Source organism: Rana temporaria, chromosome 6, assembly GCF_905171775.1.
Source record: "Rana temporaria chromosome 6, aRanTem1.1, whole genome shotgun sequence".
NCBI lineage: Eukaryota > Metazoa > Chordata > Amphibia > Anura > Ranidae > Rana > Rana temporaria.
The window spans coordinates 115,450,851-115,595,029 of NC_053494.1; the positions used below are offsets into that span (position 1 = coordinate 115,450,851).

A 144,179-nucleotide genomic window follows, 5' to 3' on the forward strand; every position below is an offset into this window, starting at 1 on the left:
CACTGTCAAACATGGTGGTGGCAGCATCATGGTTTGGGCCTGCTTTTCTTCAGCAGGGACAGGGAAGATGGTTAAAATTGATGGGAAGATGGATGGAGCCAAATACAGGATCATTCTGGAAGAAAACCTGATGGAGTCTGCAAAAGACCGGAGACTGGGACGGAGATTTGTCTTCCAACAAGACAATGATCCAAAACATAAAGCAAAATCTACAATGGAATGGTTCACAAATAAACATATCCAGGTGTTAGAATGGCCAAGTCAAAGTCCAGACCTGAATCTAATCGAGAATCTGTGGAAAGAACTGAAAACTGCTGTTCACAAACGCTCTCCATCCAACCTCACTGAGCTTGAGCCGTTTTGCAAGGAGGAATGGGCAAAAATTTCAGTCTCTCAATGTGCAAAACTGATAGAGACATACCCCAAGTGACTTACAGCTGTAATCGCAGCAAAAGGTGGCGCTACAAAGTATTAACTTAAGGGGGCTGAATAATTTTGCACGCCTAATTTTTCTGTTTTTTATTTGTTAATAATCCAATATCCAATACATTTCATTCCACTTCATGATTGTGTCCCACTTGTTGATTCTTCAAAAAAAATTACAGTTTTATATCTTTATGTTTGAAGCCTGAAATGTGGCAAAAGGTCGCAAAGTTCAAGGGGGCCAAATACTTTCGCAAGGCACTGTATACATTGTCCCTCTTTCCTATGCATCACATTTCTTTGGTTGCTGTAAAGCCAGAAGGGGCTCATTTTGCAATGCTCCAAATTGGCTGATCCTTGGCATCCTCCTATTGCTTTGGAAGGTTCTCAAATGGATGCCAGCCTGTGGGTCTGGGGAGATGTCCTTGATACGCTTCTCAGTGCACTTGGTTGCCGGAGTGGCCTTGTCTCCAAATCAATATTTTGTAGTAAAATTTGGTTATCCTTTAAATGCTGGACCTGTGAGTTCATCTGACCAGCATTTAGTCTGAAAATAACCATTAAAGAGGAACTAGAAGTCTTGCAACTCAAAGGGCAGGGGATCGGGTTCTTGAGCACTATGTCATTTTTCAGCCCTGTCTGCCGTGCACATCCCAGGTGTGGAAAATGGGTAAGTAAACTTCCTTGAGTACGTCCGACATGGACCTCCTGGCTTTCAGATTCAGCAACAAAGGGAGGAGATTTGTTTCCAGGTCCTAAGATCCTCTTGACATTACAGTGGATGTTCTGGTGGCTCCCTAGGGCCTTGTCAGATTCCTGCCTCAATCTCCATGGGCCCTTTCAGATTGTTTGGATCTTCTGTTTTAAGGACTGGTTCAATATCCTGCTTTTTAGTTGCTGGATTTAACCTTCTGGATGTTATAGCCCAAATCTTAAGGCATGGGGCCGGTTGGTTTCGGTTATCCATATGCTTTTAAAAGCTAGAAAATCAACTTCTTGCATTTGGAAAAAAAATTCTCATGGTGGGAGGCAAGGTAGTTCCATCCCAGAAGTACTTAATGGGATGAATCCTGTATTTTGGCATGGATCAATGTTTGGCCTTAAAGCGGCGTTCCACCAAAAAATACTCCTCGCCCCCTGACATGCCACAATTGGCATGCCATTTTTTTGGGAGGGGGGGCTGGGTACCTGGTTTGGAGTGGGACTTCCTGTCCCACTTCCTCCTTCCGATTTCTGGACACCTAAGCGGCCCCCCCCCCCCCCTCCCGGCAATGTTCTGGGACATGTCACAGATCCCAGGACATTGCCTGGCCATTGATGGAGAGCAGTTCGCGCCCGGCTGTAAAGCTGCAAACTGTCACAGCGGGGGCGCTCACACTTACAATGCTGGCACCGAAGAGGAGGGGGAGAAAACCGAGGCTTCAGGCGGCCACATTGCTGGACCGTGGGACAGGTGAATGTTGTTTTATTAAAAGTCAGCTATACTTTTTGTAGCTGCTGACTTTTAATAAACAAAAAAAACAGTGGAACTCCGTTTAAAGCGGGGGTTCACCCAAAAAACACATTTTTAACATTAGATTGAGGCTAATTGTGGGAAGCACAATCGGGTGTTTTTTTTAAAATCAATGCAGTACATACCGTTTTAGAGATGGATGTTCTCCGCGGCATACAGCGCGTCACGAGTTGCAGAAAGAAGCCGAACGTCGGTGCGCAGGCGCCTTATAGAGCCAACTCGCAGTCCGGCTTCTTACGGCAACTCCTGACGCGCTGTATGCGACGGTCGGAAGCCTGTCAATCAATTAGGAACGCCCAGTCCCACAGATCATACCCGGAGGCCGCGGAGAACATCTATCTCTAAAACAGTATGTACTGCATTGATTTAAAAAAAAAAACACCCGATTGTGCTTCCCACAATTAGCCTCAATCTAATGTTAAAGCGGGGGTTCACCCGAAATTTTTTTTTTAAGTAGCATCAAAGGTATAATCTCAGTCTTAGCAGTTCGGTTTCAAAAACAGTTTGCCTCTCACGCTTTAACCTTTGTACAGGGTGCCACTCACATTATTCCCCTTGTGCATTCCCCAGTTTTGCCATGAACTCTCAACCTAGTTCTGTCGGCTCTTCAGAAAACGCCATGTGAGCCTGTCAGGTATTTTTCTGTAAAGAAACCTTTCTTGTACTACACAGGGACAATGTTGTTTTGAGGTCCAATGCCTCTTTTCCTCCCAAGATTCTTCCCTTTACCTAAACTAGAACATTGTTTTACTTTTTTCTGTCTCTTAAGCTGGATACACACTATCCAATCTTCTGTAGATTTGTTCCTTCAGATTTACCAAAACCTTATAATATGAGGTCAAACCTTAATGCTGTGTACACACAATCAGAATTTCCAACAAGAAAAGTTCGATGTGAGCTTTTGGTCGGAAATTCCGTGTGTAGGCCCCATCTGACTTTTGCAAAAATTTGAGAGCCGATTCTCAAATTTTCCAATAGGAAAAGTTCTTGTCCGAAATTCTGATCGTCTGTATCCAATTCCTATGCACAAAAAAACATACATGCTCAAAATCAATTCGACGCATGCACGGAATCATTGGACTTCATTTTTCTCGGCTCGTTGTAGTGTTGTACATCACCGCGTTCTTGGTCAGGATTTTGTGTGACCGTGTGTATGCAACACAAGTTTGAGCCATCATTCCGTCGGGAAAAAAATCAACGGTTTTCTTGTCAGAATTTCCAATCGTGTGTACGCGGCATAAGAGTTTCAATTTGTACCCAAACAGGCAGGCCCTTTGCACTACATGGTTTTGGTAAATATGAAGCTAGACGGGGCTTAACTGACATGCAAAGAAGATTCTCCTTTATTTTCAAAATGTGAGAGCTCCCTTTAGACAGCCTTACTCAATTTGCCATTCCTGAAGGTCCCTGTAGCCTATTTCTCCTTTCACTATTGCCAGATGAATTCGGCAACTCCTGATTTAAACCTATAGACTTAAGAGCAAAGTTCCACCTTTCCCTATCAAAGCGTTCTCCACCCGATCAACTAGTCGTCTTTGGGTATTTTAGTATCCGGAATCTTTTTCTCATTTGCAAGGCTGTCCCCTCCTCTCTGTTCACACGTTTGTTTTTTCAGTTGGATGTTCAGGGCTCAGCTGATGCCGTCTTTTTTAAGGTTCTGCAGATGGCTCTATTAAGCTCTCTATATTAATCTGTTGGTTTCTGTGGGCCTGTTTGCCTTTGCTGCTGTGTTGCCACCCCCAAGTTGGTCCCAATATACCTAAATTGCTCCTATGGCCCTAATGTACGGCATTTTAACTTAATGTATTCCAAGAAAAAGATTTTACGGTAAGGCTAGGTTCACACCTGTGGGGCTGCGCAGGCCATGGTTTGCGCAGGCACGAGAGCTCATTCATCTGAACGGGCCGCCATGCATTATTTTAGAAATCGCAGCCTGCACGGGAACCAAGGTTCCCAATACGCATGCGATTTCCAGTGTGGGCAGCGTGCCATTAGAATTAATGGCACCTGCTCGCAGGCCCCCGCATTTCTCTGTGTAGGTGGTTGCGGTTGCTGGTATTCATACGGGTCCTGCAGCGGCACCACCAGCACAGATGTGAACCTAGCCTAAGGGACACAGGTCCCTCGCCCCTATTTTTGATTTACTCCTTCTATTGATTAACTTCAAAAGGTGGGACATAGTGGGAGAGTTAATACTATGCTGTTCAATCTCCAGCAGCAGCATACCCCAATATAACTGAATTATCATAATATAATAACTTAATTGTCCCTTAATGTACTACAAGATATATCCAATTTTTTGCACTTATCAGATATAGAAACATTCTAGCTTACCTGTAGGTAAAAATCACTAAAGAGTTTACTACCCCTTTAAGACGCCAGTGCCCAGAACCTGAAGGCTAGTGAAGAACTAACCCAGGTGAGGATGGTACTGGATCCATGGACAGGTAAGTCCTGTTAATGAAAGTCAGCAGCTACAGGATTTGTAGCTGCTGACTTTGAACTTTTTGTTATAGAGTGGGGGACCGCTTTAACTGTTGATTGATGGATGAAGGAGAAGAGTAGTTTATGTTATTCCTTGAACTCTATTTTTTTTTTTTGGGGTAGGGTGACGGAGTAAAAAAAAAAAAAAGAAACAAAATGGGAGAATTAGTCTGTAGATCTCAGTGCCAATCAGATAGGTAGTAAAATATGTTAAACTGGTAGAACAGGACATAATGTAAATATGCATTTTGATTCTCTCCTGCCTTAAAGCGGAGTTCGGGCCACAATTTCACTTTTTAAATATAAATATCCCTGTAATACACAAGCTTAATGTATTCTAGTAAAGTTAGTCTGTAAACTAAGGTTCGTTTTGTTAGGTTGTAACAGCATTTAGACACTTTATAAAATAGAAATTGACTGGGGCCATCTTAAGTGTGTGCATCATGAAGCCAGACTGTATGACTTCCTGGATTTCAGCCTTGCAAATCTCGCACATGCTCAGTGCTGCACAAGCAGTGTCAGATCAGGTTTCAGCACCTGTGCTGTCCAAGTCACATGATTCTTTGAGACTGGGGAATGCACAGGCTCCTGGAAAGTTACACCCACTACATTCCCAGGAGTCTGTGCGGTGTAGGTTAGGAAGCATTAAGCACCTAGGTGCAGGAAGTGGGAAGATTAACTATTCTGCCTAGCAACAACACTTTGAAGGCATCTAAAAAAAAAAAAAAAAATTTTGTAAAGGACTTATGACATTTTTTTTAAATTACTGATGTAATGTTATATTTATGGGTGGAACTCCACTTTAACATCGGCAGTGTCCAGGAGGATGTCCCAGCACATACCTAACCTTAATCAGGGTAGCTGAGGCTCTGTTATATATTTTAATGACATGGGGTGAGGTCTTGACTTTATCTTGAAGTATTTCCAACCTGGGCTTAGGCGCCATGCTGCTTCACAGGGACAGGATACTTGCAGGCACTACAGGGGGTCTGCACTTTAAAACTATGCTCCAGAAGAAAAAATGCTCCCTTGCAGTGGGGCAGCCAAAAAGTAGTTGTTTTTTTACTCGATTATCTGCTCCCTCTAGGCTACAAGACCAGTCCCCTGAGGCCTTTTCTCCTCTAGCTTCTGGTGGTCCTCTGAAGCCACAAAGTACAATGCAGAGGGACAGTCCACTGCTGAAGCATAGGGAAAAGAGGAGAGTGACGGCTGCCAGGGGAGTGAAAGATCAGGTAAGTAAAAGTGCTTTTTGCAGCCCCTAGACCTAAACGGGAATTAAGCCTTTGCAGTGTGGGGGCAGCCCTAACACAAGGGCGCATTATTCCATTCCCTGGAGAAGATTTATAAATTCACACTGGTATATCCAAAGTTAGAAAATATTGATTTCTTTAGCTTCCTGTCCTGGAGACACAACAGGAAGTGAGAGGAGATATATTTAAAGTGACAGCATGCCCCTTTCAAAGATTTTCCCCCACCTCTGGTTTTGGTCACAATTTTAGAACTGTGCTGGATATCCGAATGACAGCTGTCAACTGTGTACGAACTGAAAGTGAGGACAGACACCAATAAAACCTTCCAGTGGTTCCAACCCTTCCAGCCTTCATCTAAAGCTAAAAAAAAGTTGGACTTTTGATATACTTAGATGCAAGCAATGACTCGTCTAACTACTGTAATGATATCACAAAAATAATGTAAATACTTTATTGCATATTACGGTAAGTCATTGATGAAAACATGATTTCAGATTACCATTTCAATGCAAATTTTTTAAAAATAATTTATTTTTTTCCAAGTGTATAAAAATACCAAAAATATTTATAAAATAGGTGTACAAAGGCATATATAAAATATGAAAGGCATCTGTGTAGTGTAGAAATATTGTTCATGCTTGAATTTTTATTCCCTTTTCAATGTCTGGGTAATCTTCCTCTTCTGGTACAAAAATAGATTCTAAAAAAAAGAAAAAGGAATATATTATACAGACAATGTTATTCCACACAGGAAGGTATTTACTGCCCTTGTTTTTATTTAAGTTTGAAAGTTTTAGGGTTACATGTGCTAGATAAGCCTCATGTGGTGCGTTAAAGTGGATCTTCACCCTCAAATCAAAATGTCTTCCTCTCTGCTACATCAATATCGCCTTCTCTTTTACTGAAAAGGGTTTGGTCCTACCCAGTGGTGGAACTATCAGGGTTGCAGCAGTCGCATTTGCGACTAGGCCCTGGCGTTCTGCCACTGTGAGGGGGGGGGGGGGGGGCAAGACCCGGCATCTCCCCCTGCACCACTGGCTGTCAGTTTAGTATGCAGTGGTGGGGGGGGGTGTGGCAATTGGCAGCTCTATGGTGCCCATGGGCTGTGGGATCTCCCTGGGGATAGTAGTTATCTTCCCAAGTGTATACAGTGGAGAGGGGAGGGGCCTCTGACCCTGGTATGCATCAGCTTCACTCTTCAGTTTACAAGTGAGTTGGTCTGCTTGTACACTCTTGCCGATACATGCTTGGATCAGAGGCCCCTCCCCTCTACCACTGTATACACTCGGGAAGAGAACTACTAGCCCACCCCCCTCCCACTGCATACTAAACTACAACATGGTGCAGGGGGAGATGCTAACCACAGACCATCATTAACATTCGGGTGACTGACCATGGGGTGAAAGAAATGTGCTGGGGATGGAGGTGCACAGCGGAGACCTGCCGGGCACATGGGGAACCTCTGGAAAGGGGGGCAGCTGTCTGGAGACCCTGCAGTAAGAAAGGGTCTCTCTGGGGACCCCGATGTAAGGAGGGGGATCTCTGGGGACCCTGATTTAATGAGGGGGGATCTCTGGGGCCCCCGATTTAATGAGGGGGATCTCTGGGGCCCCCGATTTAATGAGGGGGATCTCTGGGGACCCCGATTTAATGAGGGGGGATCTCTGGGGACCCCGATTTAATGAGGGGGGATCTCTGGGGACCCTAATTTAATGAGGGGGGATCTCTGGGGACCCTAATTTATTGAGGGGGGATCTCTGGGGACCCTAATTTAATGAGGGGGGATCTCTGGGGACCCTAATTTAATGAGGGGGGATCTCTGGGGACCCTGATTTAATGAGGGGGGATCTCTGGGGGCCCTGATTTAATGAGGGGGGATCTCTGGGGGCCCTGATTTAATGAGGGGGGGATCTCTGGGGGCCCTGATTTAATGAGGGGGATCTCTGGGGACCCTGATTTAAAGAGGGAGCATCTCTGGGGACCCTGATGTAAAGAGGGAGGATCTCTGGGGACCCTGATGTAAAGAGGGAGGATCTCTGGGGACCCTGATGTAAAGAGGTAATATCTCTGGGGACCCTGATGCAAGTGGGGAGGCTCGCTGGGAACCCTGATGCAAGTGGGGAGGCTCGCTGGGGACCCTGATGTAAGGGAGGGGCTCGCTGGGGACCCTGATGTAAGGGAGGGGCTCGCTGGGGACCCTGATGTAAGGGCTCGTTGTGCCTCCTGTGAGATGTATGTCACAAATCTCAGGAGGCAAAATAAACCCCCTTTATTGGAGATAATAGCAGCAATAATAACCCACAGCATAGATGTGAGTGGTATCAATAATAATCCTCAGTACAGCTGTTGGTGGCAGCAATAACCCCCTATCTTCCCCTTTTTTATGGTTTTAATGACAGTGGCAGCAACATTAAACCCCCAGGTGTCGGTGAAGAGGAGATTTGTTATCTCTGACATTAACACCATCAGTGGTAATAGTTTTAATCCCCCCTTTATTGGTGCCGAGTATTAGAGGGAGGATCTCTGGGGACCCTGATGTAAAGAGGTAAAAGAGGTAATATCTCTGGGGACCCTGATGTAAAGAGGTAAAAGAGGTAATATCTCTGGGGACCCTGATGTAAAGAGGTAATATCTCTGGGGACCCTGATGTAAAGAGGTAATATCTCTGGGGACCCTGATGTAAAGAGGTAATATCTCTGGGGACCCTGATGTAAAGAGGTAATATCTCTGGGGACCCTGATGCAAGTGGGGAGGCTCGCTGGGGACCCTGATGTAAGGGAGGGGCTCGCTGGGGACCCTGATGTAAGGGAGGGGCTCGCTGGGGACCCTGATGTAAGGGAGGGGCTCGCTGGGGACCCTGATGTAAGGGAGGGGCTCGCTGGGGACCCTGATGTAAGGGAGGGGCTCGCTGGGGACCCTGATGTAAGGGAGGGGCTCGCTGGGGACCCTGATGTAAGGGAGGGGCTCGCTGGGGACCCTGATGTAAGGGAGGGGCTCGCTGGGGACCCTGATGCTAGTAGGGAGGCTCTCTGGGGACCCTGATGTAAGGGGGGGGGGGTCTGCACTCAGATATGTAACTATATTTTATAAACATATAAAAAAAATCCACACACACGTATATTATAAACACGTGTATGCCCACCCAAAGTGTATGACTTTCTTTATTTTGCTGCTATGGGCTCTAGCCCCAGATCTTTTGTAGACCTAGCAACGCCCCTGGTGGGAGCACTTCATGGTTTCTTGCACCGGGGCCCTGAAGATTCTAGTTACGGTTCTGGTCCCGTCTCTTGTATATGTCACTCACCTAGGTGAATCACATGCTCTTTGCTCGTTGTGCCTCCTGTGATATGTATGTCACAAATCTCAGGAGGCAAAATAAACCCCCTTTATTGGAGATAATAGCAGCAATAATAACCCACAGCATATATGTGAGTGGTATCAATAATAATCCTCAGTACAGCTGTTAGTGGCAGCAATAACCCCCTATCTTCCCCTTTTTTATGGTTTTAATGACAGTGGCAGCAACATTAAACCCCCAGGTGTCAGTGAAGAGGAGATTTGTTATCTCTGACATTAACACTATCAGTGGTAATAGTTTTAATCCCCCCTTTATTGGTGCCGAGTATTAACTCAACTGAACACGTGCTCCTGTATTGCTGGAACTACATTATGCCTGTCTGGTAGCAGATCTCTATGCTTGGCAGGTAGTGCCAACACCATTTTAAAAGCTACATGCTGGAGCAAAGAGAACACTCTAGCATTCAGCAACCCGCTGCCACTCTGCATAGGCTGTAGTTGGGGACCCGTAGGTCACCAGTAGAACAGCCCTGGATTTGAATTGTTCAGAAATCTAACTGCAGGCTCTTACTGGAGTTCTGCTGTAAAATGCAAAGTTTCTAAAAAAGCTGATCATTTCCAATAAAATTTGAATTTACTGTCCTGGAAGGACTAAAACACTTTACCTTCACTGTGATCTAGGTCTGGGCGGCAAGACAGAAACAACCAGGCAAGTCCAACTAGCAGAGTTACGACCAGATTCATCACAATCCATGGCTGAAGGATCTGCACTTCTGTAGCCAATTGCCTGAGTTAAAAACAGATGGTAAAAGAACAAATAAAAAATGTACAAAAAAAAATATCAGAATTCACCTTCTGGAAAGTCAGCGTCGGGCAAAGCGACTTCATGAAATGCCACATAACTGAAATGCATTACTCAAAGGGGATTAAGGTAAAAAAATGTCACCCAGTGATATCATTACTGTGTCTCTGGCTGCTGGGAGGTGCTGAAAGGTTAGAGTACATTCTTTAAAATGTTCTTGAAAACAACACAGAACCCTGTCTCGGTACTCTCTAGAGTTCTCGGCACTTCTGCAAGCAGTGGGTTGGCTCTTGGAATGGGGTACGCAAATACGCCTACTCCCGCGGGGGTGAGTACCCAGAAGCCGGATTGAAAATCGCGATTGTGAAGATAGTAGACTTTATTCTGTATTTTTTTTTTTTTTTTTTAAGAACCTATTCTGTAGGTTCGTTTTTTGTTTTTTTTTAAGAACCCCTGAACCGATCTGGTTGAAATTTGGATATGTTGGTCCCCCAGATCAGGGCTATCAGGGGATATGTAATTGTAGGGATACCTTGTGTGGAAAGGGGTGTTCCAAATTTTGGGAAAATGGTGTGCTCTCTGCCTGGAGATAATTGGTTTATTCCTTAACGGATATCAATATCTCCCAGGCAGAGAGAGGGCGGGTGTGGGGTACTCTTGTTTCAGCTTCACTGATGAAGTCATTCTATGTCCATTCTATGTCCACTAGGGGCATAGGATGACTGAGAAATGATATCTTGGATTACAGGAGATGGGACAGTAATGATAATTCATAATGTATTCCAGGATATCTTGAAATATTACAGGTTGTTGATTCTAAACCCAACCGGTCAATAGAAAGAGTGATTCATTCAATGTGGGAACACAGACTGTTAAGGTGTTTAATGTCATCTGCTACTGTCCTGTAGATGAACCTTAGTCTGGCTCTCAAGAACCTTTCATTGTGTGATGCTAATTGACACTGTATTGTGTGAATTTCTATTGATGATAAATGTGTATTATATAGCAGGTGAGAAGAGCTTATCTCAGAGTCACCTTGTCTGGGTAAATGATTAGTAATTAGCTCATGTAGATTATCTCGGAGACAGAATGTCTGTCACCTAAAGGATGTGTATTGGAGGCTCGTTAGTACCCATTGTATGATGTTGTGGGTGGAGTGTGTCATTGTCCATTTGATTACTGCAAGTATTCTTTTTGGTGTATACAAGAGCCTGCCTTCTCAATAAAGTTGTTCTATGCCTGGTACACCCTTCATGAAGTCTTGGCTCATGTTTGGGGGAATATGCTAACCATTGGGAAGAATCATCCTGGAAACTGCATTCATCTCCACTATCCCTCTACCTCCTATGGTAGCGATAATCACTTTAGCTCGGCGATTGAGGGATGGAAAGAAGGCCGCAGTACCATAACCACTGCAGGTCTTAACAGCGATAATAAGGTATGTACAGCCTAAAAAAAATTAAAAAAAAAGTGCCTATATAGAAGTATAAAGAATTTGCTCTTATATAGATGTTATTTGGGTGAACCACCGCTTTACAGGAAGAGAAAATAGTTTACACAGGCAAACCCCTCCCTCCCACAGAGCTGATTATTCTGTGATTGGCCACAGCCAAAGTCGCCTGTCCTGGAGGCAACTTTAAGTCGCGCTGTAAGTCGGGTTTCCCCTGTGTGAACCGGCACCAACACAGTTCTGAACACAAACAAACAGGAAGGCCAATATGAGTGGAAGCCAAATAACCTCCCACCAAAAGAGAACACATACAAACTGCATGCAGTGCCAGTAGTGAAACTCAAGCTCAGTGTCTTAGTACTGCCAGGCAGGAGTGCTAACCAATTACCCACTATAAAAACACAAACATTATCTTGTGTGTAATTGTTCCTTTTCCATGTGTACTCTCCAAATATACCATTTACCTTACACCACAAAGATTGCAGTATTAAGTAGATATACTGTATGTATTATAGATATAAAATTACTTTAAGCTCAATTTCTTGCGCACCAAGCCATATTATTTATATCGAGTAGCTGAATAAGACTGAAGTAACAGAACAAGAAAACAAACCACAATTTACCAGGTAGGTTGGGATGGAAGATGTTTCTTCTAAGGCTCGGTTTCCACTAGTGCAACTTGCAATGCGACTTGGGACTGCAAAGTCGCATGACAAGTCGTACCCCATGATTACCGTTCATATCTGTGCGACTTCAAAGTAGTCCCTGCACTACTTTGATGTCCATAGACCTAAAGAATACACGGGCATCGTTTCAAGTCACATCAAAATCGTGGCAAAGTCACATGTCTTTCAGGGCGCAACAATGGAAACCTAGCCTAAAACTTGGGGTTTACTTTGTCACTCATCCAAAAAAACAACAAAAAGCAGCAATCTAAGGGCCCATTCACAATAAGGCATGCCGCATGCATTTGTAAAACGGGACGTCATTCATTCTGATTCACATTTTAATGAATCTTGCATTACAGCACAGCACAACATATTTGTGTGCACTGCCAGATAGGGTACATGGACATTTTTTGGTGCATTAGATAGCCCATTCAAATAAACCAACTGCCTTAACACAATGCACATTAACACACATGATAATTGTGATTGGGGCAGTTTATGTAATGAGCCTAGTATGTTTTTGCATACTCAGGCAAGGCAGGGGGGTTTTGTTATACCTTTAGCCGATGATGGAGGGATAGTAATATCTTGATCAACCAAGCACAGTGAGCTTTGGCCTCATGTAGGTAAAAGGGTGGTGATAATCTTTAGCTTCAGTAACTTTAAGGCTGGGTTCACACCTCCGAAGTAGCAGCAGGGGACCGGTGCGTCACAGTCCTTTGTTTCAGGGACGAATCGGGGCCCAACTTTTTGCCTGAATTCAGCCCTGAAACTGAGCCAAAGACGCACAAGCCACAACGGAGATATGAGAGCCGGCCACAATCTCCGGTCATGCGTATTGAATGCGGAGAAACCCACATCCAATTTTCGCATATGTGTGAACCCAGCCTAAAGCAGCCCATGGCCCTCTTTTATTAGGATTTGATGAATTATATTTAATGTGTTCATCTTTAGAGAAAAATTGTAAAAAGTGAACACCTTAACCTTCCTCTACCCACTGGTCCCCATTTACTTACATCCAAGCAATCCTGAGCTACCAGGGCTCCTACAGCCAGTCCAGAAATTTGAAATCCCCACTCCTCCCCTCCGTTTATATGCAGTGCTTCCAGGAAGGAGCAGTTTCATTCTGATTGGTCAACACCATCGCATGGAATCAATCTGGTCCATCCTAGAAGTGCTGCACAGAGAAGAGTGGGGATTTAAAATCCCTGTACTGCTGTACTAGCTGCGAAGCCCTGACAGCTTAGGATTATCGAAGGCGAGTACATCGGGGGGCAGGATGTACTGTGTTAAAGGTGAACTAACCATCAAGGCGTCAAGCACACTGGACGTTAAAATAACAATATAAAAACGCCAGTAGCTTTGCAGTGAGTTTTTCAAAGTTTAACGTTTTTGTAATAGCGTTTTTTCTTTTTGCGGTTTTCCACATTAGCTTTTTTTTTTTTTCAATGGATCAAAAACGTTAAACGCTGGTTAGAACCCACTAGTTTTAGGGTTTTTTTAACACCAAAAAACGCCCCAGCCAAAAACTGCTGATAACAGCCTATGTGTGCATGGACACATAAGACAACATGATGGGGAGTTTATTGACTGTAGAAAAAAACATCTGAAGCCAAAAACAGCTGCTGTAAAAACGTCCAGTGTGCATGAGACCTTGAAGTACACAAAGTACTTTAAATCTGAGCACCGTGGATAGGGAAAACCTTGTTGGTAATGACTAGGTACACCGGCATGTATACTTTTACTGTTGCTCCAAGGGATAGTAATACACTCACGGTCCAATATAAATGCAAATGATGCAACTGGATAAATAGCATATGTTCAGAAATGCAAGAAAAGATTTACTGCTGGAAAACTTTTGTAGGGATCGATCTGCCTATCTATTACTTTTCTTAGATTATATTCTTTAAAATGGTTTTAAATGGGGGTACATTGTTTCTGCAGTGAGGAATCTTCAGCTAGGGTCCAATTTTTATTTACCGTAATATCATTTTAAATACATGTAACGTTTTTTTAGCTTTAGAGGATTCATAGCCCTATCAGTTTATACTTTTCTATTTGTGTCCAGTTAAGAAGGTTTCACTTGACTTGAAATTAGAGAAAATCTCTATAAAGTGAAGAGAATTCTTCTCTTAAGCCCCACACATGGGCCGATTATCAGGTGATATCAGCCTGTTCAATAGAAACCGTCCGACTTTTGGCCTATGTGTATAGCAGCCAGTCCGACAAAGGGCAGACTGAACGTCCGACTTCTAGCGAAGGGGTGTAACTGAAAAAGGTCTGCCAAACGGCATCCAATCAATCGATCCAGCGATGGCATCCAATGGCTAAGAGCACCGACCAGTGTGTTCTGGCAGAAACGTGTCCCCCATGTCAGAAAAATAGCTGAGTGGGGAGATAGCTATATTAAAACGGAGGGGCAGCCACAATTTTTTTTTTTTAAGTCAGCATCTACAAACACTGTAGCTGCTGACTTTTAATAAGGACACTTACCTGTCCTAGGTGCCCGCGGTGTCGGCCCCCCGAGGCCGATCCCTCGATCGTGGCAGGCCCCAACGGTGTCATCCTCACTAAGGGAAACAGGCAGTGCAGCCTTGCGGCTTCACTGCCCGTTTCCTAATGTGCATGCATGATTCGCACGGCTCTTTATGAATGGGCGGCAGTTCTCTGGGATACACACAGTTCCCAGAAGGCAGCGTGCCCCATTCCGCAGAGGACAACCAGCCGCAGACTAGGAAGATCGGCTAGCAACCGCCATTTCTGGTAAGTAAAACTTTTTTTTTTTGCATTTTTATGTAATTTTATTTTAAGTAATGCATTCGATTTTACAAGCTCTTTTTCTTTTCATTCAGCCCACTGGGATAAATGAAAAAAAAAACTGATAGTCTGTAGCAGGCTTTAGGCAACTGTCACCCGAACAGGTGTCCCCATAGAATAAAATGTTCCCACCTCTTGTTCTGATGACAACTATAATATTTTGGATAAACCATCACTTTTTGCCTTGATGACAGAGGTCACAGGACAAATATAGAGGGTGAATCCATCCAACAGAATAGATTAGGGTTAGCATTCTAATCTGGCCCTACTCCATCCAAAACTACAATGAAAATAAAATAAAAAAGGTTCTGACTACACATACACTTTAAATTAAAAAAAAATATTGCTTTGCAATCTGTGATTAGAGGAAAATAAAACGGCCAACTATGAAAATGAACAGACTGCACAAAATTAACTTACCACAAGCTGCCATTCTGTGTTGGAGGCGTGTAAAAGTTTATCCGATCACTTGTCATTTGTTGACTCAAAGAAAAAAACAGAGCTACAACGTATACTGAAAGAGAGGATGACATAATTAAAAGATAAAATCATCAAGATTCAGTTTGATATAATAACAAAAACACCTGGCAGTGCTTCAAAATGGCTAGAAAGTAAATAAATTGCAACATTTCTTTTAAAGCGGAGGTCTGCCCACCGCTGCAAAAATTACAAGCCAGCAGCTACACATACTGCAGCTTCTGACTTTTAATAATATAACATTTACCAGTCCTAGAGTCCAGCAATGTCGGCACCCCAGCTGATGTTTCCATCAGCTGTCGGCGGCTGCCACCGCCATTGCCAGTAAAGGAACCTGGCAGTGCAGCATTACAGCTTCACACAGGGTCCCTAATGAGCATGTGTGAGGCACCAGCTGCACTCTCCTACTGGCCCGGCGGCGAGGGAAGGAGGAGGGAGCTGAACGTGGATGTAATGCACCATGGCCGAGACTCCCAGAAGTGGGGACAGGATACCGATCAAAGACAGGTATCCGCCCCCCCCCCTCGAAAGGTGCCAAATGTGGGGGGAGGGAACAAATAAGCGGAAGTTCCACTTTAAGGCTTCGTTCACATCTAGGCATTGCTATTTTACAGGGGTTTTTCTGGCTTTTTTGAAGCGTTTTTGAACAGGTGTTTTGAAGTTCAAAAGGTCTCCAATGAACCGATGTACTTTTTTGAGCAACGGTCACTTTTCTTTAGGCGACAGAACACTCAGATGTGAGCAGGGGCCATTGTCCCAAATTAATGGGATTTGTCTTGTTGGGCTTTTTTAGAGCCGAGGCTTATGCTGCGTACACATGGCCATTTTTCTTGTCCTAGAAAAAACAAAGTTTTTCTCAATATGATTCTTGCCAAGCCTGCCTTGCATACACACGATAAAAAATGCTCGAGCAAAGCGCGGTGACGTACAACACGTACGACGGCATTATAAAGGGGAAGTTCCATTCAGATGGCGCCACCCTTTGGGCTGCTTTTGCGTTAGTAAAAGTTTGATGAGAGACGATTCACACTTTTCAGTGCGTTACAGCGTGACGAATGTGCTATCTCCATTCCAAACGCTAGTTTTACAAGAACGAGTGCTCCCGTCTCATGACTTGCTTCTGAGCATGCGTGTTTTTTTCCCCCGTCGGTAAAGCCTACACACGATCATTTTTCATGACGTGACAAACGACGCGAAAATTTAGAGCATGTTCTAAATTTTTAATGCCCATTTTTTACGTCGAGAAAAATGCTCTGGAGCCCACACACGATCTTTTTTAACAACATAAAAAAAAAAATTGCATTTTTCACGTCATGAAAAACGGTTGTGTGTACGCGGCATGATAGCAGAAAAATGCCCAAAACCACCTAGATGCGAACAGAGCCTAAAAATATTGTCAGCTACTCCCGATTTACTGATTGTAAAATACAACTACAGGCAGATCAAATTGGTCCAGGCATAGTAAGAGCAATGAAGATTAAAACAAGGTACAGGTGAGAACTCTTGAATAAGAACCTATTAATGCTCCCACCGCTCTCATAAATAAGTACAGTCATCTCACTGTCTTTACTAAAACAAGCCTTATCAGGGCTGGACTGGGACAAAAATTTGTCTCTTAGTAGTCCCTGTTTTGAGGTCTTCAGAGCACAAAACAGGCAAATTAGAAGTATGGTCCTCATTGACATCTAGACTCTGAGGCCTCGTACACACGAGGGGACATGTCCGATGAAAACGGTCCGCGGACCGTTTTTATCGGACATGTCCTCTCGGAGATTTCGGTCTGATGGTTGTACACACCATCAAACCGAAATCCGCGCGGACAGGATACGCGGTGACGTGGCCGCGACGATGACGCGGTAACGTGCGCGACCCTGGAAGGTCAATGCTTCCACGCATGCGTCGAATCACTTCGACGCATGCGAGGGCTTTCGGCCGAGCGGACATGTCCGGTAAGTCGTACAGACGACCGAACATGTTCGCGGACCAGTTTCAGCAGACAAGTTCGGTCGTGTGTACGAGGCCTAAGAGGCCTGAGATAACTACAGATGTCCAATCCAGCCAATTAAATTTGGTTTGGGAAACATGCATAGATTTGTTGGCTCTCCCTGGCTGTGACAGAAATGCCCTGCCAAAGTTTTCTCAGGGGTCAAGTCAAGTTGGTAGAGATGGATTTTATTGGTTGACCGTTGCTGAGCTTTCCTCAAGAGATGGACCAGGCTAGGTAGTTTCACCCAATGTCAACAATCATAGTTGTAGATTAGATCTTTCCTACAACGGCCAGATTGTACATGAAGGGCTGTCCGCCATCTAATGCTTATAGGTTGTTGAGATTGCCCTATTCATTCAGCAACTGATCTCGCTAGATTTGAAGAAGCATATAAACAGAGTTAAATAACCAACAGCCCAGAAACATAATGTGGAATTAAAAAAAAAGACATAGAAATATTCAGTAGTTACTACAACATTCAAATAGTTCCTACTCAGTTCAATATCAGCCTTAAAAGCATTTTACAGTTTGTGCCAATAAAATCAGGGCTTAAGTCCTGCGGGAAAGGTGTTCCTGCACTTTTCTCACTGCAGGAACGTTGTTCCCGTTAGCAGCCATCGGGTGCCACACATAGGGGGGGGGGATTGTCATCCCAGTGCGCATGTCCTCCTCTCCCTCTGCCCTCCTCCTCCAGTGGCTCCTGTAACAAGGTCCCGCCTCCTAGGAGTTCAGTGATAGGCAGAACAATGCCGGTGTGTATTATAGGAGAAGGAACCTTGTTACAGCGACCAGGAGGGGAGGATGGGCGCACTGGGATGACCCCCCCTCCCCAATGTGTGGCACCCACACAGGTAATGTGCATCTGATTGATTAAACTGAAATAGGAACACTGTGGGGGTTATTTATGAAAGGCAAATCCACTTTGCACTACAAGTGCACTTGAAAGTGCACGTTCAAGTGCAGTCGCTGTAGATTTAAAGGGGGACATGCAAGAAAAATTAAGAACAGCATTTTTGCTTGCACATGATTGGATGATAAAATCAGCAGAGCTTGCACTAATTTCAGAGCTTCCGCTCAGATCTACAGCGACTGCCCTTACAAGTGCTCTTGTAGTGCAGAGTAGATTTCCCTTTAGTAAATCAACCTCTGTGTTCTACGCAACTATCAATCAGAATCAAATTTGCATCCTCCAATTGACCTGGTTCAGTGGATGACAAAAAAAAGGCACAAAGAGTGCATTAACCTCAAATCGTTGAGTGCAATAAAAAGCACTCAAAAAAGGCCATATGTCTAAAAGCTTTAAAACCAGTAAAACCCAAGTGCTGACATCAAGGTCGAGATGTGGAAGTCCCATACAAAGACCTACTGTAGGCATCACTCAAGCACAGATGCAAAAGCCAACTTGCTTCGAGAGACAGATCCTCCTTCTCCGAGCCGCTAGTCTCATCACAATTTCAATGGACCTAAAAGTGACCATTTCTGGGCTGTTCCTCCCATAAAAGGGAGGGGCCCCCATACATAAATACTGTTCACCACACAGCAACAACACACTGCACCATAGTACACTATGAATACTAATAACTGTCAGTTGTCCTCAAATCACCACATGCTGCAATAATCTATATACAATTTAAAGTATAAATTTATCAGTATTCACAAACCAATGTACTAAACCAGTGACAGCATCCAGTGGGAGGGGCAGCGATCTTACCCTGTAATGTTAATGATTCCTCTTTGGCCCTGGGCCCCACATGACAGTAACAACCCAAAAGATGTGGCTGCCGGAACGCATATAATGCGTTCCCCTGGAAGGAATTCATCCTCTCCAATTCCCAGTGGCTGGTGAAACATATGCCATTAATATGACTGCTTGAGCACATACACAGCTCCAGTGGGTGGGTGCAAAATGAAGGATGATTACCGATTATGCTTTTATACTCCTTCACGCAAATGGGTTTTCCATCCCCAGGATTAAGCTCCGGGGGGCCAGAGCGACACACGTTGGGGGCTTGGCCTGGCAGAAGCCCTGGCTGAAGTTGTTTCTCCAATCACCACATCACATGCACGGATATGCGCCATTAGGGATTCCTTTTCTCCGCTCTTCTGCAAAATCAAGGAGGCTGTGCAGGGCTCAAGCCAGCAATCATTGGATATCCAAATCTAAAGCTCTCCATAGATGACTTGTCTTTTTGCGGCCAGCCAACAGGCTTAAAGATCAAAAAAAAATAAAAAAAATTCCCCCCCATCCACACAAGGATGGAGGAATTCTCCACACTGGTCCATCTCGGCCACAGATGGATCAAAATTTGTCCAGTACCTGTTGCACCAATCAATATTTTGATCCATCTATGGACAGTTTTACACACAAACATTAGTAAGGGAGAGGAGCTACGTCTGACGTCACCCGCGGGCATCTTTATGGTCAGAAACCAATGCACTTGTGCAGAGTGCTACACATTGTAAGTAGGTTTCTTGCTATTTTTATGCAATACATTTTAAGCTGAGAGCACTAGATCGCTTCCTTTTGTTTTTTACATGATGTGGAGTCCATCTTAGGTGCTGGATTTGTGATTATTATCCCGAGTGTGGGTTCCCTGCTATGTGACCTGTTTCAGGTCGATTCCATAAGGTCAGAGTCCAACTTATCTGTGGTGGAGGGATCATCATCACCTGTCTACTTTTCGTGTTCATCACTGCATCTATCTGATTTGTGCTTTTACACATGCACTTATGGAGACCCTGTGATTGATTGATTTATGGACATTTATATTATTGCGCTGCACTGTTTATTTTATGATTACACACAAACATTTCTTATTTCAGAAGTTTAAATTAAGTCCTAGTCTTACTAGCGTGCTTCTTGGACAAAATGATCTAAACAAACTGGAGCACCTTTTAAGAAAAAGGTTTATCTTTGCCAATGTTAAACTCCTCTTCTTGTGTGCACATACGGTTAATACTATTTATCAAAAATTCCACCCACTGCGTAAGCATGGAAATGAGCTGCTTCTTAACACTGCATTTGTAGCAGAAATTGTTAAGTAAACTGTACTTTAAAGCGGAGGTTCCCGCCAATTTTTTTTTTTTAAAAGTCAGCAGCTACAAATATGGCAGCTGCTGACTTTTAAAAAATGGACACTTACCTGTTCAGCACGCCTGCGATGTCAGCAGCCGAGACTGAGCAGTCGCTCGGCTGCTTCCGCCGCCATCCTCTGTGAGGGAATCAAAAAGTGAAGCCTTGCGGCTTCACTGCCCGATTCCCTACTGCGCATGCGCGAGGATCGCGGCGTGCCGTCACTGGTCCCCGCTCTCTCCTGGGAACAGTGTTTCCTAGAAGACAGCGGGGGGGGGGGGTGACGTCACAGGCTGGATTACCGGCGGGGATCAGAACTCGGAAGTGGTGCAAATACCTGTCTCGGAGGGATCCAAAAAGCGGAAGGTTCACTTTTTGTGTGAACCTCCGCTTTAACTAAGTTGGTGCCAAGCTGCACCCCATCCCGTATACAACTCCACTGTGTGGCCAATTGTTTTTAGACTGTAATGGAGAAGACATCCACTTGCAATACACCAAGGAGAGGGCTACTTGATGGCTGGTAGAGAAAATCACTATCTGACCTCCGGTCAGCAGTTGGGGTGTTTATGGGATGGGGAGGGCCAAGAGGGCAGTTGAACGTAGCTGAATTTAGTTAGCAGTACTGCTTACCTTTAGGCTTTTAACAGAACCAAAATGAAGGCTTTTACCCAACAGAAAATCAAGAAGCACTGTAAATGGGGCAGCTTGAAAAGACCATATAGCCATTACAAATAAAAAATAACACCATGTCAAAAATGATTCTAAGCGTAGATTACATAGCAAATATCCTTTCCGCAAGTTAAATTAAAACCGAACTATAAAAGGTTATTATGGATGTCTTTAACCACTTCCCGCCCACCCGGCGGGTTTTTACGGCCACAATGTTGCTCTTAATTGCCGGGGGGCCGTCTACATACGGCCTCCAGCCACTGGGGGGCACGCGAGCGTGCACGCCCCGACGCATCACCGAGATGCCGGTGCGCAAACCAATCGCTATACGCTTTTTGCATTTTTTATTTATTTTTACCAAAAATATGTAGAATACATATCGGCCTAAACTGAAAAAAAAATATATATATATTTTTAAATTGGATATTTATTATAGCAAAAAGTAAAAAAATAGTGTTTTTTTTTTTCAAAATTGTCGCTCTTTTTTTGTTTATAGCACAAAAAATAAAAACCGCAGAGGTGATCAAATACCACCAAAAGAAAGCTCTATTTGTGGGGGAAAAAAAGGACGTCAATTTTGTTTGGGAGGCACGTGCTGCGACGCAGTGCTGAAAGCTAAAATTTTGCCTGGGCAGGAAGGGGGTATATGTGCCCAGTAAGCAAGTGGTTAAAATGGAACAGGATACACATTGCCGATGATAAGAGGCCTTGTGTACTAGTTATCTGAAAGGAGATATTCTGTGTCACTAAGGCTGGACATACATTATACTATTTTCTTTTTAGATTTAGCAAAACCATATAATATGAGGCCAAACCTAAACACTTTCAATTTGTATGCAATCAGGCAGCCCTTTGCACTATACTGTATAGTTAAAGATAAATTTAAAGGAAACTGAAAAGAGAAAATTGTATAATGTATGGCCAGCTTTACAATGTCCAGTCTGACTGCAGATGGGTAATAAACATTTTAAACTTTACATGATATGTTGTAGAAACTTTGTACTCATTTTGTAATAAAAGATGGCAGAGGGACTTGGATAAGTCCTGAATAATAATAATAATAATAATAATAATAATAATAATAATAAAAGTAAATACTGCTAAATAGTGCATTTATAGCGGTTTGTAGAATTATCCACACGTATCTACTTACAGAATGATGCCACAGCTGAAGGATCCAATGCAATAAGACCACGGAATGCATTTGATATACTGGCCAGATCAATCCTGATAACAAATAGAAAATACATTTAGAGAACTGTACATAATTATCTATACCATACACACATTCCACAACTACAGCAAGCAACAGATGAAGTAATTAGCTTTGTTGTAGCTCCGGGGGGGCCCAACCAGGGGCCCACATGTGGCCCACGGAGCCCTCTGATGTGGCCCGCAACCTCCTGCTCTGGGATGGAATAAAATAGAATACTGTTATTAAAAGTACGTTTATTACTAGAATCCCAGTGTATATATGGGCATATCTTTTTTGCAGTGGTTACTGGGCCGCTTTAAAACTGATCCGCAGGTGCAGATTAGTTTACCTGCAGGTTACCTGCACTGAGCCATAGACTTCTGTTATTACCTGAGAGTTTGGTGAGCTTTCTGAAAGTGCACCAAACCTGCAGAATATATCAGAAGTCTATTGCAAAGTGCAGGAAAGCCAAAAAGGTACACAGCGCAGCCTTGGGCCCCTGTCACACGGTCAGCATATCCACTTCATTACTGGGCACTTAAACCCCCTTCGTGTCCAGACCAATTTTCAGCTTTCAGCGCTGACGCATTTTGAATGACAATTGCGCGGTCATACAACACTGTACCCAAATTATATTTTTATAATTTTTTTCCCACAAATAGAGCTTTCTTTTGGTGGTATTTGATCATCTCTGCGATTTTTATTTTTTGCGCTATAAACAAAAAAAGACAGACAATTTGGGGGGAAAAAACACAATATTTTTTACTTTTTGTTATGTTCATATTTTTTTCCTCGGTTTAGGCCGATACGTATTCTTCTACATATTTTTGGCAACAAAAAAAACAAACAAAAACGCAATAAGCGTATTTGATCAGTTTGCACAAAAGTTATAGCACCTAAAAAATAGGGGATAGATTTATGATTTATTTTTTTATTTTTTACTAGTAATGGCGGCGATCTGCGATTTTTTTTTTGTCAGGCCTGCGATATTGCGACGGACATATCGGACACTTTTGACACAAATTTGGGACCATTCAAATTTATACAGCAATCAGTGCTATAAACATGCACTAATTACTGTATAAATGTGACTGGCAGGGAAGGGGTTAACCACTAGGGGGTGAGGAAGGGGTTAAATATATTACCTGGGTGTGTTCTAACTGTGTGGGGGGAGGGGACTGGCTGGGGGAGGTGACCGATGCTGTGTCCCTATGTACAAGAGACACAGATCGGTCTCCTCTCTCCCTGACAGGACGTGGAGCTCTGTGTTTACACACAGAGCTCCACGTCCCTGCTGTCACCTGCTGTCACCGACGATCGCGTGCGCCGTCACAGTGTTTACCCGCTGCGCGCACGGGTAATGCACAGAAAAAGACGTCCAAAGACGTCCACTCGGCACTTGAGAGCCGCGCTGTAGACGTCTTTTGTCTATAGCGCGGATCTCAAGTGGATATGCAGAGCAGACACGAACATGCCATCCACCCGCTCAGCTCATTGTGGCCCGCAACCGGTTACCAAGTCGCTTAAGTGGCCCTTGCTCTTCAAAAGGTTGGGTACCCCTGGTGTAGCTCATAATCAAATACTTGTAATGCAATACTTGAAAAAGAGACACTCCAGGACTTGCAGAATGAAAATAAAAGCAGGTTCAGTGTGGCCAATGTGGGCTCCGCTCTCTGTCGGGTATGCCACAGAATATGATGGTCAAAATAAACCCACCTTCATTTAGAGTGTTACTAAACCCAGGACCCGGTATTCACTATATCTGGTCTCCCACAGAACATGGAAATGTAATTATTTTAGTAAATATAAACTGCTAAATATCTTTTCTCATCAGCAATGAGAGCAGTCCTGTGACTTCTATCAGTGTCCAGCAGAGCACTGATTAAAGCTTGTATGAGGAGTTTTCATTCTCCCCTGATTGTCCTTTGAGACTCCATGACCCCTTACCCGCTGTCTGGACACCCGATTGGCTCTGTGCTGATCACATGCATACTCCCAAAAAAAAATTCTCTATCAATACACACAAAACTGAGCATGTGCAGCTTGCCCAAGGCTCTGTTCTATCAGCAGATAGATTGGGGACTGTGGGAGAAGGAGATGATCACAGAGGACAGGATCAAACAACCTTTTTTTTTTTTTTTTTTTACACAATGCAGGGGATTAACCCCTTAGGTTCCACAGTGAGTATAACAAGCACACTTTACTGCATATACAGACTGATTTTTACTGCTGTGGGTTTAGTAACACAATAATTCTCTCTCAGTCCCGGGGTTGCCATTTCACATGCACACAGCAAACATATCACACACACAGCAAAAAGGAACCATTGAAAAAATTACCTGTCAAAGGCAGAAACTGCGCTGATGGCCAACAAACAATACAGCAAGCTCTGGGATGGATATGCCAAGTCTTTGTAGATTTCCAGAAGCTTGGGAAGAGTAGTTAGCTGGCTACCAGCAAGTACATAGATGAAAACAATATTCCATAATGTGTAACCAGCAAGGAACCCACTGCAGAAAAGTCCAATCACCCTGCAATAAGAAAATCATTCAAATTTATATTTCTACTTCAGTTAAAGGACATTGCATTGCAAAATCTTGCATTCAAAGAAGCACCCCAAAAAGGATTATTTGTGTTGAAAAGCTGCACAGCAAAACATATCCATTCTATGTTATTTTAGAAATGCTACAAATATTTTTATACAATATCTGTACTTTCTACAGTATCACCACGCCTATTAAGCTGGCCATACATACTACAATGTGATTGTACAATCAGTGTACAGCCCTCTTTAGATTTACCAAAACAATTTAATGTAAGAACCTACCTAAACAATCTATTCAGTCTGTATCCAATCAGGCAGGCCCTTGTGCTACATATCTGTTGGTAGATTTAAGAAGATTGTACCAGTCAGATTGTCATGGGCATGGTCAGCCTTCATGCCATTACCAATGTGAAAAATGTTTACATATGAACTGTAAAAAATGAACCCTGCGTAGCAAGGGTAGTGGCTTGTCTGGATTAGGGGGTTACAAATAAGCAGCAATACGTACCAAATATGTCACCCCCCCAGCAGTCAGCGCCTTCCTCTGCTCTCGGAGGGTTCTGGTATGCAGATGGGCCTTCAATGTTCCTGCATTGTATGTGGTGATGCCAGAGAACCTGTGACCAGATGAGCGGCAAAGAGAAGTGGCTCTACCTGGTCGTACGGTAAGGAGGAGCAAGAAATAAGGTAAGCAGTTTACCTTATTCCTAATGCCTTGTACACACAATCGGAATTTCCGATGAAAAAAGTTTGACGGAATTTTTTCATCGGATATTCCGACCGTGTGTGGGCCCCATCGGACTTTTTTCCGTCAGAGTTTAGAAATAGAACATGTTTTATTTTTTTCCAATGGTAAAAAATCCTATTGGAAATTCCGATCGTCTGTGTGGAACTCCGACGGAGAAAAACCCATGCATCCTCAGAATCAAGTCGACGCATGCTCGGAAGCATTGAACTTCATTTTTCTCGGCTCGTCGTAGTGTTTTACGTCACCGCGTTTTGGATGGTCGGAATTTGGTCTGACAGTGTGTTTGCAAGACAGCTTGAACAGGATTCCGATAGAAAATTCCATCGGAAATTCCTATTGGGTGTACAGGGCATAACCAGATAGACCCAATTGGCTTTTAGCCCTTACAGTGCAGGGGGAAGTGGGTGTAGGTGTGGGGGGGGGGGGGGGGGGGGGTGGTACTGTCTGGAGTTCACAGTTCAGCTTTAATTTCTTAGTAGTAAGTCATAGTTGAGTAGGTCATGAGAAAATAATATATATACTTCATAAACTAATAAACTCCATAGAAACTGTCATATACACTACAGAGCTGTAGAATAGTGCATCTCCCATTTCCAACAAAAAAATAAAAAATAGTAAAATTGCTTTAATTTCTGTTTCTACTTCTTAGGCCGCGTACACACGGTCAGGGCCGATCCACCCTATAGGCTCACTATGCAAGCCGCGTAGGGCCCCGCAAACCTGCGGAGGGCCCCCCAAAATTACTAGAGGCCCTGCCTGGTTGGAAGTCATTTTCATTTTTGGCCCCTCACCCCGCTTCTCAACTCGCTGGCTGCATGGAAGAAGAGGTAATAAGTCAGCACCCCCAGCTTCTCACTTTAATGTAAGATGTAATTTCCGACAGCAGAACACGCCCTCCCCCAGCTTCTCAACGTTAATCTCTAATGTGACATGTCACTGTTGGTAGCTTCTCAACTTTAGGTGTCCGTTTAATAAATGGTGAAGTTTTTTCTCCGTTCAGTTCACAGCAGTTCACAGCAGTTCTCATGAGGAGAATTATCTCCTCTGCAGCCGTTTTAATAAACTGAGAACTTCAGTTCTCAGATGGTGAACAGAGGTGAAGTTTTTTCTCTGAAAACAGCCGAGATCTGTGTAAAAGTGGGTGGACTGCCTGTAATCTCGTGAGATATTGTGAGATTATGGTGCAGCCGAATTCAAACAGTGAAACTAACGTTTAAAAGAACATGTAATTAATGTTTTCAGACATTACATATATATATAAATACTGTATGTATATGTATGTGTGTGTGTGTATATATGTGTGTATATATATATATATATATATATATATATATATATATATATATATATACACATATATATATACCGTATTTATCAGCCTATTGTGCGCACCCGCGTATAGCGCGCACCCCTACTCTGAACGTGAAATTCCTGAATTTTATTTATTTTTTATTACTTACAGTTTTGTTGTCTTGCCTGGCGTCCATCGGCGGCCTTGTCCGGTCTGGCGTCCGTCTGCGACCTTCGTGGTGTCCTCCCCGCTGCTCCTGCGCTGTCTCTGAGCCGATCCCTGCTTCCCGCACTGTGTTTGAACGCCGCCGCCGCCGACATATACCGAGCGCAGGACACTCGGGCACGCTCGGCTCCTCTCGCATAACCTAGAAGGGAGCCGAGCCTGGCCGACTGTACCCGAGTATACTGCGCTCGGTATATGTCTGCGGCAGCATTCAAACACAGCGCGGGAAGCAGGGATCGGCGGCAAAGTTCAAACACAGTGCGGGAAGCAAGTATCGGCGTATATCGCGCACCCACAATTTTGCCCTGATTTTAAGGGAAAAAAAGTGCGCGTATACGCCGATAAATACGATATATATATGTGTGTGTGTGTGTGTATATATATATATATATATATATATATATATATATATATATATATATATATATACACACACACACACACACACGTGTTATATAGATACTGTATGTGTATATATATATATATATATATATATATATATATATATATACACACATATACATACACATACACACACACACACACGTATATTGTTGTTAATATTCATTTTTAACCCACTGGTGTTGAAATTAGGAAGAAATAAGCCTTCTTCCTCTTATCACACCAGCTTCTCTCCCAGATTCTCCACCTCTGAGCTGGTGAATCTGGAAGGGAGATATTTCAGGTGAAGAGCTGTGAAATCTTCAGATCACGGTTTATTAAACTGTCCGTTTGTGACAAAACATCCATGTGCTGTGATGTGAAGTGAAGAATGTGTTCTCTGCTCCTTATCACAGTTTATTAAACCGGCAATGCTCTGTGATAAGCAGTGATCAGCCGTGATCATCATGATCTCCGCTTATCACGGTTTATTAAACGTACACCTTAATGTGACATGTGATTTTGCTTAGGGCCCCAGGGAGGTCAGGATCGGCACTGCACACGGTCGTTCCAAACTGATGAGAATGGTCCGACGGGCCATTTCCATCGGTTCACCGCTGAAGCGGCCTGATGGTCTGAAGTGTGTACACACCATCGTTCCAAGAACCGATCGGGTCAGAACGCGGTGACGTCAAACACACAACGTGCTGAATAAAACGAAGTTCAATGCTTCCAAGCATGCGTCGACTTGATTCTGAGAATGCGCGGGTTTTGAACTGATGCTTTCTGTACTAACCATCGGTTTGGACCGATCGGGCAGCGGGCCATCGGTTCGATTTTGAAGCATGTTTTAAAATGTTGGACCGAAGGACAACAGACAGATGGGCTATACACATGGTCGGTTTGGACCGATGAAACTGAACCTCGGTCCATTCTCATCGGTTTTGTCTGACTGTGTGTACGCGGCCTGAGTATGTCATATGGCCCGTCCGAATATTGGACGAAAACAATCGTCCGAGGAAGAATCGTACGATTTTTGGATCGTGTGTACACTACTTTTGAGAGCCAATCACGACAGTTCATCCAATATTATTCGATCGGACAAGCACGCAAATTTAGTCAGTACAGTACATTACAACACATGACATCACTTCTGATTTTTTTTTCTGTCGTACGAGAATTTTCGTGACTTTGGTAACCAATTCAATTTATACTTGAGACTATTAAGCGAAAAAAGTCGTACGATATTCGGATCGTGTGTACGGGCCAATAGTTGAGCAGGTCTAGAGCAAAAAGGATTCATACTTCATAGACTAATAATAAACTCCATGGAAACTGTCATATACTACAGAGCTGCAGATTAGATTATCTCCCATTGCCAAAAAAATTATAAACACAAACAATCTTCATTTGACTGGCATTCATGTTTAACACGGCACTGGTGACTTCACCTGAAGGTACGATGTACAGTAAGAGAAACGTCCATGCTGGTCCATGTTGGCTTAACATCCAAAAAATCGTCAACTTGTTCTGTGGTTTTAACAATACCAGTTCTGTCAGCAGCAAGAAATTTTCCTAGCGTAAAAAAAGAAAAAACAGCTTACTGAGAATCCATTGTGCAATAATGGGGTAATAGGAATTCAATGTATTCTTTTCACATAAATGTTATTACACAAGCCTTGTGATTACACCTTATTATTTTACAAAGAGTCAGTGAATAAATCATGGGTCTTCAAACTACAGCCCTCCAGTTGTTCAGGAACTACAATTCCCATCATGCCTGGTCATGTCTGTGAATGTCAGTGTGTTACAATGCCTCATGGGATGTGTAGTTCTACAACAGCTGGAGGGCCGTAGTTTGAGGATCCCTGCTTTAAACCTTACTGCACACACAAAACATATTGGGAGCCATACATGAGCCAAATCTGTTGCATTTTCACTGCGATGTATGGATTTTCCTGGTAGGTTTGTTATTTGCAATACATATAACTTCAACCACAATCATGAGCTCCAACCTAATGAAATATGAACCTGGAGAAAACCAATCAGCTCCAGTGATGTAATGCTATGGGGCTTATTTACTAAAGGCAAATCCACTTTCAAGTGCAAACTACAAGTACAAAGTGCACTTGAAATTGCACTGAAAGTGCACTTGGAAGTGCAGTCGCTGTAGATCCGAGGGGGACATGCAAGAAAAGTAAAAAACAGCCTTTTAGCTTGCACATGATTGGATATAAAAATCAGCAGAGCTTCCCCTCATTTCAGATCTGCCCCTCAGATTTACAGCGACTGCATTTCCAAGTGCAATTTCAAGTGCACTTTGCCTTTCGTAAATAACCCCCTATACGTCTGTTGCTCTGCTCCTTTTACTTCAATATTGTTGTAGGTAGATAGGCTAAATGTCCCAAATACTGACTTGTTGCATTAAAACCCACAATTCAATTTAAATTTTACACATAGGTAAATGATAAGAAAACCAAACCATTGTTTTATGACCTTTGCCACAAAGGATTATTCTTTTTTTCTTTTTGGCCAACAGTTTCTGTATGCTGAAAATGCATAAGAGGTCAAGGCACTAAAGATTACCGCATGCACGAATACGGTCATGTGACTCATTTGCATAAATTAACACATGCGGTAAAAAAAAAAAAAGTCAAATTCACAATTTTTTATTAATAATAATGGTAATATATATATATATATATATATATATATATATATATATATATATATTATTTTTTTACTTAAAATTCTTAGTAAATTGAACATTTGTACAATTGTTACCGCATGCGGTTATTTTACCGCATTTTTTTTTTTTCATTTGTTATTTAACTCTTAGTGAATTGACCCCAATGGGCCAGATTCTCAGCAGAGTTACGACGGTGTATCTCAGGAAACACCGTCGCATCTCTGTTTTTTGGCCCGGGTATCTATGCGAGTGATTCCTAGAATCATTTTTGCATAGATACGGCCAAGATCCGACAGGTGTAAGTGACTTACACTGTCGGATCTTAAGGCTCCATTCACACCTCGGCGTAGGGCGTACAGGCGTTTTTACAGGCGATTTTTACCGACGTTTTTGTCGCGCGTATATGTGCGTTTGCGCGCGTATGCGCGCGTTTTCACTCAGTGGCGTTCGACGTTTTTGTACTTTGTCTTTTTCCATATTAGCCAATAAGAAAAATGATCATCCCTGACATCACTTGTTACTCTCCTAGGAATTTTTTATTCCTCTTCCTGGGATTTCAGCAACACAGGCGTCAAAACGCTTGTACAAGCGCGTGTTTACGCGCAATACGCGCGTATCAGGCGTTTTACATTGACTTCAATGTAAAAAAAAACGCTCAAATACGCGCATATCGCGCGCTAGGAGCGACAAAAAAGGGTCCGGAACTTTTTTGAGCTACAGGCTACAGGCTACAGGCGTTTAGGCGTTCAGATGTGAACCATCCCCATTGCCTTTCATTACTTTTCGTCCCTCTGGCGTTTGTGCGCGTCGCGCTACAGGCGTAAAAACGCCTAGGTGTGAATGGAGCCTAAATGTAATTCGCCGCCGGCCGCTAGGTGGCGTTTACGTTCAGGTCTCATTTGTTTATGCAAATGAGCCTGATACGCCGATTCCCGAACGAATTTGCGTCGCGTAGCCGTCGCTTACGTCGTTTGCGTAAGCGTAAGGTTACCCCTGCTATATGAGAGGTAACCTTACGCCAGTCCGCCGTATGCCATGTTAAGTATGGCGTCGGGTCCGCGTCGTCTTTTCCCGTCGGGTATGTCGTTTTCCTAAGTCGTTCTTGAATACGACCTTACGTCAATGACGCACACGTCGGCGTCATTGACGTTTTCCGTCGAGAACTGGAGCATGCGCACTGGGCTATTTTAAGCCCGGCGCATGCACAGTTCGATCGGCACGGGGGCGCGCTTAATTTAAATACAAGCCGCCCCTTTGAATTACGCAGGGATACGCCGGGCCTTTTACACTACGCCGCCGCAAACTACGGAGCAAGTGCTTGAGGAATACGGCACTTGCTCCAGTAAGTTGCGGCGGCGTAGTGTAAATGGCTTACGCTACGCCCGCCGCAAAAGTACGAGAAACTGGCCCAAAGTTACTAAGCATAGCTGGATCTAAGCCTCAAAATAAACTGAAATGCAGGGTTATGTTGGTGTGCAGGCACACTTTGTTCCTTGGGTTTACACTATAAATCCAGAGGATGACACCACTATTGACAGTCTGCTGATTCTTTTGAATTCACCCCACCATTGCCCATTGCTCATTCTACAATGCAATTTCTTTTCCGTAGACAAAAACTTTTTTTTTTACTTGCAATATCCTATAAACTGTAGGAGGCATTTACGTTATCATCCACCCCTCACATTTTTGTAAATATTTTATTATATCTTTTCATGTGACAACACTGAGGAAATTACACTTTGTTACAATGTAAAGTAGTGAGTGTACAGCTTGTAAAGCCATTTACTCACACACTGGCAACAAATTCTGTGGTGTAAACCAAAGTACTTAAAACAATTCACATCAGTTCTTGTCAAACAGCTTACAGTCTAATGTTCCTGCCATACCCATAATAAACCTTAATATATATAGCACCTTTAAGGGATCTTGCATAATGGACATCTGAGCCTGTTAAGCACATTTCCCTGCAAATTTCCTATGGTTGAGCAGCCCAGGTGCAGCGTAAAGCCTGTCACTGGCATGAATGGCTGTGCGTCTCTGTACTTGAATAAGGCGGTGCTATTGTAAACATGAGTACAGCGCACAAGGCGTATGAATGAGTACAGCCTTTCAGGAACTATGCTGAACTGGCTCAGCTGGTCTGTGTGCAAGAGTCCTAAAGATACCTTCAATGCGCTTTACAAAAGAGAACAAAATGACAAAGAAACAAAAAAAATACAGTTGGGTGAAGGTTTGTCTAAGACCCCTTTTACACGATCGGTCCATCTGTCCGTTTTTCAGGCGGATCTGAGCGGGCCACCCATTGACTTCTATGGACGGCAGATAGCGGCAGGGATGTGTCCGCTGACACCCGCCTGCCATCTGATAAGATCCGCTCAAAACAGATGGATGGGGATACGTTCGCCATCCGTCCAGCGGATTGGATGAAAACGGACAGGCATGTTGATGGGGACAAGGGCCTCAGCCCCACAACCCTTGTTGGTGGTTGTGGGGGTCTGCATGCAGGGGGCCCCCAGATCTCAGTGCCCCCTTATGTGAATGAGTATGGGGTACATAAGGGAGTACCCTACCCATTCACCAAAAATGTGTAAGAAGTGAAGACAGTAAAATGAGTTTTTGGCAACTTACTTTGTTTTTTAATAATGTCCCACCAAATCCAGAAAAAAAACTTCTGGCCTTGTCAACACTTTCTGCGGACTGCCTGCTCCTCCATCTGACATTTCTTATATAGCGAAGGGGTAGAGTCAGCAGGTGACCCGCCCCCTTGTGACATCACCGACAAGGGAATGCTGGGTCGATTACATTACAAAGGGGTGGGGTCACCAGGTGGCTCTGTCCCTTACCTATATAAGAAATGTCAGACGAAGGAGCAGGCATGAGAAAAAGAAAATTGTTATCCTAGCTCTACTGCTTATGTGAAAGTCCATGAACTGTAATCCGGTGCTCTAGCCAGGGTGTTAAGGTCCCATAGGTAAAATTCTTAAATCGTGAAGGCTGGTAACTCAGATGCTCCTAAATAAAAAAGTACTTTATTTGTTAAATGGGTACACAGGTACAGGCTATACTATATTCTGAAGTGTTTCAGCTATGGAGCCTTCATCAAAGCACCATGATGAAGGCTCCATAGCCGAAAAGCATCAGCATATAGCCTGTACCCATGTAACAAATAAAAGCACTTTACTTAAGAGCATCCGAGTTGCCAGCCTCTCTGATTCAAGAAGGAGCAGGCAGTTCGAGAAGAGCGCTCAACAGGCCAGAGTTTTTTTTTTTATTGTTTATTTTGGGTTCAGCGGACGGCATGAGATGGATCTACAACGGGGGGGACATTGTCAAAATGTTGTTTACTGTCTTTACACATTTTTGGTGAATGGGTAGGGGTACCATACTTATTCGCATGGGGGGGCTGGGATCTGGGGACCCTCTTGTCAAATATCGAATTTGTACTCGGACTAAAAGGAATTGCACATGCCTATTTATCTGGGGATAACGGAACTGTAAGCAGCAAATTTCAATTTAGTTTGGCATTTTAGTTTTAGTCCCATTTTAGTCTTCTGCAATTGCTTTAGTTTTAGTCACATTTAGTCGACTAAATCTCCAGTACATTTTAGTCAACTAAAATTTTCAGTACATTTTAGTCAACTAAAACTAATTTTAGTCATATAAAATCTAATGGGTGTAATTAAATTGTAATGCATTAGTGAACATTTCTCTACAATTTCCAAACTCATATACTGCTGGAGTGAAAAATCTTATATGTTATTATTTATGGTATTGAGGTATGAACATGCACTACAGACCAGTGTTAATTTTGAAGTCAAATTTAAATTTAGTTTTAGTCTTAGTCTTTTGACAAAAATGGCATTTTAGTTTTAGTCCCATTTTAGTCATCTCAATTGTTTTAGTTGTAGTCGTATTTTAGTAGACTAAAATAAATATTCATTTAGTCGACTAAAATGTTTCAGTCGACGAAATTAACACTGACTGTTAGGCTATTACTTAGCTATGGTTTTGGCTTGGTTACTTACTATTCTTTTCCACAAAAAGTTTGCCCACAGGTTGGCTTGTCAGTGAGGGTACAATGAATGCAGGATGGTGTTCTGGGATTTTTGATTGACCGTCAGCAATGATATCTTCATCTTCTACACCCATATCATTAGGATATCCCTGCTCCGCCGGTCGTGTTTTTCTAACACGGAAAAGGAAGGAAAATATGATTTAGCAATTTTACTGTGGATTGGATTCCAATGCCAAAGCTTTTGTATATTTATTTTTCTACTTTTTGACTTTGTTTTTTAAATACATAATTTTTCATTCAACACATTACTACTATATGCAAATTGAAATGCACTGTTCAAAAAAACAGGCATGAAGATTTCAAACATCTCACTTGTGGAAACGCTTCTTTCTTTTTAACTTCGCTGTCAACAACAGGCTGATTCAAGTAACACAGAAGAAGACAACTGCTTCCACATTAAAGACATGGGGCCAGATTCACATACCTTTGCGGCGGCGTAACGTATCGTCTATACGTTACACCGCCGCAAGTTTTCAGTGCAAGTGCCTGATTCACCAAGCACTTGCGTGTAAACTTACGGCGGTGTAACGTAAAGGCGTCCGGCGCAAGCCTGCCTAATTCAAATGGGGCGTGTACCATTTAAATTAGGCGCGCTCCCGCGCCGGACGTACTGCGCATGCTCCGTTTTGAAATTCCCGCTGTGCTTTGCGCGAAGTGACGTCATTTTTTTGAACGGCGATGTGCGTAACGTACTTTCGTATTCCCGGACGTCTTACGCAAAAAAAAAAAAAAAAATTGAAAATCGACCCGGGAACGATGGCCATACTTTAACATGGCTCGTCTAAAGTTAAGCCATGTTAAAGCAGGCTTAACTTTGCGACGGGAAAAAACGACTAGCGACGACGTAACGAACGCGAAAACCTTCGTGGATCGCCGTAAAACCTCATTTGCATACCCGACGCTGGAAAACGACGCAAACTCCACCCAGCGGCGGCTGAAGTATTGCATCCTAAGATCCGACGGTGTAAGTCAATTACACCTGTCGTATCTTAGGGCTATCTATGCGGAACTGATTCTATGAATCAGTCGCATAGATACACTCAGAGATACGACGGCGTTTCAGGAGATACGCCGTCGTATCTCGTTTGTGAATCTGGCCCATGGTGTTACACCATCAATTATACACTCACTTTGCTCTCCGGCGAGGTTTACGAACAGCCCCCTCCTCTGAAAGCGGGTAATCTGTGCCATTGCCATTCTCCACAATTGGTGAGCTATTGAGAGTTTGATTGGTAAATGAAGTTTCAGCATCTGAAAAAAAAAAAAAAGTACATTTGTTATGGCTTTTTGTTTTTTTCAAGTTGGTCCATGGTATGAAGGACCTCTTTATGCATACACAGAGGGGTCAGAAACAGCTGGGCTATTTCCATTTAAATTGAAAGTCTACTTTTATGCCCCGTACACACGATCCAAAAAACTGACAAAAGAATACAGCTTTTGACACAATCATACGATAATCGGATCGTTAGTACAGAGCTTTCAAAAGCCGACCACGACAGTTCATCCAACATTATTTTATCGGACATGCATGAAAATTTTTCTCACACAATACCAGATCGTACGATTTTCGTTTAATCTGTACAGTTGTCGTCCGTAAATATAATACAAATACACTGCAACGCATAACATCACTTCCGATTTTTTATTCTGTCGTGTGAGAATTTTTGTAACTTTAGTAAACTATTCAGGTTTGATATACGACTAGCATGCAAAAAAAAAGGACGATCTGTCGTCCGATTTTCGGATTGTGTATACGGGGCATTAGAAGTCAAATCCCTAAAACGGATCATTCAGAGCTCTGTTGATGCACAGTTAGTATGATCATATTTTTTTTTAACCAGAAAAAGTCAAGTTTATTGAGATGTGTTTAAGGTGTACAGGTTATACATTACAGAAGTTACATTTCCTCCTGTTTTACAACATATGCATTCAAAATTCAAGGCCATCCGCATTGGCATTACGTTCCGGGTAAGTACACATAACATTCATTACAATCTGTATATCCATATCTTACATGAGGTATCCCATATCACGTTTACATACATTCAGAAGTCATTCTCTTAGTATGATCATATTTAATTGTGTACTCCAATGGCAAGATCCAGAAGCAAGGTCCACCCTTATTACTATAGACTAGGGGACTCCAAACTTTTCAAACAAAGGGTCAGTTTATTGTCCTTCAGACTTTAGGAGGGCCGCTTGTGGTCAACGTGGAAAGAAAATGTCCTGGGCCCAGCATCAGTGAGAATAAATAGGGCCTCAGGGTTCGTGGTCGGTAGGAGGAGGAGCAGTGCCCCTATTAGTATGAGGAATAGTATACCACCATTGGTATCAGTGGAAGAAATGGTGCCTCCTTGTTGGTGTCAGTGGGAGGGAAAGTACCCCAAGGCCCAGATAAAGGCTAGCAACGGACCGCATCTGGCCCCCGGGCCGCAGTTTGGAGACCCCTGCTATAGACTAATCTAGGGGGACCCTTAATTCTTCTTTGGAATACAAATAGAACAATACTGTATGGACACTTGGCTACAGATGGTAAAGCAACTCCATTGTTTAAAGGGGTTCTAAAGGCTGAATTTTTTTTTAACTTAATGCATTCTCTGCATTAAGGTAAAAAGTCTTCTGTGCAAAAAGAGCCCCTCAGTCCCACCTCCTACTTACCCAAGTCCGATCTCGATCCAGCGATGTGCATGAGATATGTGCAACATGTTTTTTTATTTAAAATGTATTTAAAATTTTAAAGAATGAAAGCTTTAGTATCAGTTTAAATAATAATGGTCAAAATGCACCCCCCTACAAATAAGATATTTGCCTCACCCAGGCCGTCGATCACTGCTGTACTGCAAAGATAACATTATTTGAAGACTCTTCTGAATACAACACTTCTGTGTTGCTTTTCTGCTGCACCGATGTGCTATGGTTCCTCCCACAAGCCCCTACATTACCGATATGCCCTGTAATGATCTAGGGGTTGGTGGATGGAATCAAAGCGTAGAGTGAGAGAACAAGAATCTGACACTCCCAAAAGTGTTGGATTCAGAACATTCTAAGGTGGTTATGAAAAGTCATATTTTCCCAGGAGATACATTTTTTACCAGTTTTATTTAGTGAGAGAGTCAATGTAACCTAGACTGAAAAAGCTCCAGTTACTACATAAAAGTACAGGCGCCCGGCATGTGTTTCACCCTGCCAGTGTTTAGCTACTATCAGTCCTTTATACGAACTCCATGCAGACAAATCCACCCGGACACCGGGAAAAGGATTTCTAACTCTATTCACACAGTGCAGAGATTTATATACCCCACTAGATAGCACAGCCAGGTTGTTTACCTGACTTTTGTCTGTTACAGTAAAGCACAGGAACATGGTTTCCTCCCTGCCCCCCAGCCTGTGGCTGGACAAAAAAAAGAGCGCCATCAGATTGTGATGTCATCGCTTGGCTTTCTCTGCTCATATGCATTCGGTGCACCCGATTGGCTACTAGTGCTGTAACTTCCTCTCTCAGTCTGAGTATTGGGGATGACAGGAGGCTTACCATATATAAAGACAGATTCAAGTACTTACCTTTGTTACTTTTACAAAATATATTTATTGATTTTTTTCATGTAATTGACAACTGTATGAATTGGTGCTTTTAAATCTGCCTAAAGTTCAGCATTACATTTTATCTTGGCTATGAATGTTTTCATAAAACAAGTAGAAACGATTAAGCAATTGTCCAAGCAACAAACCTATCAGTTTCTTCTTTTTCTTCCTTCGCCTTTCAGGTGTAAGAGGTTCTCTGCTTTCAGAAGGCCTTAAATCGGTGTCTTGTACAACCTCGTCTGAAAAAAGTGAAAAAAAATCAGTATGTAAAGTGATTTTCCTTCCATAAAAAGCTGGGAAAGGTAAGTCATGCAGGAGTAGTCATCAATGTGTCCCACCACATTGCAAAAGTCCTGAGCAACAAATGCTAAAATAGGATTTTTATAACAGCTTACCTGTAAAATCCTTTTCTTTTGAAGTACATCACGGGACACAGAGAAGCATAGTAATTACTATGTGGGTTATAGAGATTACCTTCAGGTGTGGACACTGGCACGCCCTTAAGGCAAGAAGTTCCCTCCCCTATATAACCCCTCCCATACCGGGAGTGCCTCAGTTTTGTAGCAAGCAATAAGTGTCCCAAATACCCCAAAAGAGGGGCGGGTGCTCTGTGTCCCGTGATGTACTTCAAAAGAAAAGGATTTTACAGGTAAGCTGTTATAAAAATCCTATTTTCTTTATCGTACATCACGGGACACAGAGAAGCATAGTAATTACTATGTGGGATGTCCTAAAGCAATGCTATGAGGGGAGGGAGACCCCAAGAAATAAGCCGGGCGCCATCAGACATGAGGAATCAGACTGCAGCCTGCAGCACACTGCGCCCAAAGGCGCTCTCCTCATTCTTTCTTATGTCCAATTGATAAAACTTAGTGAAAGTATGGACAGACGACCATGTCGCGGCCTTGCAGACTTGAGCCATGGAGGCTTGATGATGCACTGCCCAGGAAGTACCCACCGCTCTAGTGGAATGTGCTTTAACCTTAAACGGGGGAACCTTTCCCCTCAAGCCATAGGCTTGAGTAATGACCTGCCAAATCCATTTGGAGATAGTGGACTTCGACGCTGCCTGCCCACATCTGGGACCTTCTGGCAGGATAAACAATGTATCAGTTTTCCGGACCTGAGCAGTAGCCTTAAGATAGATCTTAACTGCTCTTAATACGTCTAGCGTATGTAAAGACTTCTCCCTTGCAGAACTAGGTTCTGAGAAAAAAGACGGGAGAACAAGATCCTGATTCAAATGAAATTTTGAAACAACTTTAGGTAGGAAAGCCGGGTGGGGCCGTAGGACCACTCTATCCTTATGGAATATAAGGTACGGTTCCTTACAAGACAAGGCCGCCAACTCCGAAACCCTCCTGGCGGAGGTTATGGCTACCAAAAATATCACCTTCCTGGTCAGAAGGACCAAAGGAATATGAGCCAAGGGCTCAAATGGTTGTTTCTGTAAGACAGAAAGGACCAGATTCAGATCCCATGGACACAAGGGAATCTTGACTGGTGGACTAAGCCGGATCATACCTTGCAAAAAGGTTTTGATCAGGGAATGTGTAGCTAGTGGCCTTTGGAAAAAAATCGATAAGGCCGAGATCTGGCCCTTAATGGTGCTTAGGGCCAACTTCATGTCTGCCCCTAACTGCAGAAACTCCAGAATTCTGCCAATGAGATACCTCCGGGGATGCCAACCCCTGGTCTCGCACCAGGCCACATAAGATTTCCAAACTCGGTAATAGATAAGTCTGGATGCCGGTTTTCTGGCATTAATCAAAGTAGATGCCACCGCATTAGAGAGACCCCTTTTCTTTAAGATATGGGACTCAATAGCCAGACCGTCAAATTGAGAGACGGTAAGGAAGGATGGAATATTGGCCCCTGGGACAATAGGTCTGGCCGAAGCGGCAGGGACCACGGTTGCCCCACGGACATCCTTACAATGTCCGCGAACCAGGCCCTTCTGGGCCACGCTGGAGCCACCAGAATCACTGGTCTTCCTTCCGACTTTACCCTGCGAAGAAGACGGGGTAATAATTGCAGCGGAGGAAACGCATACATTAGGGAGAACTGATCCCATGGGAACACCAGTGCATCCGTGCCGTAAGCAAGTGGATCCCTTGTCCGGGACAGAAAGTTGCCCATCCTTGCATTGAACCTCGATGCAAAGAGATCGACATCTGGTGTTCCCCACCTCTGACAAATGCTCTGAAAGATGTCGGGGTGAAGAGTCCATTCCCCTGGAAGCACCTGTTGGCGGCTTAGGTAGTCTGCTCGCCAATTGTCTATTCCCGGAATGAACACTGCAGATATGCATGGGACATATTTCTCTGCCCAGGTCAGGATTCGATTCACCTCTCTTTGGGCTGCACAACTTCTTGTGCCCCCCTGGTGATTTATGTATGCCACGGCAGTGACATTGTCTGATTGAATCCTGACCGGAAGACCCTTCAACCTGTCTGACCAAGCTGACAGGGCTAGATAGACTGCTCGAATTTCCAGCAGATTTATGGGTAGAGACCTCTCGGAGGCTGACCATTTCCCCTGGAGAGACAAACCTCCCAGGACTGCACCCCAGCCTAGCAGACTGGCGTCCGTGGTCACAACCTGCCATGTCACGGGAACAAAGGACTTCCCCTTTAGCAGGTTCCGGGGAACCAGCCACCAACAAAGGCTCTGCCGGACTGACCGGGAGAGAGATATAGGGAGATCCAAGGCCTGAACCTTTTTGTTCCAAGCGGACAGAATGGCATGTTGAAGCTCCCTTGAGTGGAACTGCGCAAATGGGACGGCCTCGAATGAGGCTACCATCTTTCCCAGTAACCTCATACAGAGGCGAATGGGAGGCTGACGCTTTGCTTTGACTAGTAGAACTAGTTCTCTTAAAGCCTCGAACTTCCTTTGGGGCAGGAAGACCCTTCTTAGCTTTGTGTCTATGAGTAGACCCAAATATTCGAGCCTTTGCACAGGCATTAAGGCTGACTTGTCCAGGTTGAGAACACTACCCATGGATTCCAGAAATTTTACGGTTCTGTGTACCGCTGAGTTTAGATCGGCCACTGACCGGTCTACTACCAATAGGTCGTCTAGATAGGCTACTATGGATATGCCTTGAGACCTTAGATAGGCTAACAGTGGAGCCAATACTTTCGTGAAAACACGAGGAGCGGTGGCCAGACCAAAAGGTAAGGCCACGAATTGGAAGTGGCGCTGATTTACCGCGAAGCGAAGCAGCTTCTGATGGTCGAGAAAAATAGGAACGTGCAAGTATGCGTCCTTTATATCGATGGACGCTAGTAGTTCCCCTCCTTGCAGGGAGGCCACCACTGACCTGATCGATTCCATCCGGAATGATTGGACCCTTAGGAACTTGTTTAAGGCCTTGAGGTCCAGGATGGGTCTTACATCCCCGTTTGGTTTGGGGACAGTGAAGAGATTGGAATAAAACCCCAAACCTTGTTCTTCCACTGGCAGCTCTCTGATTACCCCTTGGGATAACAGATGATCTAAGGCCAATGCTAAGGACCTTCTTTTGCCGAGGTCCTTTGGGACGTTCGAGGTTAAGAAGCGCGGTGGAGGAAATTCGCTCAACTCCAGCTTGTAGCCCCCGGAGACCGTAGAGAGGACCCACCTGTCTTGGATCCTGTCTAGCCAAGCCTCCGCAAACAGCTGAAGTCTTCCCCCCACCCGGCTGAGTGGGGGAGAACCTTCATAATGCTGACTTAGTTGCTGGCTTGGCCTGTGGCTTACGGTTCCAAGGTTTTTTGGAAGCCTGAGGCTGGCCCTGTGGCTTCCCACCTGCATTGAATCGTCCAGGAGGCCGTCGGAACTGCATGGTACCGGAAGTACTAGGGATAGGAGAGGAGGATCGCTTAAAGGAGGGGGGACCCCTAAACCTTTTCTTTACTGGCAACAGTGTACTCTTGCCACTGGAAATTTTCTGAATGTAAGCATCCAGATCTTCCCCAAACAAACGCTCTCCATGAAAGGGAAACCCCGCCAGTAATTTTTTACACGGGGCTTCAGCAGACCAGTTCTTCAGCCAGAGTAACCTGCGCATATGAACCAGCGAGAGAGTGAGACGTGAGGACTGCTGAATGGAGTCCTTAATAGCATCTATGGCAAAACATAATGCTCTGGGAAACTCAGCCAAATTCTGGGCCTGTTGTGCCGGCAATTCCTTTAAGACCCCTTTAAACTGGTCCTTCAAGGCCTGGCAAATCCCAATAGCCGCAATTGCAGGCTGGGTTATTCCTCTCGCCGAAGCAAAAGAGGTTTTTAATAAAGTCTCTAATCTCTTGTCTGTCGGATCTTTGAATACCAGAACATTGTCTACTGGACAGGTCAAAGATTTGTTTACGCAGGACACAGCTGCGTCAACCTTGGGGATGCCCCATCTTTTAGTGAATTGTTCCTCCATGGGGTATAAAACCGAAAACTTCTTAGGAGGAAGAAAATATCTATCTGGATGTTCCCAATCCTTGTAGATAAGCCCTTCCAGCAGGGGGTGAACCGGGAAGGAATAATTAGCTTGAGGAGCTTTTAAGGAGCCTAAAGATGAGACTGCACTTGAAGCTGGTTCTGAAAGTGGCAACTTGAAGGCCGAACGGACCATCTCAGTGAGGGACTGGACCCACAATTTTTCGGATTGCGACGCCGAAAAGGGTTCTCCCAAAGTGGAATCCTCAGAGTCCACTACTTCCAGCTGACCTTCTGCCAGATCTCCAGAGGGTAAATCAACCTCTTCTGAGGATGCATGCCCCAAATCGAGGGACTCCTCAGAGGGAGAGGGGGACCTTGTGCGTTTTTCCCTTGAGAGAGAGGATGCAATCAAGGTCGCTAATCTTTGCTCCAGACCCCCCATAGCTGAGGCCAGAGCCTCCTGTGTCACAAAAACTGGAGCAAGTGGGACAAGGGCAGAACAGGCATCTGACAGCCCTGATGGTTCACCCTGGGCCTCCTTCAATTTTTCAGGAGAGGAAGCAGCCGCAGGAGCATGCCCGAGATCCTCTGAGCCAGATGGCGATCCCTTTGCTTTTTTGCTTCTAGTCCCTGAGCCTTTAGCCATGATAAAGCTGAGGTTCTCACAATAGTTGCAACTACTTGCGAACCTATAGACCAGCACTGACGCTGCTATTTGATGGTTGGCAAGGTGCAGAGCCCACTATGCGCCTTAAGCAAATGTCACTGTCCACCACCAGTACTAAATACTGAAAGTATGTGCACAAGATCTCTGTGTCCACCGTCAGCCAGAACCAGTTAGGTGGACTGGAGCATATAAGGACTAGGTGTATCACCTGACCTGCTCTGTCCTGTAATCTCAAGTCTCATAGAGAACAGCTGAGATAGACCCCCTGCGCGCATGCGCACGCCGCTGCTAGGCGTGCACCACGAGGCTACGCGCGCACACGTAGCCGCACGCGCGCACATGTCGTCACACGCATCTCACGGAGCACGCCGCGCACATTCGTGCGCATCGGAGCAGCGTACAAAAATTTCATTTGTGCACGCGCGTGCGCCTAAGACACATCAATGTCGCTACGCGCCATGCATGAGGATGGAACCCACAGCTCCATGTGAGAACCAGGTAGGCCAAGTGAAGCCAAACATTTTGGACAACTTTTTTCTGCTTTTAACCTGCACAGGAGGGGCTAACTACCTGACTAGAGATACCCCTCCTCCCCACAACACACAGGACCATATAGGAGAAGCACAGACAGTTAGCTTTAGGCAAACATAATGGCTCAAATAAAGGAAGGTTACTCCTAGGACCAAGTCCTGAAGCACCTTCACTTACCTGATCCAACGCTGCAGGACTCTGCATAACAGACAGTCCAATCTTCACCCATCACGGAGAGCAGCGTCTATAGACCTTCAGGGACCGGGGTCCATGGACAGGAACACCACACCCCTGGACCCATATCGCACCCTGTCAGTAAACTTTTGGTATTAGGAAATTGACCAAAGTACTGAATAACCAGGATCCAGCTCTCAAAGAGAAGCATTACAGGCCAAACCCCGTTCTTCTTAACCGGGGCCCGGGTACCGTCCACTTTGGCTCAGAAGCACTTTGGACGGATCCGGATTTCATGGAGGCTTTTTACATCCAATATGGATCCCTCCAGTGGAGCTCCTTGGAGCACATGTTCACTCGTGACCAACACCTTAGACACTGGCAAAAAACTGAGGCACTCCCGGTATGGGAGGGGTTATATAGGGGAGGGAACTTCTTGCCTTAAGGGCGTGCCAGTGTCCACACCTGAAGGTACTCTCTATAACCCACATAGTAATTACTATGCTTCTCTGTGTCCCGTGATGTACGATAAAGAAATTGTACAGATATTCAAATGTAAAAACCAAACTTTTTATACCTATGGTGTTTTACTTTTTTCTCTTTCAAACAGGCATACACCTGATAGTATATACAGTGCCTTGAAAAAGCATTCATACCTCTTGAAATTTCCCAGGTCACATTGTCATGTTACAACCAAAAACGTTAATGTATTTTATTGGGATTTTATGTGATAGACCTACACAAAGTAACACATAATTGTGAAGTGAAAGGAAAATTATAAAATGGTTTTCAACATTTTTTACAAATAAATAATATCTGCATTTAAATAGAGGTGGACTCTATTTACTAATTAGGTGACTTCTGAAGGCAATTGGTTCCACTAGATTTTAGTTAGGGGTATCAGAGTAAAGGGGGGCTGAATGCAAATGCAGATCCAAACATATTCATGTGTTGGAATGGCCCAGTCAAAGTCCAGACCTAAATCCAATTGAGAATCTGTGGCAAGTTTTGAAAATTGCTGTTCACAGACGCTTGCCATCCAATCTGACAGAGTTTGAACTATTGTGAAAAGAAGAATGGCCAAAAATGTCACTTTCTAGATGTGCAAAGCTGGTAGACACATACCCAAAAAGACTTGCAGCAAAAGGAGGTTCTACAAAGTATTGGGGGGCTGAATACAAGTGCATGCCACACTTTTCAGATATTTATTTGTAAAAAAAAAAAAAATCCTTCCACTTCACAATTACTTGCCACTTTGTGTTGGTCTATCACATAAAATACATTTACGTTTTTGGTTGCAACATGTCAAAATGTGGAAAATTTCAAGGGGTGTGAATACTTTTTCAAGGCACTGTACCTATTATGCTGCAAATCTTAAAATAAGCTGGAAGATCAGATGTTCGCTAAATGCCATTGTTGCACATAACTGGAATGATTGCAGTGTTACGCCAGGGCTAATAATGTCCGCTGGTACCTCTAAGATTGCCATTAAGAAAAAATCCACATTCCTCCTTTTCCTCAAAACTAACCATCTATTCTTCTGGAATCCCAGCAACCCCCACCTATGCGCTCTATTACTCATGGTGAATGACCAGCTCTGTATGAAGCAGAGGCTCTAGTTGGCCTGAACAGTCACTTAGTGCCATCACCTTAAACAGATCTAGTCATATGCCTGGAGCCCATAGAACAATCCAGGGCTGGACTGGGACAAAAATTTGGCCCTGGACCTCATCCAGACTGGCCCACTTTGACAGGTCTCTCCCACAGCGGCCGGACAACTCCCGCAACCCCCCGGCCACCCAAGCCCCCTCTCCCCCTTCACTAGCCACTAGCCGTTTTACTTTATTACAGTAGAACGGCTGGTACTGGTACTCTTATAGGCAGTACCAGTGGGGAAGCTAGACATTATTTCTCCCGGGGCAAAGAATCTGTTTGGTGCCCCCCCCTTATGGGACAAATTAGGCAGAAGTGAGAAACTGCCAGGCCGCTGTCACTGAAGCCGGCCCACTGAGCCATCGGCCCACCGGGAAACTCCCTGTAGTCCAAATGGCCAGTCCATCCCTGGAACAATCTGTGCTGAGCTGGCAGTCACCAGGGCTCTGGAGGACCACAATCCAGAATAGAGGTACATATGTGCCAATCATTGACTTTAGGTCTCCTTTAAAAGTGCTGTATTTGCTTCTGTCATTTTCACTATTAAAAACTATTAAAAGAGAAGTATAGGGTTTGTTTTTTCCTTAATCAAACTTACCTAGATGGATTCAGCATCGATCCAATGCTGCATCTGTCCCCCACAGGCTCTAACAGTGAGAACCGATCAAACACAGCAGATTGTTCGGTTCACAGGGCTCCCTGAGCAGAGAGCTGGTTACTGTCGGTCACCTCTATCTGTTCACTGGAGTGCTGAGCTGTGGAGGGGCGGGAGCGGCTGGCTTAGTCTCTCAGCAGCTCACTGAGAGGCTGAGCCAAGTGCCGGTTCATTGTCACGATCCTACCCGCACCTGAACCGGCTCTTTGACATCAGCCAACAGCGGGCTTTGGCCCGCTGTCTGCTGAAATGGGTCACAAGAGTGCAGAAAGAACCTTTAATGGTATCATACCGATTGCATGGAATCACTTGATGTTATGCATTTCTTCCATTTGTTATGCCCACGTAGACATACAATTCATTTATTACAGCTCTACATAAATAGGAGAGGTACCAGTGCAATTGTGAAAACTCCACTGCTTATTCTCCATTTATGATCAGATTCCCTCCTTTTTTGTATTCACTGTCCCAGTGTTCTTACCTTTAAAGCTAGATTTAAAAATTGCTGGTTAATCCTAACAAATCAAGTTTACCTTGTTCTGCCTTGTCTTTAAAAATAGCCCCCTAGGATATAAAGAGCAATCTAGATAAGTTCTTAGATTTACTATGCTGAGCTGAGTTGTACATTTCTCATTTCTGCAAATTGAGTATCTGTCCTTTTTATAAGAACAATTGTGTTATAAGAATAAAATTAATAATGTCGTACCCAGTGTACTGCTTGTCTTTGACTTTTTCTTTTTTTGGCGACCAATGGGAATTTCATCTGCAAGAAATATAATAAGTATAGTTAAGATTAAATACTGTAAGCAATATACTTATTTGAGTTCTTCTTTAAATAAAAATAGGGTGGGGGTTCTTTAAAATTTTAACAAACAACTAAATACCAGGAGCTACAGTATGATGCCCCGTGCACACCATCACTTTATGTGATGAAAAAAAATGACGTTTTTAAAAACGTCACTTTAATTGACCGTGTGTGGGGGAAAACGTCGTTTTATGTCTTCTAAAAAACGACCAAAAAAAATTGAAGCATGCTTCAATTTTATGTGTCGTTTTTCAAAACATCAACTTTTACTTCACAGAAATTGACCGTGTGTAGCAAAAAACGTCGTTTAAAACAACGTTTTTTCACCCGCGCATGCCCAGAAGCTACTTATGAAGCAAGCTTCAATGGAAAAAGTGGTGAGAACGTAACCTCGCTTTGCTAGAACATTGTGAGAAAAACGATGGTGTGTATGCAACTTCGTCTTTGAAAATTGAAGTTTCAAAAACGTCATTTTTTACTTCACAGAAATTTCGTTTTTTTTCATCACATAAAGTGATGGTGTGTATGCGGCATTAGGCTAGGTTTTCACTGCTGCAATACAATTTTGATCAGACTTTCAGTGTGATTATGTAGTGCTACTTGGATGCAACTTTAATAAGCCTTGCATAGTCTATGGGCCAAAATCGCACTGGAATCACTCCAACAGTAGTACAGGAACCTTTTCCAAAAATCGCTCTCTGTGCCGAATTGCATTGATGTGAATGGACACTGTTGAAAACAATGTGATTTTCCATGTCATGGGACTCTGTGGGGTTTATTTACTAAAACTAGAGCGTGCAAAATCTGGTGTAGATCTGCATAGAAACCAATTATCCATTCTTTTATTTTTGTCAAAGCTTAAAAGGGGTTGTAAAGGTACAATATGTTTTCCTAAATAGCTTCCTTTACCTTAGTGCAGTCCTCCTTCACTTACCTCATCCTTTAAATTTAAAAATCGCTGATCGCCACCATTAATAGTAAAAAAAAAAATATTAATAAAAATGCCATAAAACTATCCCCTATTTTGTAAACGCTATAACTTTTGTGCAAACCAATCAATAAACGCTTATTGCGATTTTATTTATTTATTTTTTTACGAAAAATATGTAGAAGAATACGTATCGGCCTAAACTATTTTTTTATATATTTTTGGGGGATATTTATTATAGAAAAAAGTAAAAAAAATTGTCGCTCTATTTTTGTTTATAGCGCAAAAACTAAAATCCGCAGAGGTGATCAAATACCACCAAAAGAAAGCTCTATTTGTGGAGAAAAAAGGACGCCAATTTTGTTTGGGAGCTACGTTGCACGACCGCGAAATTGTCAGTTAAAGCGACGCGGTGCGGAATCGCAAAAAGTGGCCCGGTCATTGACCAGCAATATGGTCCAGGGCTAAAGTGGTTAAAGGGGTAGTAAAGGTACAATTTTTTTTTTCTTCCTAAATAGCTTCCTTTACCTTAGTGCAGTCCTCCTTCACTTACCTCATCCTTCGATTTTGCTTTTAAATGTCCTTATTTCTTCTGAGAAATCCTCACTTCCTGTTCTTCTGTCTGTAACTCCACACAGCAATGCAAGGCTTTCTCCCTGTTGTGGAGTGTCGTGCTCGCCCCCTCCCTTGGACTGCAGGAGAGTCAGGACACCCACTAACACACAGCTCCTTTCTCTATCTGCAACGTAGAGAGCGTCCTGACTCTCCTGCAGTCCAGGGGAGGGGTCCAGCACGACACTCCACACCAGGGAGAAAGCCTCGCATTACTGTGTGGAGTTACAGACAGAAGAACAGGAAGTGAGGATTTTTCAGAAGAAATAAGGACATTTAAAATCAAAATCGAAGGATGAGGTAAGTGAAGGAGGACTGCACTAAGGTAAAGGAAGCTATTTAGGAAAACAAAATTGTACCTTTACAACCCCTTTAACCACTTAAGCCCCGGACCATGTTGCTGGTCAATGACCGGGCCACTTTTTGCGATTCGACATGGCGTCGCTTTAACTGACAATTGCGCGGTTGTGCGACGTAGCTCCCAAACAAAATTGGCGTCCTTTTTTTCCCACAAATAGAGCTTTCTTTTGGTGGTATTTGATCACCTCTGCGGATTTTAGTTTTTACGCTATAAACAAAAATAGAGTGTCAATTTTGAAAAAAAAATAATATTTTTTACTTTTTGCTATAATAAATATCCCCCAAAAATATATAAAAAAAACTATTTTTTTCCTTAGTTTAGGCCGATACGTATTCTTCTACATATTTTTCGTAAAAAAAAAAAAATCGAAATAAGCGTTTGTTGATTGGTTTGCACAAATGTTATAGCGTTTACAAAATAGGGGATAGTTTTATGGCATTTTTATTAATATTTTTTTTTTACTAGTAATGGTGGCGATCAGCGATTTTTATCGGTACTGCGACATTATGGTGGACACTTCGGACACTTTTGACACATTTTTGGGACCATTGGCATTTTTATAGCGATCAGTGCTATAAAAATGCATTGACTACTATAAAAATGCCACTGGCAGGGAAGGGGTTAACACTAGGGGGCGAGGAAGGGGTTAAGTAAGTTCCCTGGGTGTGTTCTAACTGAAGGGGGGGGGACCGACATGGGGAAATGACAGATCGCTGTTCATACATTGTATGAACAGACGATAAGTAATTTCTCCCCCTGACAGGACCGGGAGCTGTGTGTTTACACACACAGCTCCCGGTTCTCTCTCTGTAACGAGGCACGCGCGTCGGCATCAGGGGCGAGTGGGGGGGCGCGTATTGGCTGAACGGCGAGATGACGTATAGCTATGTGATCTCGCCCAGCAGAGTCACCAGGCGGCTGGTCGGCAAGCAGTTAACTGAACAAGCTGAAGTTAGAAGCTGATTGTATACCATGCACAGATGCACCAGATTCTGCACTCTCTAGTTTTAGTAAATCAACCAAAGTGATTTTCTGCAGATTTTTGTCTTCAGATTTACCAAAACCATATAATATGAGGTCAAACCTTATGTCCAGGTTCACACTGGTACGACAAACGCTCCGACATTGGGAGCTCATGTCGCATGACATGTGAAAATCAATGTTTCCCTATGAGAGCTGTCTTAACTGGTCCGACACAAGTCGGTCCGACTTTGAAAATGCTCCCTGTAATACTTTGGTCCGACTTTGATCCTACTTCAGCCCAATAAATATCATTGAAGTCAGATCAAAGGCTGAACGGCGTCTTGCATGCTCCGACTTTGGCATGATACTTGTGCTCTGCTGATCTTGAGGTGGAACTACACGCCAAAATTTAAATAAAAAACTGGCATGGGTTCCCCCTGCAGGAGCATAACAGACCCAAGGGCCTGGTATAGATTTTAAGGGAAACCCCTACGCCGAAAAAACGTCATGGGGGTCCCCCCGAAATCCATACCAGACCCTTATCCGAGCACGCAGCCCGGCCTGAAAGGGGGTGGGGACGAGCGAGCGGGCTCCCTCTCCTGAACCGTACCAGGCCGCATGCCCTCAACATGGGGGGGCTGTCCCCATGTTGATGAGGACAAGGGTCTCTTCCCGACAACCCTGGCCGTTGGTTGTCGGGGTCTGCAGGCAGGGGGCTTATCGGAATCTGGGATCGCTCTTTAATAAGGGGGCCCCCAGATCCCAGCCCCCACCCTATGTGAATGAGTATGGGGTAAAAAAAAGTGTCAATAAAAAAAACACACTAGACAGGTTTTCAAAGTAATTTATTAGGCAGCTCCGGGGGTCTCTCCCCTCTTCTCCGCTCTCTCTGGCCTCTTCTCCCGCTCTCCGGTGCCTTCTGCCGGGCTCCTCCGCTATCTACTGCCTGCTCTTTTACTAGCCCTGGCCCGGTCTTCTCCGTTGTCTTCTTCCAATGTTGACACCATGTGCAGCGGCTTATATAGTCACAGGGCATGGTCACCAGGTGATGTCATCTGGTGACCATGCCTCTTATGACGCCACCGCCCCACCATGCCCATGGTGGTGACGTCATAAGGGGCGTGGTCACCTGGTGACATCACCTGGTGACCACGCCCCATGCCTATATAAGTCGTTGCGCACCGTGGGAGAGCATCGTGTCAACATCGGAAGAAGAGGGGAGAAGTCCGGGCCACCGCTAGTAAAATAGCGGGTAGAAGATAGTGGAGGAGCCCGGCAGAAGGCACTGGAGAGCGGGAGAAGAGGCCAGAGAGACCGGAGAAGAAGGGAGAGACCCCCGAATTCCAAAGAAGACCCCCAGAGCTGCCTAATAAATTAATAAAAAAAAAAAACACTAGACAGGTTTTTAAAGTGACACTTTTTCCCCCAGGTGAATGGGTAGGGGTACGATGTACCCCATACTCATTCACATAGGGTGGGGGGGCTCCCGGATTCCAATAAGCCCCCCCCGCCCGCAGACCCTGACAACCAACGGCCAGGGTTGTCAGGAAGAGACCCTTGTCCTCATCAACATGGGGACAGGGTGCTTTGGGGTGGGGGGGCCACCCTGTTGAGGGCATGCGGCCTGGTACGGTTCAAAAGGGGGGGCCCACTCGCTTGTCCCCACTCCCTTTCCTGACTGGCCGGGCTGCGTGCTCGGATAAGGGTCTGGTATGGATTTTGGGGAACCCCCACGCCAATTTTTTGGCATAGGGGTTCCCCTTAAAATCCATACTAGACCCAAGGGCCTGGTATGGGGGAACCCATGCCAGTTTTTTATTTAAAATTTGGCATGGAGTTCCCCCTCAAGATTCATACCAAAAAACAGTGCCTGGTATTGGCGAGGAACCAAGTCGGATCCCTGTTCGTTGAAAGTCAGATGTATGTCGGCTTCAAGTGACAGGGCAAAGTAGGACGGCTGTCATGTCGTACCAGTGTGAACCCAGCCCTAAGGCCCCATTCACACGATAGAATCCATCCGCTGGAAAATCCCAGCGAATGGGTTTCAGCGGATAGATCCTATGGTGTGTACACTCCAGCGGATCTTTTTCCGTGGATATTTATCCCCTGGGATGGATTCCAGCAGATAAATATTTGCTGACATGCTAAACAAATCTATCCGCTGGAATCCATCCCAACGGATGGATCCGCTGGTCTGTATAGACTCACCGGATCCATCCGTCCGAAGGGATCCCCCGCATGCGTCGTAATGATTCGTCGCATGCTTGGAATTCCTTATATGACAGCGTCGCGCACGTCGCCGCGTCATAATCGCGGCGACGGCGCGACACGTCATCGCCAGAGGATTTCGGCGCGGATTTCAATGTGATGGTGAGTACACTCCATCGCATGGAAATCCGCTGGAATCCTCGAGAGGATTTATCCGCGGAAACGGTCCGCTGGACCGTATTCGCGGATAAATCCGCTCGTGTGTATGGGGCCTAAGAGTTTCAATTTGTATGCAATCAGGCAGGCCCTTGCACTGCATGGTTTTGGTAAATCTGAAGACAAAAATCTGCAGAAAATCTAATAGTGTGTATTGGGTCTAAAGCTGGCCATACACCTTTAGAATATCTACAGATTTTCTATGGTTAAGTGCCACAGATTTCTCAATGTACGATAAACTGTGTGGATGGAGGAATCTCCCACTGGGCCAGGCTTCAATATCTTGCTAGTCGGCCTTGCTGGCTCTCAACCCAAAGAATGCCTGCACCCAATCAGAATGTTCAGGCATTGTGGGAGCCAGCGGGGCCGACTAGCAAGATATGGAAGCTTAAGCCAGTGGGAGATTCTTCCATCTACACAGTTCAGCGTAGGATGGAGGAATCTGTTCCACTTTTTCCATCGAACCATAGAAAATCTGCAGATAATCTATAGGTGTATGGCTAGCATTAGACTGGTCATACATCTATAGATTATCTGCAGATTTTCTATAGTCAGATGGAAGAATCTCTCACTGGCCCAAGCTTCCATATCTTGCTAGTCGGCCCCGCTGGCTCTCACAATACCTGAACATTCTGATTGGGTACAGGCATTGTTTAGGTTGAGAGCCAACAGGGCCGACTAGCAAGATACTGAAGCTTGGCCCAGTGGGAGATTCCTTCATCCACACACAGTTTAGCTTACATGGAGAAATCTGTGGCACCTTTTCCATCCAAGCATAGAGAATCTGCAGATAATCTATAGGTGTATAGCCAGCTTTAGAGTCAACCAACTGCACCAATCTATCCGTCCATCAAAAAGAGATCTTAGCCGATTTGTTCATTTCCATAAAACATCATAGCAATATTATTTTGGTGTGCTGACTTTCATTGGGAATAAACCATTACAATGCATGCAACAAAATCATGACTTAACCACTTAAGCCCCGGACCAATACGCTGCCTAAAGACCCAAGGTGTTTTTACAATTTGGCACTGTGCTGCTTTAACTGGTAATTGCGCGGTCATGAAATGTTGTACCGAAACGAAATTTGCGTCCTTTTCTTCCCACAAATAGAGCTTTCTTTTGATGGTATTTGATTGCCTCTGCGATTTTTATTTTTTGCGATATAAACGGAAAAAGATCGAAAATTTTGAAAAAAAAATATTTTTCTTATAACAAAAAGTAAAAAATATCGAATAAACAAAATTTTAGTCAAACATTTAGGCCAAAATGTATTCAGCCACATGTCTTTAGTAAAAAAAAAAAAAAAATCGCAATAAGCGTATATTTATTGTGTTTCGCAAAAATTATAGCGTCTACAAACTAGGGTACATTTTCTGGAATTTACACAGCTTTTATTTTATGACTGCCTATCTCATTTCTTGAGGTTCTAAAATGGCAGGGCAGTACAAAACCCCCCAAATGACCCCATTTTGAAAAGTAGACACCCCAAGGAAACTGCTGAGATGCATGTTGAGTCCATTGAATATTTTTTTTTTTTTGTCCCAAGTGATTGAATAATGACAAAAAGAAATAAAAAAAAAAAAAAAATGTACAAAAAGTTGTCACTAAATGATATATTGCTCACACATGCCATGGTTAGGCTGGGTTCACACTACGGTTTTCCCGTCCGTCAGCCGCATACGATTTCAGTATTGAAAACGTACGGGCCCGGACGGGAAAACGTATAGATAGACAATGCATTGCAAATCGTATGCACTCAGATGCATCCGGGTGCATACGATTTGCTGGCAAAACGTTTTTTAAACGTAAGCAAAACCGTGTTCAACCACGGTTTTGCGGCCGTTTTTAAAACAGTATGGCAAACGCATACGTTTTCCTTTAACATTAACGTCAATGGAAAACGCACATATGTGCGGTTCCATACGTTCCCGTCCGTTTTAGCCGCATACGGTTTTTCATATAAATCGTATGCGGCTGACGGACGGGAAAACCGTAGTGTGAACCCAGCCTTATATGTGGAATTGCACCCCAAAATACATTCTGCTGCTTCTCCTGAGTACGGGGATACCACATGTGTGGGACTTTTTGGGAGCCTAGCCACGTACGGGACCCAGAAAACCAAGCACCGCCTTCAGCATTTCTAAGGGCGCAAATTTTTGATTTCACTCCTCACTACCTATCACAGTTTCGAAGGCCATAAAATGCCAAAATAGCACAAAACCCCCCCAAATGAACCCATTTTGGAAAGTAGACACCCCAAGCTATTTGCTGAGAGGGATGTCGAGTCCATGGAATATTTTATATTTTGACACAAGTTGCGGGAATATGACAAACTGATTTTTTTTTGCACAAAGTTGTCACTAAATGATATATTGCTCACACATGCCATGGTTATATGTGGAATTGCACCCCAAAATACATTCTGCTGCTTCTCCTGAGTACGGGGATACCACATGTGTGTGACTTTTTGGGAGCCTAGCCGCGTACGGGGCCCCGAAAACCAAGCACCGCCTTCAAGATTTCTAAGGGCATACATTTTTGATTTCACTCCTCACTGCCTATCATAGTTTTAAAGGCCATAAAATGCCAAGATGGCACACAACCCCCCCCCAAATGACCCCATTTTGAAAAGAAGACACCCCAAGCTATTTGCTGAGAGGCATGTTGAGTCCATGGAATATAAATTTTTTTTGCCCCAAGTGATTGAATATTGACCAAAAAAAATAAAAAATTACAAAACGTTGTCACTAAATGATATATTTCTCACACATGCCATGGTTATATGTGGTATTGCACCCCAAAATACATTCTGCTGCTTCTCCTGAGTACGGGGATACCACATGTGTGGGACTTTTTCAGAAAAACGATCGCTTAGTGACGCTGGCAATAGGGGGGTGAAAGGGTTAACTCTAGGGGCAATCCGGGGTTAAAACCTTTATTAGAAAATGTATGGGGGTACCTAACGCTATAAAAACCTGGCGGGCGAACCTCAAAAAATAACTAGCTACCTAGCGGCACCAGCGACACTAATACAGCGATCAGAAAAACGATCGCTTAGTGATGCTGGCAAAAGGGGGGTGAAAGGGTCAACTAGGGGGTGATCAAGGGGTTAAAAGTGTTGGGTCCAGGGTAGCCCCCTACCCTCCCCCCAGTAAAGGTTTTAACCCCTTGATCACCCCCTAGTTAACCCTTTCACCCGCCTTTTGCCAGTGTCACTAAGCAATCGTTTTTCTGATCGCTGTATTAGTGTCGCTCGTGCCACTAGGTAGCTAGTTTTTTTTTTGAGGTTCGCCGCCATGTTTTTATAGCGTTAGAAAATGTATGGGGGTACCTAACGCTATAAAAACATGGCGGCGAACCTCAAAAAAAAAAAAATAGCTACCTAGTGGCACGAGCGACACTAATACAGCGATCAGAAAAACGATCGCTTAGTGACGCTGGCAAAAGGGGGGTGAAAGGGTTAACTAGGGGGTGATCAAGGGGTTAAAACCTTTATGGGGGGGGTTGGGGGCTATCCTGGACCTAACACTAACTGCCTGACACACTGACACTAAATGCAGTGATCAGTAAATGATCACTGCTATTTAGTGACAGTGTGACAGGGGGGGGTGACCGGGGGGGGGGGGGATTGTATGTCTATGTGTACAGGTGTCAGTGTAGTGCTTGTGTACTCACTGTGTGATGTCTCCGCTCCTCCCCCGGACTAAAATATAGGCGGGAGGAGCGGTGACATCACTTCCTCCTCTGCCTGTGTTTACAATGCAGGCGGAGAAGGGCGGCGGAGGAAGCGGATTGGCTGGGGAGTGATCCGGAGGGGGCGGACAAAAACGAACCGCCGCCCCCTCATCCCGGATCGCTCCTGAAGCTTACCGGACCGCCGCAAGTACCCGATTGGACCCCCAACCCACGTCAAGCAGAGCACGTACAGGTACGTTGATGTGCCTGTCCGTGCCATTCTGCTGACGTATATGTACATGAGGCGGTCCGGAAGTGGTTAAGGGACCTTTTATGATTCTTTACAAATGATAACAAAAAATGGATATGTTTGAGATCTGGAATGTAGAAGTACTTTAACTTACCCTGAAATGTGCTTTGGCAATAAAATACGATTTCCGTGTGATTGCATGAAAAACAGAAAAGAACATTCTAATGCATGATGGAAAAAAATAAATAATAATAATAAATAATAATAATAATAATAATAATAAAGAACTGTAACAAATCACCGGGGTAAAATTTTGGCCACAAGCTGAAGCTATTTCTCTACAGCACAGGTGTCAAACACAAGGCCCACAGGCCGATTAAGGCCCTACAGGCCATTTCATGTGGCCCTCGCACCTCTCCTGCAGCTGCAGAAGAGCTCCAGTCCTCCTCTGGTCCTACTCCAGACCCTTACTTTCTGCTTTCAAGCAATGCATCCATCTTCTTCCCAGCAGCAGCATAAGGAAAGGGGGGTGCAATGTGATGTAAGGGAGAGTGGGGGACTCAATTTCTGATGGTGGGGTGGCTCTTGACATCTAATGTAAGGGGAGGGGGTGCGCTGGACATCTAATCTTACAGATACAACCGGCCCTTTTGAGAACAATCATTATGCTGATGCAGCCCACGATGAAATTGAGTTTGGCACCCTTGCTCTACAGAGAGGAGTATATCGGAAGATTCATTGCTGGTACATTTGTAGCCTTCTTTCTTTGAATTTTACATGCACTGTACTTATTACAAAAACTGAACCTGGTATACTCAAATCACAGGAGCAAGAAAATATGTATTGCATATCTTCATTAAAAGCATAGTTAAATATAGGCTGTATGAATATTATAAAGACTCACTATATGCAGAATGTTCTACTTACCTAGCTTGTGTTTCACTAAACGTAAAAGGAATTATAGCCACCTATATCTGGAATATACAGTGGGGCAAAAAAGTATTTAGTCAGCCACCAATTGTGCAAGTTCTCCCACTTAAAAAGATGAGAGAGGCCTGTAATTGTCATTATACATATACCTCAACTATGAGGGACAAAATGTGGAAACAAATCCAGACAATCACATTGTATGATTTGGAAAAAATGTATTTGCAAATTATGGTGGAAAATAAGTATTTGGTCACCTACAAACAAGCAAGATTTCTAGCTCTCATAGACCTGTATCTTCTTCTTCCTCCACTCGTAACCTGTATTAATGGCACCTGTTTGAACGTGTTATCAGTATAAAAGACACCTGTCCACAACCTCAAACAGTCACACTCCAAACTCCACTATGGTGAAGACCAAAGAGCTGTCGAAGATTGTAGACCTGCACCAGGCTGGGAAGACTGAATCTGCAATAGGCAAGCAGCTTGGTGTGAAGAAATCAACTGTGGGAGCAATAATTCGAAAATGGAAGACATACAAGACCACTGATAATCTCCCTCAATCTGGGGCTCCATGCAAGATCTCACCCCGTGGGGTCAAAATTATCACAAGAACGGTGAGCAAAAATCCCAGAACCACACGGGGGGACCTAGTGAATGACCTGCAGAGAGCTGGAACCCATGTAACAAAGGCTACCATCAGTAACACACTACGCTGCCAGGGACTCAGATCCTGCAGTGTCAGACGTGTCCCCCTGCTTAAGCCAGTACATGTGCGGGCCCGTCTGAGGTTTGCTAGAGAGCATTTGGATGATCCAGAAGAGGATTGGGAGAATGTCATATGGTCAGATGAAACCAAAGTAGAACTGTTTAGCAGAAACCCAACTCGTTGTGTTTGGAGGAGAGAGAATGCTGAGTTGCAACCAAAGAACACCATACCTACTGTGAAGCATGGGGGTGGCAACATCATGCTTTGGGGCTGTTTCTCTGCAAAGGGAACAGGACGACTGATCCGTGTACATGAAAGAATCAATTAGGCCATGTATCGTGAGATTTTGAGTATAAACCTCCTCCCATCAGCAAGGGCATTGAAGATGAAACGTGGCTGGGTCTTTCAGCATGACAATGATCCCAAACGCACCGCCCGGGCAACAAAGGAGTGGCTTCGTAAGAAGCGTTTCAAGGTCCTGGAGTCCTAGCCAGTCTCAAGATCTCAACCCTATAGAAAACCTTTGGAGGGAGTTAAAAATCAGTGTTGCCCAGCGACAGCCCCAAAACATCACTGCTCTAGAGGAGATCTGCATGGAGGAATGGGCCAACATACCAGCAACAGTGTGTGGCAACCTTGTGAAGACTTACAGAAAACGTTTGACCTCTGTCATTGCCAACTAAGGATATATAACAAAGTATTGAGATAAACTTTTGATATTGACCAAATACTTATTTTCCACCATAATTTGCAAACAAATTCTTTCCAAATCAGACAATGTGATTGTCGGAATTTGTTTCCACATTTTGTCCCTCATAGTTGAGGTATACCTATGATGTCAATTACAGGCCTCTCTCATCTTTTAAAGTGGGAGAACTTGCACAATTGGTGGCTGACTAAATACTTTATCGCCCCACTGTATATTTTATATGCAACAAGAATAAAAACCCTATTGGGTTTTAATGCAATCCAGGGCCCCATTAAAAAGATTTTCACTCACTTTCTGCTCTGCTGACAACAGCTTTACCAGACCGGAAGTGAGAGGAAATCTACAACAGGGACACAGACAAAAATGGAAGAGCTTTAGCCAGGGCCGGCCTTTGGAGTGTGCGGGCTGTGCGGCTGCACAGGGCGCCATGGGCAACAGGGGCGCCGTGCGGCCATCACAGCTTGCAGAATGTGAGTCGCAGTCAGTTACTCACATGATCATCACAGGAGTCCGACTCCTATGAGTCACAGCAGCAGGCGCTGCCAGGTCTCCCAGCGCGTTGCCAGGTCCCCCTGCCCTGGGACTGGGTGAAGGGCAACGCATCGGTTGCGGCACCTGAAAACAATGGCTGCTGCCGGCCCCGACAGGCACACTGCGCATGCGCCGCCGCTGCACGGGAAAGCCAGAAAACGCTTGGCTATTCTCGGGCAGACGGCGCATGTGCAGTGGCGTCTAAGCACCGGGCGGCGCCATTTTTAAATGCTAAGCCGCACCGTCCACCGAAAGGTAAGTCAGTTTAGGTGACCAGGGGGGCGAGGGGTGAAGATGGGGGCGCCACAGGATTAGCTCGCACAGGGTGCCTGAACACCTAAGGCCGGCCCTGGCTTTAGCCTTCTACTACCCTACAATAAAAAAATTTTTAATTCTGTCTTTGTTGATGTTAAGAAAGTTCAGCTCATTTGTTCAAATCTGTTTTAAACATTGTCACCAGAAGCAGTAAAACCTGACAGGGGTTCTAATCTATCCAAAAACGAAGCTTGACATACACTTATTATATATAGAAATTAGTATGCATTTCTAAAAGTTGAAATTCACAGTACCTTGGCATTGGCGGAAGGGCACGTGGCGGTGCCTGGAAAAGAAAATGATTACACAGTTAATATTCTTTATTAAACAAAACTATTCTTGCCTACATATGATTTTACAAAAGTCACATATAATACTGAATATTTGATTTGCCCCCAGCAGATTTTCAGGGAAGGATCAAATGGGTAAGAGATCATTAGCGTGAGCAGATACTTCCGAATGTAAACAGGTGTTCCCAATCCGGGGGGGGGGGGGGCCTTTGCAAAAGCCTCTCCGGTAATATAAATTTGATATATATGAAGATACATTGTGCAAATTGCATTGGACTGTTAGCTTCGTAAATCCATCCATGTATGCAGGGGGCGAATACTCCCCGGGCCCCCTCCATTTTGACTGCACATCTTTGGAAGCAATGTTGTGATGAGGATCAGAATGTTTATTTTCTAATATGTTTGTGTTGTTCTTTTTTGCAAATGTGAAATTATATAAAAAAAATAAAAAAAAACATGTGTTCCCTATTGCAACTCTAAAATCTAAATACAAATGACAGCGAAATCCTAACACTGCTACCAATTTTGGCCAGCAATAACACAGCCACGGATACATCCAGGAACTGACACTTCTATACACTTAGAGATGAAATTATTAACTTTTTCTACATTATCTTGAAACACAGTTAAAGTGTTGCAGCTATATCAGTGACGCCAATTAAAAAACTTTTGTGCAAACCACAAGACAAGAATCTACTTTGGCCAAAATGACAGTTATATCATTTAAAAGTAGATTATTTATTTACAATGTATAAAGTTCCCAGACTAATGAGAAGAACAGAAAAATTCAAATCACGCACTTACCACTTGCTTTTTTCCCATTATCAAAAGTCAATGCTCATGTAGGATGCTGGAAGGTTCCTTTACACAACACAGCTAAAGGCAGATCTCCTTAATCCCCCCCCTCCCGAAATATCCCTCTAGATAAACTCCTGGATTATAAAGGTTAGAACCTTCTGTCCTTTATGAAACAGGTCACAGCCTTTATACAACCAGAAGACACAATCAACACAACAACAATGGAGTCCAATCTACAGGACTCTGTCGTTGTTCCATTTGTAAATACTGTAATAAGAGTCCCACTGAACACAACCAAATCTGCTATAAACATTTCCTTTTCCTTCTTTCCTTTTTGTTATCCTTCCTTTATGTTCAGCACTAAAATTAAAAAAGGTATTTTTTTGTTTTAATCAGGTAAACGTGATATTTTGAATATTAAAGTGTCACTCGACCCACATTATGAAAAAAAAAAAACTATCAATAAATGCTGTATTAAATGCTGTCCATACTCACTTAAGGCTCGTACACACGGTCGGACATCCAACAAAATTTCCCTTGGATTTTTGACTTAATTGATTTGTCCGATCACACCCATAGCATACACACACTCGGACTTTTTCCTCAACCAACACGAACGTAGTGACGTTTTAACGTACGGCCACGCGATTCAAAGAGGAAGTTCAAGTTTCGTACGTCCCGCGTTGCGTTCCATCAGCTACTATATAGTTAGTTTACGTTTCGTGTGAGTGCTTTCCCGATTTCCATTTTCGTGCCTTTTCGCTCATTAATTTGCGTGCGTTCGCTCGATAACGAGATGTTGCGGAATCCAGCGAGAGAACGGGCTATTTATGGTCTTGGAGTTCTGGCTATTGCTCAAGCCCGGACCAGGACCAGGAAGAGGAGGACTGTTTGGACCAAAAATTGGTTGCTTCATCGGGACCAATTTTCACATATGGCATTGCTGAGGGAGCTGCAGGAAAATAATCCGAATGATTTTCGGAACTATCTTCGGATGTCCGATGCCTGCTTCCAGCGTCTTCTAAACTTGCTGTCCCCATATATTAGCAAGAAGGACACCTGTATGAGGCCTGCTATTCCTGCAGAGCAACGGCTCATAGCCACTTTGCGATATTTGGCGACAGGGAGAAATCTACAGGACATAAAGTTTACTACTGGGATCTCTCCCCAGGCTCTGGGACACATAATTCCGGACACTTGCTGTGCCATTATTCAAGTCCTGCAGAAGGACTATATTCGGGTAAGTTTTTTTCTTTGTTTTCACATTTGATACACTTCATGATTTCTCCAAAATATTTTATTAGTACTTTGTCTTATTTGTATATATTATGTTATTGTCTACCCTCTGGTGTGACAGTCACAAAACCCCAAGTCGGTTGCAACCTGATCCTTCCTTGGTTCACCATATTGGTCCCATGGCAAAGGAGAGAGTTCTTACCACTTGCCAAGCTTTAAGCATTTAACATTATCTACACAAAATGTATTTAATCTGCCACCAGAGGGAGTCATGAAGCATATTATTTGCTCTGCTTCTTAATTGTTATTCCACAAATGTTTTGATATATTTTAGTGTTCTCTTGCCCCTATAATGTATGTTTTCAAAATGCTGATAATATTTTCTGCTCAAGTCTTAACTAGTTTTTCTTTGCTTCACTCCACAGTTTCCTTCAAACCGTGAGGAATGGCAGGATGTTGCAGCCCAGTTTGCCAATCAGTGGAATTTTCCCAACTGTGGGGGTGCCATTGATGGCAAACATGTCCGAATTGTTCCTCCACCGGCCTCAGGCTCTTTTTTTTATAATTATAAGGGCTTTAACAGCATAGTTCTGCTTGCTATTGTTTCAGCAAATTATGAGTTTTTATATGTTGATGTCGGTATGAATGGTCGTCATTCTGATGGAGGTGTCATGGCTCATACCGAATTTTATCAGCGTCTTACGTCTGGCACCTTACATTTGCCACCTGCGCAGGACAACGTGGAGGGCCTCAACTTTGTATTTGTGGCAGATGAGGCGTTTGCTCTTGGGGAACATCTTTTGAAGCCCTTTCCAATGAGGAACCTCACTCGTGAGCAACGGATATATAACTACAGACTATCTCGTGCCAGAAGGGTGGTTGAAAACGCCTTTGGCATTTTGTCATGTCGTTTTAGGCTTTTTCTGACTGCCATTCACTTGGCGGAATACAAACTAAATCATGTTGTTTTGTGCTGCTGCATCCTCCATAATTTTCTACGGAGGAATGCTGCTAACTACATAGGTTCCGGGCATACTGATGACCCCTCAGGTGGACGTCCAGCTGAAGATGCAGTGATGCCAGCCCTGCAACAAACTCGACCTGCTGTCTCCTCCCAGAATGCCCGTCTGGTGCGGGAGCAATATATGGAGTATTTTGTGGGTAGAGGGGCAGTGCCTTGGCAGCAAGATGTCCTTTAGTTTTTTGTGAACCTTTAGGATGTTCCTTTTGAAAACATTAAATTTGTTTACAAGATGCTGTTATGTTTGTTTATTACTATTATTTTACTGATTAATGAAATGTTGCTGTGATTACCATTAAATATTTTAGAACAACCAAATGTTTAATTAGCCTTTCTAAAGTTACAAACAGCTATGTGTATTATTATTATGCCTTTTTGTTTCTGATACACACCTTTTCCATATGCAAATATACTGGTAGTAGTGATCAGATAAATAATAATCCACAAAATGTTTCAAAAAATATATTTGTTCAATCCTGCACAATCCAATGTCACTTTTTGGCAGTTTACAAAATCAAAAAACATTGTTAGTTCAGGAATAACACAATTGTGTATTATTTGGGTAAAATGCTAAACATGCATCTTTTCAAACTCAGCCCTAGACATAGCAAACTTTTTTACATCAAAATTTTTCCTTTTTCAGCTTTCTTCACGCAACAAATAAAAAATTAGCAATGTAAATGTCTGTCCAGATGCACTTTTGTTCATTCTGTGTTCCATTTTTGGGTGTGGCAAAAATGCATGCACAGTGGTCTCCATGCGCCCCGTGGGTTGTGGTTGGCTGTAGCTCACAACATGTAGTTAGCCTTATCACCGGAAACGGACTACCATGTTGTGAGCTAGAGCCAACCGGAACCATAATGGAGTGCATGTCAAACCCTGTGCCTGCATCTTTGTCGCATACAAAAATGCACACCAAAATGAATGGAACTGCGTCTGATGTGAACTGACCCTTAGCACAGTCTTTACCAACTCTCATTCTCCTGGTGCAATCCCAGGGTCAGAATGACAAGTTTTTCCACTTTTGGCCTCGATACATTGGGCATTTCTATATGTGCATTTTTGTATGATTTTAAGGTCAAGCCCTTAAAATATAACAAAATGACATTTGTAGGCACCAGGAGAAGAAGAGTGGATAAACACTCAGCTGAGACCCTGAAATCACACATAAAGATAGTCATTTTGTGGTAATGACCTACCATTAACACTTTTTTTTGGAGAAAAAACTCAGATTTTACAAAATGTGCGTAGTGCAAATAGAATTAGTGCAAATTCTTTCATTTATCACAAACTGAGCATGTGCAAACAAGGCTAATTACAAATATTTCCATGATAAAACCTTGAACACGAGGGAACATTTGTAATTATAAAACAACGATAGAAAAAAACTAAAATTTTGCTAACAGGTCGTAATAATCCCGGATTCGTCTCTGAACACCAGTGGCAGCCTCCTTGAGATTTTCCAGCTCTGTCATTGCCTGCAGCATATCAGCACTGATCCGACCAATAGTGCATCCTGGTAGTTGGTGGCCTTGGAAAAAGACAAAAATTTAGTATGTGTTTGATGGTGAAGTGACTGAGGCAATCCCAAAATAAACCAAAATGTTACAATGGGGTCTATTTTCTTGAAATACTTACCTAAACCTAGACACTCAATTAGTCCTAACAACCTTTTTCATCTTCATAATACACCTACACTACTAGTGAATGTACACACTACAGATAATACTCTGTAAATCTTGGGCCAGGTGCATATCCATGTGTCTTCAAATGCATCTACCTAAACACCACTGCCACCTCTCCCTTCTACATGCTCAAATTTTGAATACACTCAATAATTTGCTATTGTGGTGTAGGCGTGTGTGGTGTGGACCTAGAAAAAAAAAACAGGTGTTGATTTTGCAAGGCACATGTTCCAAAAACTTACTGGGGCAAACAACAACCTCCGAAGGCTCATCTTGCATTTCTTGCACTCCTTCACCCTCAGCATATCTGGTGTCTGGGGATGTGCTGTCGACTGGTGGCTCTTTGCTGGGTCCGGCACTATCCTCCAAATCCTGCAAAGGTTGGTGTTGAGCACACTCACAATCCTCTAAAATGAAAGAATAAATCATCTATGAATCGTTGCCAAAATTACATTATATTAACATAATCACATGTGCTGCTTTTAAAGTCCACCAACCTTGCCCTGGTGAACCAGTTTGCGCCACACTAGTGTACTACACTATGCATTATTACAATAAACGCTATGCTAGGGAACAGGAGTATGATGTCATATAAAATCTATGAAGACATGTCTATATCTAGGCCACATTAAACAACTCAGGCAGATGGCACCCATCACTCTTGTTTGCTATGGCAATATGGTTTATATGATGTGAAATCTAGCAGGCGTGACTCTGTGTGACTCTGATCCCCAGGGACTCTCCTCTACCCATCTCTACCCTGTAAATGCGTCATTAATGGTCAGTGATGAGCCACGCATCTAACATAAAGTGTAATGTACCCCTTAAGTTCAGTCCTGACACCATGGCGTTTGTCCTATCTCTAAACACCCCTGTCACTGGCAAAAGCACATAAGCATTTTTATTAACTTACGTTTTGGGGCAGATTTGGGGCCTGTTGTCTCCCCTGTTCTCTCCCCTGTTGGAGCCCGGCCAAGGGAAGCCTCCCTTTGTCCCCTGTGGTGTCTTTCTCTGTGCCTTTGTCCTGTTGAAAAAATTAGAATACAGTATATTAAGGATTTGCCAAAAGTAGCCAAGACATAATAAAAACTTTACAATTTTAATGAACTGCTTTTAAACTTCCATTAACTTCTTCTGTAGGCCCCACCAGAAAACTAAATCATTAAATTTCATCCATCTATAATGTACAGACAAATAATTCTCAAATTACATTTACTTACTTCTTTTGATAATGGTGCGGTGAATGGCTTCTAAATTTTCTTGCTCTCTGTGCTTCAAATCTGACCATCGTTTGCGGATTTGGTCTTTCGTTCGTTGGATACCATAATCTCCTTCCAATACCGCGAGGACCTTCTCCAGAACCCAGTCTTTATGGCTGTTGGGCCTATCATAATTTTCAAGTTTACAATCGTAATCGTACTTCTCAAAGATGCGAACCATCTCCACCATCTCCCCCTTGCTCATGGGGGTGGCCTTGTGTTTTCTATAAACGCCTCCACTGCGGGGCCTATTCGTTTTCGTGGGTTCCGCCATCACATTCTCCCTCACACATCCCAGAATGTCGCATGAAGAAAAAGGATTGTGGTCCCGCCCCAGCGTCATGACGCACGTAGAGCGAAGCTTCACGCATGCGTAGGCTATATAAATCAAGAACGAGCGCTCGATGTCACGGACGCATGCACGAACCTAACGGAACGACTCTACGTGCAGCCGAAGGTCTACGCGGAACGAAGGTAGGTGAATACATTGGGACACTAGTGGTTACTGCATGATTTAGCTTAGAGCAAACAGAGATTGTATAAGCAGGTTAGGAAGTTACAGCAAGCACTTATTGGTCGTATTGTATCCTTTATTGCAGATATCTCATCCAAATAATGCCGAAAGCAAAGGGTGGAAAGCTTAATTCCAAAGCATTCATCACTGCTTTTATTGATCTCTATAGATCACACACATGTCTGTGGCAGGTCACCAATAAAGACTACTCCAATAAAAATAAAAGGCAGGCAGCAATTGATGAACTGGTGGCAGAAGCAAAGACTGTGTACCCCAGGGCCAACGAGACCCAAATAAAAGCAAAAATTGGGGGCCTGAGGAGCACTTTTAAGAGGGAGCTCAAGAAGATTGAGTGTTCAAAAAGATCGGGAGCGGCAGCAGATGATGTTTATGTGCCCAAGCTATGGTACTTCAGCAGCCTGATGTTTTTAAAGGACCAAACAGAGCCAAGAAAACATCTGTCCACACTTGCATCCGCATCAGCAGAGGCCACAGATACTGAGGCTGAACCAACTCAGGATGAGGAGGAGGAGGAGGAGGAGGAGGAGGAGGAGGAGGAGCTCAGCTTGACACAGGTATAGTATTCCTGAAAATATGTGCATTCAGATATACTATGATCAGTGGCGTTGCTAGGGGGGTGACATGACCAGAGGTGTAGGGTGCTGGGTAATGTAAAGGGGTCCAGACGTGCAGTTGTGGAGAGGGGTACACAGTAGTAACAAAATGATATTGAAGGATGCAGAGGTATGCAGGGGGCACAGTGGGGTGTTTGTACATTTTAACGTGTGGGGGGGGGGGGGGGGCCAGATATTGGATCTGCCCCGGGTGCAAAATGCTCTAGGTACGCCCCTGACTATGATGTTAATGTGTTGTTATGATGGCAAGAAAATAAAATGATGCTCCTTTTTCAGACACAGGACGTTGCCAGCCAAGAAGAGGCTGGGCCCAGCAGACAGTCCACACAATGTAGAATCCCTACACTGAACCCTCCTAGGAAAAGGGCCAAGAAGAGGCAACATCTGGATGATGCCACGGCTGATTTTCTAAGTAGGGCCACATCGGTCATCACCACAGCACCCGATAGTGCAGAAGGGTTTGGCTGTTTTATAGCAAACAAACTACGGGAGATTGATGCCGATCAAAGGGAGCTATGTGAGGGGATCATGGTCCAGCTCCTTAGCAAGGCCAGGAAACGGGAGCTAACCCCTATTTCACATGTCTGTGATATAGATCACACACCTCCAGCCAATGTACAACAGGCCTACCAACAACAGACAAGCTTCCAAGCACACCCAGCCTACCCACACCAGCCAACCTACCCACACCAGCCTGCCTACCCACACCAGCCAACCTACCCACCCCAGCCAACCTACCCACACCAGCCAACCTACCCACCCCAGCAAGCCGAGCCACACCAGCCAACCTACCCACCCCAGCAATCCCACCCACCCCAGCAAGCCGAGCCACACCAGCCAACCTACCCACCCCAGCCAACCTACCCACCCCAGCCAACCTACCCACCCCAGCAATCCCACCCACCCCAGCAAGCCGAGCCACACCAGCCAAACTACCCACCCCAGCCAACCTACCCACCCCAGCAAGCCCACCCACCCCAGCAAGCCGAGCCACACCAGCCAAACTACCCACCCCAGCCAACCTACCCACCCCAGCAAGCCCACCCACCCCAGCAAGCCAACCCACCCCAGCAAGCCAACCCACCCCAGCAAGCCAACCCACCACAGCAGCATGGGGGTCAGTGGCCAACTCAGAGCCCCGATTTTAGGGGATACTAATTTATCTTTAAATATCTATGATTTTGAACATATTTTTGCTATTATTTGTAGTTGAGTATGTTTTGTTTGGTTTGGCTTAAGAAAAAATGCTCGAATTATGGCATAAAATCTTTATTTTTTAGATATTATTGTTTTTGGTATTGTGGTGTGAGTGTTAAAAATTATAACGCTTCAGCTGATGAGGTGTGAAGTGTGGAGAGTGTTGGCCAGTTTGGTATGCTGAAATATCAGCCTGTTGAAGTACCACAGCCTGGGCACAAATATGTCTGCTGCTGCTGCTCCCCATCTTTTGGAGACCACAATCTTCTTGGGCTCCTTATATTTTAGTTAATGCTTAGGTCCCCAAGTTTGGAGATTATAACCTAATTTATGTATGCCCTGGGGTACAGAGGCTTTGCCAACTCAACCAGTTCTTCAATTGCTGCCTTCCTGTTGTTTTGTATTTGGATCTGTTATTATTTTTCCCATTTTTTGCTAAATAAAATGATGATGCTAAAAACTTGTGGATTATGTGTGGAAAGTCAAATGTAAGTTTGTGAGTAGGCAGGCCCTTTGCTAAAATTGAAGGGACATAAATAGGGTAGTTATTACTTTGCCCAGCATAAAGAATTGGGGATATTTATTGGTTTTGCATTTCAAATAAATAAGAAAAAAAAGGCTGGATTCATATCCAGAAAATACACTAATCCAAAGTAAATACATTTGTTTTTAATCCGTCCGTATCACCAGTTGAGCAGATGTACATATTAGGACATTCTAAAGAAAAATAGAATATGCGCTGCTATTTGAGATTTCGAAACTTGCCGCGTGACGAATGAGCATTTTCAAATACGAACGCTAGTTTTACTAGACAGCTGGCTTCCGGGTGCTCTTTATTTCGGGGCATGCGCATTTAGCTTTTTTTGAAAAATCCGATGGTTTTCTGTACACACGGTCGCACTTTGCACAATCGGACTTTTCAGAACAGAAAGTTGGTCCGTTCACAGACCCAACTTTTTGTCCGATTGAAGCCTAAAAAGTTGGTCCGATGGAACGTACACACGGTCGGAGAAATTAGAAAAGTGCCGGATTTTGAAGTTGGTTGGCCGAAAATCCGACCGTGTGTACGGGGCTTTAGTCACTATGATGCCGCGTACACACGACCGTTTTTTCGGGATGTAAAAGATTAAAAAAAAAATTTATGTCATTAAAGCGGGGGTTCACCCTTAGAGGGCACTTTTCCCCCTTAGATTCCTGCTCGTTATTACTAGGGGAATCGGCTATTTATTTTAAAATATGTGCAGTACTTACCCGTTTACGAGACGCATCCTCTCCGTCGCTTCCGGGTATGGGCTTCGGGAATGGGCGTTCCTTCTTGATTGACAGTCTTCCGAGAGGCTTCCGACGGTCGCATCCATCGCGTCACGATTTTCCGAAAGAAGCCGAACGTCGGTGCGCAGGCGCAGTATAGAGTCGCACCGACGTTCGGCTTCTTTCGGCTACGAGTGACGCGATGGATGCGACCGTCGGAAGCCTCTCGGAAGACTGTCAATCAAGAAGGAACGCCCGCTCCCGAAGACCCATACCCGGAAGCGACGGAAGAAGATGCAGCTCGAAAACGGGTAAGTACTGCTCATATTTTAATATAAATAGCCGATTCCCCTAGACCGAACGAGCAGGAAGCTAAGGGGAGATTTTTTTTTTTTTTAAAAATGGGCGAACTCCCGCTTTAAAAACGATCGTGTGTAGGCTTCCAGAGCATTTTTTCACGACGTAAAAAATTGGCATTAAAAATTTAGAACATGCTCTAAATTTTCATATCGTTTTTAACATTGTCGTTTTTAACTGCTTGCCGACCTGCCGCCGACCGACCTGCCGCAGGTCGGCTCCCCTGCGCGAGAGCCCGTAGCTCTACGTTGGCTCTCTCGCAGGCCACTAGGGGCGCCCGCTCGCCCCCGACTCCCATGCGCGTACCCGGTGGGCGCGATTGCCGCCGGGCACCTGCGATTGCTCGTTACAGAGCGGGGACCGGGAGCTGTGTGTGTAAACACACAGCTCCCGGTCCTGTCAGGGGGGGGAAATGCTGATCCTCTGTTCATACAATGTATGAACAGAGGATCAGTGTTTCCCCTAGTGAGGCCACCCCCCCTACAGTTAGAACACACCCAGGGACATACTTAACCCCTTCCCGCCCCCTAGTGTAAACCCCTTCCCTGCCAGTGGCATTTTTATAGTAATCCAATGCATTTTTATAGCACTGATCGCTATAAAAATGCCAATGGTCCCAAAAAAGTGTCCGAAGTGTAAAAAAAATAATCGCTGATCGCCGCCATTACTAGTAAAAAAAATATTTTAATAAAAATGCCATAAAAATACCCCCTATTTTGTAAACGCTATAACTTTTGCGCAAACCAATCAATAAACGCGTATTGCAATTTTTTTACGAAACATATGTAGAAGAATACGTATCCGCCTAAACTGAGGAAAAAAATATGTTTTTTTATATATTTTTGGGGGATATTTATTACACCAAAAAGTAAAAAATATTCAGTTTTTTCAAAATTGTCGCTCTATTTTTGTTTATAGTGCAAAAACTAAAAACCGCAGAGGTGATCAAATACCACCAAAAGAAATCTCTATTTGTGGGGAAAAAAGGACGCCAATTTTGTTTGGGAGCCACGTCGCAGGACCGCGCAATTGTCAGTTAAAGCGACGCAGTGCCGAATCGCAAAAAGTGCTCTGGTCTTTGGGCAGCAATTTGGTCTGGGGGTTAAGTCGTTAATGTCGTAAAAAATTATCGTGTGTAGGCTTTAACCACGTAAAGGACCGCTCATTGTATATATACGTCATTTTTTTAAAGATGGATATCTCGGTAACGGCAGCAGCTGCTGCCACAACCGAGATATCCATCTCTTCAGTGAGCGGTCCTGTCAATGATAACGGTGGTCTCCGCGGCAGATTCGCCGCAAGATCACCGTTATCGGCGGCCGGAGAGGGGGCCCCCCCTCCTGCCGCTCTCCTGCGCCCTCCACCGCTTACCGGAGCGGTGGAGGCGATCGGGTCTTGTCTCCTGCTCGGCTGGGATAAGAGTGAGGGCAAGATGGCCCCCACCCGTCCCCATAGCATAGCAGGGCAGAAGTGACGTCAAAACTTCACTTCCGCCCATGCTTCTTAAAGCAATATTTTCTGGTTGTCATTTTTTCAAATGACTAATTTATTTATTTTTTTTGCATTTTAGTCTTTTTGACCCCAGATCTCATATTTAAGAGGACCTGTCATGCTTTTTTCTATTACAAGGGATGTTTACATTCCTTGTAATAAAAATAAAAGTGATCCATTTTATTTATTTTTTTGTGTAAAAATAAATAAAAATAAATAAGAAAACAAAAGCTTACGCACAGAAGCGAACGAATATGTGAGTAGCGCCCGCATATGAAAACGGTGTTCAAACCACACAAGTGAGGTATCACCGCGATCGTTAGAGCGAGGGCAATAATTCTAGCTTTAGACCGTCTCTGTAGCTCAAAAGATGCAACCTATAGAATTTTTTAAACATCGCCTATGGAGATTTTAAAGGGTAAAAGTTTGACGCCATTCCACGAGTGGGTGCAATTTTGAAGCATGACATGTTGGGTATCATTTTATTTGGCGTAACATCATCTTTCACAATATATAAAAAAATTGGGCTAACTTTACTATTGTCTTATTTTGTAAGACCGCTGCGCAAATACGGTGTGTCAAAAAGTATTGCAATGACCGCCAGTTTATTCCCTAGGGTGTTAGAAAAAAAAATGTAATGTTTGGGGGTTTTAAGTAATTTTCTAGCAAAAAAAATGTTTTAATCTGGTAAACACCAAATCTGAAAAACAGGCTTGGTCCTTAAGTGGTTAACGACGTAAAAATAATGCGCATGCTCAGAAGCAAGTTATGAGACGGGATCACTCATTCTGGTAAAACTAGCGTTCGTAATGGAGATAGCACATTCATCACGCTGTAACAGACTGAAAAGCACGAAGACTGAAAAGCGCAAATCAGCAAAAGCAGCCCCAAGGGTGGCGCCATCCGAATGGAACTTCCCCTTTATAGTGCCGTCGTACGTGTTGTACGTCACTGCACTTTACTAGAGCATTTTTTTCCCACGATAGTGTGTGTGGGTAACGCCGGCTTAACAATTATCGGGTTGAAAAAAACGTTGTTTTTTCTAGACCATTAAAAACGGTCGTGTGTACGTGGCATGAGATTTTTTTTCTGTATTCTGCAAAAATCCTGGTTGATCCTTCTACTCTCTATCTCCACCTTCTGTTCAGGTCCCCAATTCAGATAGGTATTTTGCAGAGAAGTGTTGGAAGCTCTGCACATGCTCAGTTTTCAGCGAGTTTCTATGCGGAGCATTTTCTCCCTACCACATCTGAGCATCCCATGTGACTATAGAGTCACATATGTAGCAGCCCTCTTCCTCCATGCCCACTAACCAGCTAAACACAATGGGGGGAAGATAATACATGTAGATTGATGGAGGCTTCACCTCCCTCTCATTCTAAGACACAGGTTGGAGGGGCGTGACACAGACTGACTGGCAGAAACCGGCAAAATAATAATTTAATAATGATAATAATAATGATTTAATTTCAAATATATACAGTATTTGCATGCCAATTTAAAACAGTTTATTGACATTTATTTACTTTTACTCTATATTCCAAAGGCTGTTTTTTTTTAAATTGTGACCAGCATCAGAGGACTAGAGCCTCCCCCTTCTTGTGTTTCCCTGCAGACAGGCTGGGAAAAATATGGGTCATATGACAGCTGTATTAGGAAAAACGTACTTAGGTTTTTTTTTTTTATTATTATTAAAATAATTACAGTGCCATCCTCCACATAATACTGTATGAATAAATGAACTTTACTATATCAATTGGTAAACTTAAAAATTATATATATATATATATATATATATATATATATATATATATATATATATATATATATATATATATATATATATATATATATATATATATACACACATACATACATACACACACATTACTTTAAGTTGTAAACCTCAGGCCTCCTACACACCACCGGATCTATCCGCTGGGATTTATCCGCAGATCAGTTCCAGCGGATAGATCCTGTGGTGTGTACGGCCCAGTGGATATTTAACCGCGGATATTTTTCGGGCATGCTAAGAAATCTATCCGCTGGAATCCTGTCCAGCGGATTGATCCGGTGGTCTGTACAGACTCACCGGATCAATCCGTCCGATCCCCTCCCTCGCATGCGTCGTAATGATTCGACGCATGCGTGGAAGTCTTTACCTTCCAGCGTCGCGCACGTCGCCGCGTCATCATCGCGGCGACGGCGCAACACGTCACCGCGGATGGATTCCGCGCGGATTTCGATCTGATGGTTAGTACAACCATCAGATCAAAATCCGCCAGAGGATTTATCCGCGGGAACGGTCCGGAGGACCGTTTCCAGCGGATAATCCTCTCGTGTGTACGGGGCCTCAGAAATGAAAAAAGAACAAAGAATATCCCTCTATAGTGTGTACTTATCTTAGTTATTCTAAAGGTTTGCTTTTTATGTTTTAAAAATAATAAACATGTCATACTTACCTGCTCTGTGCAATAGGTTTGCACAGAGCAGTCCCCATCTCTTCCGGCTGACAGTCTGCAGCGAAATCAGGGTCAGCAATTTCAGTAAAGGATAGAAACCTGTACAACTGTGCAAGACTGAAGGCTAGAGGTCAGCTTTAAAGCAGGCACCTACATTTGCCCCTAAAGGCTCTGGGCCAGATTCAGGTAGAATTCCGGCGGCGTAACGTATTGCATTTACGTTACACCGCCGGAAGTTTTACGGGCAAGTGCTTGATTCACAAAGCCCTTGCCTGTAAACTTGCGGCGGCGTAGCGTAAATCTGTCCAGCGCAAGCCCGCCTAATTCAAATGGGGCGTGTATCATTTAAATTAGGCGCGTTCCCGCGCCGAACGTACTGTGCATGCTCCGTTTTGAAATTTCCCTTGCCGTGCTTTGCGCGAAATGACGTTGCACAGACGTAATTTTTTGAACGGCGACGTGCGTTACGTCCTTTGCTATTCACGGACGACTTACGCAAAAAAAAATAAAAAAAATTAAATTTGACGCTGGAACGAAGGCCATATTTTAACATGGCAAGTCTAAATATAAGCCAAGAAATAGCAGCTGTAACTATACGCCGGGAAAAGCCAACTAGCGACGACGTAAGAGAATGCGACGAACGCGCGTACCTTCGTGGATCACCGTAAACAGCTAATTAGCATACCCGACGCGAACTCCACCCAGCGGGCGCCGAAGTATTACACCTACGATCCGAAGGCATACGAAGCCGTACGCCTGTCGGATCGAAGCCAGAAGTCGTTGTATCTTGGTTTGAGAATTCAAACTAAAGATACGACGCGGCAAATTTGAAAGTACGCCGGAGTATCAGTAAATCCACTCTGCACTAAAAGTGCACTTGGAAGTGCAGTCACTGTAGATCTTAGGGGAAGTTCTGCTGATTTTATCATCCAATCATGTGCAAGCTAAAAATGCTGTTTTTTATTTTCCTTGCATGTCCCCCTCTGGTTTACAGCGACTGAACTTCCAAGTGCACTTTCAGTGCAATTTCACGTGCACTTTGTACTTGTAGTTTGCACTTGTAGTGCAAAGTGGATTTGCCTTTGAGTGTAAATGGACAGGCGGTCCATTTACGTCTGACCACCCATGGCCGATCCGCCCTATAGGCTCACTATGCAAGCCGCTTAGGGCCCTGCAAAGTTGCGAAGGGCCCCCCAAATTACTAGAGGCCCCACCTGGTAAGAAGTAATTTTCGCCCCCTCACCCCGCTTCTCAACTCGCTGGCTGCATGGGAGAAGAGCCAAGAAGTCAGCACCCCCTGCTTCTCAATTTAATGTAAGATGTCATTTCCGACAGCAGAACACCCCCCTCCCCTCGCTTCTCAACTTTCTTTAATGTGACATGTCACTGTCGTCAGCGCCCCCCGACATGTGCCATGTCATTTTGCTTAGGGCCCCAGGGAGGTCAGGATCGGCACTGTGACCACCCATAGAGGAAAGTGGGATGTGTCTGCTCTGCATAAGGGGAGAAGACATGGACCAGCCATCTGACTGCTTAGCGGGATCAACAGACAGTGCAGGCGGACTAAAGCAGGGTCGTCCCGTGCGAAATGGGCCTTATCACGTTGACCGATTCCATCATGATAAACGCCGGTCATCGCTAGGGCACATAGAAAACAACTGCAACGCATCTGGGAGCTGCGCTAAAATGCATATATTACCATTTTACCATAGAAAACTGAGAGGCGCCACATATCACTGCACTACTGTGAGGAGACATCAATAAAGTGTCACTTCTGACATTTCTAATAAACAAAAAAAAGTGTGATGCGTTAAAATACTCATGACCTTTTTACCTCTCCACAGCTCACTACCAGCTGCCTGCACATTTAAAGTGATTGTAAAGTTGTTTTATTGTTAAAATAATAAAGATGTTATAGTAATAGTTTTGTACAGAGCAGCCCCAATCCTCCTCTTCTTGGGTCCCCGGCCGGTGCTCCTGGCTCCTCCCCCCCCACTCATTGCTAAGCTGCTTCCTATAGTAGCACACATGCCTGCTCGATCTTGGGCTGCGCTGTTTGCATTTAATCAGACCAATGTCTCTTACTGCTCTCAGCCCAGCTTGTGAGACGGGGAGAAGAGCTGCTGCAGATGTGCACAGCAATGTATAGAGATCGGGCTCAGGTAAGTATTTTAGGGAGCAGCTACTATTAAAAGGTTTTCTAATTTAATGCAAAGAATTCATTAGGGTAAAAAAAAAAAAAACTTTGCCTTTATAACCACTTTAAACCGGGCAGTTAGTGCGTAGGTCCTGCACATGTATGCACCACACATGTGAGGTATCGCCATGAACATCAGACTGAAAGCAATGGGCCAGATTCAGGTACAAATGCGGCGGCGTATATCTATTGATACGCCGGCGCAGATTAGAATTTACGCGGCGTATCTTTTTTCTGTATTCAGAAAACAAGATACGCCGGAATTTGGCTAAGATCCGACTGGCGTAAGTCTCTTACGCCGTCGTATCTTAGTTGCATATTTACGCTGGCCGCTAGGTGGCGCTTTCGTCGATTTACGCATAGAATATGTAAATTAGGTAGATACGCCAATTCAGAAACGTACGTCCGCCCGGCGCATTTTTTTACGTCGTTTGCGTAGCGCTTTTTCTGGCGTAAAGTTACCCCTCATAAAGTTACCCCACATGCACCGTTCGTAAAAAACTTCAAATACGTGGGGTCACAATAAATTTGAATAAAACACGCCCACATCATCCACATTTGAATTAGGCGGGCTTACGCCGGACCACATACGTTACGCCACCGTAACTTAGGGCACAAGTTCTTTATGAATACGGAACTTGCGCCCTAAGTTACAGCGGCGTAACGTATCTGAGATACGTTACACCCGCAGAAAATTACGCCGGGCTATCTGAATCTAGCCCAATAAGTCTATCTCCAGACTTCCTGTTTAAAGCAGAGTTCCATCCAAAAATGGAACTTCCGCTTTAAGTGCAGGTGACCCCCTGACATGCCACATTTGGCATGTAATTTTTTTGGGGGGGACGGATACCCTCTTTTTAGAGGCACCCAGCTCCCACTTTTTCGGACGAAAACCGTACTAATAAAACTAAAATGTGTTCACGTACGACAAAAATGTTATAGTCTGCACATCCAGCGCTCGTCGTACGAAAATACAGAATCAGCTGTGGAAAACACCGTACTAACCATCTAAAAAATAGGCAGATAGTTTGTTAGACGAAATTTTACTTGTGATTTTCATATGGTGTGTATGGGCCCTTAGGAATTTATATACTCGTATATGCCAGGACTGTGCATGTCATATGGTCAGCCCACCCAGGGCAGAAACTCTACATCTGCTGTGTACACATCTTCATGGAGGGAATAATTCAGAGGTGAGATCTCCAGCCTGCGAGTCTCATTCCTCCTGCTGCAGGGAATGTAGAGCAGAGATGATACAACTATGGAGCTCAGTAATGATGGCTCTGGCAGTGTATAGGATTATCACTAATAATAGCAGAGATCCCCCTTCCCCCTCCCCTGATCACTGTACAGTATATGTGTAGCCACCCAGCCCCCCACCACACTCATGCCATCCTCAGGGTGACAATACATTGATTCCAGCTCTCACCCGCTTTCCTTCCATTGTGGGGCTCCACTCAATCACAGCGATGTACACAGGGCAGGAACAGCCATCTGGTTGTCATGAGAACAGGGAGGAGGACCTTAGTTACATCACACCATGTGATCAGATCACCTGACTGGGGGAAGGGGTGGTGTCTGCAGGCATGCTAGACTTGCTAGTGAGATCTGTATGGGAGAAGGGGGATTAGGCTGGGAACAGGCGAGCTGTACTATGATGAGTACAGTCCATATAGGAGACGGATTAGAACTCCTGGCAGAGATCTAGGTGTTATAATCCCTTTCCTACATGGACTGTACTCAATGTGCCTGAGCTCTGACCCGTGTAGTATGGTGGGCACTCTGACACTGGTGGGCAATGTGACACTGATAGGCACTGTGGGCAATGTGACACTGATGGGCAATGTGGCACTGTGGGCACTCTGACACTGATGGGCAATGTGACACTAATAGACACTGTGGGCAATGTGGCACTGTGGGCACTCTGACACTGATGGGCAATGTGACACTGATAGGCACTCTGACACTGATGGGCAATGTGACACTGATAGGCACTGTGGGCACTCTGACACTGATGGACAATGTGACACTAATAGACACTGTGGGCAATGTGACACTGTGGAAAAAAGACTGGAACTTCCCTTTAAAGTGGATGTAAACCCTCACATATACCCAGTGAAGTGAACAGCCTCAGATGATACACAGAGATTAAACAGATCTCCCTACATAAGTTTTACATGTATATCTGCTGTCTTCAGGCCAGATTCACATAGGTTAGCGGATCTTTAGATCCTCGTAACCTATCTGATTTAAGATCCGCCGCCGCAAGTTTTTGAGTGGCACTGTGGGCACTCTGACACTGATGGGCAATGTGACACTGATAGGCACTGTGGGCACTCTGACACTGATGGGCACTCTGACACTGATAGGCACTCTGACACTGATAGGCAATGTGACACTGATAGGCACCGTGGGCACTCTGACACTGATGGGCAATGTGACACTGATAGGCACTGTGGGCACTCTGACACTGATGGAAAATGTGACACTGATAGGCACTCTGACACCGATGGGCAATGTGACACTGATAGGCACTCTGACACTGCTGGGCAAAGTGACACTGATAGGCACTGTGGGCACTCTGACACTGATGGGCACTCTGACACTGATAGGCACTGTGGGCACTTTGACACTGATGGTTACTCTGACACTGTGGGCACTGTGACACTGATAGGCACTCTGACACTGATGGGCAATGTGACACTGATAGGCACTCTGACACTAATGGACACTCTGAGCACCCGGACACTAATGAACACTCTGACACTGTGAGCACCCGGACACTGATAGGCACTCTGACACTGATGAGCAATGTGACACTGATGGCACTGTCACACCAGTGGGCATTGTGACACTGATAGGCACTGTCACACTGATGGGCACTCTGACACTAATGGACACTGATGAGCACTATGATACTGTGGGCACTCTGACACTGATGGGAAATGTGACACTGATGGGTACTCTGACATTAATGGGCACTGTGGGCACTCGGACAATGATTGCACTGTGGGCACTCTGGCACTGTGGGATCTCTGACACTAATGTGAATGTGACACTGATGGGCACTCTGACACTAATGGGCAATGTGACACTGATGGCACTCTGACACTGTGTGCACACTGCACGGTGACACTTATGGGCACTGTGACACTGATGGATACTCTGATGGGTACTGTGGGCAATCTGACACTGTGGGCACTGTGACACTGATGGGCAAGGTGACACTGATAGGCACTGTTACACTGATGACCACTCTGACACTGATAGGCACTGTGACACTGATGGGCAAGGGGTATAGAAAGATCTCTTGGATTCCAATTGTGGGTGCAGGAAAGGAGCCTATGCCCAGAAAACATCATTGCATAGTAAGCACAAATGCCAAACATACCCAAGCCTGCCTGCATCCGTGCACATCCAAGACATTTTTCTATATATATTATAGAAAAGAGAGAAAGAAACAGAAGAAGGAAAAAAAGGAATGGGGAGGGAAAAGGAGGTCTCCACTGGGGGAGTCAGAAAGACGGGAATCAGCACCATGAACTGTGTGTGCCACACATATTGTATTCCTCCGGGAAACTGAAGAGATTCCAATAGAACCCCCTGGTCTTATGTTCCTCTGTCTTGTCTCCAAGGCTCGAGGTCAGATCTTCCAGTTGTTCGATATCATTCGCTATTGTGCAACCATTGGGGCACTTTGCTGTTTCCATTCTAGGGATACAAGCTCATGCTGTATTTTAATAGGTGCTTAAAGCGGAGTTCCACCTAAAAATGAAACTTCCGCTTAATCCACTCCTTCCCCCCTTACATGCAACATTTGGCATGTCATTTTTGTTGGGGGGGAGTGGGGGGGTCAGGAGGAGGGGTTGGTAAGTCGAATAGCTTAATCGCCTTATTGCAGCCCCTCTCTGTAGGCGAGCGCCTGTCCAATTGGACGGCGCCGCGCAGCTCGCGCATGCGCAGTGCCGCTCACGCATGCGTAGTGGGTGCCCGGCCGTGAAGCCGAAAGCTGTCACTGCTGGGTGCCCACACTAGGAATGAAGATGCCAGCCGGCGAGCGGGGGCTAGGAGCGAACCCCCCGGCCGGCGCGTCACTGGAACCGTGGAGCAGGTAAGTGTCTGTTTATTAAAAGCCAGTAGCTACACTTTTTGTAGCTGCTGACTTTTAATAAACTTAAAGCGGGAGTTCACCCAAAAATCAACTTTCTGCAGTTAGATCCAGCATACTGCTGACATCTGCAGTATGCTGGTCTTTTTTTTGGTACTTATCGTTTTAGCAGTATTTCTTCTATGGCTCCGAGCGGGGATTACTTCCTGGTATAGGCGTTCCCGAAGACAAGCAAGTTGATTGACAGCCTTCGATAGCGCGTCACGGCTTCCGAAAATACACACGAGTGACACTCGGCAATTTACGGCGCCTGCGCAGTCAGCTCTACACAGGAGGCGCAGGCGCCGTAAACAGCCAAGTGTCACCTCGGCAATTTTCGGAAGCCGTGACGCGCTATCGAAGGCCGTCAATCAACTTGCTTGCCTTCGGGAACGCCTATTCTCCGCAGGATTCCCCGCTCGGAGCCATAGAAGAAATACTGCTATAACGATAAGTACCAAAATAAAAAAAAAAGACCAGCATACTGCAGATGTCAGCAGTATGCTGGATTTAACTGCAGAAAGTAGATTTTTGGGTGAACTCCCGCTTTAAAAAAAGGCTGGAACACCCCTTTAAAGTGGATGTAAACCCTCACATATACCCAGTGAAGTGAACAGCCTCAGATGATACACAGAGATGAAACAGATCTCCCTACATAAGTTTTACATGTATATCTGCTGTCTTCATCTTTATATATTCTTTATAAAGTTTACATCGTGATAGAGATTTCCTGTGATAGGCGACAAACTGATTCCATTTCCCGGCATTGGATCAGTGTGCCGTCTATCACAGTCTAGGAGGCAGGGCTTGGTTACAGGGGCCGCTGAAGGAGGATGAGGCAGAGGAGGATGGGCATGTCGGGTTATTCATATCAAAGCTCCATCACACAGTGGGAGATGCCTGTTGTGTGTGATCCAGGCAACGGTGAGTCTGCAATTGACGGGCACATTGAGGCTGCCTATGATGAGCACAATGACAATGCATTCATGGGCACAGTGAGGCTGCATTTGATGGGCACAGTGGGGCTGTATTGACAGGCACAGTGATGCTGCAATTGATGGGCACAGTGACTCTGCATTTGATGGGCACTGTGAGGCTGCAATTGATGCTCACAGTGAGGCTCCAATTAATGAGCACAGTGAGACTGCATATGATTGGCACAGTGACTCTGCATTTGATGGGCACATTTAGGCTGCATTTATGGGCACAGTGAGGCTGCAATTGATGGGCACAGTGAGGATGCATTGACGGACACAGTGGGGTTGCATTTGATGGGCACAGTGAGGTTTCATTTGCTGGGCACAGTGAGGCTGCAATTGATGGGCACAGTGAGACTGCAATTGATGGGCACAGTGAGGCTGCATTTGACAGGCACAGTGAGGCTGTATTTATTGATGAGCACAGTCAGGCTGCATTTATTTATGGGCACTGGTGAGGCTGCATTTGATGGGCACAGTGAGGCTGCATTTAATGGGCACAGCGAGGCTGTATTTATTGATGAGCACAGTCAGGCTGCATCTATTTATGGGCACTGGTGATGCTGCATTTGATGGGCACAGTGAGGCTGCATTTGATGGGTACAGGAGGCTGCGTTTGATGTGCACAGTGAGGCTGCGTTTGATGAGCACAGTGAGGCTGTGTTTGATGAGCACAGTGAGGCTGCATTAGATGGGCACTATGAGGCTAGATTTGATGGGCACTGTGAGGCTGTATTTGATGGGCACAGTGAGTCTGCATTTGGCAGGCACAGTGAGGCTGCAATTAATGAGCACAGTATGGCTGCATTTGATGGGCACAGTCAGACTGCATTTATTGATGGGCACTGGTGAGGCTGCATTTAATGTGCACAGTGAGGCTGCATTTAATGTGCACAGTGAGGCTGCGTTTGATGGGCACTGTGAGGCTGGATTTGATGGGCACTGTGAGGCTGCATTTGATGGGCACTGTGAGGCTGCATTTGATGGGCACTGTGAGGTTGCGTTTGATGGGCACTGTGAGGTTGCATTTGATGGGCACTGTGAGGCTGCATTTGATGGGCACAGTGAGGCTGCGTTTGATGGGCACAGTGAGGCTGCGTTTGATGGGCACAGTGACACTGGGCACAGTGAGGTTGCATTTGATGGGCACAGTGAGACTTCATTTGCATTTTGTTTTGCATTTGCTAATGTGTGTGTTTTTGGGATGTGTTAAAGGGGTTGTAAATACATTGCGTTTTTCACCTTAATGCATTCTACACATTAAGGTGAAAAACCTTCTTTACTGCAGCAGCCCCCCCCCCCGAGCCCCGTAATTTCCTGCGACGGGAATGAGCACACCAGCTCCGGTCGGTGTCTCTTTTCCTGATTGGATAGATTGATAGCAACGCAGCCATTGGCTCCCGCTGCTGTCAATCAATTCCAATTATGTGCGCGCCGGAGCCGAGTCCTGCTGTCTGTGCCAACAGACGCAGGAGCAGGACACGGGAGCGCGCCCGCATGGGTGTCCCATAGGAGAGCGCATCTCCGACAGGACACTCGAGAAGAGGAGGAGCCAGGAGCGCTGCGGAGGGACCCCAGAATAGGAGGATCAAGCCACTCTGCATAATCTATGGAGCCAAAAAACGCACTGTGTTGCACGTAAAAAAGTCTCTGTACCTTTGCATTGGTGGGATGTGAATTTGATCCATAGGAACTAATGTTAAATGGACTGTTGTGTGTTTCTGCAGAACGCATAGGTGTGACCCCTAGGGTATAGGGCTATAACCAGTGGCGGTTCGTCCATAGAGGGCGCTGGAGCGCCGCCCCCTCTGGCTCTCATCGCCACTGAGTCAAATAACATAGATTCATGCATTGCACGAATCTATGTTATTTTCGCCGCTGCCGCTGTTATTCAGATGGTCGGCGCTCATGTCCGGCCATCTGAATAACGCCAGCTGGTTGGCTGTACGGAAATGTCTATCAAAGCCAACAGCTCTGATAGGCTTTCCCAATACAGCCCTGAAGCTTATTCTCGGAGCGCACAGACTGTACGCCCCTTGAATAAGATGACAGGCGTCTCAGCCAATCAGGTTGGCCGATTCTGGCTACCGGTAACCTGATTGGCTGAGACACCTGTCAGTCATCGAGGGCGGGAGAAGACATCGTGGGACGTGGATGCCTAAAACCAGTAAAGGTAAGTGCCGGGCGGGGGAGAAAGCAATTTACAGGGCACAGTGGGGACAATTGGCACAGCGGCGACCATTAAAGGGCACAGTGGCTGCGTTTAATGGCATGGCACAGTGGTGACAATGTATGGCACAGTGGTGACAATGTATGGCACAGTGGCTGCGTTTAATGGCATGGCACAGTGGTGCGAATTGATGGCACAGTGGCTGCGTTTAATGGCATGGCACAGTGGTGACAATGGATGGCACAGTGGTGACAATGTATGGCACAGTGGCTGCGTTTAATGGCATAGCACAGTGGTGACAATGGATGGCACAGTGGCTGCGTTTAATGGCATGGCACAGTGGTGACAATGGATGGCACAGTGGTGACAATGTATGGCACAGTGGCTGCGTTTAATGGCATAGCACAGTGGTGACAATGTATGGCACAGTGGCTGCGTTTAATGGCATGGCACAGTGGTGACAATGGATGGCACAGTGACTGCGTTTAATGGCATGGCACAGTGGTGCAAATTGATGGCACAGTGACTGCATTTGATGGCATGGCACAGTGACTGCGTTTAATGGCATGGCACAGTGGTGCAAATTGATGGCACAGTGGCTGCATTTGATGGCATGGCACAGTGGTGCAAATTGATGGCACAGTGGCTGCATTTGATGGCATGGCACAGTGGTGCAAATTGATGGCACAGTGGCTGCGTTTGATGGCATGTAACAGTGGCTGCGTTTGGGCACAGTGAGACTGCAATTTGTTTTTTCCTTTGCGCACCCCCCCCCCAAAAAATTTGGAGCACCAGCCGCCACTGGCTATAACACTGATTAGCAGTGACTGAGGATAACAGGCAACCTATTACTGACAATGCCAGGTGTGCTCATATCTGCCTGTCCTCGCACAATCACAACCAACGCCTGCAGCGCCATCTACCGACCACCGGCGGCAGCGCACACGCGTTACTCTCACTTTGCCCTTCGGAACGTCACGCCCGTTTTTGCTGTAGTAGACAGCATCCCTTTCACAAGGTTTGGAGGTCTGTGGACGTAGTTATGAGACAATACAAGTACCAGCATACCCTCTTCGTGTGCCGTCCTGAACTATTATGAGCACACCGGGTAACAAAATATTATTGGAACATCCGTAATTAATGTTACAAACGTACACAGCCCTTCAAACAATCCTCGTTACAACAAATGAAGTAAGGAAGCGGTAAGTAAGCCAGTTCTCCCCTGCCCACAGTGTCCGATGGTTCTTCCCAGCTCCAGAAGGACAACACGGCCACTTCCTGTTCTGGAACGGTGGCCGGGTCGGTACAAAGACGCATGCGCAGTAGCCACTCTCATCTTCTCTAAGGACCCTATTATCCTGCACAGTGCCAGCTGTGTTCAGCCGCTGCTCTTTGAATGACTGCTGCCTTTCCCTGGTAAGATGCATGTTTTTTTTTTATAAACACTTTTTAGTTTTGCAGTAAATCCAGTCTCCCATAGCTTTTATGCCAAGGAATGGTTGTCATGGCAACTGATGAGTGATGCAGGAAGGATTCCCATCCCCCCAGCCAATGATCACCTTACTATAAGTACATCAGATGAACACACCTCGTTTTATAACCCCCTTTTTGCTATGTGGCATGTTTATATAAAGCTTCTAGGAAGTTATCTTGTTTAATAAATGAAGTGTGAGGTGCTGCAGGTATGTCATTGGCATAAACCGCAGCCGTTACCTGTACAGGGTGGTGGTAGCCATCTTTTATCTGATACACAAGATCAATTTATTAGATTACAGGCCTGGTGTACAAACAGAAGCCATCGTGTTTAAACTATTTCTGCAATGGCTTGTTCCCTTCACTTTCCTGTAGCCATAGATTATCCATACCCGGTCCCCCAAACAATGGGATGTATACTTGCAGGGGGTACAGCTGTTGGTAAAATAAATTACTCATGACATGCATAAATATTTAATGAATTACAAATCTTATTTAGAACGGCTCCGATGAACAATTTTAGTTGTTGTAAAGTAGGTTTTAAGCCATAAATAGATGACATTTAATTTGCTAAAGCATTGTGTACCAAAGGCAAATCTACTGTACAATGTAAGTACACTTGCCCCAGAGTTTAGTAAGGATGGGCTCAGACATGTTAGCAACTACCCGTGCCTGCCAGGAAGCTGACACTGTGCAGCGCTAATCCCAGGTTGTGAGACATTTCCAGATCTGTGCAGCCGCAGATTGGGAAATGTCTCACTGCATGTGATTAGCACTGCGCAGTGTGAGCTTCCTGGTGGGCGAGTGCACATGGAGTTGCGAGCACGCCTGACCTGAGCCCATCCTTAGAGCTTAGTAAATTAAGTAAAGCTTCACTGTGCAAAGAATACCCAATCGCATGCAAGGATTAAAAAAAAAAAAAAAAAACTGCGACATTAGGGCGGACACTTCGGACAATTTTGACACATTTTTGGGACCATTGTCATTTTCACAGCAAAAAATGCATTTAAATTGCATTCTTTATTGTGAAAATGACAGTTGCAGTTTGGGAGTTAACCACAGGGGGTGCTGAAGGAGTTAGGCTTCCCCTAGTGTGTGTTTACAACTGTAGGGGGGTGTGGCTGTAGGTCTGACGCCATCGATCGAGTCTCCCTATAAAAGGGATCACTCGATCGATGCAGCCGCCACAGTGAAGCACGGGGAAGCCGTGTTTACATACGGCTCTCCCCGTTCTTCAGCTCTGGGGAGCGATCGTGAGGGGGCGGCTAGAAATGAATAGCCGCGCCGTCGTCCCGGATCGCTCCCCCGATCGGACCCCCGACCCGCGGAAAGGCGGGGACTTGCATGTACGCCCATATGTCTGTACGTGCCATTCTGTGGACGTACATATACATGCGGCAGTTGGCAACCGGTTAAGGTGAAAAAACATCTGTGGATTAGCGGCCCCCCGTTTACTTACCTGACCCCTCGAAAGTCCCACACCGTGAATGCGCAGGCTTTTCAGCTGGCTTCTCGGCTCTTTCACTGGTTGATTGAAAGCAGCGCAGCCATTGGCTTGCGCTGCTGTCAATCACATCCAATGGCACCGGGGGGGGGGGGCAAGTGATAGAGGCTATAGCCGCTCTGTAGCGCGCCGCAAGAACTAACCACCATGCGAGCTCGCATGAAGGTGGTTAGTTCTTGTGGGGAGGAGCCGAGACAGCCGCTGAAGGACCCCAGAAGACCAGGTTTTTTTTTTGTTTTTTTTTCATCTTTAGCGTTCCTTTAACATATTATTATTATTTTTTTTTTTTCATTCTTTGTTACATCTCAGTGCTGCTGATCTCCTCCAGCCATTTCCTGCCTGCTCCAGTGGCACCTCATTGCTCTGGACAAGCTTCCTGACAATGGTGGACCATACCTGGGCAATGTATGTCAGCACTGATGCTTGTAGTCTCCATGCTGCGTGGGCATGTGGTATTGACCTTAGGGCCAAAAACCTTCTCCCAACTGAGCCCCTCAGCAGTCACCATCTCACTTGTACCCCTGAATGTGCAGTTGAAGCTGAAATTAGTGCATGTAGGCAGGAATTAGCTGGAGGAGTAAGATGCACTGAGATGAATTAAAGGATAAAAAGTAGTTTATGAGGAGAATGACAGAGGTTTAGGACAAGCAGTACATTAGCAGACTAAATGTCATCCAGTTGGGGTTTACAATGACTTTAAAATGTAGAATAATTATTATTTAAGCCATGTCACAACTGACCAAAATATGCCTAACTACCTCCATATTGGATCATAAGCTGTCTGTTCCTCTCTAGCAACATAAATAGAGGTGGGGGGTTTAAATTTATGTTTATGCATGATCAAGAGGAAATTTCACACCTTTTAAATAGTGGGTATATTATAATTTACTAAGATATTTCTTTACAGTTGCAGGTATTACCATAACATTTTGAAAGAAGAGAAACTTGATGTTGAGTTGTAAAGACTGGGCAAGGACGTTTCTGATTTTTCTTCCAGAACTCTTTGTGTTAGAGTTGCATTTTGAAACAATCAGTGTAAGTTATGTTTTATGTCTTTTACTATGTATTTTTATGCCTGTATTTTTGTTTTTGTTTTTTTTTGCATGATTCAACTGAAGCTGTGAAGTTCATAAAAAAAAAAAAAAGTGGCAAGCTGTTATGTGTCCCCATAACGCATTCCCCTGATTTCTTGTCCTAGTCTCATCAAGACAAGAAATGAGAAGACATGTACGCAGCTATATACAGTAGCTCACAAAAGTGAGTACACCCCTCACATTTTTGTAAATATTTTATATCGCTTTATGTGACAACACTGAAGAAATTACACTTTGCTACAATGTAAAGTAGTGAGTGTACAGCTTGTATAACAGTGCAAATGTGCTGTCCCCTTAAAATAACACACATCCATTAATCTCTAAACTGGTGGCAACAAAAGTGAGTACACACCTAAGTGAAAATGTCCAAATTGGGCCCAATTAGCCATTTTCCCTCCCCATTGTCATGTGACTCATTAGTTTTACAAGGTCTCATGTGTGATTGGGCAGGTGTGTAAATTTGGTGTTCTTGCTCTCACTTGCTCATACTGGTCACTGGAAGTTCAACATGGCACCTCATGGCAAAGATCTCTCTGAGGGTCTGAACATTTTTTTTTTACTTTATATAAAGATGGCCTAGGCTATAAGAAGATTGCCAAGAGCCTCAAAATGAGCTTCAGCTCATTGGCCAAGACCATACAGTGGTTTAACAGGACAGGTTCCACTCAGAACAGGCCTCGCCATTGTCGACCAAAGAAGTTCAGTGCACATGCTCAGCGTCATATCCAGAGGTTGTCTTTGGGAAATAGACGTATAAGTGCTGCCAGCATTGCTGCAGAGGTTGAAGGGGGTCAGGGTTCAGCCTGGCAGTGCTCAGACCATACACTACATCAAATTGGTCTGCATGGCTCTTGTCCCAGAAGGAAGCCTCTTCTAAAGATGATGCACAAGAAAGCCTGCAAACAGTTTGCTGGAGACAAGCAGACCAAGGTCATGGATTACTGGAACCATGTCCTGTGGTCTGATGAGACCAAGATAAACTTATTCGGTTCAGATGGTGTCAGGTGTGTGGCGGCAACCAGGTGAGTACAAAGACAAGGGTATCTTGCCTGCAGTCAAGCATGGTGGCGGGAGTGTCATAGTCTGGGGCTGCATGAGTGCTGCCGGAACTGGGGAGCTACAGTTCATTGAGGAAACCATGAATGGCAACATGTACTGTGACATACTGAAGCAAAACATGATCTCCTTCCTTCAGAGACTGGGCTGCAGGGCAGTATTCCAACATAATGACCCCAAACACACCTCCAAGACAACCACTGCCTTGCTAAAGATGCTAAGGGTAAAGGTGATGGACTGGCCAAGCATGTCTCCAGACCTAAACCCTCTTGAGCATGGGTGCTCAACCTGTGGCTCTCCAGCTGTTTCAGAACTACAATTCCCATGAGGCATTGCAAGCTACTGACTGTTACAAGCATGACTCCCAAAGGCAGAGGCATGATGGGACTTGAAGTTCTGCAACAGCTGGAGAGCCACATGTTGAGCACCCATGCTCTTGAGCATCTATGGGGCGTAAGATCTCCAACATCCACCAGCTCAGTGATTTCGTCATGGAGGAGTGGAAGAGGACTCCAGTGGCAACCTGTGAAGCTCTGGTGAACTCCATGCCCAAGAGGGTTAAGGCAGTGCTGGAAAATAATGGTGGCCACACAAAATATTGACACTTGGGGGTGTACTCACTTTTGTTGCCAGCGGTCTAGACATTAATGGCTGTGTGAGTTATTTTGAGAGGACAGTAAATTTACACTGTTATACAAGCTGTACACGCAATACTTTACATTGTAGCAAAGTGTCATTTCTTCAGTGTTGTCACATGGAAGGATATAATAAAATATTTACAAAAATGTGAGGGGTGTACTCATTTTTGTGAGATACTGTAAAGCCAGAAGATGTAATAACCCTCTCCCACTTTATCCAAAACTAAGCACTCAGTAAAGCCACAATTCATATGTGTTGTAGCATGATGTGATGTGTTGCCATGCATTGTCAGTTATGCACATCCATAGTGCCAGTGGCGGCTGGTGCTCCATTTTTTTTTTTTTTTTTGGGGGGGGGGCGCAAACAACACCCCAACCCTCCCCACCCCCATCACTCACCTGCAATAGGGCCTACAGATAGATAGAACGGATGGACAGACGGACGGATAGACGGAAATGCAGATGGATAGACGGAAATGCAGATGGATAGACGGAAATGCAGATGGATAGATAAACAGACATATTGATAGATAGATATAGATGGATAAATAGATAGACAGAAATGTAGATATATAGATATAGATAGATAAACAGACATATTGATAGATCGATATAGATAGATAAACAGACATATTGATAGATAGACAGAAATGTAGATAGATATAGATGAGAGAGAGAGAGAGAGAGAGAGAGAGAGATAAACACAGATAGATGAGAGATTTAGTAATGAATAAGAGAAGCATAAAATTGGAACCAGCCCCCCATGGCCTCCCTTCTCCTGCCTCCTACAGGCCATCGCGCCGGAAACCGTGGCACGACGGTCTGCGCCACAAAGGCATATTTTAGCTGCCAATGTAGCTCCGCGACTCTGTAGCACAGACGTATCGCTACCCATACCACACTGTGCCCGGTGCCCGAACGCAGTGCAATAAGGACTTTTTTTAAAAAATTTCGTTTCTTAAAGGGTCATGTTTAAAAAAATAGTGCCTTGAAACACACCTGTGTTATAGTGCAGCACAAATCAAATTACAATTTCTCTGAGCATTGTTGTAAGCTGTATTTAAAAAAATCTTTGTTTTGTTTTTTTCTTGCACAGAGGTACATTAACAGTCTATTTAAAATAAAGAGGCTTCCTAACACAATGTGCCTCAATGCATAGAAACACATACATTTCTGTACATTACTGTCATATCAATGAGCAGTAAACGTTTTGGCTGAGTTGGCATTTAACAACGGGATATAGCAGTGGCGGGACAAGGTCACCCAGGTACACCCCCCCCCCCCCCCCGGGAAAAGCTACAGCGATGGGATCTTTACTTATGCATCAGTGACAGTGCATTAACCCCCTTCCTGCTGCATATTACCAATACCATTGATAATTAAACAAACTCCCCTCAGAGACTGCAGACATGATATAAGACATGAGATGGTCAGAGACTGAGAACATCATACTAAAGATGGTCAGAGACTGCAGACATGATACAAGAGACCAATGCCGCCTCCCTGTGCCCCCCAATGCCGCCTCCCTGTGCCCCCCAATGCCGCCTCCCTGTGCCCACCAATGCCGCCTCCCTGTGACCAATAATAGCAGCTTTACTGTGTCCATCAATACAGCCTCCCTGTGTCCATCAATACAGCCTCCCTGTGTCCATCAATACAGCCTCCCTGTGTCCATCAATACAGCCTCCCTGTGACCAAAAATAGCAGCCTTACTGTGCCCATCGCAACCTCTCTGTGTCCATAATTTCACCTCACTTTGCCTATGACTACAGTCAGACTCACCATAGCCTGCCCTGGCTGGATCACACATCTCCTGCAGCAGCAGCACCATCACATTGCTGGGTCTGCGTGTGTGTTCGGCGGCACGGGTCCCGCCCCCCTTGACCGACTCGTGTGATAGGCGGAACATTACTTCAATCTACTACCACAGGAGCTGGTCTAGGGGGGCGGGATCGGCACCACCGAACACACACGCAGACTCGGCTCCCTGACACACGCCGGTGACTTGTCCTCAATGTTCCCCTAACAGGGAAGTTCCTTCACTGACTGCGCAGGCGCAAACTTCCTGATGGAAATCTCCGAACCTCGCCCGGCATCCAGTCTCATTCTTTAACATCCCTGTCGATTCGAGGATGTTAAAAAAAGAGCCTGGAGGCCGCGCGAGCGGAGCGATAAACCAGGTCTTAAGTTGTGTTCGAATGGAAGCGGTGTAATAGTCCCTGAAATGTATATACCCGGCTCCACCTACTGATCTGTTTTTTTGGTCAGGTTTTTCCCTGGAGCTTCTGGCTCTTGTCTTTTACCACACAAATGTACCCAGAATAGATTGTAGCGATGTGAAAAAGGATATAGGTAAGAATCTAAAGATATAGAGCAGTTGTGATCATTTTGAGCTTTTTGAATGTGGCAAGTCTATCTGAGTAAGTGAGGTACAGCTTTGAAATGCCATCCAATTCCCTAGGTAGGTTATGTAAGAAAGGAGTATAATTCGCTTGAAATAACAAAGACACAAAGAGACTGACTTGGTAAGTTTGATACCTAGGTACAAGAGATTCTTTAGCCCATATATAAGGATATGTTCTTCTTAAGTAGGCTTGTTGCTCTATTAATAACCCTAGGGGTAGTATAAAGGATTTAGAGGCATTCACCTTATACATAACTGAAGTCCTCAAGAACTTTCTTTACCCAAACCAGGGACTCATCGGGATTAGTTGGCATGAGAATGACATCATCCGCAAACACATTTTATCTTGTGGACATTAGAGCCTATTGTGAAACCCTTGATGCTATTTTGTGATCTAATTTTCTCTGCTAGTGGCTCCATGACCAAGTTAGGCGAGAGGGGACAGCCTTGCCTTGTGCCATTGGAGATATTAAAGGGTGATAGATAACATGGATGAACAGTATACTTGTGCAGAAGGGGAGGCGACTCCTACTTTTTTAATGAATTTAATGGGAGTAGTTTCATATTATAAATCGTCTTCTGAAATTGCAGGGCTCTAATGAGGAAAATGTCAGGTTCTGCATCCCTTTAGACGTTGTTTTTCAATTGGGAAAATCTCCCTAAAAATTATTTTTGTTGCAGGGGAATGCCGAAAATCTGACTTATTTTAGTGCAGACTTCTGGGGAAAATCTGTGAGCCAGCCACACAAGCAGCAAATTATGTTTCTGTGGGTGTTCTGTAATTATCAATTACCGGGGCCGATCCGCCCTATAGGCTTACTATGCAAGCCGCTTAGGGCCCCACAAAGCTGCGGAGGGCCCCCCAAATTACTAGAGGCCCTGCCTGGTGTGAAGTCATTTTCGGCCCATTACTCCACTTCTCAACTCACTGGCTGCATGGGAGAAGAGGTAAGAAGTCAGCACCCCCTGCTTCTCACTTTAATGTAAGATGTCATTTCCAACAGCAAAAGACCCCCTCCCCCTGTTTCTCAACTTTAATCTTAAATGCTTAGGGCCCCAGGGAGGTCAGGATCGGCACTGTCAATTACAATATGACTTAAGTCGCAATATTTTTTTATATATATATATATATATATATATATATATATATATATATATATATTAGGGCTGTGCGTTAACCGCGATATTAACGGCGTTAACGCAAACCCATGTTAACGCCGTCAATATTTTTATCGCGCGATTAACGCAGGAGCCCTCGGGGTGGACATGCAGAGTGTGCAGCGGCGCGGCTTACCTTTTTTCGCTGGATTCACAGGCAAGTTACTCACCTTGTCCCTGGATCCAGCGATGCCACCCCGCTGTGTGATCGAGCGGGTCCTCCTTGCTTGGCGGGTCCTCCTTGCTTGGCGGGTCCTCCTCGCTCGGCGGGTCCTCCTCGCTCGATTCACAGTGCCTGTGTGCCGCCGAGCTCCGTTCCCTGCGACGTTACGACGCACAGGAGCGGAGAACGGCGCCAAATTTAAAAAAGTAAACAAACACAATACACACAGTATACTGTAATCTTATAGATTACAGTACTGTATGTAAAAAATACACACCCCCCTTGTCCCTAGTGGTCTGCCCAGTGCCCTACATGTTCATTTATAAAATAAAAACTATTCTTTCTGCCTGAAAAACTGTAGATTGTCCAAAAGTGTCCCTTTATGTCAAAAATGGTTTTAGATCAGCTAGAAAACAGCGATAATAAATTATCACTTGCAGAATTGTGCGATATTTGTGGGGAAATTCGTCATAAATTAGAGCGATTAATCGTGAGTTAACTATGACATTAATGCGATTAATCGCGATTAAAAATTTTAATCGTTTGACAGCACTAATATATATATATATATATATATATATATATATATATATATATATATATATATATATATATATATATATATATATATATATATATATATATATATATATATAAAAATCCCCATGAAAGTGGAGTTTAAATAGCAAATGTGTTATACTTGCCTGCTCTGTGTGCAATGGTTTTGTACAGAGCAGCCCTGATCCTTTTTCTTTTTCAGTCCCCCGGCGGTGCTCCTGGCTCCTTCCCCCTGCTGAGTGCCTCCCAATAGCAAACCTTGTCCATTCACGCACGGAGCAAAGCTTGACGACCCCCCCGTAGCTGGACTTATTTCTTTACAGCTTATAAACAATTTTCTTAAGACTGCATCCCATTTTAATCAAAATGTACTGCTTTTTATTTTTTTTATTTTTTCTATATAGCTTTTTGCTCTTAAATCCATTGACAGACTTAGTTCTGCAAGTTAATTCTGTGTTGAAAAGGAAGGGGGTTAGGCAAATGATGAACATCCTAGATGCATTTACTTCTGTGCAGACAACGGTACCCCCTCTGTTTCCATGGAAACCATCTAGGTTTTCTGTGATAAGTGTTATAGGCTTCCTGTTTATATGGATGGTTTATGTGTTTTTTTCCCTCTCAAATGGGTTAGGGAATACGGTGTATATTTCTGATGTAAAGTTATTGGAAACGTTTTATATTTCTGGCTGTAAGAACTTTTGCAACCATGCTTAGTCATCATTAAGAAACATGCAGATAGTGTGATACTATAGTGACACATCCCAACTGTTCGGCTTCAAGTGACCCTATTTTTTGCTTCTATCCATTTCAACAACAATCTTCTCATATGATTGTATGTGGATTGTAACTTATTTTATGCACGTTATTACCTGTAAAAGCCTCCCTTGTGCAGACGTCCAAAAGGTCTGAGACTTCTGGCTGTCGTCCTCTTAGATTTATGTCGGCAAACTCGGAGCTGTCACTCTGACACTCTGCTTCCACAGAAGCTATATTAAATGTTCAGGGGTGAGGGAAGGGATGCTGGGCCAGCAATTAAAGATACTTCCAGAAGAGGATGGATAGGGCTATGACATACAAGAAGGGAGGAGATGTGTTGGGGGACTACTCTTGCTGGAGTAGCCAAAATTTTCAGCAATGATCACATCGCGAATGAGTAAAAAAAGCATACAGAAAGGGAAAAACACTGCAAGTAAGCATTTGCCTGCAATTTATTTATTTTTTTTAATAGGTGGGTCTCCTTTTTTTCCTTTTTTTAATTAGCACACGCTGGTCACACTGAAGCAACGATTTTAAAGGCTAAGTTCGCCTTTTGGAACATGTTACATGTTTCATCCATATTTAGGGTGGAACATGTAACCTATTACAGCTCTTGCCGCCAGTCTGCCAATTTTTCCCAGCCCTAAACCTATTTTTCTGCAAGAAATATGTGCATTTATTTAAAAATGTTTCCTTTTCTTGAAAGGTGAACGCATCCTTTAAGTGCTGGCATATCTCAAATTTGGTAAAGGGGTTAACTTTAGTGTTGGGGAATAAGGTTAGGGTTGGGTATTAGGGAGTTACGATTGGACTTTAACAGGGTCATTCTAAGGCTGGTCATACATTATAGAATTTTCTTATTCAATTTTATTTAGCTTTACCTTCAACTATATGTAGTGCAAGGAAGGGCCTGCCTGATTGCATACGAATTGAAAGTGTTTAGGTTTGACCCTTATATTACGTTATATATGGTTTGGTAAATCTAAAGTAACATTGAATAAGAAAAATGTATAACGTATGGCTAAGCCTAACGCATGAATATGTTTGATCTAAACCATTCCATTGTAGCTCTGGCTGTATGTTTAGGGCCATTGTCCTGCTAGAAAATCAACCTCTGCCCCAGTCTCAGGTCTTTTGCAGACTTAAAGCAGTTCACCCGGAAAAAATGTTTTAACCTTAGATTAATGCTCATTTTGTCAAGGGGAATCGGGTAGTTTTTTTTAAATCTAAGCAGTACTTACCGTTTTAGAGAGCGATCTTCTCTGCCGCTTCTGGGTATGGTCTTCGGGACTGGGCTTTAATATTTGACAGTCTTCCGACAGGCTTCCGATGGTCGCATACATCGCGTCACGAGTAGCCGAAAGAAGCCCAACGTCGGTGCGGCTCTATACGGCGCCTGCGCACCGACGTTCGGCTACTTTTGGAAAATCGTGATGCGATGTATGTGACCGTCGGAAGCCTGTCGGAAGACTGTCAATCAAATAGGAACGCCCAGTCCCGCAGCCCATACCCGGAAGCGGCGGAGAAAATCGCTCTCTAAAACGGTAAGTACTGCTTAGATTTAAAAAAAAACTACTCGATTCCCATTGACAAAATGAGCATCAATCTAAGGTTAAAAATTTACTTTTCGGGTGAACCTCCACTTTAAACAGGTTTTCTTCTAAGATTGCCCAGTATTTGGTTCCATCCATCTTCCCATCAACTCTGACCAGATGTTCTGTCCCTGCTGAAGAAACCCACCCTGTTTCACAGTGGGGCTTATGTGTTCAGGGTGATGTGCAGTGTTGGATTTCTGTCACGCATAGAACTTTTTGGCCTAAAAGGAAAAAACTCTAAACATTTTGGTCTCATCTGATCAGAGCATTACCTTCCACATGTTTGCAGTGTCCCCCAAATGACTTAACGCAAACTGCAAGCAGGACTTCTTATGGCTTTCTTTTACAAAGGTTTATTTAGAGAAAAGTAAATGCAAAAAATAAGTACAACAATATGATGGTTACATCAGACATAAAATGGAGAAAAGAATCCCAACAAAGGGATGCTGTATCCACCGTGTAAAATTCATTAGAATTGAAAAAAACAGTAGCGGTGCACCACAATAAAAGGCAAGCGATGTCCCAAATTATGTTGATGGGCACAAATGTAAAGAAAATAATAACAAGAGAAAAAGCAACATAAAGGGGTGCATACATTCTAGTATCGACTGTATATTGAATGTGGAACAAAGAATAAAATCAAAAGATAAACACAATAATGTAAAGTTCTTTGTTACGATTTCCCCCCCCCCCCCCCCCATCGTTCAGACTTTTATTTTGATTTATTCCATATCACTGCAACCATCGTTATTTTGTTATTAGGCTGACTCCTTGATATCAGAAGTCAGTGTCACCGAGAAGAACAATGGCTTTCTTCTTGCCACTCTTTCATAAAGGCCAGATTTGTGGAGTGCACGACTAATTGTTGTCCTGTGTACAGATTCTACCACCTGAGATGTGGATCTCTGCAGCTCCTCCAGAGTTACCATGGGCCTCTTGGCTGCTTCTCTGATAAATGCTCTGCTTGCCCGGCCTGTCAGTTTAGGTGGACGGTCATGTTTTGGGAGGTTTGCAGTTTTTGTTTTCAGATGATGGATTGAACAGTGCTCCATGAGATGTTCAAAGCTTGGGATATTTTATAACCTAACCTTGCTTTAAACGTCTCGACAACTTTATCCCTGACCTGTCTGGTGTGTTCCCTGGCTTTTTATGATGCTATTTGTTCATTAAGGTTCTCTAACAAACCTCTGAGGGCTTCACAGAACAGCTGAATTTTATACTGAGATTAAATTCCACACAGGTGGACTCGATTTACGAACTGGGTAACTTCTGAATGCAATTGGTTCCACTAGATTTTAGTTGGGGATATCAGAGTAAAGGGGGCTGAATACAAATGCACGCCACACTCTTGAGAGATTTTTTCTTTTGTCAATCTGCTGGATGTTCTTTCCCTGTCAATATTTTTTCTCTTGGTGTCAGGAAAACTTGTCAGAAGTGATTCATGCTGATGGCAGAGGAACCAAGCAGCAGACATAAATGACACTTTGGTGGTAATATACGAAATCAAACCCACTTTGCACTGGAAGTGCAGTCGCTGTAGATCTGAGGGGAAGATCTGAAATTGGGGGGAAGCTCTGTTGATTTTAACATCAAATCATGTGCAAGCTAAAATGCTGTTTTTTATTTTCCTTGCATGTCCCCCTCAGATCTACAGTGACTGCACTTGCAGTGCAAAGTGGATTTGCCTTTCGTAAATAACCCCCTTTGTGCTCTTAATTAAGACAAGTACACACTATAGAAGGATATTTATTATTTTCTATTTCACATATTTCATCTCTGAGGTTTACAACCACTTTAATGTTACTTTCTGTCCAGCTGACAACACTTTACCAGACAAGAAGTAAGGGAAGCTATCCAACAGCAACAGGCATACAGATAAAATTTGAAGATTCAGCACAGGCAGGGTCTGAGAGTTTTGACATTTTGGTGAGATTTCTCATTTGTTCCCGGGCTAACGTACAAATAAGTTGACAGTCGATCAAAGCCTGTGTTTAGAAGATTGTCAGATGTGATGGGATCAGTGTATGTTGGGTATATAATCGAGCTGCAAGATTATTTGTTGAAAAATCGTGATCGCTATTCAACCCGTCGTTTTCCCCTCATGATTTTGTTTCGGCATTTCCATGATTCATGTAACTAAGTGCAGGCAAGGTTTATCGCAGCATTGCGCAGTGCCGAGAGATAAAAAGAAACGTATAATTTTGGTTCTTTTAGATCAAATTAGGTAAATTAGGTCCGTTTAACTGCTTAAAGTGTAAGTTCACCTTTACAGCAAATCTGTAAGGTGAACTAACACTGGACCCCCTCCCCCCCTCCCACTGACAGCTTGTATCGCTGCTGTACCAGTCTGGGGCTTTAAAATCCCAGAAGCTTTATCTCCTCTTCAACTGGACAGGCTACACAGGTTCCGATTGGGGAAAAAATACACTTCAGTTAATTCGAAAAAAAATAAACAGTAAAGTTAGCCCAAATTATAATTTTTAATTTTTTTTTGTATAATGTGAAAGCAAAACAATTGTGATTCTCATTTTATCCAGAATCATGCAGCTCTAGTATCTAGTTAAAGGGGTTTTCCACTTTTTTTTTAAGTTTATTAAAAGTCAGCAGCTACAAAAAGTGTAGCTGCTGGCTTTTAATAAACAGGCACCTGCTCCACGGCTCCGCTCCTCGCCCCCCCTCGCTGGCCGGCGTCTTCATTCTTAGTGTGGGCACCCGGCAGTGACAGCTTTCGGCTTCACGGCTGGGCACCCACTGTGCATGCGCGAGCGGCGCCGTCCGATTGGACAGGCGCTCGCCTACAGGGAGGGGCTGTGAAAAGGCGATTAAGCTAATCGCCTTTCCAGCCCCTCGGCGGAAGGAGGAAGTGAGACAGGAAGTCCCACTCCTCCTGAAGCCCCCACTCCCCCCCCCCCCCCCACAAAAAAAGACATGCCAAATGTGGCATGTAAGGGGGCGAGGAGTGGGTTAAGCGGAAGTACCATTTTTAGGTTGAACTCTGCTTTAATTCCTGTATATACGTAATGTAGGTCATAAAGACGAAAAAAATAGTGTATCTGTATCCTCCATTAGTGATTTATATTGGTTGAACCTTTTTTTTTTTTTTTTTTTTTTTTTTTTTTCAGCCTTTGTTGTACACTAAACACCCCCTTCTTCTTCCTTCTTTTTTTTTCCTACACTGCACAGCTACAACATTTGAGGCAATTTTAATGTTTAATTTATTCAGCTCTGGACACAACTTGCTATTTGAGAAGGTGATTATTTATTCATGAAGGTTACTTTGTGACATTCGAGCAGACAGAGCTGAATATTGTCTTTAATAGTGGCATTAGAAAGGGAAACCTACCTTTTAAGGCTAAAAACATAATTCCCTCTTTGTCTTTATTTATTGTTTTACAGTTACTTCATGAACACCAGTGGGAAGACATGGGAGGGAGAGGACGAATCCATGGTCAGCCGTATGCAAAAGAAGTTTTGGAAAACCAAGCAAGTCTTAATAAAGGTTACTGGGAAAAAGGAAGATGAACATGTGGTTGCATCAGATGCTGAGCTGGATGCCAAGTTAGAGGTAGGAAAGAAAAATAGTAAAAAAAGATAGTGGTGAAAAAAAACCAACACATTTATTGCTACTTTTTTTTTTTTTTAACCACTTGAGGATCGCGGCACGACGATATACATCGACAAAATTGCACGGCTGGGCACAAGGGCGTACATGTACGTCCCCTTTAAGAACCCAGCCGTGGGTCGCGAGCGCAGTGCAGTCACGGAGCTGAAGAACGGGGAGAGGTGAGTGTAAACAAACCTTCCCCGTTCTTCTCTGTGGCTTGTCGCTGATCGTCTGTTCCCTGTCATAGGGAACGACGATCAGTGATGTCACACATCCAGCCACGCCCCCCTATAGTAAGAATCACTCCCTTAGGGCACACTTAACCCCTTAGCGCCCCTAGTGGTTAACCCCTTCACTGCCATTGTCATTTTCACAGTAATCACTTTTCGCTGTGAAAATGACAATGGTCCCAAAAATGTGTCAAATGTGTCCGCCATATTGTCACCGTCACGAAAAAAAAACCGCTGATCACCGCCATTAGTAGTAAAAAAAAAAATTATTAATAAAAATGCCATAAAACGATCGATATTGCATTTTTTTTTTTTTTTAATTTTCGCTCTAATTTCATTTATGTCGCAAAAAATAAAAACCGCATAGATGAGATCAAATACCAGAAAAAGAAAGTTCTATTTGTGGGGGGAAAAAAAGGACGTCAATTTTGTTTGCACGACCGCGCAATTGTCAGTTAAAGCGACGCAGTGCCGAATCGCAAAAAGGATCCAGGTCCTTTACCTGCATAATGGTCCGGGTCTTAAGCGGTTAAATCCGAAAAAAAGTTTTTTGAGAAAACCATATAACATACATAAATATAGCCGTAAGATTTGAGCAGCAAGCAAAAATACAGGTATAGATCATTCTTAAGGCTCATACACACGGTAGGACATCCAACAAAATTTCCCTTGGATTTTTGTCTTAATTGATTTGTCCGATCACACCCATAGCATACACACGCTCGGACTTTTCTGCAAACTTTTCTAACACTTTCCCAACATCACGTGGTTTTACTTGCTCTTTACCGCCACCCTTTGGTTAACTTCTGCTATTGTTGGTTGAGTTTAACATTGGTTCTGAGCATGCGCATTTGTACTTTGTCCAAAAGTCCGATGGTTTGCTGTACACACGGTCGCACTTTGCACAATCGGACTTTTCGGAACAGAAAGTTGGTCCGTTCACAGACCCAACTTTTTGTCCGATTGAAGCCAAAAAAGTTGGTCCGATGGAACGTACACACGGTCGGACAAATACGAAAAGTGCCGGATTTTGAAGTTGGTTGGGCAAAAGTCCGACCGTGTGTACGGGGCTTAAGGTTATAAAAACAGATGTTGCAACAATTGTTCAGGATGATGTATGTACCTGTACATACTAAACGATAAGTTAGTACCAGTGCTGCACAGTATATTATAGCATTAAAGTGCAATAGGCTGGACCAGTGGTCCCACAGTATTAAAAAGTGTAAGAAAGGAAAAACGACAGAAACGGTAAGAAACTGAAAAATAAAAGAGCATACATCCATCTCTCCAATGGGGGTGGATGACATTCCCCTCCCATCACAAAAAAGCCCACGGTTCGTCACTAGCATACCATGGAAAGTCGCTACCTTACATTTTCAAGAGTCTATCTTTGATTAGTTGTATAGGCCCAAGACCGGGAGTGTCAAGCCAAGGTTGTCACAATGAGTAAAACATTTTCAGGGCATTCCTATGTTAAGTGAGTTTCTCACGTATCAGCAGACTGTTGACCATTTCCACCCATTGTCCCCCCGTTGGCACCATAGGAGATATCCAAAGCCTCGCAATCTCCTTCCGGGCTATATATAGGAGACGGATTATTGCAGTATGGCCATTAGGCGAGAGCGAGGGTATCTCCAGTGCGCCAAGCAGACATACAATTGGGTCATGGGGCACTGGTATTTGGTACACCTGTGAGTATTGGTAGTAAGAACATACTTCCAATACCGGAAACATTTCGGCACTTCCACATCATATGCAGTAGGTTCCCTTTATGTATGCAGCACTTCGAACACAGTGGTGTATCCCGATATCCCCATTTATGTAGGCGGACTGGAGTCCTGTACACTGTATGTAGCAAAAAATAGATGTGATAGTCTGCGGGATGCAGAAACTGAGACCAACGGGGCAGAAGTAAGGCACAATTCCCAGGTTTCCCCCGTCTATGGGGCCTAAATCCTTTTTCCCACCCCTTTCTGCATGTGTAGATGCATCGTGCGTGGCGCTAAGCAGTCTAGCATAAATCCTTGATATCATACCTTTCTTATCTCCTGCCAGGAACACGTCATTAGCAGCAGATGTAATTTCTTGCTACTTAAAGTGGATGTAAACCATCACATATACCCAGTGAAATGAACAGCCTCAGATGATACACAGAGATGAAACCTATCCTCTGTGACAGGAAGTCAGGTAAATCTGTGGGTGTTGTCACAGAAGGGAGATACATTTCTGCCTTGTTTAGACAATATACCAATTATTATCAGGTGTCGGCTGCAGAAGCAGCCAGAAAGATTTAAGGGCGTTGGAAAACTTCAGCGGTTCAGAATGAGGCAATTAAGGCCTCTATAAGTAATCCAGAGGATTACTACTGATTGCTGCATCCTGAGGCTTTTTGAGTGAAGGAGAGCAGTGAGCCCAATACTTCTGAAGAGGTGAGGTGCTGTTGATTTTTCTGTGTAATAAAAATCAAAAAGACTATTTGTTTTTCTGCTGTAGGACCAGCAGTGTCGGCCCAGCAGTAGGCTGTGCCAGACTCCATAGATAGGTTCCTGTGTGGTGAAGGTAGACGCCCCAAGTGGCCAGGGTTTATTTTATGTTTGATTTTGTTTATGCTGTTTGGATGCTTGCGCTTGTTTCCAGCAAGATGTAAGAATAAACCAAGGCCCAGATTCACATAGAACTGCAGCGGCGTAACGCATCGTAGATACGTTACACCGCCGCAAGTTTTCATCGCAAGTGCCTGATTCACCAAGCACTTGCATGAAAACTTACGCCGGCGGCCTCCGGCGTAATTCAGAGGGGCGTGTGCCATTTAAATTAGGCGCACTCCCACGCCGGACCTACTGCGCATGCTCCGTTTTGAAATTCCTGCCGTGCTTTGCACGAAGTGACGTAATTTTTTCGAACGGCGACGTGCGTAGCGTACTTTCGTATTCCCGGACGTCTTGCGCAAGAACAAAACATTTTTAAATTTCGACGCAGGAACGACGGCCATACTTTATACAGCACATACGTGGGCAGCTAAAACGACGACTAACTTTGCGACGGGAAACTAGACTAGCAGCGACGTAGCGAACGCGAAAAACCGTTGTGGATCGCCATAACTACTAATTTGCATACCCGACGCTGGTTTACGACGCAAACTCCCCCCAGCGGCGGCCGAGGTATTGCATCCTAAGATCCGACAGTGTAATTCCAATTACACCTGTCAGATCTTAGGGCTAACTATGCGTAACTGATTCTATGAATCAGTCGCATAGTTAGGAAGACCCTAAAACAGAGATACGACGGCGTATCGGGAGAAACGCCGTCGTATCTATTTTGTGAATCTGGCCCCAAATTCTTTGTTTTCAACCGTCTTCGGCTGTTTCTCTGTATAAATCAGTGTGTAGTGAACCCATTCAGGGGGTCACACACCCCCGCTACCGAGCTAACCCCTTACACCTCCTACATAACTTTTACATGTATATCTGCTGTTTTCATCTTTTATATACTGTTTAGAATGCGCACATCTTGTTAGAAGATTTCCTCTTCCTGGTTAGCACTGCAGTGAAGCCTGGGCATACAACCAAGACAGCTGATTGGAGGAAAGGCGCACACACACACACACACACACACACACCCCCTCTCCTCATAGGTAGAGACTTTCAGCTCTGTGTTGAATCAATAAGGGCTCTGCTAATCTATATTATTAAAGAAACCTCCCTAACACAAAACTTGCTGCTTTTATTAGATGTGACAGAGAACTTGTCAGGAGTTATCAGGCTTATAACAGAAAAACAGAGCAGGATACAGCTACGGGACATCGTGCTTTGAAGAGAGATAAAAAAAAAACATTGCAGATATATGTGGCCAGCTCAAATATCATGAATCAGGTTTATATTCACTTTAAGTAGGCCTGTTTCTACACACTGAGGAAAACTGATTATGGGGTAAAGAGAGCTGTACAAATCTAAAAAGAAATCCTTCTGCCGTCATACAACCCTGGGCTACCTTGCACTGCATGGCTTGAGCACATTACCTATAGCTGCCTCACTGCAGCTTCCATAAACAGTGTCCAGCTGTTTGCAAGCTGCAGGCAAAAGATTGAGATATGCCTCAGGATGTCTATCATTCTTTGAGCCAGCCTTGCTCGCTCTCTCCTTCTTTGCCATAGGCAGAAGCACTCCTAGGAGAGAAAATGACCAAATGGACATCCTGAGTTGGTTGGCTCATCCATGTGCACCCAGCTGTTCTGTTATATATATTGGTCATTTTATCATTAAAAAAATGAACATGTTCCTAATAATTCACCATGTTAGCAAGCCAATTGTCTATTGTTATAATTGGTCTACCTAGTTTTGATCCAGTTGGCAAAGGTTCTGCCATAGAGCTTAAGATTATATTTAGGTAAGGGTGTATTATTATATAAACCTCCAAAAAATATATAATTTTCATTTCACAGGTATTTCATTCAATTCAGGCAACAGGATCAGAGCTTTTGAAAATAATTGAAAAATACCAGCAGGCACTAAATGGTAAGTGTCAAAAACATGAAGATCCTAGAGTTTAAGTTTGACTATAAAAGTATTGCTAAGGCCGATGACACCCAGGTGATTCTACCACTAGTGTCAACTCGCCAGTGGCAGGATCTGTGAACCAATGGAATCGCTCCGTCTGTAGCCACAGGCATGGCTGAATCTCGATGCTAGTGATGGGAGCAATGTTTTGCTGTTTTTGATACAAAGGGAGCTAAATGAGGACCTGGTGGCTCCTGCTGCTGTCAATTTGCCTACTGAGGAGCTGCTGAGGGTCCTGGACACAGAAGGTTTTTACCCTAATGCAGAAAAATCCATTAAAGGGGTTGTAAAGGTTTGTCTTTTATTTTCTAAATTGGTTACTTTTAAGCTAGTGCATTGTTGGTTCACTTACCTTTTTCCTTCGATTTCCCTTCTAATGTTTTTTTTTCTTTGTTTGAATTTCTCACTTCCTGTTTATCCTCAGTAAGCTTTCCACCATCATCCGAGTGGTGGAAAGTCATTTAGCTTACTGAACACCTTACTGAACACCTTACTGAGGAGGAACAGAAAGTGAGAAACTCAAACAAAGAAAAAAAACATTTAGAAGGGAAATGGAAGGAAAAGGTAAGTGAACCAACAATGCACTAGCTTAAAGTAACCTGTTTAGAAAATAAAAAACGAACCTTTACAACCCCTTTTTAAAGTAAAAAACGTTTACGGCTTTAGAACCACTTTAAATACCATTGATTGATTCACCAATGGTGAAGGGTTGGTAAAAGTCATATTCAGGGCTTTATAAATATATCCCAAAGTTTCTACTGATCTGCATTATTTCTCTGCTTGATTTTGCTTATGCTTTTTTCATACTGGCTTCGGTGTGTACAATAAGAATTTACAAAGCTTTTGGCTCTGTTGAAGACTTCAAAGTACCATTCAGCTCTATGTATGGAAATGCTAAACACACTTTTCAGTAAGTGCATTGACTGTTACTTTAAAACAGATGTAGAGGTGTCTGTAACTATTTAGATATCGGACTCCCTATATTTTAAAAGTTGCATTTACAACAACTGCCACAAGATCCTAAAGTGGGTATACTGGGCATTCCCCATGAGGATGTATTTCTGGAGTCTCTATAGCTGCCCAATATACAAAGCTGCTTTTTTGTAGCTCAGAAACTAATAGAAATGGACCTCCCCAGTTTCACAAACATTCACTCAACTCATTGTTGAAATTGGAAAAGCTTACTGATCATCATATTCTTTAATCTGTGGATGTCTTGGTTGTCTTCTCCCATTTTGGCCCTTAAATCCTGCCCTGACTAGGTTGTTTCATTCATGTCCCCAGTCCTTCACGCCTCCAGGACCACATAGGATCAAACCACAAATCAGAGTTCTTATTGTAATTTCAGTTTGCTGTTATGCCCCGTACACACTTATGGACTTTTTACTGCCGGGAAACCAGAGGGGAAACCTGAGAACTGGCTCAGCAGCTTTTTTCCCCCTACACACGGCCGGTTTTACTGGCAGGAAAACTGCCATGAGAGCTTTGGCCAGCAAACTCGGCCGTGTGTATGCTCCACCACAGTGTTTCCCATAGGAAAACTGCTGGGAAAAAGACAGCCGAGAAGCGCGGCAGGAAAAAAGTGAACTGCCTCGTACACACGACCAGTTTTCCTATCAGGAAAACTGCCATGACCGCTTTTGTACAGATTCTACAGACTCCCCGGAGCCCGCGAATTCCGCAACTACCGCCGCAAATTCCGCAACTAACACATTTTTTTTGGGGGTGGCAAGTGCCTGTTGCCCCCCCCCCCCTGGATCGGCCCCTGTCCTGCACCTCTAGATGCCCGTATGTTACACAGACACCCCCTTAACAGTTCTGGACCCCCTGCATGTTACATCGACCCCCCCCCCCTACAGTGCACAGACCCCCCCCCTTAAGACCCATAATGTACCTCAGAGCACACATCACTGAGAGCCCGATGTAGTGGCTTTGCAGGGAGCCAGTCGGCACATCTGGGACCGGCACAACGATCCCCTTCTCTCCATGGTCACGGCTCTAATCAGTCTCGGGCAGCGACTGTCAGCCGAGCAGAGTGAAGCCGCCTCCCCCTCCTCCTTTTATGTCTATACAGTGCTGTGCATACAGGAGGAGGGGGAGGCGGCTTCACTCCATGTGTGTTCTGCCGCTGTTAAATCCGTGGCGCTGTCTCCTTTCAGTCGCGGAGGGGCGCCGGCCTGACACCCCCCCTAGTGTGTGGCACCCAGTGCAGCTCGTCCCCCCCCCCCCTTTAGTACGCCACTGGCTCGAACCCATTCAATGCCAATAGCCCTTAGTATAAATTGGTTGCCTGTTTGTAGACTGCAGATGTTAACATGAAGCTGACACACACAGCCTGCTTGGTTTAAATCGCTAACACTGAAATTTCTTCTCCACACACATATTGGCTGTTAACTATTAAAAGCAATAATGTGCCTACACCTACCGACAGCCCCATTATTGTCTTTAAGGGTGCTGTGCTAGGTCTAGACAAGCCTCTTTCCCCCCCTTCCTTTTTTTTTTTTTTTTTTTTAATCCATGCTTGTGGATCATCCACTGCACTGGCTTGACCGATGGAGTGAAAACATCCATACTGAAGGATTTTTTTTTTTAAATGTACTACTTGAGTGTAGATTCTACAATCTACTTGAGCATTAGGCCAGCTGTCAAGATTGAAGGCAGTATCTCGAAATGCAATGATTATGGAATAAGGTACATTTAAACGATTTAATAACTTCATCAAACTGGTGAGATTTCAGTGTCTTGGGTCCATTGTAAATACCCATTATTTCCTGCACAGGTGTTAACATCTTAAACCAGGGTGGCAAAATAATAAAGGGAAAAGTAGAAATTATTATCAAATCTGCAGTTCCCCATAAATGAGGCGGCAGGATTGCTGCAGATTATTGTTGTCTTATCAGACTATTGTGAATCCTTTTTTGAACAAAAGGATTCACACATCCTATATAAAGTACTATACAAACTGACAATGTTCAACATCTGTTGGTCACCTCCAACAAGCCCCCCCCCCCCTTTTTTTTTTTTTTGGAGCCCTTATTTTAAATACTTTCATTTGGGTGTTTGGTATCCATCATTATATGCATAGTTCCTTTTTTGTTGGCTTTATATGCTCTAATTTGATCAGTTGTTCTAAACAAGTCTGTACTAATAATATTACATGCCAAGTGCCATATCTATGTTGTCAATCTTATCCCTTTTTTTTTTTTACACTTTTGGGCTGTATTATTTACTCAAGCTTTTTTCTTTTTCTGTACATTTTTATGATGAACATTTAAAAAAAAAAAAACATATTATATACATTTGCTAGTAGTACTTGCTCTGAACAAGTTCAGTTGGATGTGAGAAACTACTGCTAGCTATACCATGACTTGAATAAGTGAGTACCTTCACAGACAGCTTTCTATCATCTTCAATAGAGAAGACATGCCATACTTTCTCTAGATGACTACACATGTCCAACTTATTGCTCTGTCTGGATTTCTCTTGCGCAACCTGACCTAAAGGCCAGCCACTGCTCCACACGTCTACTTCCACTGACAGTCATGTTGAGCCAGATTCCCACAAAATCGGGGTCGGACAGTCTTGTAGTCCTGAAACAAGGTCTTGTCTCTTCCTTCTGTGCACAGAACAAACGCTTCTATCAATTGGCAGTGGCTTAATGCCAGTATTTTTATTTATTTTTTTCTTGTTTGACTGGCGCATCTAGAGCAGGGGTGCCCAAACTTTTTTCAAAGAGGGCCAGATTTTATGAAGTGAACATGCGTAAGGGCCGACCATTTTGCCTGACATTCTTTTAACCATTAAAATTTGGTCTAAATGTGTTTGTCCAAGCAACTAATACACTGCTCAACAATAATTTTCTTGCCTTTGTGGCTGTGTGTGGTGAAGAGATGAGCTTGGGTGTGTTTTTTGAATATACCGTATTTATCGGCGTATAACGCACACCTTCACTTTAGGAAGGAAGTTTCAGGGGAAAAAATGTAAATAAAGAACTGTGGGTAAGGGTCATTGTCCATCAATGCAGCCTCTCCATTGCCATGAATGCAGCCTGATCGATGCCCATCTGCAGCCTCGGAGGGCTGGACGAGTGCCAACAGATTACATACAGGAGAATCTCCTGTTTACTAAGCAGCCTCTTTAATACAATGTCGCGCCTCCTATGATAGACAGAGGAGTCGTCCAATGGCAGCCCAGGAGATGGGACTTCATATTACAGATGCCACTGAGTAAACAGTAGATTCTTCTGTATGTAATTTGACAGCACTTGTTCCCCCCTCCCTGTCCCCTCCGAGGCAGCGCCGATAAATACAGTATATATCCAAATTACCAGAGTCATAACCTAGCACTGAAGAGTCAGTTCTAGATTAAGTTGGCCTCAAGGATAATGGAAAACCTATTCTACAGATTTGAGGCTGCATTACCTTAATGGAGTGTTTTAGTTCAGATGTTCTCTGTATGTTCACTCTTCTTCATCAGCTCTCTCTCAGGAGGAAAATGATTTTGGTTTGCACTTGAAGGTCCATGCTCAGCAGAACAGCACACAGGCTGGAAGAATGATGAAGGCTACCGGCAATGCTCTGTGCTCGGCTGCTGGTCAAAGGTACGTTATTAATTTTGTCTGCCAAGATGTAACATTACTGACCTCTTAAAGTGATTGTAAAGGGTTATTATTTTAAAATATTACACATTACCTGCTCGGTGTAATGGCTTTACACAGAAAAGCCCTGATCCTCCTCCTCTGGGGTCCCTCGCTGGCGTTCCTGGGTCCTCATGCTCTACGTGTACCACCATAGGAAACCGCTTCCTTTTGTAGCACACTTGTGATTACTGATCCCGAGCCACACTGCTTATGTCACTCGCTCCCTTGTCACAGGAGTTCCATGACAGCAGAAGGAGCCAATGGCTCCTGCTTCTATCAATCTGCCCCGTGAGAAGGGCGAGCGCTGCTGCTTTCAGGGACAGCGTTGGATCGAGATCAGGCTCAGTTAAGTATAAAGGGGAGCTGCACACAGAAGAATTTTTACCTTAATGTAGAGAATGAATTGGGGTAAAAAAATCTTCTGCCTTTAGAACCACTTTTAACATAACGTTTGCAGAGTTAAAGGTACCCACAGAATCCTACAACAAAAAGGATAATCCTCTGTTTGATTCTCTTGCGTGCTCTTAGGTTGGCCCTCTGCACGCCGCTGTATCGCCTTGAACAAGAAGTGGACACTTTTACAGGCCGGGCTGTATCAGATACTCTCCTGACTGTCAACCAAATGGAGAAGGCACGGACAGAATACAGAGGAGCCTTACTATGGATGAAGGATGTGTCTCAGGAGTTGGATCCTGACACCTATAAGCAGATGGAGAAGTTCCGAAAGGTCAGCAGAACCATAAAAGAAAAAAAACGCATTACAATTAGGTTTATGTAACCACACCATTCGCAAATATATAGGCATGCATTTTCAGGGGATTGTCGGAAATATATTAGGATTTCATGATGGAAGGATAGTTGAGAAGAGTTCCTTTCTATACATCACTGACTTAATATTAATTCCACAAGGACAGGAAGTGGAGTAAAATTTTCATGTGACACAAACAATATTAAAAGTACTTTATTGTTGGTGGAATGGAAAAGCGTTAGAAAATCTCTCCAATATAGGCAGACAAAACAGTCAAGACCTGACATGGTTACATACCCTTCTCTACACTATTTATTAAAAAAAAAAAAAAAAAATTGTCTACTTTAAGCTCCTCCTCATTTCATGCCATTTGTAGTGACTAAAGGTTAGATTTTGGATAGGATGATATTTATTCGTCCTACCCTAGCGCTTTAATAAGCTGGAAGAAAAAAAGAACTATGGAAAAATACATGTCATATCTCTGTTTCTTTCCAGGTATCTCCCCACAGCTCCATCTCTCTTATGTTCTCCTTTTTAATAGTGTAGCTGTGGATGTTCCATTCAGTCAGCTAGGGATGCTAAGGCTGCCATGGGAACAAAGTGAAAGAAGATTTCAACAAAAGGCCATAAACTTAATATAAAAAAAAAATATATATATATATATATATATATATATATATATATATATATATATATAGTGACAGGAAGTCAGGAAAATCTGTGGGTGTTGTCACTGATGGGACATACATTTCTGCCTTGTTTAGACGATACACAGATTGTTATCAGGCGTCGGCTACAAACGTAGCCAGAGAAAGGCTAAAGGCCGTTGAAAAACTTCAGCTGTTCAGAATGAAGCAATCAAGGCCTTTATAAGTAGCCAGAGGATTATCACTTTGTTGCTGCACCATTCCTAAGGCTTTGTGAGTAGGAGAGCAGCGTACTGAAAGTCTCCTGATGAGGTGAGGAGACCATTGGTTTTTCTGTGTTATAAAAATCAAAAGACTATTGTTTTCTGCTGTATTGACCAGCACTGTCTTCCCAGCGCTAGGCTGAGCCAGCCTCCGTAGATAGGTTCCTGTGTGGAAGGTAGACGCCCAGAGTGGCTAGGATTTATTTTATGTTTGATTTTGTTTATGCTATTTGGATGCTTGCAATTATTTTCCAGCAAGATGGAAAAATAAACCAAAAACTTTATTTTTCAACTGTCTTCGACTGCCAGTCTGTATAATTTCAGTGTGTGGTGAACCCAACCAAGGGGTCACACACCCCGCCACTGAGCTAACCCCTCACTATAACTATATATATATATATATATATATATATATATATATATATATATATATATATATATATATATATATATATATATATATATATATATATATATATATATATATATATATATATATATATATATATAAAGCTTGGTTTGCGAGCATAATTCGTTCCAGAAACATGCTTGTAATCCAAAGCACTTGTATATCAAAGCATTTTTTTACAGGATATAAAAGAGAAGAGAGGCACCTCTAAGTGTAGCAATAAGTTGCTAAATGTTGTACCTTCATTAAATGTAATCATATTTCTACTCCTTTTTTTATGCTCAGTTGTGACATGACATTACTCTTATATCAAGACATCGCTTGTATATCAAGGCAAAATTTATTAAAACATTTTGCTTGTCTTGCAAAACGCTCTCAAACCAAGGTTTTACTGTATATTTTACAGCAGATTTGCCTTTTATTGGCTAAAGCATTTTCCAGGTTTTGTACATGGGATTGTTTTGACATTTCCTTTTTATTTTATTTTTATTCTGTACAGATGATGCTTTACCTACCGTATTTTCCGGCGTATAAGACGACTTTTTGGATACAAAAAAAATGCATCCAAAGTCGGAGGTCGTCTTATACGTCGATGACAGTCTCCGTCAGGCTGCGGGCATCCATGATTTAAAAGCCGCGCCTGCAGAATCTGCAAAAAAATAAGGTTGGGGGCAAGTGATGGCACAGTGGAGGCATGTAATGTAATGGCACAGTGAGGCATGTAATGGCACAGTGAGGCATGTAATGGCACAGTGAGGCATGTAATGGCACAGTGAGGCATGTAATGGCACAGTGAGGCATATAATGGCACAGTGAGGCATGTAATGGCACAGTGAGATTTGAAAAAAGCCTGTTTCTGTCAGTGGTTGTTCCGGCTACCCCTCAGCTTCCAGAAAGACTAGTAGGAAGGGGGTCGTCTTATATGGCGAGTATATCCCAAAACCAACATTTTTCCTGGAAAAATAGGGGGTAGTCTTATACGCCCAGTCATCTTATACGCCGGCAAATACGGTATAGTACTAAATGATGATAAATATTGAATGAGAATATTAAAACCGATATCACAGATTCTCAGATAAAACAGGACTTTTTATCAAATCATTGCTCTGAAAACAATGTTTTTATATTTCTAGGTGCAGATACAAGTTAGGAGCACCAAGAGCCAGTTTGACAAGACAAAGATGGATGTATGCCAGAAAGTAGATCTTCTTGGAGCCAGCCGCTGCAACTTACTGTCACATTCTCTGGCATCCTATCAGGTACAAGGCTTTAGGAAATAGAAGTTGGATTTCTCTTTATGATTGTGATCACTGACTTGATTTGATGTGATTCCATGAAAATGTAATAATTTTATTTTAAAATAAACTGATGCTTTTTGCAGTCAATTAAATGGGATCCCGTACTCCATGTTAAAGTTAAATGTCTTGCCTAAGAAAATATGCCACAAGTTGCCTGCTATTTATAATTTTTTTTGCCAGAACTGTGTTCCCTGTCCAATGAGTGTTCTTTCTGGCAATGTAAGTGGTCTCATTGGACACTAGAATTACCAATGTAGTTGGCAGGGCTATGAAATTGGGTAACAACGTGAAACTAAATTTACAGGGGGTAGATTCGCGTACGGGCGCCTAAAATTAGGACGGCCTAGCCTACCCTTTTTAGGCTACACCGCCTTAAATTATTTAGGTTAAAAGTGATTCTCAAACCACTTACCTTCAAATTTTAGGCGGCGTAGCCTAAAACGAGCGGGCGTAAGCGCGCCTAATTCAAATGACTGGGAGGGGGGCGTTTATTATTGAAATGAGGCTTGACCTCATGTTTTTTGACGTTTTTTACACTGCACATGCGCCGGGCGACTACATTTCCCAGTGCGCATTGCGGCTAAGTAGCCCGTACGTGCCTATTGATTTTGACGCGTACGTAAACTACGTAAATCCCGATTCGCGGACGACTTGCGCAAACGACGTAAAAAATTCGAACCTCGCGGCGGGAACGGCGGCCATACTTAACATTGTTATTCCACCTATGAGGTGGAATAACTTTAGGCGGCGGCCTATCGCGTACGGAAACAACGTAACTAGACGGTGTAGGCCCGGCGTACGCTCGTAAATCGTCGGAGCCCCTCATTTACATAATCTAGGGCGGCCGCAATGGCAGCGCCATCTAGCGGGCAAAAGAAACATTGCAGCCTAAGATAGGCTGGCTTGCGCCATTCTATCTTAGGTATGTTTAAGTGTATCTCTGTTTGAGAATACACTTAAACATAGGCCGGCTTAGATTCAGAGTTAGGTCGGCTTATCTGTAGATAAGCCGGCCTAACTCTTTGTGAATGTACCTAACAGAGTGGGTTACATGGGAAGCTTTTAGGCTAATCATGTTATCATACATCCTGTGTCCTTTGCTCTTAGGCAGAACATTTGTGTATAAGATAATTTAAAATGGAGTACGGGACCACATTAAAGCGATATTAAACCTGTAAACTGTAATATATTGCAGCTTACCAATCCTTAGATGTGGTGGCTGCATTTAGACTTCTTTTTTTTCCCCCTCTGTTTTCACCTGGTGATCTGGCCGGTTATACACCTACTGTATTTGAGTGCCCTCACTCTGGATGAATGAGCACTGGGTGCACATTTGAACAGCAGCATTGTCAATCTTGGTGGGGGGAGGGGGGAGTAGTGTTGGATGCACTAGCAGATTTAAATAACAAACTAATTGAAGCAAAACTCCAGCTAATACGTTATAAACCGTACAATTCACCATTCTGTTCCTTTTGGAATAAATGCTTTACATAAATAACAGCTGATCATTGTATACACCCCTGTCAGTGGTACAAGGTTTGTCTCATCACTGTAACATCTGCAAGAAAGCTTGTTCTTTTGAATAACAGCAGATGTACTATCTGGATCACCAGATGAAAATAGAAACAAGCTTAAAGAAATCTAATACAGCCATCACATCTAAGAATTGGAAAGCTGCAGTATAATAAATGTGTTCTTTTGGGTTTAATACTGCTTTAGGCTAAACTTGTAAGTACAGTGCATATAAACTTAAAGAAATATATTAATAACAACTCTGCCTAAGCACAGATACCTCCCCTTTATTTATTTTTTTCTACCTTTTTGTTAGCCGAAAAGCTTTTTTATATGTGGTACAAAGAGCATGCCTTCCCTGATTTTTGGACTAAGCTTTATCCAGCTGCCATCTTCCATAAGAATGCTTTAAAGGCCAATAATGGACTAGGGATTATTGGTGGCTGAGGCTTAGCCCTGATGTCAGGGAAGTCAAGTACTTGGTAACAAAAGTGAAACCAGTATCAGAGGAGTGCACGGGAGATTGCATTTCTGGACAATAAAGAGGGTTTCACCTAGAAAATACATGTTAAAGTTTCAAATGCTGACAGTTTACTTTATTAATAGGCTTGTCATTTACAGTTGTCTTAAAGTGGTTTTAAACTTTTGTGTTTTTTCACCCTAATGCATCCTATGCATTAAGGTGAAAAAACACCTTGCAATCTCGGGCCCTCCCGTTTTACTTACCTAAGCCACGAATCTCCGTGGGCTCGTTACCAAGATGATTTCCCCCAGCTTGAGGCGGCTCGTCATTTGAGATTGATAGCGGCGCAGCCATTGGCTCCCGCTGCTGTCAATCAAATCAATGACGCGGCGTGCCGGGGGGGGGGGGGGGGCGGGGGCCGAGTGATACAGTCGGCGGCTATATCACGGGAACGCGCCCGCAAGCTAACCCCCTTGGGAGAGTGCTTCCCAAGAAGAGGGTTAGCTCTTGCGGGGAGGAGCCGAGACAGCCGCCGACGGACCCCAGAAGACCAGGATCGGGGCCAAAACAAACTGCACAGTGGAGGCAAGTATGACATGTTTGTTAATTAAAAAAAATATAATTATATATATATATATATATATATATATATATATATATATATATATATATATATATATATATATATATATATATATATATATATATATATATATACCTTTACAAACCCTTTAACTGTACCTGAAGGGTTAATTGCAGTCTCGGTGCATTGTACAGTAAAATGCCATGTCACAGAGTGCCAATGCCTGTTGCCTTTTTGTTCCTAACAGAGAACGCTTGTTCAGTTTTGGAAGACGACAGCTCATCTAATGTCTGAAATTCAGGAGGAATTTCAAGAGATGCTTCCATATACTCCTTCCTATCTTAAGGTTTGCATTGTTAGTCTCAGAGCAATGTTTAAAGCTAGAAACTTTTTATTCGTGCCATTACACATGGACAAATAGGTGCTTACATCAGACCCAGTATCCGCCCACAGGGTTAGATGTAAACTATAAAGGATGAAGGACAAACATTAAAAGGTACAGTAAAATAACATGAAAATGGCTTGTAATAGTGTCCATACAAGTACACCTTGAAAGGTAACCCAGTGATGAGCAAGAAAGCACAAGCGCCAATCTAAGTGAAGAAAGTAGGATGATTTAATGCAAATGTGGCTACAGGTACCGACAAGGGTAAAATATCAGAAGGCATTGAGCACAAAGTGCAAGAGCATCTATGAAGCTGGTACATCCGGATGGCTACTGTGGTGGACACTCAAACGGACCACGCCGGTGGTTGCCAACGCTTCCTAGAGTCCTGGAACACACAGGGAGCCGAAGATGACATCACTTCCGGGACACGATGAGGGAAAAGGTGACGCGTTTGGGGAGCATGTGTTCCTTCTTCAGGCTATATTATGTAGGCTGTGGGCTGGGTCCTGAAGTCTGGAGGCTTTGTAGAGCTTTGAGTGGAAGAGACCCTCTGTTCCTAGAGCCACATCGTAGGTGGTAGTTAGCCCTCACTAATTGTGCAGCTGTGCCCAGGTCCTTTTTTGTCTGGGAGCTAACAGGGGTTTAAGGCTCCTTCCTTAGCTGTGAGCAGTGTGTATATGCAGACACCTAAGGTTTTTACATTCAACTGCACTGAATAGAAGGTCTGAGTGGACCAGAATAGCCAGGAGCCTACACCAATTTTTGTTTGGAGTGATGTTGGTAACCTTTGCATGGGCAAACCCTGCTTGCTTTTAAATACACGTGAGGAGAAAGTCCTAGAAAACAAAGATGGAGAGTGGAATGAGCTCTATATTTGAAACTGAATCCTGACATATGGCAGAGGTATGCAAAAGGCATAATTGGATTCTGCTGATCAATAAAAAAAAAGTTCTGTAATGACGTGTATGCTCTATGCTAGGGGTCATAAAGTGAAACCACTTATTGCGTTCTTATCTGCAAGAGTTAAAGAGCCCAATTTGACAAAATATTTTCTAACCCACGCTAATGAAAGTAAATATGTTTTCCTATAAAACACCAGCTCATGTACAAGATATCCTCTTAATATGGATAAGGAGTTGTAAAGGCAGAAGTTTTTTTTATCTTGATGCATTAAGATAAAAAAAACTTTGTGTAGCAGCACCCCCATCTCCAGCGATGTCCACGATCCTCTCAGCCATCCAGGGCACTCCTCCTGATTGGCTGAGACAGCCACAGGAGCCAATGGCGCTGCTTCTCTATCAATCAAAGTCAGCCAATCGGGGGAGAGGGTGGGAGCAGGTCAGGGCTCTGTGTCTAAATGGATACACAGAGCACAGACTCGGCTTGGGTGCCTCCTGTAGCAAGCTGCTGGCTGAAGGGAGCTTGAGGGAGGGGCTAGGAGCAGTGAAGAGGGACCTGAGAAGAGGAGGATCCAGGCTGCCCTGTGCAAAACCAGCTGCAAAGAGGAGGTAAGTATAACATGTTTGTTATATAAAAAAAAACAAAAAAAAACATCACTTTAACCACTTGCCGAACAGCTAATGCCGATATACATCGGCAAAGTGGCACGTTCCTGCGATTCGTCGTATGGGTACGTCATCCCATTTAAGAGCCGCCGTGCTCATGGCACGGCGAGAGACCCGTTGCGCGTGGCCGGCGTACACAGAACATGGAAATGCAATTATTTTAGTAAATATAAACTGCTAAATCCCTTTTCTCATCAGCAGTATATGGCAGTCTTGTGATGTTTATCAGTGTCCGGGCCGGCACTGGTTAAAGCTTGTACGAGGAGTTTTTTTTATTCTCCTGAATGTCCTGAGGGACTGCACGAGCCCTGAAAAAACTCTCTAGCAATACACACAAAACTGAGCCTGTGCAAAGTGCCCCTCAAGGCTCTACACTTTTAGTAAATTGGTGACTGTGGAAGAAGGGGAGGATCAGAGAAGACGGGATCAAACAGCCTGTGTCTGTAGGTAATCACGTCTTGGTGGCATGGAAAGGGTGGCTGCCATCACATGCACAAGCAGGGCATGGAGAAAGAATATAGCCACCCTAGAACAGAGTCTGAGCACAGCACAAAAAAGACTACATTTGAGAGATGAAAAAAAGGAAGAGAGAGAAGGTACAGTGCCTTGAAAAAGTATTCATACCCCTTGAAATTTTCCACATTTTGTCATGTTACAACCATAACCGTAAATTGTTTTTTTGGGGATTTTATGTAATAGACCAACACAAAGTAGCACATAATTGTGAAGTAGATGGAAAATGATAAATGGTTTTTAATATTTTTTACAAATAAATGTGTGAAAAGTGTGGTGTGCATTTGTATTCAGCCCCCCTGAGTCAATACTTTGTAGAACCACTTTTTGCTGCAATTACAGCTGCAAGTCTTTTTGGGGATGTCTCTACCAGCTTTGCACATCTAGAGTGAAATTGTTGCCCATTTTTTGCAAAATGGCTCAAGCAATGTAAGATTGGATGTCTGTGAACAGCAATTTTAAAGTCTTGCCACAGATTCTTAATTGGCTTTAGGTCTGGACTTTGACTGGACCATTATAACACATGAATATACTTTGATCTAAACCAGGGATCTCCAAACTACGGCCCTCCAGCTGTTGCGAAACTACACATCCCATGAGCCATTGCAAAACTCTGACATACACAGTAATGACTAGGCACGATGGGAATTGTAGCTCCTGATCAACTGGAGGGCCATAGTTTGGAGACCCCTGATCTAAACCATTCCATTGTAGCTCTGGCTGTATGTTTAGGGTCGCTGTCCTGCTGGAAGGTGAACCTCTGCCCCAGTCTCAGGTCTTTTGCAGACTCAAACAGGTTTTCTTCTAAGATTGCCCTGTATTTGGCTCCATCCATCTTCTCATCAACTCTGACCTGATTCCCTGTCCCTGCTAAAGAAAAGCGTCCCCACAACATGATGCCACCACCATGTTTCACGAGATGGTGTGTTCAGTTAGCTGTGCCGTGTTCGTTTTCCACCACACATAGAATTTTGCTTTTAGGCCAAAAAGTTCAATTTTGGTCTCATCTTACCAGAGCACCTTCTTCCACATGTTTGTTGTGTCTCCCACATGGCTTCTCGCAAACGGGACTTCTTATGGCTTCCTTTCAACAATGGCTTTCTTCTTGCCACTGTCCCATAAAGGCCAAATTTTGTGGAGTGCACAACTAATCCTGTGGACAGATTTTCCCACCTAAACAGTGGATCTTTGCAGCTCCTCCAGAGTTACCATGGGTCTTTTGGCTGCTTCTCTGATTAATACTCTCCTTGCCCGGCCTGTCGATTTAAGTGGATGGTCATGTCTTGGTAGGTTTGCATTTGTACCATTCTCTTTCCATTTTCTGATGATGTATTGAACAGTGCTCCGTGAGATGTTCAAAGCTTGGGATATTTTTTTATAACCTAACCTTGCTTTAAACTTTATCCCTGACCTGTCTGGTGTGTTCTTTGGCACACATGATGCGGTTTGTTCACTAAGGCTCTCTAACAAACCTCTGTGGTCTTCACAGAACAGTTGTATTTATACTGAAGATAAATTACACCCAGGTGGACTCTATATACTAGATAGATGACTTCTGAATGCAATTGGTTCCACTAGATTTTAGTTAGGGGTAAAGGGGGCTGAATACAAATGCACGCGACACTTTTCAGATATTTTATTTGTTGAACCTTTTCAAAACCATGTATAATTTTCCTTCCCCTTCACAATTTTGTGCCACTTTGTGTTGGTCTATCACATAAAATAAATGTTATGTTTTTGGTTGTAACATGACAAAATTTGGAAAATGTATTTATTTATTTATGAATACTTTTTCAAGGCTCTGTACAGTCTGCTTGCACGATTGTACAAATAATTTAGGCAGGTGTGCAGAAATGTAAAGTAAGAATTAAAAATGTATACAGTATTCGAATTGTTTATTTTTATCAAATGGCAAAATGCAAAGTGAGCGAACAGAAAAAAAATCATAATCGAATGAATCTTTGCTGTGATTACTCTAATGCCGGGTACAGACGATCAGAAATTCCGACAACAAAACCGTGGATTTTTTTTTCCGACGGATGTTGGCTCAAACCTGTCTTGCATGCACACGGTCGCACAAATGTTGCCGGAAATTCCGAAAGCAAAAACATGGTCGCGTACAAAACGTACGAAGGCACTGCAATTCAGGCTGTACTTTTGGTATTCCAGATTCTAATCTCCAATCAGTTGCGCAATGCTCGGAGTATCAGAAGACCATGATATAATGTATGAATAATGATGTGCTGATCTTTATCTGCCATTTTATGTGATATTTATGTGGCTTTCAGCCTACCAAGCCGCAGGAATATACAGGCAACACAAGCAAGAATGGACATGAAGGGGAAATGGCGAGCAACCAAGAAGAAAATTCCAGTAAGTGTATAATAGTTTGTTTAATTTGATCATTTAAAAAATTTGTGTTTATTTACATCTAAGGCTACTTTTGCATGGGTAGTTTAGCCTGGTGCATGTTGCAGCTGCTGCTATGAAAGTCTAACTGCAGCTGCTGATCTCATTCACTATGACAGGTCACCGCTGGCCGCAGCTATTCGGGGCTGTCCACACAGCCAGCAATTGCCTGTAGTGATCGCTGCTGGATACACTTTGTGTGCATCCAGTAGTGATCATCGCTGGCTCTGAGGACAGCCGCAAATGGCTGCGGCTGCTGGCGACCTGTGATTATAGTGAAAGAGATTGGTGGCTGCAGCTAGCCACTCGCAGCAGCAGGAATCGGAAGATTCCTGGCACTGCATTGCACCAAGCCAAATTATCCATGCGACTGCTGCCTTAGTGTATTTATGTTTATCAGAAAACCTATTTAGGAATCCTGCTTGTGAATGTAACTAGGACGATAACTTGCAGACGCAAAGCAATCAAAAGTACAGACTCCAAAATAAGTGCAATATTCTTTAATGGTAGTGCCACCAACAGCTTTAATCTTCCTTCCATCATCCTCCCTCTACCCCCCCCCCCCAGCCCCCCCTCCTGCTGCTTTGTCAGTAGAACCTTGACCTTCATGCGTCCAACTCTTTCTATATGTGGCAGGTATACTTCCTGTAAGGAAGACCTGTAGGGAACCAGAGGATTACAATTTGGATCTTTTAACACTTTGTCCCTGACACTTTATTTACGTTGTAATGGAGTTATGTGAACATTTTCTTACTGGAATTCTCATTTTTATCTTTCAACATTAATGTACATTATAGAAAAACTGTACTAACATCCTTTGTTTTTAATCATAGGTAATGTGATTGGGAATCTTTTTGATTTCGATGTTGCTGAAAAAGCTGCTTTTCAAGAGGGTAAGTTCACTTGTAAGATATGGTAAAGAACAACTAAAGTCATTAGTGTTTACAATCTGGCAGTTAAAATGCAGGGCATAGTGTCTCCGTAAAGGGCACCTTATCCCGGCCCCCTATTATATTCACACACATTACCAGCACTACCCCGGCGCTCCTGCCTCCTCTGCAGCCTGAACTGAAATCCAAGATGTTGGTATCAAGGGGAACGGTGACATCTTTTCCCAAGTCATGTAACAGTGTTCGGGGCTCAGCAATTGGCTGCCAAACATGGGCACTGTAACTTGCGTTGAGGTCACATGTCTCCCCCCCCCCCCCCCCCCCACACACACACACACACACTTAAAGGGGTTTTCCACCCTTTTTTTAAGTTTATTAAAAGTCAGCAGCTACAAAAAGTGTAGCTGCTGGCTTTTAATAAACTGACACCTGATCCAGGGATGCGCCGGCCGGGGCTCCGCTCCTCGCCCCCCCTTCATTCCTAGTGTGGGCACCCGGCAGTGATAGCTTTCGGCTTCACGGCCGGGCACCCACTGCGCATGCGCGAGCGCCGTCTGATTGGACAGGCGCTTGCCTACAGGGAGGGGCTGTGAAAAGGCGATTAAGCTAATCGCCTTTCCAGCCCCTCGGCGGAAGGAGGAAGTGGGACAGGAAGTCCCCTTCTCCTGAAGCCCCCTTCTCCTGAAGCCCCCACTCCCCCCCCCCCAAAAAAAATTACATGCCAAATGTGGCATGTAAGGGGGCGAGGAGTGGGTTAAGAGGAAGTTCCATTTTTAGGTGGAACTCCTCTTTAAGTACTGAGCGTCATCATCGACTGCAAGGTAAGAGGAGCACTAGTAAGGTGAATATAACTGGGGATGGGGGTTTACAAAGACACTGTTACTGTCACCTTGCCCATGCAGGGTAAAGTATCTCTTTAAAGCGGCGTTCCACCCAAAAAATTTACTTTAAAGAAATCGACAGCATTATACATCAACATTTGGAGACTGTAACGGAATGACCCATGACACCCAGAGACTTTGGAAGGATGAGGGGTACTCCTGTGCCAGCATCACCAAGGAGTCTTATGTCTAGGGTCACCTTATGTTGGATAGGGCCATAGGGTGACTGAGAAATTATATCCTAAATTACAGGACAGGGGACATATGTTGGATTGTTTTAACATGGGCAGTAATCTACAATATATTCTTTAATGTCTGTAAAGAATATTCTGACCCTACCGGTCAATAATGACTCTTTTCAATGATTAGCCCTGACTAGTGAGATGTTAAATAAGGCTGGCTCTTGAAAGGCCTTTCATTGTGTGACAACACTGTTTAAAGCCTATTGAAGCTCAGAGATGTGAATACCTTTCTATCGGAGACGGACCGTCTGTCTAAAGATGTGGATTGAGAAGAAATCATTGTGTGATGGTGTTTTGTTTGAATTCTGTTAATGAAGGAATGTGACTTCTCAGGTGCAGGTGAATGACTTATTGTCAGAGACGTAACGTCTGGGGGACAATTAACTCCTCTATGTAATTATCTAAAATAATGTGATTGAAGCTCATCGTGTGATGTATGGGTGGGTGTGGTTTTGTTCCTGTGATTACTGTAACCTGTTGTACTGTATAGAAGACTGAAAGTTACCATTAAAAGTGTCCATACATCTTGAAACAGAGAATAGAGCGGTCAGTCTAATTTTCTGGGGAATTGATATGGATCGTGCCGGCTGGTTTGTCTGTGTGTCGGATAAGCTGTCGTGGGTTGATGGAAGGTCGTAAACGGTGGTGACCGTTACAGAGACATTTTTATTTTTTTGCCCCCTCCCACAGCGCTGTTGCTATGAGGTCCCTTGTATTCTGCCACTTCCTCTCCGTGGCGATTGACTTCATTTCCCTCCGCACTTGTGCTTGCTAGTGCTCCTGGGAGATGTGTCATCCTTTCCCATGAGTCAGTGGGCAGCGCCAAGGGCTAGGTTGCACTTCAGCCGCCGCCCGTTGTGATGGCAACCAGAGAAGTTACCACCGCTATGTGTGCATAATACGCATGTGTGAGATCGGGGAGGTGCATGCTGGTTAATTCAGCAGCACCATAACCCGGAAGATCATTCTTGTGGGCTTCCTTCCCCTGGCCACAACCTAGATGGGAACGCACAAAAAGAAGAAATATAAGATGGGTTTCTATATTAAATACAAACTATAGCCGCGTAATATTAAAGAGTAATGTGCTAGATATCTGTTGAACTGTCGAAATTGACCACAGTTGTACTGTGTATTGTATGTACCCCCCCCCCCCCTTTTTTTCTTTTGTATTTCTCAATAAAAAAAATTATTTGGGGAAAAAAAAAAAAAAAAAAGTGTAATGTGTGTCACATTATAATAGTATAATTATAATAGATGGATTAAAAAAAATAAAATAAAATGCTAGATGTCGTTGGAACTCAACACTGTCACTTTACACATTTAAAATCTCATTTAACAATGACATCAAGACATACTGTATATATCATTATAGAGAATTTCTTCTTAAATTTGTATGAAGTCAAACCTTCTCACAGAAGGGCCCAGTAAATAACCTAGACTAGAACTTTTAGTAGTACATTGGATATCTTTAAACACAGAGATAAATGTAGATTTATACAACACACGTTTCTTAAAGCGGGAGTTCACCCAATTAGTTATTTTTTTCTCTTTTCCCCTTAGATGGATGCTCGTTGTTTTGTCTAGGGTAATCGGCTAGTTGTTTTAAAATATGAGCAGTACTTACCGTTTACGAGATGCATCTTCTCCGTCGCTTCCGGGTATGGGTCTTCGGGAGCGGGCGTTCCTTCTTGATTGACAGTCTTCCGAGAGGCTTCCGACGGTCGCATCCATCGCGTCACTCGTAGCCGAAAGAAGCCGAACGTCGGTGCGGCTCTATACTGCGCCTGCGCACCGACGTTCGGCTTCTTTCGGAAAATCGTGACGCGATGGATGCGACCCGCGGAAGCCTCTCGGAAGACTGTCAATCAAGAAGGAACGCCCAGTCCCGCAGCCCATACCCGAAAGCGGCGGAGAAGATGCATCTCGTAAACAGTAAGTAATGCTCATATTTTAAAACTAGCCGATTCCCCTAGACAAAACGAGCATTCATCTAAGGGGAAAATGTGTTCTCTATGGGTGAACCTCCGCTTTAAGCCTCCTACACATGATCGGACTTCAAACAAACTGTTCCGTAGATTTTTGTTTGAAGGGCGTTGGCCGTGAACTTGGTATGCACACACGGCAGGACTTTTTCAGCCGAAAACATGAACGTATTGACGTACTACGTAGTTTTTCTGCTCCTTAGTGCCACCCTTTGGGCAACTTCTGCTATTGCTGGTTGATCTTTTGCTTTGGTTCTGAGCATGCGTGTTTGTTTGTACTTTTGGACTTAAAGCGGGAGTTCACCCAAAAATCAACTTTCTGCAGTTATATCCAGCATACTGCTGACATCTGCAGTATGCTGGTCTTTTTTTTTGGTACTTATCGTTATAGCAGTATTTCTTCTATGGCTCCGAGTGGGGATTACTTCCTGGTATAGGCGTTCCCGAAGACAAGCAAGTTGATTGACAGCCTTCGATAGCGCGTCACGGCTTCCCAAAATCCACACGAGTGACACTCGGCAATTTACGGCGCCTGCGCAGTCAGCTCTACACGGCAGGCGCCGTAAACGGCCAAGTGTCACCTCGGCTGTTTTCGGAAGCCGTGACGCGCTATCGAAGGCCGTCAATCAACTTGCTTGCCTTCGGGAACGCCCATTCCCCGCAGGATTCCCCGCTCGGAGCCATAGAAGAAATACTGCTATAACGATAAGTACCAAAAAAAAAGACCAGCATACTGCAGATGTCAGCAGTATGCTGGATATAACTGCAGAAAGTTCATTTTTGGGTAAACTCCCGCTTTAAGTCCGATGGACTTCTGTACACATGATCGGACTTTGCTCCATCGGACTTTTGTTGCCAGAAAGTTTGTCTGTTTGCAGAGCGAACATTTGTCCGATGAAAACCAAGACAGTTTGTCCGATGGAGCGTACACACGGTCGGATTTTCTGAAAAACCTGGTAATTTTTGAAGCTTGTTGTCAAAAAGTCCAATCGTGTGTATTGGCCTTAAGTGCCACAATTAAAATTTGGATTCCCAGGGAGTTATCCTATAATAAAATTACTCTTGCATGTTTGGGGGTGTGTTTTTTTTATTTATTTTTTGGCTAAATTGAAAATGAGTTGCAGGTAAAGTGTAAAATATTGTATTTGGCTTGGTATATTTGTAACTCCAGTAAACTTTAGTTCCATTGCAGTAGCCTCTCTGGTATTGGGTTTCATATTTAGATTCCGCTTTCTCTCTTAGAGCTAATCTTAGGACTTTACCAGCACTAGGCTATCTTGGGAGATTATATCAATTGGCGGACGATCATTCTTTCAATAATCTCATTATGTGTACCAGGCATTACTGCTAGGTAATGTATAAAGAAACAATTGAATAGGCTGACAAAAGCCTGATTGTGGGAAAATAGAAAAGATAATAAGTTTGAAGTGTCTTTGATAAAATACCGCATGCATTCCTCTATACCAGTCAGCCAAACACTGTATCCATTATTACACTATCATTTTGTTTTTTTCTCCTGTTTCTAACTTGCAAGCATTTTGCTAGCGCTGCTGCAAAACCTAAATTAATGTCTTTGTATGATAATCCTGGTGTTTTCACAGCTAGTGCCTCAATCTATTCTCTAGCATGCCTGAGAGTAATTCAAGCATTATCATTTCCATTAAATCAAGTACTAGAGCGTTTGCAGACATAGGAATATGAAAACAGCCAGTGGAACCACATTCAATTCTAGTGATATCTTTTCGAGTGAATTTAAACTATTACAAGCTGAGTGTGCTGCTGTAAGAATTTTGTAATCAATTAGGAGCGAGCGGTGCTAAATTATTCAAGTCTATAGAATAACCCAATTTATGCAAATCGTCTTTGCTTTATCTGTTCTGCCTATTTGTCTTCATGTGGATGTGTTTCCATCTGAGCACATAGCATTAATGACACCTATAACATATTTTGTAAGCAAAATAACATTCAGAATTGCAAGCAGTAAGTGAAGTTTATCTAATGCTATGGAGAAAATTACAATAAAACTATTCACTCTGCAAGAGCATTTGCACTCTGGAACAGAATTATCCTCAGAGCTTTAGTAGCATTAAACCCAAAAGCAACCATTTATTATATTGCAGCTTACCAATTGTTAGATCTGATGGCTGCATTAGTTTCCTTTTTTTTTAGGCTTTCTTCTGTTTTTTTTATCTGGTGATCAAACGTGTGTTCAAATCTTCTTCTTTTTTTATTATTATTATTTTTGTACAAAAGTGAGGCCAGAGCACTGGCAGAACATAGTAAAAATACAACGTGACCTAATACCAGGACATAAAAAGGACACGCCTGGAAAAATGCCCAAATATCACATTATTGGCGGATAAGCATATATTTATCGAAGGGGTCACCTGTCTTAGGAAGAACCAACATCCACACCAAGTTATCTTTATGCAGTAATTTGAGATTTTCCTAGCTTGTGACGGAAAATATTGATTATATGAAGACAGGAGGCGAGTATCTTATGCAATAATCTTCCTTTATTAATGCTCACAGCAGAATGTATTTCTAAAAAACTTCAATGTAAAACTTTTCAAAACAACTACCACCCCCAGCAGTCCATATAGTCACTAACCACGCCCCTACAAGGACCTCCATAAAAGGGCACTGCCTGAGGTGGTTCTTCCTCTTTCTTGATGTGATGATGTCTAGAGGAAAAAACAGTACCAACGTAGGACAGAGGTGTAACTTTGGAGTCCAGACCAGCCGGTCGACGTCCAACAGCTTCCAGGGGACAGCTAACCACTGACCGTGACCCAACAGGGTTCCAGGAACGACCGATCCCAACAGGGGATCTCAAAGTAGTATCTGTGCATCAGCACGAAGACGGGATTCCCTCATCCTCCAAACTGAAGAGTCCGTCGGAAAGGCGCACGCGGAGGTTCAGTAGCCTGTGAAGAAGAAAACAACCGTAATAGGGAGGGTAGGGAGGGAAGATACTCGCCTCCTGTCTTCATATAATCAATATTTTCCGTCACAAGCTAGGAAAATCTCAAATTATATATCGGACAGGAGGCTCATATCTTATGCAAGTTCAAAGCTATCTGTAACCAGTATATATTACAACAATACCCAGCATATATTGGTCTTAAGAGATGACTGACAATGAGATATGATCCTGAGGTCTGAAATAGAATTGGCGAAACGTGGATTCCGAAGACCAATCCGCTGCTCTCAAGAGATCGGAGAGCGAGCCTCCTGAGACGAGAACTTTGGTAGCCATAGCACTCCTGGTGGAGTGTGCACCGAACAGGGTAACGTCAATGCCCGCCATCTCCATGGCGGTTCTCACCCAGCGTGCCAGAGAGGCAGACGAGACCGGGAGGTGAGGTTTAACATAGGACACAAGAAGTTGGGAAGACTCTGCCGGGCGTAGAGCAGATGTCCGGAATTCATATGCCCGTAGGCAGCGAACTACACAGAGGAGTGGGTGGTCCGGGAATGAGGGGTAAAAGACCGAGGTAATGCCGGTTTTTGTTCTACGTACGATGGAGAATATAACCCCCTGCGGCGCAAATTGGCGCCTGGAGATATCTAGAGCTCTAACATCGGATACTCTCTTGACGGAAATCAGACAAAGAAGGACCGTCAGTTTTATGGATGAGTCTCAATGAGAGATCCGCGTTGTCCCCCCAATTGGCGAACATATCAAGCACCTTGGAAACATCCCAGGTCGCTTGGTATCTAGGCCTAGGGGGACGTTGAAATTTTGCTCCCCTCAGCAAACGACACACTAGTGGATGTTTGCCAATAGGCAAGGAGTCTACGGGACAGTGATAGGCCGAAATTGCTGACCGATAGATGTTGATCAAACTGTATGACCTACCGGATTCAAATGAATCCGCCAGGTAATTGACCACTAATGATACAGGGGCCTGTACGGGATCAACCTGCCGTTGATCACACCAACGGACCCATCGTTTCCAGGCTGATCGCTATGCCGATCTAGTCCCGGGGGCCCAGGCCATGGCGAGGAGATTCTGAGCTGAGTCTGAAAGGACTCTATGAGAGGTTGGGACCCCGAGACTAACCACGCGAGAAGTGGAAGGTTGTCCTCCTGAATTAGGGGGTGAGGCTCCCCGTTCGGACCGGTGAGAAGGTGGGGAAACTGTGGAATCAGTCTGGGAAAGTCTATGGACATCTCCAGTAAAAGTGGGAACCAAGGTTGGGTCGGCCACCATGGCGTAATCAGAACCACGTTTGCTCCCAGGTTGGATATCCGTAGGAGAAGTCTGGAGATCAGTTGGAAGGGAGGGAAAGCGTAGTGTGTTCCCTCCGGCCAAGGTTGGCGGAGAGCGTCCACTGCGTAGGCCTCCGGATCCGGCCTCCAGCTGAAGAAGCGAGGCAGTTGGTGGTTGAGTCGGGAAGCAAAGAGATCGAAGGATAGCGGTCCCCAGAGCTCCTGTAAGAGAAGAAATGTCGAGCGATCCAGTCTCCAGTCGCTGGAATCGTGAAGATATCGGGAATTCCAGTCGGCCACCGAGTTATAGATTCCCGGGATGTATTCCGCTATAGGGGTAATGCCGTGGGTTAGACAAAAGTCCCAGAAGTCCTTTGCAATATACGCCAAGGTTCTGGATTTGGTGCCTCCCAGGCGGTTGACATATTGCACCGCCGCCACATTGTCCATGCGAAAAAGAATACAGCATGTGGGAGTATAAGGCATGAAACTCTTGACCGCGAACAGGGCTGCCAACAGCTCTAGCGCATTTATATGGAGAGAAGTCTCCGAAGGGGACCAAGTTCCCCCTGTGGAGGCTGCGCCGCACCGGGCGCCCCAGCCCAGGCGACTGGCGTCCGACTCTATGACGATGTCCGGGCTGGGATTGAAGATGGTTCTGCCGTTCCACTCGACGGCGTGGTGAAGCCACCATCGCAACTCCTCGGTGGTTTCTTGGCAAAGGGAGATTTCGTCCGAATACCTGAGACCCTGTCTCAGGTGCATAATTTTGAGCCTCTGAAGGGCCCTGTAGTGCAATGGGGCCGGAAAAATGGCTTGGATGGAAGCCGCCAGTAGGCCTACCAGGCGTGCTAGCGTACGGAAAGGTATCCCCTGCGTAGTGCTGAACGAATTTCTTTGCGGATAAGAGCGAGTTTGGTCTTGGGAAGACTGGGGGTGGATAGGACCGTGTCCACCGTAAATCCTAAAAATTCCATCCGTTGGGATGGGACTAAAACTGATTTGTCGTGGTTGATTACAAAGCCCAGTCTCTGTATAAGGGATATTGCCCAGGACATGTGGAGAAGGGCTTGGTTCTTGGAATAGGCCATGATGAGGATGTCGTCTAGATGGATGATTAGACGTACTCCCCTGCTCCTCAGAGCTGCCACCACTGGTTTCATGATCTTGGTGAAACACCATGGGGCGGACGACAGTCCGAACGGGAGGCAAGTAAATTGCCATATCTTGCCCTTCCATGGGAAGCGAAGAAGGTATTGGGATTCTGGGTGAATGGGAACCGTAAGATCTATTTTCCTTTAGATCTATTTTCACGAGCCAGTCTCCAGGGTGGAGGAGGTCCCGAAAGAAAGTGAATTCCCTCCATCTTGAAGTGTCGGTACTGGATGTACTGGTTTAGGCCCCTGAGGTTGATCACTGGGCGATAGCCTCCTCCTTTTTTGTGTACTAGAAAAAGGTTGCTCATGAACCCTGCGGAAGAAGGGTGCACTTCTATAATAGCCTGTTTGGAAAGCAGGTCTAGTATCTCCTTGTCTATGAGGAGGGTGTTTCGTTTTGCAAACCGAATGGGGGGGGGGGATGATGTTGAGAGGCGGTGGGACAAGTATGTCTATCACGAACCCCCCTACTGAGTTTAGAATCCACGCGTCTGCCGTAATCGCAGACCAGGCGTGGGTAAAAAATCTCAGACGACCCCCCACAGGAATGTGATCGAGTGTGGTGTAAGGTATACTCACCAGTAGGAGGTCGGGATCGAGGGTAACCGCATCCCCCACGTCCGCGCCAGGGTCTGCCTCTGGGAGGAAAAAAGGGCGCCGGTTGAGCCACCGGGGCGGTGTAGGATGGAGCCTGGTAGTGATATTGAGCCGGTGTTCTACTCTGTGGCCTATAGTAGTTGGCACGGCCGGCAGAACGGCCTCTACTTCTGCCGGCCCTGTTGAAAACCTTATTGGTTCCTGTCCTCCTTAAGGAGCTCTGTGCCTTGTCTAGGCTGGTGAATAAACCTACGAATTTATTAATGTCTTTGATGACCATGTCACCAAAGAGCATGCCCTCAGCCGATGGGCCGGGTTCGGATTCCGCCAGATGTGAAAGCTGGGGATCTAGGCGCATGAGGATGGATCTGCGCCGCTCCACAGAGCATGCCGTGTTGGCAGTGCCGGCTAGGCATAGGGCTCTTTGTGCCCAACCCCTCAGTTGTGGGAGGTCAACTGGTTGTCCAGAAGCTGCAGCCTGCTCGGACAAATTGAGTATTTTTGTAAGTGGACCCATGAGGTCTAGAACACGGTCCTGTATTGAGCGGAAGGATCGTTCAATACCCTTCTTTTGAAATTTCCCCGTCTTTAGGAGGTATTTGGTTAGGACCGGATCCACCTCCGGGGTGGCTACCACTTTCTTGGGTATAGAGGGTCTAGGGCATTCAGCCCTCAATTTGTTGCGGGCAGTCCTATCTAAGGACTTCCTGGCCCACAATTCTACGTATTCTGCCACATGTGGCAGGGGAGTCCATTCCCCCGAACGCGGATGGGTGATTGCGTCCGGGTGGAAAAAGGGTTCCCCAAGTGCGTCCAAAAGGACTTGGTCCTGCGTGGCAGGATTGGCGGCTGTGTCAAGCGCCGTGGCCCCAGCATCCTCAATATATGATTCGGAGTCTGAGACGTCCGATCCCTCCGAGGGGTCAGCCGAATCGTCCTCCGAGGAATCAATGTATGAGTCCGGCTTAGCCCTTCTAGTGGCTCTATACCCCTTTTGAGTCTCCCTGGGGTCCAGGGGTCGAGAAGTCTCGGACTGATGCTGGGGTTGGTAGACCGTGGTGGGGGCTACCTGATGCAAACTGTTTACTTCCCCTGCCGGGGAGTCATGCACCACCAGAGTGTGCTTCCTCTTATGTGAGGATTTTCCCTTTTTTGAGGGTGGTTCATCCTGTTGGGATGGTGTTGAATTATTGTTAGTGGACTGTAGAGTCCAAGCGGATGGGGTGGTGGATGCCAGTGCAGCCTGGATGGACATGTGTATGATGTCCTGCAATTGAGAGGCACTTAGGGTATGAGAGGTGCCTGTGGGATTTACATCTCCAATGGGGTTCATTGGGTTAATTTCCGACATGATTTATTCGAGTACACAGGGCAGCTGCACTATATAGTGTATGTCAATATATTTTTAAAAGGACTTTAAGAGGGGTACTGCTCTCTGGAACAAGTTCCGGATGTATGGGTGATACAATATTAAAATTGGTTGGCTCTGTAAGGGTTACTGGTCGTTAGGCTAAAAATACCTATAACAGTATGGCTCTGACTACAGGCTCCGTCCTGTCCTCCCTTCCGTCGGCGCCAGAATGGCGACGGAGGGGAGCCTGAGATCACCAGCGGCCCGGGAACGAAGTCTCGCGAGACTACGTCCGCTGGGCGCTGATTGGTCGAATGGGCGAGATCGGAAGCTCCGCCCCCCATACTCTGAGCGAAGGAAGAAGGATCCTCCTTCAGAATGGCGGCGGTATGACGCAGGATGGTGAGAGCAAAGAGACACGGTCTCAGGTGAGGAGGAGGAGGGGGAAGGGGTCCCCCGATGCACAGAGCGGAGCACAGCGCAGTCCAAACAGGATTAACCACGATGTATAGTGCAAATATACAGAAAAATGGCAAATATATGTATGAGAACTGGCAAATATCTGCAGTAAATATATATGAATATATATAAATATATAGAGAAGTAGAAAGGTAAAAGTTCTATATATAGAATAAGCGTAGAGTAATGAAGGCAAAGAGAGAGGTAGCAGGGAAGATCCCTGCACTGCCTGCATTAGAAATTGTAATCAGAGAAAACAAATACTTATCTTATCTGTGCTGCGAGCAGAAAGAATGAGGAAGAACCACCTCAGGCAGTCCCCTTTTATGGAGGTCCCCGTAGGGGCGTGGTTAGTGACTATATGGACTGCTGGGGGTGGTAGTTGTTTTGAAAAGTTTTACATTGAAGTTTTTTAGAAATACATTCTGCTGTGAGCATTAATAAAGGAAGATTAATGCATAAGATATAAGCCTCCTGTCTGATATATAATTGAAATTATAACATGGTCACAAAACGGTACTCTATGCTTTCACGCGATATACCATTAACGAGGTGTGTCTAAAACATCACAAAAAATGTAATATGCAAAGAGGGAGAGGAAGGCAGAAAGGAATAAAAGGAGTAGGAGGAAAAGAATAGAGGGAGCCTGGAGGAGAAATCACAAATAGCAAGGCACATTTTAGCAGAAAAAGAAATGCTAGGTACCATGCAAGTCTCTAAAGATCAATATGAACATAGCTGGCCCATGGGCCCCAGACCCTTTCAAAATGTTTAGAAGTATTATTCATTTTGCTGGCTAAGTGCTCAGTTAGCATTATCCAAGACACCTGGCGACCTAAACATAGCGATTAAAACAGACGGTTGTTTCCATGAATGAGTTATGGTAAGCTTTGCAGCCAATAACATAAAGAAATCAATCTTTGCGCTGAGAGGGCGAGTTTCTCTACAGATTCATTTAGTAAAGCAACCTGGGGGGTGGGGTCTGAGGCACTGGGCCCCCCGAAACTCTCCTAATTAGGGCAAAAACCTTGTTCCAGAAGCCCCGTAGTTTAGAGTCTTCCCAACATTGTCCCGTTGGAGCGACAGCCTAGGAAGCATAAAGACGAGGTAGTCGCAAAATGCCTCGTAAAACGGGAAGGGACCATATACCGTCTTGTCATACTTTTTTACATTCACCTCTACCAGACAAATGTTCAACATAGCCTTGTATTCTGAATGGAAGCAGGTGTGCCATTAGTCCACATCCCTCTCCAAAGCCAATTCCATGTCCCAGGCCCACATGTAAGGCAGTGTCTAGCAATAGCCTATAGATGCCCAAGATCCCACCTCTCTGACGTGCATCCTGCACCCTGTTTCATAAGAGGTTACCTTGGAGTCCATTAGCACCCCTTGTCCCAAAGACTGTAGAAAATGGTAAATCTGATAGAATCAAAAGATCTCTCAGGTAGGCATTTTCAGCTTGGAACGACAATGTTGTAAAGTGAAGGGACCCTTGGTGGTCAAGAATTGGTCAATCTTATAAAGACCTATTAAGCCATCATCTAAATGCCTTTAGTTCCAAGCCTGGTGGAAAAGCGGGGCTATTTAAATAGGTGGGACAAGGGGGGGGGGGGGGGCAATATAAGATTATGATTTCCTCACACCCTATTCCACACAACCAAGGAATGAGACCATGTAGAAGCCAACATTGCAGACAGCGCTTCGTGGTTTGCCATTTAATAAAGTATAAACGATCAGCAACGCTATTCTCTGTCTGTTTTTCAACAGAAAAGCTCTGTTGCAGTTACAGCAATGAGACAGACCATTTAACACTGACAGGGGTTCTTAAAATGATCAGCGTTTGTTATAGAAAATCTTTTATCTCCAAAAGGAACAAAACTGCTGTAACTGATTATAAAATATTAGTTTGAGTTTGGCTTCAATTTTTTGGTGTATTTTAAATCTGCTAGTACTTCTTACACTCCCCTCCCCCCAAGACCGACAAGGTTGCTGTCCAAATCTGCCCCCTGTGCTCATTCATCCAGAGTGGTGTCTGTATAATACAGAAGGTGTGCTACTGGCCAGATCACCGGGGGAAAATGGGGGACTAACACGGCCTCGAAATCTAATAATTGGTACTCTGCTATAATATTACATTTTTGTTTTTGAGTTTAATACCACTTTAGTGAAGAGAGGTGAAGCTCTGCTGACTGAAATGTGTAAACAAAATGCTATTTTATTTTTCATGTGATTGGGTATTCTTTTCAAAGTGAAGCTTCACAACATTCACTAAGCCCCAGGAAACATGCTTGCCCTGCAGAGTGCAACTTCATTTGAAAAGGACTGTCACTGGACTGTCTCTGGGTCCCTTTAATTCAGTTATGTGCTACCCTCCTTTTTATGCCCTAATTGTTTGGGCTAGGCTCCAAAAAAAAAAAAACGCTTTGAAGAATTTACACTGATCGTCCATTACATTATGACCACCTGATATTGAATAGGTCCCCTTTTTGCTGCCAAAAGAGCCCTGGTCCTTGAGGCATGAACTCCAAAGTAAAATCCACATGGCAGGACCCAATGCTTCCCAACAGAACATTGCCCAAAGCATCACACCACCTCTGTCAGCTTGTCTTTTTCCCATTGTGCATCTCTTCCCAAGGTAAGCATTGTGCATGCATGCTACACAAGATGTAAAAGAAAATGTGATTTGATCAGACCAGGCCTCCTTCTTCCATTGCTTTGTGGTCCAGTTCTGATGCCCATTGTGGGAGCTTTTGGCTGTGGACACGGATCATGGTACATGGCTACGCAGCCCCATATGCCACAATCTCCGATGCACTCTGACATCTTTCTATTTGAATATTTTTTTTTAGCAATATGAGCTATAATGGCTCTTTTAATGGATCGGACTACATGGTCCAGCATACTCCACATGCATCAATGAGCTTGGCTTCCTATGACCTGTTTGCTGATTTTCCTTCCTTTGACCACCACTTTTGGTAGATCCTGACCACAGCAGATTGGGCACATCCCACAAGAACTGCAGCTTACTCTTGCCAATTTTTTCTCTACTTTCAACAAATCAACTTCAGGTACAACGTGTAAATTTGCTGCCTAACCTATACCAGACACTTTCAGGTGCCATTGTAACAAGATAATCAATGTTTTTCACTTTACATATCAGTGGTAATAACGTAATGGCTGATGGGTGTATATTGTGCAAGTTATCAACAGAATTTAGATATCCTCAAGTCTCTGATGGCATTATTGAATTTACTGATTTGATTTTTTCATACAAATGTTTATATGAAATTCTACCAATATTTGGCCAGCTTTAGTGTTGACTGGAAGCCCAAAAAATTATGCTTAATTTTTTGTATTTTTTTTGTATGTAAATGACGATTGCTATTTTACTGTGCATAATTATTGTGACTTTGTCACTTTAACAAAAACAAAGTTGACCGGTATATAGTTTAGGCTCCAAGAGGTGTCAACACCCCAACTCTGCAGATCGCTTCTGATTGAGAAAAGTCCAGACACTTTTGGTAGTGTGCGAACATGAGAACTTGCCTATTCCCCCCCCCCCCCCAACATCTTTTCATACGTTCCTTTTGAGCTATCACTGTGATGGCTGCTTCGCTGGCCAGTATGAATGTATTGGAAGAGGCAGCAGTGGCTTGGGAGGCATGCAAGCTTTGGCATTGTCGGAGCGCATAAGATTTATCTAATTGGAACAGCCCAGCATTTGGGCAGAGTGAGTGCTTTGAAAGGTTCTGCAGGTACACTACTGTGCAAAGGTTTTGGGCAGGTGTGGAAAAATGCTGTACATTTAGAAATAATTTCAGAAATAGAACTGTTTTTTTTTTTAGTCAAAACAATATTTAGTGTGACCACCCTTTACCTTCAAAGCCGCATCAATTCTTCTAGATACAATTGCACACCGTTTTTGAAGAAACTTGGCAGGTAGGTTGTTCTATGCATCTTGGATCTTCTGTGGATGTGGACTGCCTCAAATCCTTCTCTCTCTTCGAGGTGAGCTCCAGCCCCCCCACCAAAAAATTAAGTCCGCAGCTTCAAATACTGTAACTGCTGACCTTTTTAAGAAATGGCAGTCATCAGGAACAGTGGAAGTTAAAGCAAGATCTGGTAGACCAAGAAAAATATCAGACAGAACAGCTGGCAGGATTGTGAGAAAAGCAATTCAAAACCCACGTTTGACTGTTTGACTGCACGATCCCTCCAGAAAGATCTGGCAGACACTGGAGTTGTGGTACACTATTCCACTATAAAGAGATACTTGTACAAATATGGTCTTCATGGAAGAGTCATCAGAAAAAAACCTCTTCTACGTCCTCCCCACAAAAATCAGCGTTTGAACTTTGCAAATGAACATATAGACAAGTCTGATGCATTTTGGAAACAAGTTCTGTGGACCGATGAGGTTAAAATACAACTTTTTGGCCGGAATGAGCAAAGGTACGTTTGGAGAAGAAAGGGCACAGAATTTAATAAAAAAAAAAGAACCTCTGTCCAACTGTTAAGCATGGGGGTGGATCAATCATGCTTTGGGGTTGTATTGCAGCCAGTGGCACAGGGAACATTTCACGAATAGAAGGAAAAATGGATTCAATAAAATTTCAGCAAATTTTGGATGGTAACTTGATGCCATCTGTGAAAAAGCTGAAGTTAAAGAGGATGGCTTCTACAAATGGATAATGATCCTAAACACACCTCAAAATCCATGGGGGATTACATCAAGAGGCGTAAACTGAAGGTTTTGCCATGGCCTTCACAATCTCCTGACCTCAACATAATTGAAAATCTATGGATAGACCTTAAAAGAGCAGTGCGTGACAGACAGCCCAGAAATCTCAAAGAACTGGAAGACTTTTGTAAGTAAGAATGGGCAAAGATACCTCAAACAAGAATTCAAAGACTCTTGGCTGGCTACAAAAAGCGTTTACAAGCTGTGATACTTGCCAAAGGGGGCAGTACAAGATACTAACTCTGCAGGGTGCCCAAACTTTTGCAGACGCCATTTTTTTGTTTTCTGTAATTTTGAAAGTGTAAATGATGGAAATAAAATCTAACTTTTTTTGACATATAAGAATGTCTAATCTGTAATTTGATGCCTTTTGGAGATTTTTCCATCTTTTCTTGGCTTCGTTATGCACATTAATACAAATTTTTACCTGGGGTGCCCAAACTTTCGATCCCCACTGTATAAGAATTGTTGCTGGTTTAAAGCCAAATGGTAGTCACAGCAAATATTGATTTGATTTAATATTTTCTTCTGTTTTTGCTTACTTTTGATTTTGTAAATTGATAAAAATAAAACCTTTCCATTTTTATATAAGAACGAAGTGCCGAATGCTAAAGCATCCTTTACCTGCAGACATTCCTCTTTTCACTTCCTCATTGTTCGTTTTTGCTCAGAAGTTGCTCTAATTCTTCTCTGTTCTGTTCACTTCCTGCTTGTCTGATTTTACTGACCACCGTGAAGGGAGGGTTTACTACGGTGGTCAGTAATGTGCTCACCCCCTCCTGGGAACTACATCTGTGTGGCAGGATGCTCTCTACGTGTAATGCCCCGTACACACCATCACTTTATGTGATGAAAAAAAACGACACTTTCTGTGAAGTAAAAAATGACGTTTTTGAAACTTCAATTTTCAAAGACGAAGTTGCATACACACCATCGTTTTCTCACAATGATCTTGCAAAGTCAGGTTACGTTCCACCACGTTTTACCATTGAAGCTAGCTTCTGGGCATGCGTAGATGAAAAAACGTCTTAGAAAACGACGTTTTTTGCTACACACGGTCAATTTCTGTGAGGTAAAAAGTGCACTTTTGAAAAACGACACATAAAATTGAAGCATGCTTCAATTTTTTTCTGTCGTTTTTTAGAAGACATAAAACGACGTTTTTGCCCACACACGGTCAATTAAATTGACGTTTTTGAAAATGACGTTTTTTTCCATCGCAGAAAGTGATGGTGTGTACGCGGCATTAGAGACCTCAAGGAGGTGTGAATTACTGGGCGTGCCGCAATTCATACTGGGAAATGTAGTTCTTACGAACGAACGATGCAAACCAGGAAGTGAATGAGAGAACAGAAACTAGAATGCCAGAGGTGATATAGATGAAGGAATTTAATAGGTATTTACTTGTTTTTTAACAGAATCATTACACTATTCTGTCTGTCTACCTTGCAGACATTAATTTTAGGTAAAAATACATTTTCCTTTACAACTCCTTTTAAGTTCTGGCACATATCTGTCAGCAGGTTTTTGTTTCAGTGTTAAAGTGATAGTAACAATGATATCCTTTCTTACTAAGGTGTAGATCTTTAAAGTGGAGTTCCACCCATAAATATAACATTACATCAGTAGTTTTAAAAAAATTTCATTAGTCCTTTTAGATGCCTTCAAAGTGTTGTTGCTAGGCAGAATAGTTAATCTTCCCACTTCCTGCACCTAGGTGCTTAAGCTTCCAAACCTACACCGCACAGACTCCTGGGAATGTAGTGGGTGTAACCAGGAGTCTGTGCACTCCCTAGTCTCGAAGAATCATGTGACTTGGACAGTACAGGTGCTGAAACCTGATCTGAAACCTAATACACTGCTTGTGCAGCACTGAGCATGTGCGAGATCTGCAAGGCTGAAATCCAGGAAGTCATACAGTCTGGCTTCATGATGCCCACACTTAAGATGGCCCCAGTCAATTTCTATTTTATAAAGTGTCTAAATGCTGTAACAACCTAACAAAACGGACCTTAGTTTACAGACTAACTTTACTAGAATACATTAAGCTTGTGTATTACAGGGGTATTTATATTTAAAAAGTGAAATTGTGTCCGGAACTCCGATTTAAGCCTACCCAATTTTTTTTTTTTTTTTGACATGACACCAAAGATATTTTGTTTTTATTTACAGAACCTAAGCATCTGCTATTGGACAGTAGAGAAGCAGAGGATTTTGATCAAGAGTTTTCCTTCTTGAACTTACAAGCCCCGCTGTCTCCAGAACTGTCACAAGAAGAACAAAATTTGTTTGGAGGCTCCAGCTCACAAGAAACTAGTTTATGGACAAGGCAATCGGACAAGCTGTCTGGATTTCTTCCTTCTCAGCTCCTTGATATGGGTCTGCAGTCTGTTGGGGAAATGAGTAAGTCAGTTCTTTTATGTTTTAATAATTGTTAGTACTTGAACCATGGAAGCATAGGCTAATTGCTGTCAGTATGAAAACCCCAATCTAGGCACACTACATAATTTCTAAATTATGAATCACTTCATGTGTTTTTTCTCAGATGTATTTACCCGACGATTCGTCTAAAAATTACATCATTGTCTTAATATATTTTCAGTATAAAAAACGCAGTCCTTATAATTTAAAGAAAACCTGTACCGAGAAGAAAATGCTGACTTTGCTTGTAAATACTTGCCAAATCATCTAAAATTCGCCCCCTGGGTGGTCGGCTTAAAGAAGGAATATTTAGGAAAGAGCCAATGGTTGCAGATAGGGGACAGAATAGAGAAGAAAATGAGGCAGAAAATGGGGTTGTAAGCTAGGAGTTTGGCAAAAAAAAGTGGAGGGGGGGGGTGTTTTTGGGACATTAAAACATATTTGTTATCAACGAAGCAAGTTACTTATACAAGAGGCACTAAATATGTGAACATTTGAACCCCTAACCAAGGTGTTTTTGGCCTACACGGAAAATAGCTCTGCAATAGTCGGAGTTAATGAACTCCATACAACTGTACCATTCTATGTGGAATTCCTTGAATCTCCCTTTCATTTCACAGGCATGATGCCTTTCACCATTCAAAGCCAAAAAACCCAGTGACTGGCTCAAAGTTTTTCACAGAAGAGAAATGTGCTTTGTTTACCAAGTCATTCAATATCCCCTTTATTGGTATACTCCTTTGCTTGGTTTCTAGCTTTCATGCCGTAGGGAAAGACACAGATTGTCTTGTAACTCGGTCTGTGAAGTTTTGCGATATTTTTTTTTTTTTTCCCTTCCAGAAATGTTTTGCTTTGAATAGTCCTGGAAGATGTGAAATTATGACTCCCTGACATTACTTCATTCCAATACCTGTGGAAACAATCAGTGTAAACGAAATGGTGTTCTGTACCACCTGGTTAGAATTTTATACTTTTGCCTCTTGAAATGTACTGTAAAATCCTATTCTTGTAATCCATTGAGTTCGGGATACAGTCAGGTTAGTTACACTGCTCCCTATAGGAAACTTGGGCACTGAAAAACAGCAAAAGATCGTAAACCATCCCCCCATTATAACCCCCCTCCACTCAGCATGCAAAAGATCATAAGCCAGCCCCCATTATAACCCCCCTCCACCCAGCGTGCAAAAGATCATAAGCCAGCTCCCATTATAACCCCCCTCCACCCAGCGTGCAAAAGATCATACACCAGCTCCCATTATAACCCTCCCTCCACCCAGCATGCAAAAGATCATAAGCCAGCCTCATTATAACCCCCCTCCACCCAGCGTGCAAAAGATCATAAGCCAGCTCCCATTATAACCCCCCTCCACCCAGCGTGCAAAAGATCATACACCAGCTCCCATTATAACCCCCCTCCACCCAGCGTGCAAAAGATCATAAGCCAGCCTCATTATAACCCCCCTCCACCCAGCGTGCAAAAGATCATAAGCCAGCTCCCATTATAACCCCCCTCCACCCAGCGTGCAAAAGATCATAAGCCAGCTCCCATTATAACCCCCCTCCACCCAGCGTGCAAAAGATCATAAGCCAGCCCCCATTATAACCCTCCCTCCACCCAGCATGCCTTGATTTTGTGTTAAAGCAGTACTCGGGCATAAACCAAAACTGAGAGGGGCAGTACCTGTGCCCCTCGATGAATTAAAATGTTGGGATGGCCCAAAGGAGTGATGGGCAACACGGCAAATACACACTAATAGGCCTCACTAGGAGGACTGAGTACTTCCTACAGCACAGGAGCCACCAAATGGCCCATAACCTGAATCTGAATGAATAAGGTGGGGCCCTTACTAGATAAGGGAACATGCCAACACGACCAAGGTAAGAGCATGAAGGATTAACCTGATGCTCCAGTTCAGGATGGAAAAGGTCACTGCAGGAAGGAATTGCCACCACACAAAAAAGAACCTGAGCCAGTGAGAAGCTGATTAACCAGAACCTCCCAAAAACAGGTGGAACAATTGCAAATTCACAAACCTGGAATAAGGACCCACAACCTGATGTCAAAAAACACAAAACACTGGGGATTGTACTGACAGGTAGGGATGGGCCGAACGGACCCTTGTTCGGTTTTCACCAGAACTTTCGAACACCGCAAAAGTTCGGACCCGAATAACGAACCTCATTAACAAACCCCCTCCCACTGGGTCCACACTTGCCTCATCCACGATCGCGGCTTCCCCTCCTTCTCGGCACAGCAGATGGACAAAGCAGTAGGAGAGCAGTCAGGTGGACAAAGCCAGGCCGCACCACGCTGCAACAGAAATCGCCAACTTTCTTCTCCCAGCTCAGGCTGCAAGGCAAATCCTGCCACCGCACGCTCATTGGCTTCAACCAGCTCCCCCTGCCTCCTTCTCCTGCTCCTCTTTGCTCCAACCACCGCTGCACACTGCGCCCCAAGCCCACCCTTTTTTGAAGCCAATTAGAGCCCCCTGCTCTAATCATGTGCTTCTTTAAAAATAACACCACAATGGGGCCGGGTGCATTGATCAGACGGCAGTGCCCCTGCTCCCCTAAGGGACCTGCCACCACTGCTGCAAATATCTTTAAGATATGACAGCGGGTGGGGGAGAGGATCCCCCTGCCTGCTGTCACAGGTGTAGGGGATCAAGGGGTGCAGGGAGGCAGACCTCGAGCATGTTACACATTTACAATCTAAATATGGGTGTAACATTGTAACATGTAACCTGCTACAAAAGGTGAATTTTAACCTCTAGCTATTAGCATGAGTTGAACAAGTGTTCGGTAGTGAGAAAAGTAATGGATGTCAGAGCATATTTGATTTGTATTTTAGCTTTAAAAGAGAACAATGCAGTGAATTTCAAGATCAGAACAACAGCATCATCATCTTTGTTTACTTTTTGTGCAACGGTGGCAGCATTTCAGGATCTGCCTCTGTTCAGCAGTTCTCATTCCTAATAGAGTATTGAGTCTAGATTACAGAAAGGCTAGCTCCTAGAATTACAGAATCATGGCTTATACTCCAAGCCCTATTCATATTCGGGTAACTATATCTTTGTTTTTTGTAGTTTACTCACAGGAACATTATGTATGCTAAATAGATTAAGCCATGTCTGGTTGCACCAGTTTTTTAACTTTTTCAAAGAAACCCATCAGAATAGAAAAAGAGAGCTGCAGTTACAAATCTGCATCCTTATGAGGTGGGCCTCCGGCCACCAAGCCACAGATCTACTTCAGTCAATTACTGTTTTGTCCTGCACTGTGATTGAGTACCACATGTGTACCATAAATGCATCTGCAGTATTGTGTACATGAATGTGTATACAAATATATGTGCGTGTGTGTCTTGCTGTGCCCAGGTTATAATGATTAGACATGGATGCCAAACATCCATTCTTAGCTGCTGATCACTTTAATTTGACAGCAGTCACCTTGCAAACTAGCGTAACAAATACTGCTTTGTCTGCCTGGCTCTGCCCAAGGGAAGGGAGATGGATATATGATCTATAGTGCTAAATCATTTTGTAGAAAGCGACACAATGCATTGCAAATGGCAATGGGTTACCATGCATTGTCCTAATTAATGGGTACTACTGTGGCCCTCCAGCTGTTGTGGAACTACAAGTCCTATAGTGCCTCTGCCTTTTGGGAGTCATGCTTGTAACTGTCAGCCATGCAATCCCTCATGGGACTTGTAGTGCATTGTCATTTTATTCTGAATGTACCATAACGCATACATTAAACAAAAAACAACCTGTGCTCTGTCTCTAATGCTAATTAAAGTTAATAAACAAAAATAGTGTGCCGTCTCTTTAAATGCAACACACTAAGGGCCGGATTCATAAAGAGTTACGCCGGTGTATCAGTAGATACGACGAGCTTAGATTCGAGTTACGTCGGCGTAAGTTTTAAGTGTATGCTCAAACTGAGATGCACTTAAACCTAGCTAAGATACGACGGCCTGCGCCGTCGTATCTTGGGGTGCAATTTTTTTTCCGCTGGCCGCTAGGTGGCGCTTCCGTTAATTTCGGCGTAGAATATGTAAATTACTAGATACGCCGATTCACGAACGTACGCTTGCCTGTCGCAGTAAAGATACGCCGTTTCCGTAAGAGATACGCCGCATAAAGATAAACATGCCCCCTAGGTGGCGTAGCTAATGTTAAGTATGGCCGTCGTTCCCGCATCGAAATTTGAAAATTTTACGTCATTTGCGTAACTCGTCCGTGAATGGGGCTGGACGTAATTTACGTTCACGTCGAAACCAATGACGTCCTTGCGGCGTACTTTGGAGCAATGCACACTGGGAAATTCCACGGACGGCGAATGCGCTGTTCGGGAAAAACGTCAATCACGCTGGGTCACCCAAAATTAACATAAAACATGCCCCCTCATCTTCATTTGAATTACACGCGCTTACGCCGGCCCCATTTACGCTACGCCGCCGTAACTTAGGAGGCAAGTGCTTTGTGAATACAGCACTTACCTCTCTTACTTACGGCGGTGTAGCGTAAATACGATACGCTGCGCCGCCGTAACAATGCGCGCCCCTACCTGAATCCGGCCCTAAATGTGTAATTATTTCTTTAAATCTAACTTTCTATAGTGCAAATCTATGTGAACATAAAGTGCTTTTGTACCATAAATGAATTCAGATCACAATAAACATATATATTCCATCAAAGTGCTATGTGCATAAATCGGTTCTCTCAATAAAATGCATATAGTCCAGCATTCATATTCTAAAAGATAATGTAAACATATAGAAAAGTCCATGCATCCCATAAATTCAAGTCCATCCGCTGCACAACCACCAATGCTGTGATGTCAGGACCACACCTTGGAGTGAGAGACCACCACCATGAGAAGAAACTGCTTACCAAAGGGCTAACCTCCACACTATAAGGCCCCTTTCACACGGGCGGATAGAATTCAGCTTTTAGCTGCAGACAGATAACGTTATCTACAGCAGCTAAACTCAGACAATGCTTTCCTATGTCACCATTGACACACTGCGTTTAGCAACAGTTTCATTACATTGGGTTTGATGCGGATAGAAAAAATTGATTTGACTGCGTCCAGGAACGATCTAATGCAGCTATCTGCAGTGTACTATGTCACCTGCAGATAGCAGTGGCAACAAGGAAAGAAAAACAGAAAGCAATGGAACAGAAATGGCAAGAATGTTCCAACACGGCTAAACGCAGCCGCACTTAAACGCAGCTAATCGCAATGTACAACTGCAAGTGAACGCTGTGCCAGGATTCTCTGAATTTCAAAATAACAAAAAATACTTTTGAAAGGGGCCCAATTAACATGATTCTCCGCTGTCTCCCCGGGTATCATGTCGGCATCAAATGGAACACAGTAGGATTGTACTTCAGTCACCGTTCTTCAGTCCCCGCTCCAGGGAAAGTGCCGGTGTCACTCAAATGGAAAAAAAAAACACATACCATGGCCCAATATCTTCCACACTTTTTGTATTTGTTTTATGCAGTGTTCACAAGCATAGTCCTATACAAAGCATATAAAATTACGACACTCGCCGGCCAGCAGCATACACAATGACGTCACAAAATAAGCTCAGCCCTGTGCATTTTGTGGTAAGCCACGTCTTCAGGGGATTTTTGCTTACTGCTAACACATACATGCTGCGTTACTGTAACACAAAGGTGTGACTCTGTCCTGAAGCACCCATATGCATTAGATGATTAGATCTCCTGAGAATATTGATTTTGACAGAGTTGGGATATTTTGGGACTCCTTCATACTTTGGTGCAGAGCCATGGCTGGCATGAGCCTTTCAGCTGGGTTATGTGTTTTATCCAATACAATATTGTTCCCCTTAGATTAGAAATGTACTCCATGGGCCTGATGCTGCAGTAGAATATAAGATAAGGGTGTCTTACTGTGCTTGGAATTTTTCTGGTCTCGGGATTCAGATTTTCCACTGCCTGCATCTAGCATGATGCGAACCTTGTATTTGAGTTATGATTTTTCTACTTCCAACGCTGACCTAGCACTGAACTCGAGCTTGTTTCTATATATATAAATGTAGTACCGCTCTGCTGGTCATTTAATCTTATTTATTTCAATGATATGTGAAGGTACGGACCTTCACTAAGAAAAACAGAATTTTTGTATTGGTTAACTCATGCAGATTAAAGGTACCTATTGACATAAGAATATTATTGCCTATAATTGCAGATTATAGTGGGTGCAGAAGATGATCTGTGGGTAATCCATAACAAAGTCAAATGTTACTAAACTATATAATCTCAACCTCTAAATCCAGGAATAGAAATCAACAAGAAGCCAGTACGCCTATAACTTGCAGTTTGAAGACAGTCCAGTAAGAATCTG

At 43.9% G+C, this 144,179-nt stretch overlaps 2 protein-coding genes across 3 annotated transcripts in view; one reads left to right on the plus strand and one right to left on the minus strand.

Annotated features, from left to right (window-relative positions):
• Positions 1-6,107: 6,107 nt before the first annotated feature.
• Positions 6,108-76,877, minus strand: TMEM237 (transmembrane protein 237). Its single transcript, XM_040357225.1, has 13 exons — positions 76,771-76,877; positions 59,203-59,234; positions 55,913-55,923; positions 46,444-46,500; positions 37,788-37,880; positions 35,190-35,310; positions 34,010-34,170; positions 28,747-28,870; positions 24,445-24,636; positions 22,064-22,137; positions 15,125-15,218; positions 9,633-9,754; positions 6,108-6,370 (listed from the first exon to the last, which is right to left on the minus strand). Exons 1-13 carry the CDS (start codon positions 76,783-76,785, stop codon positions 6,303-6,305), a joined length of 1,164 nt encoding a protein of 387 aa, XP_040213159.1. The 5' UTR covers positions 76,786-76,877; the 3' UTR covers positions 6,108-6,302.
• A 6,694-nt stretch (positions 76,878-83,571) lies between these two features.
• ICA1L (islet cell autoantigen 1 like) overlaps positions 83,572-144,179 on the plus strand; it is a 74,913-nt gene continuing 14,305 nt past the window's right edge. Inside the window, exons 1-11 of one of the 2 annotated variants that reach the window (XM_040357228.1) lie at positions 83,573-84,051; positions 86,520-86,647; positions 98,431-98,599; positions 103,310-103,382; positions 107,901-108,024; positions 108,592-108,790; positions 111,264-111,389; positions 114,234-114,332; positions 118,741-118,825; positions 119,695-119,754; positions 137,550-137,780. In XM_040357228.1, the coding sequence (XP_040213162.1) occupies positions 98,438-98,599; positions 103,310-103,382; positions 107,901-108,024; positions 108,592-108,790; positions 111,264-111,389; positions 114,234-114,332; positions 118,741-118,825; positions 119,695-119,754; positions 137,550-137,780 (1,159 nt within the window). In that variant the 5' untranslated portion in view covers positions 83,573-84,051; positions 86,520-86,647; positions 98,431-98,437. Of the gene's footprint in view, positions 84,052-86,519; positions 86,648-98,430; positions 98,600-103,309; positions 103,383-107,900; positions 108,025-108,591; positions 108,791-111,263; positions 111,390-114,233; positions 114,333-118,740; positions 118,826-119,694; positions 119,755-137,549; positions 137,781-144,179 lie in introns of both variants that reach the window. The other variant, XM_040357226.1, reaches the window with a different exon arrangement.

What these genes read in the sequence shown, in the direction of transcription:
- TMEM237 (XM_040357225.1), bottom strand. An exon ending in AAAGACAAGCAGTACACTGG is followed by an intron (nt 37,881 to 46,443) that starts GTACGACATTAT and finishes CACTTTTTTCAG; the next exon opens with ACGAGGTTGTACAAGACACC. An exon ending in TTCAGCTGTGGCATCATTCT is followed by an intron (nt 15,219 to 22,063) that starts GTAAGTAGATAC and finishes CCTCTCTTTCAG; the next exon opens with TATACGTTGTAGCTCTGTTT.